Source organism: Paramormyrops kingsleyae, chromosome 10 (assembly GCF_048594095.1).
Source record: "Paramormyrops kingsleyae isolate MSU_618 chromosome 10, PKINGS_0.4, whole genome shotgun sequence".
Taxonomy (NCBI): Eukaryota; Metazoa; Chordata; class Actinopteri; order Osteoglossiformes; family Mormyridae; genus Paramormyrops; species Paramormyrops kingsleyae.
The window spans coordinates 7,578,518-7,691,378 of record NC_132806.1 but is presented as its reverse complement, the minus strand read 5'-3'; the positions used below and the strand labels follow the sequence as shown (position 1 = coordinate 7,691,378).

The 112,861-nt window shown below is 42.3% G+C and overlaps 4 protein-coding genes and 2 long non-coding RNA genes across 18 annotated transcripts in view; 4 read left to right on the top strand and 2 right to left on the bottom strand.

Moving 5' to 3' along the window:
- The first annotated feature begins 2,870 nt into the window (after positions 1-2,870).
- and3 (actinodin3) lies at positions 2,871-6,793 on the top strand. 2 transcript variants are annotated; one of them, XM_023803430.2, is made up of 5 exons: positions 2,871-3,005; positions 3,720-3,783; positions 4,579-4,623; positions 5,387-5,547; positions 5,726-6,793. In XM_023803430.2, exons 2-5 carry the CDS (start codon positions 3,726-3,728, stop codon positions 6,407-6,409), a joined length of 948 nt encoding a protein of 315 aa, XP_023659198.1. In that variant the 5' UTR covers positions 2,871-3,005; positions 3,720-3,725; the 3' UTR covers positions 6,410-6,793. The 2 variants fall into 2 exon arrangements, with proteins under 2 accessions (XP_023659198.1, XP_023659197.1); XM_023803429.2 differs by having other exon boundaries at positions 5,384-5,547.
- A 2,822-nt stretch (positions 6,794-9,615) lies between these two features.
- Positions 9,616-15,603, bottom strand: LOC111839483 (uncharacterized). Of its 2 annotated transcripts, none has more exons than XR_002837113.2 (3): positions 15,464-15,603; positions 12,139-12,370; positions 9,616-10,108 (listed from the first exon to the last, which is right to left on the bottom strand). It is a non-coding gene; the product is annotated as an uncharacterized lncRNA (long non-coding RNA). The 2 variants fall into 2 exon arrangements; XR_011993514.1 differs by having other exon boundaries at positions 12,208-12,370.
- Positions 15,155-21,755, top strand: LOC111839480 (uncharacterized). Its single transcript, XM_023803428.2, has 3 exons — positions 15,155-15,275; positions 16,150-16,225; positions 17,224-21,755. Exons 1-3 carry the CDS (start codon positions 15,175-15,177, stop codon positions 18,229-18,231), a joined length of 1,185 nt encoding a protein of 394 aa, XP_023659196.2. The 5' UTR covers positions 15,155-15,174; the 3' UTR covers positions 18,232-21,755.
- On the bottom strand, positions 20,023-24,922 carry LOC111839481 (uncharacterized). 5 transcript variants are annotated; one of them, XR_002837108.2, is made up of 7 exons: positions 22,680-24,922; positions 22,395-22,453; positions 22,232-22,300; positions 22,096-22,158; positions 21,896-22,002; positions 20,985-21,782; positions 20,023-20,143 (listed from the first exon to the last, which is right to left on the bottom strand). It is a non-coding gene; the product is annotated as an uncharacterized lncRNA (long non-coding RNA). The 5 variants fall into 5 exon arrangements; XR_002837110.2 differs by having other exon boundaries at positions 21,896-22,158; positions 22,680-22,850; positions 22,915-24,922; XR_002837107.2 differs by having other exon boundaries at positions 21,896-22,158; positions 22,680-22,985; positions 23,176-24,922.
- A 3,559-nt stretch (positions 24,923-28,481) lies between these two features.
- LOC111851954 (NXPE family member 3-like) lies at positions 28,482-83,054 on the top strand. Of its 7 annotated transcripts, none has more exons than XM_072717226.1 (7): positions 28,482-28,634; positions 28,742-28,824; positions 60,095-60,149; positions 60,639-61,468; positions 63,910-63,980; positions 79,786-79,989; positions 80,334-83,054. In XM_072717226.1, the coding sequence occupies exons 2-7, from the start codon at positions 28,784-28,786 to the stop codon at positions 80,864-80,866; spliced, it is 1,734 nt and encodes a 577-aa protein (XP_072573327.1). In that variant the 5' UTR covers positions 28,482-28,634; positions 28,742-28,783; the 3' UTR covers positions 80,867-83,054. The 7 variants fall into 7 exon arrangements, with proteins under 7 accessions (XP_072573327.1, XP_072573328.1, XP_072573326.1 ...); XM_072717227.1 differs by lacking the exon at positions 28,482-28,634 and adding an exon at positions 59,027-59,208 and having other exon boundaries at positions 28,662-28,824; XM_072717228.1 differs by lacking the exons at positions 28,482-28,634; positions 28,742-28,824 and adding exons at positions 52,114-59,208; positions 59,688-59,838.
- Positions 83,055-107,569: 24,515 nt separating this feature from the next.
- The window catches only part of LOC140593260 (NXPE family member 3-like), a 9,682-nt gene continuing 4,390 nt past the window's right edge, over positions 107,570-112,861 (top strand). Inside the window, exons 1-2 of the mRNA XM_072717224.1 lie at positions 107,570-108,372; positions 110,485-110,555. Of these exons, the coding sequence (XP_072573325.1) occupies positions 107,591-108,372; positions 110,485-110,555 (853 nt within the window). The 5' untranslated portion in view covers positions 107,570-107,590. The remainder of the gene's footprint in view (positions 108,373-110,484; positions 110,556-112,861) is intronic.

Here is a 112,861-nt window from a genome sequence, read left to right as displayed (position 1 = left end):
CAGATGGTCCTTCATGGCCTTGCACTTTATTATTTTTTTTCCCCCACCGCCAGCATAATTGCCACCTAAAGAGCTTCGGGTTTATTCTGTGTAGCTCCAGGTGTGTAACATTGCAGAGATTCCTATATCTTTTGCTAACACCTGGTGGTGAGCATAAGACACCCCGTCCTCGTTACGCTGGCAGACTTTCGACAGCCAGTCCCCTTCCTACCAGATACCACGTCCTTCCTGTTCGAGGCCTAGACCCACTCAGGAAAGAGCAGTGCAGTTGGAGTCCTGTTCCGGTTGGTTGGCACAGGTCCATATACACTTGCCTTTTTCTGGATCTGAACTAGAGGGATTCTGTCACTGATATGTCAGAACAGGTGAGTGGGTGTGGACACCACCCTGGAGCTGTTAGAGGGCTGCCCATTTTGTTTTTGTTACAAACAACTAAAGTAGAAAACAATTTTATTAGAACTCTAACGGACGCATGTTTATTTGGAAATTATCATAATTACACCTCCGGTTATTGTAGAAATCACAGGGATGTAAAGCTTTGCTATTATGAAATGAACACCTTATATGGATTTTAAAGGGTGTGTACGAATGACGAAAATCGTTTAAAATTACTTATCAATACACTTAAGGAAGCTTTTGCAAGCTTGAGGTGTTGAACGTCTATATTAAATGACCTTAAAAAAATGTACCTCAACGCTGACCGGGATAACCACTTGCAGAGATCCCCAGTTCCGGTCCTGGGCGGCCATAAACCAACACAGTTTGCAGATTTCATAGTTCAAACACACCTACTAAGCCTAATAATTAGCTAATTAAGATCTGTTTGAACAGGGAAATCTGCAGAATGTGTTGGATTCTGGCCCACCAGAAACACTGGTTTTTGTACCTGACCACCTGGGGTACTTTTTTGGTACTTGGGTACTTTCGGGTGGAACTTGAAACGCTTTTTTCAATTGTTTATGAAAATCGCCAACATCTAAAACACAATACAATCGCCGCCTTGAAAAATGCTGTGGAAATTCCAGTCCGCGTCTTGAAAAAAGTTTCCTTAGACAAATTCTATTTCGTTTATCGTTATTATGTATATAAGTAATAATGTATGCATGGACAAATGAAAGACCCAAGCTTAAACTGCGATCTGGTAGGAAGAACATACAAGAAGATCGGGATGGTATGACAAGGAAACGTCTAGCAGTGATTTAAACTGCAAGAATGAAAATGATTTACGATTGCCTCGGAGAACCCATGCAGCGATCAGGAAAAATAAGCGAATGTAAACGTTAAAGTAATTTTTAAACATGTACTAGATAATATCGAATAGGTATAATAATAAAAGGTTTTTTTTCCTATGACAGTGAGTTACATTTTTAGCGAAACAAACTCTGTGGAATAAGCCTGATCTTAATCTAACTGACTAGCCATGTAAGAATTGCATGTGCATAACGTGCGATGTCGGTATTAATATCGCACATTGTCCATCCCCTTAATATACTACAGGCTATTCTCTAATTGAAAACCACCCTCTTGAAGTAGGAGTACTTTCTTGAACTACCCAAAGTATCGTACTTGGTGCTGTGGAAAAGCGCCCTTATTACAAGATGGATGGGCGCAACACTACTCGCTCCTCTTTCCACACTTGCAAAAAGTCTCTATACATTTATCTTTAAGCCATTTTCATACACTAAAAATCTGTGCTTATGGCCTTTTGTAATAATAAATAGTGGAAAGCTTACTCAGTTACTGCCTTGGATGGAGGGCATCTTTGTTCCATTTCAAAATTGTATAAATCGTCTCCGCTTGTTTTACTTGCAGGTAAATCGAGGACCCGTAACAAAATGGTCGATAGTGCACTACGCTTGCTGCATGGTGCATACTTGAAGCAGTGTTACTGTCTGTCCCTTTATTTGCTACATATATTCTTAAGCCTTCACACTCGAACGCAAGTTTACATCGCTGCAGTAGTTATATGTAGTCCACCCAAACAATAATGGTTTACTGACAACATTGCGCTCCTACAACACAACTTTGCACAACTTTAACATCTTTCCCACCTTTAAGAATGTAAGATAATGACTTTGATGCTGATTTTGGTGACTATTGGTATACGGACTCGGCCACGTCACTGTTTCTGGGTAATTATGATGAGAAATCCATATAAATACAGGTGAAATACAGTCATACGTAAATCAATACCTAATGTCAAAAAATGTTATGCCTGAACACATGATGTAACGTATGCATGTTAAGTCTGAGCTTGCTTTGGCCTTTATCATATCTTTGCTTTACAACATGCTTGTAAAAAAACTGAAAACAGATGTATCTTTCGATAAATGCATTTGGCTCTGAAATTATGAGTTGGCAGAGTGGAAAGGTTGTTATTACCGTACTATTAAAACACCTAGGCGCACATTCCAGTCAGCACTTTAAAGAAAACATCCAACGAACCAGTTACTGTTTAGCAGTTACCGAATTGAAGAGCTTACGTTGTATTTATAATATATGGAAAATTTGTTTATTTGACGTTGATAGTGACAGTGAGTTGCAGTAAACAGACTCGCATGACATATCGTATAAAAACGTTAATTATACAATTCAAAGTTTATGTATGATAAAGGCGAGGGCTTGTGAACTGGGAGGAGCATGTTTTAAGCGTATGGGCACCATTTCCTTGGTAAAGTGCTACGCTGTCTCTCTTCTCTGCGGGTCTTCCCCTCCTAAGATTTAACTGCACCCGTTTGCTTTTTGAAGTTAAGATTTTATTATTTTTTTCTCCCCACAGGCATCCTAAAGTTTGCCTTAATTGGCACCAGTAGCCCGGCGATTGAATTTCACGATGTCTTGACAAAATCGTGGTGGGTGGATTTTTTTCTTTTTTTTTTTGAAGGGGGAGGGTGAGTCGGTGAGATGACCAATGACAGATCAACCTCGCATTGATTGACAATAGGATTCGTATTTAAATTACCTGTCCCATTCATCTGACAGTGGATGTAGCGCCGTGATCAAGGGTAAGTAAGGGCTGTCTTACATTTGCGATAAATTTATGAATTTATTCCTTTTTTGTATGTATAATGAGTCCCATTTCAGTTTCGGTAGTTTGAAAATACAAGTTATATATCATTACATGATTATTAAGTTAATAAATATATCTAAGATACTATTTGGATAACATGTTTTGTTATGCATCATAATATTAATTCTGTATTTAAAGTAATGTTTACTGCCTGTCACCAGATTTATATCTTTCTTAAATATGATGCACTGCTGTTACTCAAGTCATAATATGTATTCTGAAGGAAGAGAGAGAAACATGTCTGTAGATAGCTTTGGTAAACAGATGTTAGGAATAAAGGAGACAAAATTGATCTAACCTCGTATTTGGTCTCTTTGCATAATGATTGCCCAGGGAATGAATGGCAGTCTAAGAAACAATCTGTTAATTTAGCCTTCTGCCACATATGCACAAGGAAAATATGGGTTGCAGGGCCCAGAAGTGCATTAAAAAAAACAGGACTTTGGAATATCTAGAATAAAATATTCTGCATTCCTTCATTATCATACAAAAAACTACCCTACATCTGCTGAAAACCCAGGGATGAAATGAACAGGATATGTGCTGCCTTGTAGATTGTTACATTATGTAGCAGAGAATCTATATGCCCACAGGCACTCTGATAAAACATTCTGCTGTGTCTTAACTGGATCCAATGGGCATTTTCCAGGTGGAGATGATTACGTCTCCAGCAATGCTGATTGGGAGCCTGTGCTCGCTTGTGCTGCTCCCAGGTCAGTCTTAATCCTAGCCATCTCATCCCCGCCTCCCTGATCTGCATGCTTTGGGTCCTTGTGTTTAACTTAAAGGCAGAGTAGGTACTGATGATAGTGTGAGACATGGTGTTAATTCATGTTTTTGTCTCTCAGGACTTGCTTGCTCAGTGTATGGGTGGGGATAAACTGAGGCAGACTGACAACATAAAGCGAGCTGGGAATTTGATCCCTGATCAGATACTTTGGTGGGGAAGGGGTTGGGGTCCCCATTGGTTTACTTTGGTGGGGAAGGGGTTGGGGTCCCCATTGGTTTACTTTGGTGGGGAAGGGGTTGGGGTCCCCATTGGTTTACTTTGGTGGGGAAGGGGTTGGGGTCCCCATTGGCTTACTTTGGTGGGGAAGGGGTTGGGGTCCCCATTGGCTTACTTTGGTGGGGAAGGGGTTGGGGTCCCCATTGGTTTACTTTGGTGGGGAAGGGGTTGGGGTCCCCATTGGTTTACTTTGGTGGGGAAGGGGTTGGGGTCCCCTTTGTTATATTGTGCCACTGACCGGGGCGGCGGTCCCCTTTGGTATACTTTGGCGATTGATGATATAATCTATATAATGCCAGCTTTGGGGAAGAAAGACCGACCCTCACAAGATCAGCCCACTGGGAAAATGACCAAACTTTATGATGGCCAGTCCATGCCTGGTGTAAAATATTATAATGGTTAGAACAGGACAAGAGTAAGCATCATTATCACCATACTCTTCATAATCATAAATATGAAATAAAGCCACAGAATTATATAAATAAAGAGTTATCTCACTCAGGCTTTCTGGAAGCCACCTCGCTGATGAAGCTCATAAGACAGCAAGGTAACTACGATTTCTCTTCCTCACCTATAATTGACAGGCCCTGCCTTGGCGACATGCTTCCTGTGCACTTCCCACCAGAGATTCATAAATGCCCTGTAATGGTGGATTATAATGAGGGATGCACTTAATTGATACACAAGTACGCATTGGCCGTATAAAGCAATATTCTTGGTACTTTCTGGTTGTAGCTGCGCAAATGTATTCTTATATGTAGTTGCACTGTTATGCCAAGAAATTACCATGCATATAAACATTTATACATTTACCCTGCAAAAGAAGTATGCTTTAGCCGTATAAAGGTTGAAATGCACAATACTTTCTTGCCATTTTAGCACAAATGCACATAAAATAAGTATGCATTTATGCTGCTATGACAAGAAATTGCCATACATATCACTTTATACGGCAAATTCATACTTGTGCACCAGATATGTGCATCCCTGGTGATAATTGACTTACCTGGTTGGCACCCATTTCCATGGGTTTGAGTCAGGGCTGAATATTGCAGGTTCAAATAGATTTGATTGGTTTCTTGGAGCAGCACACTCTTTGAGCTTACTTAAATTAAATGTACACTTGACAGAAAGCTTACACATCGTAGCATGCCACAATGCATTGTAATTGTATGGAATCCATGCTTTTGAAGGAGTGTAAAATAGCTGGTGTGTAATCTGTTTTCCTCCCCTCCAGTCAGCATGTTATTTCTGCTTCCTTACCCCTTGAAACATCCCATTGCCCCCCATCCCTTCCCAAAATTCAGCAGAACCAGCAGGGGTGAGCGCTGTGAGTATCAGCTCAGACGAGGCTCATGATTTCCTATCTCACTCGCGGCCCAAGCGCAACATTGACCCCAAGTGGTACCACAACAGTCCTGACTTCCAAGCCTACTACCGCTACTACAACAGCATCGGACACACAGAGGGGGTAAGAGTGCGGGACGTGTGATAGTGAATGAGAGAGGTTGAGGGACTCAGTAAATTAAAGATGAAGAGATGCAACAGTAAGATCATTACTTCCTGCACTCTCTATCCAAGAAGCACTATTCATATCTCTTACTGTTTCTTGACTCCTACCCCCACCCCCCAAAAAACAATTCTCCCAGCTGTATGAAATCGACCGGATCAGGATGTTGTACCAGCAGATGCGACAACTCGAGCATGTCTACGGGCCCAATGCCTCCTTCTACCAGAGCATGATGGGCCTGCGCATACCAAAGTGTGACCCATCAAAGGATAAGAAATGCAAAGTCATACACCAAGTGGCCATGGCGGCCCCCCCACCCCCACCTCTCTCCCAGGCTGACGTTGTCCATCTCTGCAACTCCAAAGACCCCCTGTGCAAGCCCCACATAGTCTACCTGCCCAGTGGGGCTATCCCTGTGCTCTGTGACCCCCGCTACAATGCTGCCTGTCGCCCCAACAAGGACGAGGCCCCGGCATCTCCTGCTCCTCCCCCTCCCCTCAAAAAATCCCCCCCGCCTCCACCTCCTAAAAAATTCCCCCCACCTCCTCCGCCTGCTCCAGTCCGGGCCTATAAAGGGATGGAGTATGATTGTGATCCCTACTGGGACCCTGACTGCCTGATTGACCACCCACCCAGGGCATTCAAAGGGAAGCCCGGACCACCCCCACCCACTGATGATGAGGAAGATGAAGAGGAGGAAGCTGAGGAAGAGCCGGACCAGCCTGCACCAGGGCCCCAAAAGAAGGCTCCTTATCCCTATTACTATCAGCATGAGCTGTTTGATCCCTACCGGTATTCCAACCCTGCCTCTGGCGGCCAATAGGCTCTGGCCTTTAGGGATGGGATCTGGAATAAACCTCTGGGATTTCATGATTTTTAAGGACAGTCCCAGGCTGACATGCACATTGATTCCAGATTGCCCCCCCCCCCAAATGCACCTCCACACCCACACACATAATCCTTCAAAAATACTTTAATTTTATTATTTTTTTGTTTGTTTTTTTATATATATTTTGTGGAAATGTGTTGCTTATGGAATGGAAAATTATAACAAATTTACTCCTGAAAGTCCACCCCCATATCTGTGTCCTTCTTATAAGGTTACTTAATCAGTATTTAGAATAATCACCAAATTATAGTGTAAGGAATCAAATTACCCAGTATTATGGTGATGATGTTGATGATGAATAAACATGTTTTCCATGTTTGTTTCCTGGTCATTTCGCGGGCTATTGTGTTGGGAAGAGTTTGGGAATGAGGAACAGAAACAAGAGCAATGATGGTGAGGAGGGCAGGAAAGCAAGGTGAGGGAAAGTGGAGAGAGGAGAGGCACACAAGACTGGAGATCATTACAGCAAATTCCCCTTAAAGTCAGCACCCCTACCATGCTCCTAACTACCTCTTTTCTTCTTCCTGTCCACCCCCATCAGGGAGAGACCATAACTGCTGTGTCAGATGTTCCACTGTATGAGAACATGTAAGGTAAAATGATACCAACACAGCGTCTCAGGCAAGTAATGGGCCTTTGTTTGGTGCTGACACTAAATACAAAAGGTAATAAAAGCTATTTAAAAAAAACAGGAAGTCCCAAATTAAATACCTTTGTTTGATGGGTACATCTTCCTTGGAGGCTTATGGCTGCTCTACTTGTGGGTCTTCTGAGTCCCAACCCACAGAGCTGCCCCCCCCCCCAATAAATTCCATCCATCCCTTTTCTGTAACCGTTTATACGTTTATCGCAGGGGGTCTGGAGCCTATCCCAGAGGCTACGGCCGAAAGGCAGGGACAAACCGAGGATGGAGTGCCAACCCATCGCAGGGCATCGCATTCACTCACACACCATAGACTCATACACCTATGGGTAACTCCAGATAATCTCAGCATGTTTTTGGAGTGTGGGGGAACCCCACAATGACATAGGGAGAACATGCAAACTCCACACACGGAACCCTAGTCCAAGTCATGTGAAATAAATACTTTTTTGGTCAGCGCACAGTTCCATATATGTTACTTTATAGTTTTGATATCTTCATAATTATTTAAAATAGTACAAATAAACCTTTCTTTTGTGTCCAAACATTTGACTGGTACTGTCAAACAAGCAGCATACTGCTATTTTACTGAAATAATGAACCATCATAAAGTGATGAGAATGCATGGATCTGTAAGAGCACTGGGAATTATTATGGTCTGTCTGCCCATCCCTTTCTGGCCTCAAAAGCTCCCTGTCCCCTGAGTGATTCCCAGCCAGTCATAGAGCATATTGAATAACTAGTTGATGCTGTTGTAGCCCAGAGAGGCAGTGAACCTGGCATTATTTTATTGATGAATTTGGATGGCTGGAGGGCAGTAACAAGGTAACAAGTTATTTTTAGAGCATAAGTAACAAAAAGTGGGGTCACTCATATCTTAGCATGCTGAGGTCTGGAGTTTGGGATAAAGGGCAATTTCCCTGACAGAGAGACAGACCCAAGGTTGACACCATAGGCATGACGCATTTCCTTGGAAGATGAGATAAACACGAAGAATAAACAAAAACATCTTAGAAACCAATGTATAGCTAAAAAAAAGGGAATGTGAAGAATCACTTTTTACATAGATTACTGGAACTAATTTATGATTTGGTTTTCATTGTATTAATTCATGTACGTGATTGTAATGCTCCAGTAGGATGGAAAGCAGCTGTGTGATATACTGTGTCAGCTACTCAGTTACTATATTCATCTCTTACAATTTGATCAGTTGTTTTGATTCATTTACTGTAGTAATCTGTTATGTGCTATATTATTTGTTTTTCCTTTGTATTGCATACTTCCTTCAAACACAATCCAGAAAGCACAGTTGTGCAGCATATGGTTGTGTATGTGATAAATAAAACTTGAAAAATAAAACCTGAAAAACTTGAAAGTAATCCCAAATGTTTAGTGATTACACCTGTAATTTTATGTCACATGCAGTGTTATACTGACAGGGGGGTCATTAGCGAGGACATATTTTCATGCTTTCCCCTTTCTTACCCACCTTCTCATTCTTGCATTATTGTTGACTGCTGACATAATCCAGAATGACCTGGGCTATGTATTAAGCTATGTATTGAGCAACTTCACATAAATGGCAAGGTTTTGGAACAGATGGGCTCAAATGTTATGGTGGTAAGCTCCAGGGATAACTAATGAAGTTCTCTGCAGAACCTGTCCTCATCATGTGAGCCATGTCCTACTGCGGTCTCTTTTTGTGATGATGCATTATATGCTCACCAATAACAACTCATCATTCATTCACTCATCAATCTAGAAATCTAGGTCAGTAAGTAACACCAATCCCCCGTGGAGTACACAGAAACTCATGTAACACTCCACGCACAGTTGGGGTGACCAAATGCTGTATTAATGTCAAAAGTAAATAAATTCACTAGTGCATTTCACTTTTTCACCATCATGAGTGCATACCTTCAGTCAAGGCAACTGTTTCTCGTTTCATTATACTTACATAAAACAGTGATGAGATTGATAGAAAATCGCCAAAAAAAAGGCCATGAGATAGGATTCCTACATTTACAGAACGACCACCAGATGGCAGCCATGTCCCTTCAATACAGACCCAGAACTCGGCCACCCTGAGAACAGGAGATGTGTGCGGCACTGTTCTGCTTGTCACGGTTAATACATGGGAAGTGCATTAAGGAGCTCCTAAACACACTAATATGCCGAATGGGGCCTCCATGTGTGCATCTGTGCTTCTGTATTCATTTTTAGAGTCCAATATTTATGCGAGTTAATGTGCTGTTGTATATTTTCAGCATGTCTTTGGGGTGCGAATGGGTAGTGCAAAAGGAGGAGAAGCTGTTGCTTCTCTCTGCTATTACTGTTTTCTGAGAGTCATTATGATCAGGATCAAGAATCTTTATTGTCATTGTATAGACCAATGAAGGAGAGATGCGTCTCCCAGAGTAGCCCAAACACCAATATAAAATTAAATGGGGGGGGGGGGGGGGGGGGGGAGCAGTATAAATACTGTGTGTGTGTCTATACACAGACACACTATATGGACAATAGTATTGGGACACCTGGCCATTACACCTACAGGAACTTTAATGACATCAATAAGCTGGTCCCCCCAAAGCAACTATACCAGCTGTCACTCTCCTGGGAGGGCTTTCCACAAGATTTTGGAGTGTTTCTGTGGAAATTTTTGCCCATTCATCCAGAAGAACATTTGTGAAGTCAGGCACTGATGTTAGACGTGAAGGCCTCGCTTGCAATGTTCGTTCTAGTTAACCCCAAAAGTATTCAATAGGGTTGAGGTCAGGGCTCTGTGTGGGCCAGTCAAGTTCTTACACACCAAAGTCTCCCAACCATGTCTTTATGGACCTTGCTTTGTGCACTTGGGCACAGTCATGCTGGAACAGAAAAGGGCCTTCCACAAACTGTTCCCACAAAGTTTGAAACATTGAGTTGTCCAAATGTCTTGGTATGAATTATTGAGTTTCCTTCACTGGGAAGCTCTTGGCTTAGCCAAACCCCTGAAAAACACACAAAATTTCACAGTTGGTGCAATGCAGTCAGGCAGGTAACATTCTCCTGGCATCTGCCCATCCCAGACTCATCTATCAGACTGCCTGGCAGAGAAGTGTGATTTGTTACTCCACTGAACACATTATATACTACATTGCCAAAAGTATTGGGACACCTGCCTTAACACACACATGAACTTTCATGACATCCCATTTTTAATATATAGGCTTTAATATGGAGTTGGCCCACCCTTTGCAGCTATAACAGTTTCTGCACTTCTGGGAAGGCTGTCCACAAGGTTTAGAAGTGTGTTTATGGGAATTTTTGACCATTCATCCAGGAGAGCATTTGTGAGGTCAGGCACTGACGTTGGACGAGAAGGCCTGGCTCGCAGTCTATGCTCTAATTCATCCCAAAGGTGTTCTATCAGGTTGAGGTCAGGGCTCTGTGCAGGCCAGTCAAGTTCCTCTATACCATGCCCATGTCCCTGTGGACCTTGCTTTGTGCACTGGTGCGCAGTCATGTTGGAACAGGAAGAGGCCACCCCCCAAACTGTTCCCACAAAGTTGGGAGCATGAAATTGTCCAAAATGGCTTTGAATGTAGCAGCATTTAGGGTTCCTTTCACTGGAACTAAGGGGCCAAGCCCAACCCCTGAAAAACAACCCCACATCATAATCCCCCCTCCACCAAACTTTACACTTGGCACAATGTAGTCAGGCAAGTACCGTTCTCCTGGCAACCGCCAAACCCAGAAACATCAGATGCAGCTGCTCAGCCATGTAAACCCATTCCATGAAGTTCTCTACACGCTGTTCTTGAGCTAATCTGAAGGCCACATGAAGTTTGGAGGTCTGTAGCTATTGACTCTGCAGACAGTTGGTGACTTCTGCACACTGTGTGCCTCAGCATGCGCTGTCCCCGCTCTCTGATTTTACATGGCCCTACCACTTCACAACTCATCAACTCATTTGCTGTTGTTCCCAATTGCTTCTTTTCACTTTGTTATAGTACCATACCACTAACAGTAGCCCGTGGAATATTTAGCAGCAAGGAAATTTCACGATTGGACTTCAAGCACAGGTGGGATCCTATCATGGTATCGTGCTTGAATTCATTGAGCTCCTGAGCATTGACCATTCAGGAAAAGGTAAAACTCCTGGATATGCTTCGGGAAGGAAAGCGTTATACGGATGTCGCTCGCCATTATGGCTTTAATGAATCGATCATACGATACATCAAGAAGGATGAAAAGAATATAAGAGCCACCGCATCACTTTCCTTTAGTCAAACAGGAAAGAGGGTGGCATGACCTCAGAATGTTACTCATGTCCTTAGCCCGACATCCACATATCATATGTGTTATTTTAATATGTTTACATGTGTTTTAAGGCTTAAACTATAAAAAATATTTATTTATATGGTCTTTCGATATCGCGGATTTTCACCTATCGCTGATGGGTCTGGAACGCATCTTCCGCAATAGGCGGGGGATCACTTTTTAATATTTTTCTAAGGTCTGGTTTGTCAGCTCTGTCTTCAGAGTGACCATTGCAGTACCAAGTGGCTCTCCTTGATCATGTAATCATTGTAGCATGGAATAGGTGTATTTCCAGCGGGTTTCCATTTCCTGAATCAATGTAAGAGTGGGATGCCTATCTGCTCCTGAATTTGGCAAATCAGTTGTACTTATTCTGAAGTCATTCACGATCTGTCTTGCCTTGGATCTGATATAGTTAAGTCCTTGTGTCTGATCAATGACCTTCTTCACAACCAAATTTAGTGCGTAAGCATTGCAGATTGTGCACCTCACTTTTAAATTGCTGACACAGGCGATCATATTTGATGCGGCGTCAGTAACAAGGCATCAGACCTTATTTTGATTTCCCACTCCTCCATTTTCTACAGAATGAGACTCTGGGAATTTTCCTACTCCCCATAATACTGTAGACAACTCAGTCTAATTCTTTACAAAATGGCATGTGACTACTAAATAAGCGTCCATATGAACAGATGTCCACGTTAGATGTTAGACTTACTGCTTTGGCCTTTTTCACCTCTTCCTTTGCTTTCACTTTTTTTAATCTTAAATTTTTCTACCACCGTACCCTTTAATGATTGGACTGGATAGGAGAATGTAGGTTGGATGGAAGATACTCGCAAACACTCTAACTCCAGCATCATCCACAGTACTGAAGGGTTGTGAATCCTTCAGAATCATGTTGACCAAAGTCTCATCAATCATTTCTTTCTTCATCTTTGTAATGGGAACTGAAAATATACAAAGTAACGTAATACAGGTTATTGAGTAATACCCTCACCCAAGTCTGATTTTATATATTCATACAATTAAACTGTTTCTTGAACACAATAAAGACTATTATTGTTATTATTATTATTATTATTATTATTATTATTTAGTAGTAGTAGTAAGTTATTAGTTATTAGTATATCTGTAATATAGATGTACTATACCTGTGTTTCTTGTGGACTGACTTATGGATGGAACATTTAGGGCATTCTAATGCTTAGCACAGAAAAGTCTCAACAATGGTGAGGTGTTCTTACTATAACTGCTGAGAGCACCCCAAACATTCCGGCTGGACCAGGGCAATCCAACAATATCAGCATTAATACTTTTACACACACACACACACACACACACACACACACACACACACACACACACACACACACACACACACGTATATATAAATATCGCCACATATTTGTTGATACGAAAGTGTTGCCAAACACTCATTTGTTGTCAAACTTCAGAATGACCTCTTTTGCTTTCTGGTTCCATATCTAACTTACAGTGCAGTGTGTGTGCTCCGACGTATACAACACCTTCAAAACAGGCAATGAGGTTTGGCGTCACTTTCCAGAACAGTCACGAGGTTAAGTGCAGAATGAAGCTTCAGATGGCCTTGGCCACGTGTTTAATGTGGACCGGAGGAAGCGCCAAAGCTGTGCTTCAGAATACACTGTATTGTTTCTTTCGGCACATGCCTCAGAGCTGCGATGTCATGCTTAACATCACTACCCCTCACTGCTCAGCTTCTTTCTGGTTTGTTTGCCCCAAGTCCTGCTTCTGTGTCCATCGTCCCACATTACATGATACGCGAACTGGTGCCATATTGTGGTTTCATAAATGTGGAGTCCTACTGAAGAGTCTCAAACCTTTGTTTACCCTGTCATATCCTTGTTCACCCTATTGTCTTCATGTTTTATTAAAATGAGTGGTAACACTGTCCTTGAAGGGGCACAAGTTACATTAGTAACTCAGTTACTACTCAAGTTCAAATCATAAACAAATATAGTAACTGCATGAAATACATGCAGTTATGACCGATTAATGATGTACAATCATTGGATCAGTATGTAACTAACACTTAGTTACTGGTTAATTAATACATTAGGTAAGAGTGTATTACTACATTATTTGTGCCTTTATTACCAAATCAATTTTACCTAATGAAACATAATATATTTTTTATAAGCAGCAGCAGTAGAAATAATATAATTTACATTATTATTTATTTTTTGTTAATTTTTGCAGTTGCTGAATGTCACAAATTAACATCCAGTTAACAGAGAGGCTGCTGTGGTCAAACTGTAGTTGAGTTAAAGTAGATAACGGATACTGAATTAGGGATTACTCCAGAACAACTGTTGTCCAACATGGTTTCTTACCCATGTTTCTGTAACCATTTCCAGCTCAAATGTATCAGATTAAAAATGATAAACAGTTAAAATGTCTGAGTGTAGGAAGGGTCAGCACGTTTCCTTATTTGATTAAAAAGCAAGTGAACAACATTATTTTTGTTATTTTGCCATTTGATGTTTCTGTTGCTCTCCTGTAATAAATGATCATTCACTGTCTAATTTCAACACCTACCTGTAGCTAGGCAACATGCATATGAAATGAAAAATACTCATATAAAAATGTTCATTACTGACGCCAAGTTAACTCACTTTTGTCCTACCTCACACTATGGACTGGATCCTATTTGTAGTCTTTAATTCTCTGAATCATAATTTACTGTTTGAGAAACTCATTACTCTCAATATTCAGTGATCTCTCTGCTACTGGTTTCCTGGACTTCCTGATGTTGGAGTCACAACTCCGCCGGAGTCCGTTGAGAAGAGATTCACTGCACAGTCGAGGAGTAGTTGCAAGTCACCAGTTTATTCTCTGACAGATTGCAATCTGGGAGCAACTATCTGACATACATTCAGCATGTACAGGGAGAAGCTCGAACCATAGGTGTCGGCTCTAGGTCTTTATAGGCCTTTTGGGGTGTGGCCCCCCTTTTCTGTACTTTTCCATCTACGTGACTACAACATATTTTGACATTTGCTCTAATTAGCCAGTGAGTACATGTCTCCCCCCCCATTTTCCTATGTTGTACAAGAATTAGAAAAAGTATTAGTTCGACCTGTTCTCTGGCGCAGGTCATCTCGCTATCAATTCCTGATTTCTGCCAACTTCATGAAGTGAGATCGCCCCATCCTGCAAGCCCAGTATCAGTTCCCCTGTCCAGTGTCTGCATTATATTCAACACTGTGTTATTAGACATTAGTAAATTAGTATTGGCATTATTGTATAATTAACCCCTCAATTTCATCATGCCCTGCTTTAAGCTATATTCTCCTTTTCCTCTATTCATTGTACTGTATGTTCTTTATAATTCTATTGAATCCCACACTGACCAGCAGGAAATAGGTTGTGAAGAGGGGTGGCCATATTTTAGACCCGATATTCCTTACCTCTGGTACCCCACAAGGATGTATTATCCCTCTCCTGCTATACTCCTTATATACACTGCATTTCACAAAGCAACTCTGCAAAACTCCACAAGTTTGCAGGCGACACTACCCTGACTGGACTCATCAAAAAACGGCGAGGAGTCCAGCTATAGTGGTGACTACTACGTGGCTGCATTTGTCTGTGAGTTTGCGCCCTCATGCGGCCTCTCGACGTATAGCGAAGGAAACCGGGCTGGTCGTTTTGTGCTGCCGATGGGCGGAGTTACGGGGTCACATGTTCAGTTCGTTTACTCCTTTACAAAATGGCCGACTTCAGAACTTGTTCTATCGAGTATTTTCCCGACAATCTTTTAATAGAAATTTTGTCATATTTGAGTGTCCGAGAGCTCGTTCGGGCCGGCAGGTAAACATTTGTCGAACGAGCTGTTTTATGCCGGATGCGCTGTTGCTAGAGTAGCCGACTAAAAATTTGTAAACTTGCATTTCAGTAACTTAGCATTTCTCGTAACTCAGGTCGATCGCGATGCCTTGCTCTACTCTCAAAAAAGAGCTAGATTCCTTACATCATTTAGCTGCTTTATATGCACTTACCTTGGCATTTCGTATGCGATTCTTAATATGAAGAGATAAAGGGATTTCGGTTCTTTGCAGGGCAGCGTGAAAGCTTCTATTTAACGTGTAATTAGGGGATGTCCGATCTTATCCACAAACGGCCGGTGTAGGTGCTGGTTTTCATTCGAGTCAAGCAGGAGCCACACCTGATTCCACCTGTTAAATCAGCTGAGCTTGGCTTTCAATACACTCAGGTGTGGCTTCTGCTTGGTTTGAATGAGGAGCTGCACGTCCAATGGCCCTTTCCGGATAAAATTGGAAACCAACCTCTGGTGTAATTGGTCTGACAGTGTGCACTGCATCCACAAGCCACATTTAATGGTTTCAATATGATTGCTTAGGAAAGTTTGAGTTTCAGCTTAGGACATGAAATGATGACAATGTTAAAAATAAAAACGTACAAGCAGAGGCACATCCTGTGTGTGTCCTTTGAAATACATGGCAAACATAAATGCTGGCAGAATCTATTTATAACTACTGCTTTAAGTTAACATACATGTGTCTTGGTATGTGAGGTCTTGTAGCTTACCTTGTACCTTCTTTCCATTCTGTTAATGGGTAAAAAGACGGTGAAAATGGTTGAGAGTGTCCTGAGGTCACACTTTTTGAATGAGCTAGATTGTGTGGTTATTAAATGAAGTTTATGTTTCTCTGCCCTTCTGTAGGGTATGCAAGAGATGGAGAAACTTGGTCAGGGAGCAGAGGCTGTGGCAGTCTGTGGACCTCAGCAAAACCAAAGGGGTGAGAATGTACCGTTATTCACACATATGTGCATTTTTATTAGGCAACTTTCCATTTTAATTCAGCACACGTTCCTGCATCACCATTTTTGATTACATGTGGCTTGTGCATGACACATACCTTCCAGAGCTCAGAAATGTTTATTATATAGGAAGTACTTTGAGGAACTTTTTTCCTTTGTTTTTCCACTGGTCAAGTTCACAGGCCACATTACCTCTGTTTAATGTCTAATGGAAAAGAAATGCGGAGCCAAACCCAAAGTTTCTGTTTTGTTAGTCTCTTTTGATCCCACCACCACATTATACACTTTTTAGGAAATCCTAATGAATAAGCTGAAGTCGTATCATCCCAGGTTTACCAAAATTGAGTCAGCCAAGTGGGCTCTGTGAGGGGGTATCATTTAATGCTGTACACATGTCAGGTATACCTTAGGCTATTTTATGAAAGGAGTGGATTAAAAGAGTGAGATTAATGTGTGAAGTTTGTGTTTTTTATAAGTTCATAGCTTTGTAACTCTTACGCCCATTTCAATGACAACAAACTGACTTTGATTAACAGTTGTGAAGAAAACTTTCTTCCCAATGATGCAGAAAAAAAAAATACCCCTTACATGCCTTTTTGAGGCTCGAAAATTGATCCCCCCCCCCGCCCCTCCCCCCCCCCCCCCCCCCCACACACACACACACACACACACACACACAATCTTGTACGTTTCTGGGGTTCTTATTTCCTGAAGGGGACAAAGCAACAGGTCAATATATAAGTAGTACACATACATACATATTTCATTCTAAATAATTGACTTGTTATTCCAAGCCCTTTACTGTTTTTTAAATAACCAAATGTAGTAGAAAAGAAAAAAAAACACTGCGGGATGAGCTTCGATCTTGACAAGTAAGACTTAGATTATGAGCTGTAATTGTGCTATAGGCGGTATATAACAAAGGGAACTATTTTCAAAAACAAAATGTCTTCTCTGAACCAATTTTGCAAAACAGATGACATCACGAGTTCTCTGGTTCCTGCTGAGGCAGTACCTGGGGCGTGGTCTGCGCTGCTTACGACTCCGGGGCCTGCTGCTTTCTGCCCGCGGTGGAGCCTTCCTGTCAGAGTCCTGGCTGCAGGGCCTATCTTCGCGCTGCCCACAGCTGCGCATTCTTTCCCTCCTGCATGCTGACCTGCGTGGGCTGCACAGCTGCCTCCTCCTACCCTTGACGCTGCAGGTCCTGGAGCTGCGTGGCTGCGAACTGCCTCCAGGGTTCTTCTCTCAGAGCTCCTCTTCAACTGGCGGCACGAAGAGAGGCAACAGGGTGGGAAGGGTGTCATTGGCCACCACGCTCGCTGGGAGCCAGACAGGAAATGGGCCGGCCAACACCTTCCATAAGGGAATAGCTATTGAAACCTTGGTGCTGGATAATGTGCCTTCCTTCACAGACCTGCATCTGCAGAGCCTGAGTTCTTGGGAGAGGTTGAACCGCCTGGAGATGCGGGACGTTATCCGGATTACTGCAGCCGGACTGCGGAACTGTGCCATCCGTGACGGAGGTAGAGAAGCATCGGGTGGCCTCTCCAAACTCACAGCACTGGAACTGGGGAATTCGGGCAGACCTGGCTCCCAAACCCAGATGGCCTCACTGGGTCTCGGTGAGGGCTGGGCCGGGCTGCAGGAGCTGACCCTTGGGGGTCGAGAAGTGGGGCCAGGACTGCTGTGCGTCAGCCGGCTGCATGACCTGCGGCATCTGCGGCTGCGCAGTTGCAGGCTCAGTCAGGTGCAGGTGCTGCGCAGCTGCAGGGGACTGCACAGCTTGCGTGGCATGGAGTTCTGTGAGGTGGTCTTCCCGGGGCATCAGCAAAATTGTGACGGTGAGGAAGAGGAACACGGGAATGATGAAGGCAGTGACGAAGAGGGTGACCCAGTGCCAACTCTCCGGCGTGCTTTGGCCAGCCTGCTGCCTCAGTGTACCCTTCAGTTTACACGCTGCTCTGTCACCTTATCCGCTGATTAATAACATGTGCATCATACCTTGTAAGGCGGTCCCTGGTGTAATTAGGGGTTAAGGGTCTTGCTCAAGGGCCCCCCAGCGAAAATACTTTGCCGACCTTGGGATTTGAAATGGCAAACTTCTGATTACTGACACAGCATCCTAACCTACTGAGCCACACCACCATTTTTTTTTTTAACTGCTTAAGCTGTTCAGGGAAGCCTTGTGAACACAGGACCCCAGGCATCTTATCATCATCTCCTCATGTTTTTTCTGGTTTCTATGAGATAATTCCCCAAAAACAAGCACATGCATTGGTGTCTACAACCGCCCATAGCGTACGCGCGTGATCCCTGCTCTGGGCACAGCAAACCCGATGCCACATTAGCGATATGGGAGATTCTCCCAGCGTGCTGATTCTTGACATCCGTGATCAAGTTGGCCACAGAAAATGAAGCTAGCTTTAAGCTATACTGCAATTTACTGCAGTAGTTATTCAGTGAAAATTTGTAGAATTACACAGTTGTGCAAAGACTTCTCTCGCTTAATGGTAACGGGCCGGTCCCTCGGCCAGCGCGTGCTGTGAGAGGGGCGGCACATTGATGTTCTCCCCAGACACTGTGCATCCTCCAGCCTGCCAGCCCATAGCTCTTTAGGGGTCTTCCAGGGCAGACCTCTGAGATGGATCCATATGTCATATCGTGTATAATGTCGTGAGGGATACTGTTGTACATTTTAGGACATTATAGAGGTTATTTTCAGTTCAATTTCTAGTTTCTATTTTCAAGTGTTGTCTCCTGTTTAAAGTGGGTTTAAAGTTTTTTTTTTTATAAATTTATATTCAAAAACAAGCTATTTTGCTGTGATTGGAATTAGAGGTGGGCGATAAATCGATTTTATCGATTAATTCGAATTTACAGTTCAGGACGATGTGTTTTTATGAAAATCGATTTTATTACTTATTTTACACACGAGCGTCAAAAGCGGAACTAATGCGACGCACCGTTTTTCACGGGTACATTAGCGTGCCGCACCCAAACACTGTCACAGCAAACATGCCCCTTTGGGGCCCGTGTGGGGCCACTGCGGGCAGCCTGCTGTGGGCCCCATTACCGGTGTGAAATGCGGGGCACGTTGTGGGCTGCCCACACTAAGCAGAGTGGGCCCCATTGGGGCCCATTGTGGGCCCACAGTATGCCCACACTTTGGGCTGGCCTACACATACATGCCCTGCATTTTTTGGCCTGCTAGATGCTCCCCTGTGGGTATACTGTGGGCATACTGTGGGGTGTACTGCGGCCACATTGGGCTCACTGTGGGGTATACTGCGGGCACATTGGGCACACTCTGGGCAAACTGTGGGCACATTGGACACATTGTGGGGTGTACTGTGGGCACATTGGACACATTGTGGGGTGTACTGTGGGCACATTGGACATACTTTGGGCAAACTGTGGGCCTACTGTGGAGACATTGGGAGGGAGGAAAGCTGTAAAGCCACAGTGCTCCAGTGTCCCCATGGGCATGCTCTGTGGGTCTTTAACAAATAACAAAATTAGTCTGGTCCTATACTGCCAGTATACCACAATATTATTATTAATGCGTATGCAGAATATTTGCACTTATTGAAAGTAGCAGTAATAAACTACAAGTAATATGTTTCCAATACATCTGTTCACAGACAGGTTAAAAGAAAAAATGAAGAAAACATATTGAAAATTGAATACAAAACTGAATATGTGGATTGAGTACTAAATATTTTTTTTATTAAACATAACAATGAGCACATAATATTACATACACAATCAATATTAAATAAATCCCCTCAGTGTCCTTCTGCTCCTTCCTCCATCCCGGTCTCTAGCATTCCGCAGCCATGTTTTAACTGAAGATTCCGCCTCTGAGGCTGTGACCCAGCTGCTTTTTGTCACAGCATCTACTTGAGAAAAAAAGAACACCTGAAATGCTAATGTAAAAAAACAAGAGGTTGTCCAAGTGCAAAGTATATACTTGTGTTTTCCCTATTATCAGGTAGTTTCCCAGGGCTTTGTTGGTTCCATAGTTCTTGGAACTTTTTGGACAAAAAGGGCTTTACAGTAAGTTAAAATGTCAGTTGTGAAAGGTCTAGTCTAGTTGAGTCACAGGTGGAGCCTTTAAACTACCTTTCGAACAGAACTCACGATCAAGTTAGAAGTTAAATTAAGTAAACTTGCCAGGCTGATCTGTCTTTATGAATTGCCATAATCACAAAATATTCTGTAATTTGGTCTTTACAATTATTTTACAAGATCTGATTTTGTTCCTCTTCTTAGGGTCTAATTGCATATGAACATTACATACTGTACCTATGACTGCTCTGCAGACCAGCATCTCCCCTGCTTTTGTAGTAGTGTTGCGTGTGTTCTCCAAGACAATCATAATCATTTTCATCCTTGTTGCTTAAATCACTTCTAGGCAGTGTTGTGAGAAATTTATGAACTCCTTTTTTGCGTTATTATTTTTTTTTTACAACAAATTCACATCGCTAGGACAGCACGCTATATGCATGCTGTCCCGGTATATTGAACAAAATATTTTTTTAATTTCTTGTCATGGCTCCCCTGATCTTTTTGTTGTATCTGCTCATCCGACCAGATCACAATTATTTTTTATTTAGTTTATTGTTTTCTGGGTTCGTAACTTTTTCTGAATATTAACTGTAACAAGCTTATGAAAACTGGCTAAACAGAGTGAAATTAGCACCGCTCTGAGCTCTAACATACATAATTGATATTCACCTTGTCAGAGACTGCAGGATGCTGTGTCTTCAGGTGCCTTTTCAAATTGGTGTTTTTTCCAGCAATCTGGAATCCACACGGCGCTCCATCCTCATCGGGAACGATACAACTGTGTGCTAGTTTAAAGTTCCGAGCTCAGAGGAGACCAAGGCTAATACGCACGCGCACTTGATTAACTATGGCTGAGGCATCTAGCAGCGAAACTTATTTTCCTCCAAAGAAGCGCCTGAAGTCGGCAGTTTGGGATCATTTTGGATACAAAAAGAATGACCAGGGCGTCATTGAAGATGACGGATCACCATCTTGCAAAACGTGCCGTAAAAAGGTTGCTGCTAGAAGATCCAACACATCTAATTTGATGCAGCACCTGCGGGATCACCATCCAGCTTTGCACGCTCAAGTAAAGGTAATGCATAACTGAATTAAATACACATATGTGAATTAAATACGTTGGTAGGGAATCCTGGACCACAGACACGGTTTAACCTGGCTCACAGCCGAACACGGGCCAAGGTGGAGATGACCATAGGGATCCTCAAGTCTAGGTTTCAGTGTCTGCGTGGGCTCCAGGTCAGTCCAGAGAGAGCATGCGACATCATAGTGGCTTGTGTTGTGCTTCACAACATTGCCACTATAAGAGGAGAGAGCCACCCTCCTGGTATTGAAGAAGATGGCCCAGAGGAACCCCTACAGATTTTTGCACACAGAGATGGAAGACTTTTGAGAGACAGGATTTGTGAAAATTACTTTTATTAAATTGTTTGCACTGGTCTGCTGTGCAATTCATTTCTTTATTTCCTGAAAAACAATGAAAGTAAAATGACATAAAATGTGTTTTTATTTATTTATTACATTGCTTTATATACAACACTTTTAACATGCAACAGATTAATATTCACACAAGTTCTCACCTTAAGGCAATGCTCCAGTAATTGAATTTCTAGTGTTGCTTTTTTTAATGGATCGCCTTTTCTCTTCCATTTGAAGCTGTATAAGGTCCATCTCCATCTCACTTTTTCTTATTTGTTTTTGAAAGGCAAAAATAATTAAATAAATGAGATTCTGTCAGACAATAAAATTAAAATATGGACAACTGCACACAAATTCTTACACTGCTTAGATCGCACATTGAGGTTGAAGGACCTTCATCTGTGGGCAAATCCCCAGGTTTGTACTGTGAAAGGACAATGACAGTTTGTTACTCTAATGTAAAAAGGGGGCATGCATTATAATGGTATGCATCATACCTCAGTGGATCTACCAGCATTGTCCACTTCTGTCACAGCAGATGTGGTCTCTTCATCGTCATCTTCATCCTTCAGTGGAAATATGCAAGTATACATTATCTGGCAAAAAGAAAAAACACAATATCTAAAAGCAACTAAAGGTACCTGACAACAAAACACTTACAACTGTGACAGACAGTGTTCTTTCTGTAGGGTCCAATAATACAATCCCTCTATCAGTATCTATAAGAAAATACAACCCATAAAATTCTCAATAGTAAAGAAAAACCAATAATGCAGGAAAAAAACATGTCAAAGTAATACAACTAAGATCACAGTAGCCTATACATCATATGCAGTTAAAGTAAGCCTGCATAAAAATGTCAAGCATGTTCAAAAAGCCTTTAAGTGACAGAGATAGTAATTTATTAAGTCATATAATGAAAAGAAATCATAGTGGTAAACTTACATTTCACCATGTTACTTGTGGTGCATGGTGTGTGTGATGAAGTGCCCCCTGGAATGCCAGCAACCCCTGGTCACCCTTTATTAAGGGACAGAGCCAGCTCCTCAGATGGGGTGAGGGGAGGTGGTGGTGGGCCCCCGCCAGTTAGACGGGCTTCAGCCTTCTTTCTATTAGCTACAAAAGAATATACTAAATTGTGTTTAATCAATAGTTCAGTGATTGTGTAATCAAATATTACCTTTTTGCAGAATGTTTTTGTGTTTCATTTTGTCTTGGCTCAAAGTTCTTCTGGCTCCAGAAGGATTACACCTTATTAAATAAGAAACCATATATTCCTAGTCAATACACATTGTTATTTAAACTTAAAGAAATGAATGGCAGGAAAAGTAAATGCTTTCATAGTGATTTAAAAGTCAAAAGGATGCGGAAGGGGTGTCTAATTATTTTACATTATAATAAAAGGGGAGGCGATGTCAAATTTGCAATTTAATACACTCACGCATTTACTCTGTCCGTTATTTTTTGCCAAGCCGACACTCTTTCTTTAGCCGATGCAGCCGTATTGCTTTTTTTCATTATTATTGGCTTGAATTCTTCATATGCGTGCATTAAAACCTCCAACTCCGCCTCTGTGAAGTATGCCGCTCTCTTTTTTTCACTTTGATCTTCCATTTTGACTCGTGAAATCGGCGATCCATTGAAAACGTCTTTATGTATGCACGGTGCACGCGCATTAACTCTGGGTAACCAATAGGAGGTTGATTGAACTTACTCTTCTCAGGTGTTTTGGAACCGACATACTCATGGTATGCGAGTTTGGGGTAAATCAACCCAGAGGTTATGATTTACCAAATGGTAAGTTAACCAAGCTTTCTGGGATACCCCCCTGGTTGCTGTAGTGCACTTCATAGACTGATTAGTAAGTAATTCATTAGGCTTACAAATAATATAAAACACTTTTTTAATCTCCAGATTCCGGAGACTATACCTATACTGCAGAAAACAGGCAATGAAAATGAGAAACAACAGACAACTATTCCGCATATGCTCTCTTTGGTAACAAAGTACCATCCAGATGCAAAAGAACAGCAAACTAAAGAGAGAGCTCTAGCCTTGTGGGTAGGTCGTACTGGTCTGCAGATCCGAACAGTGGAGCACAAGGATTTCATTGCAATGATGGAGGTGGTTGACAGGAGGCTGACCATACCCAAGAAAACCAAAATCAGAAACCTCATTGAGAACATTTATGAGGATGAAAGAAACAAGTTTAAAGAGAGACTGGTCAGTGCACGGAAAATAACGATTGGTATTGACATGTGGACAACTAAGGGACTTAGCGCTTCTTTCCTGGCAATAAGCGCATGTCACTTTTGCACCGTGCAGAACCAACCTGAACACATATTGCTCAGTCTCAAACAGATTTCCCATCCACATACTGCCCTTTCTATCAAAGCTTGTGTTGACCGGTGCACTGAAATGTGGGGAATACCAGGAAACAAAATTCTTACAGTCATCACAGATAATGGGAGCAACATGATTGCTGCATTCAGACCAGAGGAAGAGGAACCCTGCTCTGCAGATACAGAAGAGGATGACGGGAGTGAGGGAGAACAATGGAATGAGGAGGCAAGGTAAGACTATTACAGAGTTATTAAATTTCAAATAAATAATATTTCTTTTTTTTTTCCTTTCCTCAATTTCCACTGCCCCTCAATTTGTACTTGCATGTTAGACACCACATGACACTAGGGCTGAGGAGGTGGGTTGAGGCAGGTGGGGCTCTGCCGTCTGCCAGCGGTGGGGTGCCCGTGCCTCAACTGCTCCCCCACTTTTTGCACCTTAGTCATACACACAGTCTATATTACATTAGGGCCTTGGGGGTGCGGGGAGGGGGATGGGGGACTCTGCCATCTGCCAGTGGTGGGGCCCTCATACCCGAACTGCACCATAAACACACAACTCTCTCACACATATACATGCACACTTCACACCAACATGGGTCGGGGAGGGGATGGGGGCTGAGGGCCCCCCCCAACTCTCTGTCTCTGACCCTGCACAGGTGGGGTGGCCCGCCGGGTGGAAGATCCATCATGGGGGGGTTCGGGCGACCCTGGCCGGTGTGGGCGGCCTCCTCTCTTGGGCCGCGGGCCGGGTGGTGCTTGGCTCTGCTGCGCCGTGGTGGGGCCCTGGCGGGCAGTCCGGGGAATCTTGGGATGCTCTGGGCCCTGCTAGGCGGATTGGGGGGTTCGGTTTGGGCTGGGCGGGGGGTCTGCCGTTCCCCGGTCGCCGCGGGTCTGCTCCCGAGTGGTGGGGGGGCTCTTTGTATGACAATGACAAATCAGGTCACACCTACACTTGCACATACATACAAGAATGGTTGAGCGATCAATATCATCATTATTATTACTTTTTAGGGTATGTTATAGATATAGGAATTGATTTATACATGTATAAGGGTACGATCACGTGTGTGTATGCTACATATATATAATACCGATTTGTCACATTATTAATTATTATTATTATCACTGATGATGTTATAATTTTTTTTTGCTTGATGAGTGTTATGTTTCTTATGGTTGTTTGTATTCTGTATTCCCCTATACTTAATTTTTTTCCATCCCACCTACATTATTAGTATTATTATTATTTTTATTTATTTATTTATTTATTTTTTCTGCCCCTCTCCCCATGTTGATTGATGTCTGTTATTGTTACGCTTGTTGTTTCTGTATCCCCCCCCCGTTTTTTTTTTTTTCCTTTTTCCACGGTACTGGTGAGTTCGGAGCGGCCACACTCTTTGCTCTTGAATGTAATGTAAAATAAAGTTGTCCTCCGAAGAGGGGGGGTGGTGGTGGGCAATAAAAATTTAAATGGTTGATTTTAAACCCTTATTTTTGTTGTGGGACCACAGTTGTGCTGTAAGTAACAAAGGTGTCATGGCTCTCATTCAATTCAGTTATTCAGTATTGTATTGTCCTATGAGGGGAAATATGTTTTGCAGCAGGACACACATGACAATAAAAACAGGAAATAAATAAAACAACCCATGCAGTTATACATATAGTATTTAAAGTAGTTACAAACACTTTTTTTTTCTATTAATCTTCCATTAAAATGTTAATGGTCTGTTTCTTGGGTATATGGAAGCATTCTGGAGCGGACACCCTATTTTGTTCACACATTGCAGTTGGTCGTCAACATGATCCACAAAGAAGTCTGTCTTGCACGTCTCTTGGAAAAGGGAAAAGGGTCATCAGTTGCAATGGAGAAACTCCGCCAGCTCTGTGGACTTACTCTAATTAAAGATTGTGTGACAAGGTGGACCAGCACATTTCAAATGATTTTGCGCCTTCTTCAGGTGAAGGACTCTGTGGTCCAAGTTGCAGATGAGATGGCTTGGGATTGTCTTCTGCAAAGTGAGTGGATGAAGATGACTGCTGTCCGAGATTTCCTGCTGCCCTTTGCTGACCATACAAAAACACTTCAAAGTGATACAATGTCTCTGTCTTTGATTGTGCCAGCTTCACTTGATCACTCACCTCTCCCGGTGCTCTATGGAATCAGCTCACAGAGACCTTCATGTTCTGGCAGACAAAATTAAAGTTAACCTGGAACAACGCTTCAGCTGTTTCCTATTTCCCAGTGAAGCCAAGTTCTCTCTACTTGCAGCTGCTGCTTGCTTTCCTGACCCAACAGTTGCTGGAGATGTTCTCATTGAAAACACAGATGATGGAATCCAGGAACTTCTGAATGAAGCAGAAAAATTTGTCCTCAGTGCATCCACATCAACAACACAAGGGAAGGATGATTTGGAAATAGATGATGGGGATGCATCAGTGAAGGATGTTGAAGAGGTGCCGCCCTCGAAGCGATAGCGATTTAGGTTTTTGTCCACCAAGTTGGCATCCTCCAAACTGTCAAAACTACCAGTGCTGAACAGGAGATGAGGAAATACAAAGAGGAGCTTTCATCTTTGAAGATCTCAGATTTTGAACATGGAATAGACTTTTGGTTGATGACATATGTCAATTTGAAACCTCTTGCTCTAAATTTACTTGCAATGCCTGCATCACAGGCTTTTGCCGAGCGGGTGTTTAGTATTACAGGCCACACAAAAGTCCCTTTTTTGTCGTTTTGTCGTATTTTTGACGAAGGGATATTATAAGTTGTGTTTTGCACACAGTTAGATGGTTGTTTGATAAGCGTTTGATGCCCAAATAACAAAAATTGAATTAAAATGGGCATATAGTTAAATTTGATGGGTGTATTGATGCCCTAATAAAAAAAATGAAACAGGAAAAAGTACAAGAATGTGTAGTTGATATTTACATAAAATAAGACCTGTGAATGAAATATGATTGTATTGCACCTTTTATAACAAATATTAGGCATTCATTTTTATATAAGAAAGAAGTATGGTAAGTTGGGTGGTGCAGTGGTTAGCACTGTTGCCTCACACCTCTGGGACCAAGGTTTGAGTCTCCACCAGGGTCCATGTGTGTGGAGCTTGTATGTTCTCTGTGTGGTGTTTCCCCCCGCAGTCCAAAAAACATGCTGGGGTTAATTGGAATTGCCCATAGGTGTGAGTGTGCCCTGCGATGGGCAGGTGTGCCATCCTGGGTTGTTCCCCACCTTACACCTGTAGCCTCCAGGATAGGCTTTGGACCCCCCATGACCCTGAATAGGATAAGCAGTTTCAGAACATGGGAGTATGGTAAGTCAGTAACACATTCCCTGCCTAGATGACTAAGTGTCATAGACTAAGTGTAAATATGAGGTATGCTTACCTCTCAAGGGAATTAACTAGGACCAGTATCCTTTAGCAAAATGCATTTAAGTACCATGAACCTGTCTGAGAAAATGACTAAAAAACTGCCTAAAATTAGACTAAAATCAAACCTGAGTTCCACTGACTAAATCTGAAGTAAAACAAAAAAATAGACTAAAATGTGACTTTAATCCAACTACAATTTTCAGTACATGACTAAGACTAAAACTAAAGTAAATACTCTTGCCAAAATTAACACTGAGCCCAACTGTGAGCTGGCCCACAGAAAACCCACATAGGGGCCCCAAAGGGCAGAACTGCTGCGGGCCCTCATTGCAAAGTCTGTTTAAAAACCGTTGCAACCAAAGGAAGCAGCATGACAATTTTATTCCAGCACCTAAAGCAGAGGCACGCAGCGGAGTGGGAGAAGTGCAGCTCTCAGCGAGATGAAAATACCCGCAGCACCAGCACAACATCAAAGTTAAGCAAGCAACCGTCCCTGACACGTTTTCGAATGGTGTGCCATGTGATAAGAATCGGGCACGATGGAAGGCGATAACTAACGCTCTCGCGATGTATATTGCAAAAGACATGGTGCCCATACATACTGTGGAAAAGCCAGGATTTATTAACATGGTAAAAGTTTATAAGTTTCTAAAAGTGTTTACAATGGCGTGGTCTGCCATCTCACAAGCATCTTTTTTGGCTTGTCAGATTGCACTTTAATTCTAAAATAAAAAAAACAAAAAACACAACAAAATAAAATTAAAACTTGCTTTGAACCATTTGTCATCTGTAGTTTGATTATGAGTAGGGGAGGGGAAAATCGATCAAAATCGAAAATCTGATTTATTGTGAAAAAAATTGGAGATTTTATTTTTAGGCCATATCGCCCAGCTCTAATTGGAATAATCTCTAATCTTTTCTGTGCAAACTTGTGTTGGACATTCCTTGATTCTACCACTTTCAATCAATTTTCTTCTGGCTGGGCGTGACATTTTGAATCCCTTTAGCTACCTAAGACATACAAAGGGCCATTAAAGGGGGATTGAGAAGTTCATGCAAACTTCTTGCAAAGTCTCCAATGCACAGGAAATCAGCCATATTCAGGAAACAGCACACACAGCAGTCATTGTTTCAAGGGTGTGTCTATACAGATACTCCCCCCGACTCTGCTGTGTATTTCCGTAAGTAAGTTTTTTTTTAAGTGTTTAATTGCAAAAATAGCAGCATTAAGAGGGGAAATTAGGTAATTCCCGTGCTTTCGCTTATACTGAAAACGGATTATTTACAGCCATAAACATCACAAGGACGTCTTGTAGTTAGATTGAAAACAATGAAACGACTAATCCTGAGTTGCCAATCATGGAAGTCTACGTAAGTACCTTATTTTATATACATTTTATAATTTTAATATATTTTTACATAATTAAAATAGTGCATGTGATAGTCCACAACTAAAATTGTTGTACATCTGATTTAAAAATCATGAAGTTAGTAGTTTGTGTTATTTGAAATTTACTTTTGATTAAATTAAATAATTTCCATAATTAGTAAATTATGGAAATTCAGTAAAATGACAGTTCACATTAGTTTAATCAAATTCTTTTAAATGTGTAGTCATTAGAATGACAGTGAATCCAGCTGTGTGTTTCTCCTGTCACTGACACTCAGATTTTAGAATTTTTTACATACCAGAAATCATTTACACTTTGTTTGGGTATGTCACTAGTTAGCATGGCTTGCAAGTGGTAAAACAACAAACTCTAAAACTAACTGAAATAAAATAAAGATGAGTATATAAGGATATGAGTTAAAAAACCTGCTTATCAGCCTATATTTGCCTTCCAGACATCCCTCCTCTAAATAATCAACGGTCGCTATAGCCTACAATAAGTATCGCAAATTAATAAAATTACATGTGTGCCAGCGAGATTAAAAGATGAAGAAGGTAGATTAAATGGATATGCAGACACCATGATGCAAATGTGAAACCCTTTACAGTGTTACACAAACCCCAACAAGAGATGTTGTGGATGTAAGCATTCAAGATTGTATTGTACAGTTCTAGGTCAAAATAAAATATATATTAATACACCAAGCTACTACGGAAATCATTTATAAAGAGCTGATAAAAGTGAAGTGTTAGAAATATGTGTTTTCTGGCTATGTTCTTAGGTTTACAATGCTTATTAAAGCTTTGTCTTTATTTATAATACATTTTGTTCTGTGTGTTCTCCTTTCAAGGCTTCTTTCACTCTAAATTATGAAGCTCAGTAAAAATACACATTCAGATAAACATGGCCAAATCTCACAAACCTAATAAACTACTGAAAAGGAGCCCAAACTGAACAAAAGGTATTTAAGTAAAAATACTTATTTTATTTTGTTTTAAAGAATTAAAAACTCATTTTAAAAAAAGGAACTAAAATTACCCTTCTGGGTAGGTTGTCCTCAGCGTGTTGTCTAACCATGTGCGCACACAAGGTTTCTAACTGAAAGGTTTCGATCTGGCGTGGCACTCAGACTCTCATGCTCATGCAAGCAGTTACAGCAAATTTATATAATTTTATTATACACTACCATTCAAAAGTTTGTGGCCACTTAGAAATTTCCTAGTTTTCCATGAAAACATTCAATGAAATGAGTATGAATAGGAAATATAGCTAAATAAATAGGAAATGGTCATTGACAAAGTTAGAAATAATCATTTAAAATAATAATTGTGTTCTTCCCTGGTCTTCCTGTTTCTTCCACAATTTGGTAACTGTACTTGGTTTGTTTTGTAGGGTCCATGCAGGTATTGCCTCATACTACCAGTAGTGACACTGACTATAGCGAAATACAAAACGTCATTTTATTGTTACTTAGTTATAGTGCTACTATTTAGCAGTCAACAAAATATCAAATTGTATAAAAATAGTCATAAATAATTCAAAAGTCATATACATGTAAATTAAAATAGTTAAAACAGCTCTTCAAATTAAATCAAAATAAGAAAGTCCCAAGAGTTTTGATACTCCGTTCTATTTTTGTGAAAACTGCAAAAGCACCCAGAGGACCGAGGCTCAGGGCACTGCATGCAGGTGTACTTTGTTTTTCTTTTTTTTTCCTTTTCTTTTTTTTTTTTGCCCACCACCACCACCCCTCTTCGGAGGACAACTTTATGTTTACTTACAACATAAAAAAGAAAAATAAATAAATACATAAAATAAAATAAATGTTTACATTCACTTTTTTTTTTTCCCCCCCTTCTCTTTCCTTCCTTCCTCCTTTACGTAGATGGGGGGGCTCATTTATAACATACAAAAACCCGAAATACAACATAAAACAAAATAAAACAAATAACAAGCATACAGGAGGCAAAATAGTGCCACAAGATCCGACAACGATGACAAAGCAAAAAGACAGACAGACAAGAGACAATACGAAGTGACTTACGAGAGACTGGGACATGGCAGATAAGCAGTTACAGTTAGAGATGCTGAAGTTGATCAGATGTATGTGTATGTGCGGGGTTTGTACTAAAAGTTTATAAAAGTAAGTGTGTATATGTGTACAGAGAAGGAGGGGGGAAAGGGGTTAACTCTGGAGATATACACGTTTTTTTTTGTTTTTCTTGTACACGCAGCAGCATGGCATCTGTTGGCATTTCTGGCTTTGCTGAGCTGGGCCCAGTGGTTCAAGTCTTGTCCAAGTCTTTAGTGTGTTTCCTGTGCTCCCCAGACTGCTGCATGGCTCTGTGGGCTAAGCATGTGGCTACCAAACCCTATAGTCATGTGTTCAAATCCAATCGCCCAGTAGAAATGGCTGTTTCAAAAACAGCCATTTCCAGCTATTATAGTCATTTACAACAATAACAAAGTCTACACAGTATTTCTGATAAATGTGATGTTATTTTAAAGCACACAAAGAAGAAAAATTTCTAAGTGATCCCAAACTTTTGAATGATAGTGTAAACCTAGAATTAGCTACATCAAAAGCATTGGGGTAGTTTGCAAACCCTACAGACTATTTGCAAAGTAGATGTACATGTAAATGTACATGTAGCTGCTTGTGCAGACTTGTCTCAAATAGAAAATCTCATTCCAGCCAGCTGACCAAAGCTGGCAACCCTGATACCAGTACAGTGCTTTGCAAACAGTTGGTTTATAGGCCTACTTAATGCTAACAACACATTCACTTACTTATCATGGCTGCCCAGCCTATTCTGTGTACAGAATGCCGTCAGGGTTCCATGAGATAAAGTACGTCTCAACATGACATGACATTTTTCCCCTCTATGCATCTGCATGTAATATTTTTCACCGTGTAGATATGGTAAAATGCCTGTGTTTAGGTAGCATAAAAATATGCATTTAAAAAAACCTGTGTAGACATTAGGGGTGGAGCCGAACCCGAATACGGTATTCGGAAAGGCACAAATAATGTGTTTTTTACGAATACTTATTTCGAACAAATACTTAAAAAAATATTTGTATTCGGGAAAAAGAAAAACTTTATATCAAAAAGCTGCGTTTCCTCTTGAGACCGCAGTGCATGCCCGGATGAGTGAGTGAGTTCAGGAGTCGGGGGGGGCGGTTGTAAAAGAGGTGACTGACACAGGCTGCTCCACACAGTAACAGAGAAGGCTCGGCTGAGCGAAAAAAGACTTAACTGTATCACTATTTTTGTTGAATAGATTTTTGTACCTTAACTGGGTTCCGGAGGCAGTTTATAACTTTCGGGAAGCAGAGTTTGATCGGGAGATTATTCCATTACGCTGCATTATTGACGTCTGCAATCAGGTGCTCTCATGTTCGCTCTGTTTACGTAGCTCTGTTAGCTCGGTAATTTAGACAATAGGCTGTTGACAGAGTAACGTTAACGTTTGGTTAAAAAGGTTAAAACAATGCTTGTGTAGTTGTGTCGAAATGTATGCACTTGTAGGAGTTATATGGTACGTTTAAGTTACTCTGTCTACTGCATATCCATAATTATTATAATGGATATAATTAAAGAATACTTACACTATAGCGTAAATTAGAAGTGCAACGCAAAAAAACTGGATTTTTACCCTATTTTGAATTTTACTCGAATACGAATACAAATACAAATACTTTTCCCCCCTCAACAAATACAAATACAAATACAGATACAAATACCGGCTGCTTTGCACACCCCTAGTAGACATGGATACCGCGTCAACACAACACATAAAAAAGGCCTTTTGGTTTTAAGATACAGGCTACCTAGGCTAATATCTTTCTATTCAAAGTCATTTAATGCATTACATAGGTTGCCATATGATAACATTTTTGCATTTCAATCATAACCACTGAAAATAAAAAATTGCAAAAAATTCAATGAAGAGGTTCATTGTTTTGTTTATATGCTAAATTAAATGTCTGACTTGGAGCAAATGAAGTTAAAAAAAAAAGCAGTATGGCCGCCATGTTTATTCTGCGTTCATTCCACACATCATTTATGTACCTATGCATACGCAAGATGAAGTAGCATCAAAAACCTTGGAGGCAGTTTGGTCACCTTTTGTCAAGAGAATGTGTTTAAATATGGTACAGTTAGTATCAGGGGTGTTGTTAGGCCTACTTAAGGGGATGGGGGGAGGGTTTAGCCTGTCAATGTCATATACCAATTTGGAATATTTTTGTCAGGACAGAAACACTCGCAGAGATAGGGGAGTCACTTTTCCCTGGACACAGAGTACTCATTAAAGCCCAGGCAAACAAGGGGAGCAAACAGGCAAACATAGGGCTACGGGCGAAGCAGCTCCAGCTTCAAACAGGGCTTGGCAGAGGAGGGCAATGGGAGTGAGGGGCCTTTGGAGGCTGGCAGGTCTAGCTTGTTAGCCCCTTAGCTGTTGGCTGGCTCATGGCATGGGCGTGACAGTTTCACAATCATTGTCTAACTCTAGACACCAAATGGTCTTTCTCCCTTCTGTAGCAGATTGATCCCCATCACTGATGAGTCCAGTAATGGTGGCTCTGTAGGCAAATTGCAAGGGGTCCAAGACTGGGTTAGTGATAGACTAGAGGTGGGACAACACCCCATCCCTCTCCTGAATTAAAGGTAGCTGTTGAGTTGGGACAGGGGGCTGTCAAGGTCAGCACCTGTCTGTCCCAGCCTTTCGTGTCTCCTCCCTGTTTGGCCAGCAGGTGTCGCTGGCCATCCTGTCCTCCCTGTTGTCCAAGTCTTTAGTGTGTTTCCTGTGTTCCTCAGACTGCTGCATGGCTCTGTGGGCTAAGCATGTGGCTACCAAACCCTATAGTCGTGTGTTCAAATCCAATCGCCTCTGTTTTTCTCTTTAGTAGATTTTGTTCTGTAGTGTTTTGTGGGAGGAAAATTGAAGAGAGGGTACATTTTTCTTAACAAGCTTTTAGATAAACTACTTCTGCAATGTATTTTTTTATATTATTGCAAGAATGCCTGGGTGACAGCTGACACGAGACAAGCTAAAAAAAGATTGAGGTTTGAGCTAAGTGTTGCACTCATGTTTTGGAGCACAGTACTTGTTAGAATTCACAAGTAATGCAGACTGGGGGCATCAAGCACACGTAGCAGACATGGCAGGAAACCACACAGACAGAGATTATGCAAAAGCATAGACACCCCCTCACGTGCCCCAGGCCTGCAGCATGCTCATCATGTGAAGTATACATGTTTGAAAGATACAATCCGCATAAGGCATATGTGTGTTAAAAAGGGCACTCCCTACCCTAACCAGTTTGATCTGGTTTAGAGGAGGGGGCGTGAACTGTGAATGTACCACTATAAAGGTTATGTTGACCAGAAGATCTTTGGAACATACCACGAGGGTGGCAGCTGGATGGGTGTTCCATGAGCTCATTAATTAGTAAAGTCACATACAATGGCATCAATCTGTATTGTCATAAATTTCTACCACAGTTTCTTTTATATTAGTTTTTATACTTCTTGAGTTTTGTGATTTGCATTCATTGTGATATTTGTATAGATTTATCTACACCCTTCTGGCAGTGCTACCATTGTAATCAGATCTCGCACACTACGAGGAGTATAAGTTGTCCGACTTGGCTGCAGTCAGTTTATACTCCACCCCTGCAGCCGGCCAGATCTCGCTCCTTGTCATATCAGCTGCAGACAGACCTGAGCCCCAGTCGAACGCACCCTATGCATTACTTGTCTTTGGTATATTCTTCCGTTTCTTAGTTTCCCTTTTGGTCTCTTAGTTCTTTGATTTAATTATTATAGTTTCACCTGGTACGCCAAAAAGTCCGATAAAAGGACAGAGGTCAATGGTTACCCCAGAAATCGCAGAATACACCTCAAATATTGAAGACCAGAATGCAGTCATACTTGGACATGACCAAAAAGTGTGAAAGAGAGTAGCAGGTGCTTGTCTACATCTGTCACAAATAGGATTAACCCCCGGGTAACTCTTGGATAACTTAACCCTAGACATGTGAAGTCTATGTACAATCTTGAACTGAATGAGGCAGTGCCTCGCACAAATAGAGGAGGAGTGGATTCTTTGAAGTATGTTAGACCATCGACCATCATTAATAGTTGTACCCATATCCTTCTTTTACTATTGTCAGTGAAGAACCTTCCATGTCAAATATATTTGCGTACAGCATTGAGACGGTTCCCCTAACCTCTAAACTGGCTGAGTTTCTATGATTGAATCAAGAAATGTCTGAGGTAGTGAAGGAGAATGACTGACGTTATTCTGTATGAAATGTCTCACTTGAAGGTATCTGAAAAAGTGATTTGCTGGCAGAGCAAACTCCTGTCTAACCTGATCAAATGACATGAAGACGCCATCCTTATATAACGTTTTAATATTCAACACTCCATTTTTAAACCATTGTCTGAATGCATTATCTAATAGAGAAGCTGGACATAGCTGGTTGGCCATGACAGGGGCGTAAACAGACATGGAGGCTAGGCCATAATGTTTACGAAACGGAGACCAGATCCATAGTGAATGATGCACTACTGGATTCCGGCAGGTCTGGGGTGCATGTAAAGGAATAGGTGAACACAAAAGAGCTGAAAGTGAGATTGGACCGCAAGAAGTAGATTCAATTTGCAGCCAGCCTGGAAGATCTATAGAGCAGGAGTGGCCAACCCGCGGCTCCCAAGCCGCATGCGACTCTTTGCCTGGTTTCATGCGGCTCTTACGTTCATATCGAAGTTTGTGTTTGTGTTTTTTTTTTAATGTGCGTGTTCGCTTTGCTTGAGTTCAATATGGTATTTTCATCAAATGCGCATGTGCGTGAGATGAAAATACCACAAAGTTTCCCAGTAGGGGCAAGATCATTTAAGTACACAATTTGTGTCAAGTTCGCTCTCAAAATGGCAGGGAAAAAATGCACAGCAAAACGAAAATATGAAGATGAACACAGGACATTTTTAACAGAGTGGGAGAGTTTATATATTTTTGTTGAACGTCATGGAAATTAAGTCATTCTGCCTTGTATGTCAGGCGTCATTAGCGCATTTCAAAGCTTCAAATCTTCAGCGCCACTTCAGCTCACTCCATGCTAACATCGACCAGGAATTTCCAAAAGGGACTGAACTTCGCAAGCACGAGTTCGTCACTTTGAAAAGTCAGGCAGAAAAGCAGACACAGTTTTTCCAAAAATTTACAAAGTGCTCACTGCTCAGAGACCGTAATGCTCGCATCGTATCAACTGGCTTGGAACACTGCATGGGCTAAAAAGTCATACAATGAAGGGGAGTTCGTTAAAAAATGCTTCAGTGACGTTGTTGAAATCTTGTCTCCTGAAAATGACAAACAAAAACGCATGGTATCAGACGTACAACTGTCCCGCCACACTGTTGAACACAGAATATTGGACATTAACACGGCTATTGAATCACAGTTGCACTCTGACCTTCAAGCATGTGAGTATTTTAGTGTCACATTGGATGAGAGTTAAGCAACATGCATAGTAAAAGAAAAACGCTATTGTAAATTATAATATTTTTGTTTGTGGACTTGGTGGAACTGAGAGTTTGTGTGTGTGTTCATTGTTCATTGTTGAAAATGACTGGCCTGTGGTTTTAGTACTGTAGGTGTCAATTTCTGTCATTATCATGTTGGTGTGTGACATTTACAATAAATGTGGCTGAGCAGAGGTGTGTGTTAATATTAGTAACCCAATAATGAATTAGAAAATTTGGCAGAGCCATTCCTCCATATCTTTTATGTCTTTGCAGAAACAACTTCCTGATCCTAGGTGTTTTATTATTCCAAATAAAAGTTGAAATAACTCTATCAAGTTTTGTAAAAAATGCTTTTGTAAGAAAACAGGGAATACACTGAAATAAAAATAGGAACTTGGGAAGGATGTTCATTTTAATTATGCTAATTCGCCCAGCTAATGATAATGGAATTGTGGACCAGCGTGTAAGGTCCTTTTGGGTGTGCTTCAGATGTGGGGTAAAATTGGCTTTCACAAGCTGATAGTGGTACCTTGTGACACTTACACCCAGATAATTTAGTCTATTAGTAGTCACTTTAAATGGTAATGAATGAAACAAAATCTGCCTGGCAGCTGTATTGATGGGTAGGAGCTCACTTTTGCCAAGGTTGAGTTTATAGCCAGAGAAGCTACCAAAAACTTTGAGGGTAGTAAGAATATATGGCATAGACGTGAGAGAATCAGACACATAAAGAAGTACATCATCCGCATATAAAGAAATTTTGTGAGAAAGGGGACAACCTTGTCTAGTCCCACGCTGAAGAGGGAAGTATGGTGAGTAAGTGTCATTGGTTCTAACTGAAGCCAAAGGCGAGGTGTACAACAATTTCACCCAAGAAATAAAAATATCCCCAAAGCCAAACCGCTTCAGAACATAAAACAAATTGCTCCATTCAACACGATCAAAGGCTTTCTCAGCATCTAAAGATAGGAGTACCTCTGGGCACTAAGACGAAGATGATGTGTAAAGGATATTAAATACACGCCTAATATTAAAAAACAACTGTCTATTTTTGATGAAACCAGTTTGATCAGATGACACAATGGAGGGTAATACAGATTCAAGACGGAGAGCCAACACCTTAGCCAGTATCTTAACATCAACATTAAGGAGACTAATTGGACGGTAGGAGGAGCAAGCGAGGGGATCCTTGCCCTTCTTCAGAAGTAAGGATATTGATGCCTGACGTACAATTGGAGGCAGGCATTGGGACTTTAAGCTGTCATCAAATACATCCTTGAGTAAAGGGTTTAATTTTGCTGCAAACTTTTTATAAAATTCTGTAGGAAAGCCGTTCAGGCCTGGACATTTCCCACTCTGCATGCATGTGATAGCTTTATTAATTTCATGTAAGGAGACAGGGCCATCTAAAGATTCTCTTACATTCTCATCCACGGTGGGTATTTTCAGGTCTTCAAAGAACCTATCTATTAGACTCAGATCAAAAGGGTGTTCAGATGTATACAAATTAAAATAGAAATCACTAAACTGCCTATTAATATCTAAGGGATCTGATAATAGTCCTGTGTCGGATTCAATCTGGGCAATTACTTGAGTACTAAATGTCTGTTTTAAACTATAAGCCAGAGCCCTGCTTGATTTCTCCCCATACTCATAAGACATATGTCTGGTTTTTAACAGAACCCGTTCTGCCTGTCCAGTCGAGAGCAGATCAAATTCAGCCTGATACATCATCCGCCGTTTATATAGCTCTGGAGATGGACCAGTGGCATAGGCTTTGTCTACTCTAGAGATGAATTCCAAAAGTTTTGTTTGCCTAGCTGCCTGTGCTTTATGAACAGAGGCATTGTAGGAGATAATTTGACCCCTCAGGTAAGCCTTGAGTGTCTCCCAAAGTAACATTAGTTTCTAAAAATATATCTATATGAGCGTTTACGAAGGCAATAAATGATTCGTCTGATAAATGAAGTGAATTGAGTCTCCATCTGAATCTGCTAGGTCTATGATAGGGGAAGGTCAGGACCAGTGTTACAGGTGCATGATCTGATATTACTATACTGTTATAAACACATTCTTTTACCAATGGGAGTAGAGATGTATGTATAAAGAAATAATCTATACCTGAATAAGTATGGTGAACAGGTGAAAAAAAAGGGTATTCCTTCTTTGTAGGATAAAGAAATCTCCATGGGTCAGACACCTTGCAAGATTGTAAAAAAGTCTCTATGCATTCAGCTGTTTCCCCTTCCATGAGCTACTTTAATTATATGAATGAACTAACTTTACAATGCTGAAACAAGGAGCAAAGTCAAGAACACTATAATATTGTTTTTTTTTTTTATTTAAAGAATGATTTGTACAAACTCGAAAGGGCGTGGGCATTTCTGCACTTGTTGACGCTTCAGCCAAAGTCGATATTTTGCGAGGAGCAGGCAATGGTTGGAACCAACATCTGCTCCTCTGCACACTCGCACATCCAGCAATGATGATTGCCATTGCTTACTTATGCAGACATAATCGATTTCGTTTAGCATTTCTCCACTTGGTGATCGCCATGTTTTCTTGTGAATTTGCTTGTGATCGGAGTAGGTGTTGCTGATTGACAGGCCATTTGTTGAGCAGAAGGAGATCAGCCGGTCTCCATTGTCATTGGTCTTATCAGCTGAGCCGTGGGCCAACAACGTCTTCTAGACTGCGCCGCTCCTTATCAATTTTGGTGTTGTCAAAATCCCCTGTATATTTTTGTCTGATTTGCCAAGAGGTTTGAGATTTGTCGCTCTCCTACAAAGATCTTATAAGAGGATGGATGGAATATTGTCCATCCATCCAAAAGTTTGCTGAATGTTTTTGTAGGAGTGATTCCTCCGATCTAATTCTGTGATGGCAATAAAAACCATTGAACTTGTCCCGGCCTGATTGCTCACAGTCTGATTCCATCAATTAATCTGCTTGTTTTTGTAGTGTATTAAAAAGGGTTTAACGGAGCGCTACAGCACCCCCACGGAGGAATGGTTAGCGCGGTGAGCTAAAAAGAAACGAGAGACAAGAAGTGTTTCGTGTGCTGTTCAGTCTGTTAATAAATATCGTCTTCTTTGTATTACGAGTTTCTGCGAGTCCTTAAATTTCTCTCTTCCTCAATCCCGGATGATGATGCAGCCGCTCGAACACTACAATTTGGCGACGAGGATGGGATTTGAGAGAGGAAGTAGCTCAAAGTGAGTCGGACTAGAAGCTGGTATAATACAAGAAGATGGCGGTGTTTAGCTCAGATTTGGGCCTGTGTTTCATAGAGGCTAACGAGAGCTTCATAGACTATGAGGAGCGTTTTGCACAATTTGTGGAAGCCAACGGAATTGAAGAACGCAAGCAACGTGCTGTTTTTCTGTCTGTGGTAGGTGCAAAAACCTTTTCATTGCTTACGGATTTACTGGCACCGAAAATTTTGAAAGCGCTCAGAGACTTCTATGTGCCCAAGAAAAACGTCTTGAGTGAAAGATACAGTTTCCGAGCACGGAAGCAGCTGAATGGGGAATCCTTAGCCGAATACGTGGCCGCGTTAAAGGGATTAGCCTCTACCTGTGAGTTCGGCCCTTCGTTGGAGGAACAGTTACGGGATCAGCTTGTGTACGGAATATGCAGTAAGGATTTACGAGCCCGGCTTCTGAGTGCAGCTTATGGTGAACCTTTGACCTGGTCTAAAGTATTGGACATTGTGAACAATTTTGAATGTACTGTTTCAAGTTTAAAGGCTTTTCAGCATGCACCGATGAGGACCGACAGTGTGATTTACGCTAAGCCACAGAGAGAGCCCCCGAGAGCGGAGGAGAGAACGCCAGGGAAGGGCAGACGTGATAAGAGCGAATTAATCCCCTGTTACCGTTGTCTGGGAAAGGGGCATGCTGCGTCGAACTGCAAGTATAAGGATTTTCAATGTAGAGCCTGTGACAAAAAGGGACATTTAGAACGTGCCTGCCGAAATGCCACGTCTAAAAAAAACAACAGAAAAAAAATGCGGCTTCACTAAATCACAAGCCGCAAATAAGCCAGTTTGGGAACGCGAGACGAAATACATCTCATCGGTAAGGGGGCGGCGTGGGAGAGATCGCGCCGCGGACAACAAACAGAGTGCTGTGCCGCCATCCAAAGGCAAAATGGAGTGTCGATCAGCTATTTCGATCACCAGACGCAGATGCAAGCGATGATTTGAACCAGCCCGCTGTGGAAGATGAGCTGCAACAGGCAGAGACTAATAAGGACTATGGACTGTTTGCGTTAAAGGGGAGCAGTGAGTATGTAAAACCCTATATGGTAATGATCAGATGTAATGGTGTCAAGGTAAAGATGGAGGTGGATACAGGTGCAGCCATGTCCATCATTTCAGAGACATTGTACAGAAAGAGGTTCAAAAGATGTAAACTTCAGCCATGTGAAGTAACTTTGAGGACATACTCTTCAGAGCAAATTCCACTGTTGGGTCAGTTTCCGGTTACTGTGAAATGCAGAGAACAGACAAAAACCCTGTTTTTACTGGTGTCTAAGGGTAAGGGGCCTAGCCTCATGGGCAGAAACTGGATTCAGCACTTTCATCTAGACTGGTCTAGAGTGAACTATGTATCTAACCCAGTAAGTGAGCTTACAGAGAAATACTCCAACGTGTTTAATTCAGAAAAAGGGATAATTTCAGGTGTACGGGCCAAATTGCAAGTCGCTGAAAATGCCGTTCCTAAGTTTTGCAAGAGTAGAACGGTGCCATATGCCATGAGAGAAGCTGTTGATAAACAGTTACAACTGTTAGAGAGGCAGGGTGTAATTACACCTGTTGAGTACAGTGAATGGGCGGCACCAATCGTGTGTATACCAAAAACAAATGGAGAGGTGCGCATTTGTGGCAATTACAAGGTCACGATCAATCCATGGTTAGCTGTTGACAAATATCCCTTGCCAAAACCTCAAGATCTGTTTCCATCGTTGGCTGGCGGCAAACACTTTACCAAGCTAGATTTAACTCAGGCTTACCAGCAGGTAGAGTTAGACTCAGAATCTAAGCCTTATCTGACTATTAATACTCAAAAAGGATTATATCACATGAATAGGTTGCTCTATGGTGTGTCTAGCGCACCTGCAATCTTTCAACGTATAATGGATCAGACATTACAAGGCCTGTCAAATGTAGTCTGTTATTTGGATGACATTCTGATCACTGGTAAAAACGAAGGGGAACATTGGGAAAATGTCGGACAGGTGTTTCGAAGGTTACAAGAAAGAGGGATTAGAGTGAATAGGGACAAATGTGCGTTCTGTCAACCTCAGGTAACCTATTTGGGGCACCGAATTGATCAGGAAGGTGTACACCCAGTACCGGAAAAAGTTGAGACTGTTGAAAACGCCCCCACACCAAAAAACGTGACTGAGCTTAGAGCTTTTTTAGCTTTACTCTCGTACTATGGAAAATTCTTGGAAAACTTGTCGACTGTAATTAAACCGATGACGGAACTATTACACAAGGACCGGTCTTGGCAGTGGTCAGAGGCCTGTCAAGCATCGTTTGAAGAAGCTAAAAAGCATCTGCATATGGAGTAGGGGCAGTGATTTCTCATCAAATGTCTGATGGTTCAGAAAAACCCATTGCTTATGCTTCTCGCACTCTGAGCAAGTCGGAATTGAACTATTCCCAAATTGAAAAAGAAGCCTTGGGCATCATTTTTGGCGTGCAAAAGTTTAGAGACTATTTGTACGGCCGAAAATTTTTGCTCATTACGGATCATCAGCCTTTGGTTAAGATTTTGGGACCAAAAACGGGAGTGCCAGCTTTAGCAGCTGCACGGTTGCAAAGATGGGCATTGCTTTTGGCAGCATACCAATATGACATTAGATATAAATCTTCTGCAGAGCATGCAAATGCCGACGGGCTTTCGCGATTACCCGTACGAGGGACCGGACAAACGTGTAATACAGAATTAAAAAGTCTCATTTATTGAGGCAATTCCTGTAGCTGAAAAAGACATTAAAATTGAAACTGAAAAAGACGAAGTTCTGAGGAGAGTGAAACTGTTCACATTGAAGGGTTGGCCAAAATTTATGGCGGATGAGAAATTGAAACCGTATTGGTATAGGCGTCAAGAGCTCACACTTGAGAATGATTGTCTGTTATGGGGTTTACGGGTAATTCTACCAGACTCACTACGACCCCAACTCTTAAAAGAACTACATGAGTCACATCTAGGGATGGTCAAGAGTAAGGCAGTAGCTCGTAGTCATTTTTGGTGGCCTAAATTAGATGAAGACATCGAAAACATGATTAGCCAATGCAGAGTATGTGCATTAAACCAAAAGCAGCCTAATCTTGTGTCTGTGCATCCCTGGAAATGGCCGGAACATCCATGGGAGAGAGTTCATGTTGATTTTTGTGAAAAGGGAAAGCACCAATTTTTCTTAGCTATGGATGCCTATTCTCATTGGCCAGAAATCAGACTGATGACTACTACCACTGCTAAAGCAACTGTTGAGGTTATGCGCAGGATGTTTGCTAGCTATGGATTGCCTAAAGTAATTGTTTCAGATAATGGACCTCAATTTGTGTCCAGGGACTTTGAAACCTTTTTGGAAAATAATGGAGTAAAACATGTCAAATCGGCAGCTTACCATCCAGCCTCAAATGGGTTGGTGGAAAGATTGGTTCAAACTTTTAAACAGTCATTGGACAAACAGAAGGATTTGGACATTACAATACAGTGTTGCATTGATAGATTTTTGTTCAGTTACAGAAATGCTCCTTTGACAGTGACGGAAAAACCTCCGTCTGAATTGTTTCTAAAACGAAAGATTAGAACGAGGCTGTCTCAGATACAGCCTCGGTTCTCTTCTCAAATGCAGGAAAAGCAGCAAGTGCAGACAACAAGTTCTGCTCGTGTGCGGGCATTTTACCCACAGCAGATGGTGCTGGTGAAGCAATTCAGGGGAGGGAAAGAAAAGTGGAAGCTAGGAAAAATTGAGAGACCGTTAGGTCCGGTTACATACCTGGTCTGAGTTGAAGGACAAGCCTACAAAAAGCATGTAGATCAGTTGAGAGCAACACAATTGAAGGTGGCTGAGCAGGAGGTGGAAACACTGTCGGCTAAAAACTTGTGTGACACTTCTGAAAAAGGGTTAAGTGTGACTGGAAATTCAGCAGAGATACCAGAAATATCTCAAGGTTCTGTTTATAATAGGCCTTTCCGGGTAAAAAGGGCTCCACAGAGATTAAATTTGTAAAACACTGTTAGATATGGTGTAAAGCTGTTGTTGATTTTGATTTCTTGTTTTGAGTATCCACATTCACTGTCAGTCTGTTTCTTTAATTCTGAATCTATGCCCCCAGCATCAGCACACCTCCTAACATAAACTATCATAGCTTTTCTGTGGCTCTCCGATCCTTGATGATCAGCCAAATGCACAGCTGCATTTTTCCAGTCCCTATAGCCTGAGTGCATACTGAATTTTCACACTAAACAAAACACTGAACCTTTTGAAGGAGAGTAAAGCATCCATTCTTGTTGTACCAATTCACCATTTGCAATTTCCCTTTTAAAAAGTGTTTTGGAGAAGTACCTCTTGCTGTGTGTGCTGTCTTTCTGAGTCAGCAACAACTGCATCTTTGTTTTGCCAAGTTTCAAGTCCCATTTTCATCCGTTATGTCCTCATAGCTTCATGAACTTCATCCCAACATGCCAGATCCGAGCTAACCAGAGAGGTAATGTTATCGTTAGCATTGGCGGAGTTTGCAGCCTCTCGTGCCCTCTCAGCAACAGCAGGTGAGACCATGGTGAGATCCGTGGTCGCGGGAACTGAGACATCATCATGGCTAACTGTTGATATGCTGGCGGTGGAACCATATGAAGTATATGAAGTGTCAGTCCTTCAATGTCACTCTCTTCCTCAGAGTGAGGCACAAACATTTTCGCTATCAGTAGCTACATCAATTGTGACATTATTGGATGCTAACAATTCATGGCAGTGCTGTATTTCTTTATTATTATGTGGTTTACTCAAAGAATTGGCAGCCTCAAAATATCCTGTCAATTTAGGAATCTTTTTAAGGAGTTTTTTTGTCACAGTGTTCTTGTTGTGCTTTAGTTTTTTGTGCTCGGTTATCATACTTTTTTCATGCAATTTTTTTTTACATTACTAGGCTGTTGCACATAATGGTGAATGATGTATCATATATCAACTTTGCCATATCTGGCCAATCAACTGCTTAGTATTTTATGGCCTGGCAAATGTAGGGCCCCTAGTCTCTTTCCTATTTTTTTTTGAGCTATTAGTTAAGTTCTCCCCAAACGAGCTTGATGGGCCGAATGGCCTCCTCTCGTTTGTAAATTTCTTATGTTCTTATGTTCTTATAAAGCCTGACCTTGACACTTATAATATGGCATAGTCCATACGGGGAAAAGGAAATGCTGTAGGCATTATTTATACTTATAAGGGATCAATGAGCACACTAAGTCGTTGTAGTCATGAGACAAATATGCTCTGTTTCAGTTGTAACACTTTACCCTTGTCAGATGTATTTTTATGTGTATATTCTGTTTGATATATTGATTGCTGTAGTAGGGGAATTCACTTTAACTGTTTAGAGCTAGGCTGCAGGATTGGGAAGCTTCAACCACCACAGGGCATCTGATTAAAGATGAACAGGTTTATCCATTATGAAGGTACTTAAAGCAATGGGTATAGAAGTTTTAAACAATACTGCACACCCTCCATAAACATACTTAAAAGACAAGTTTTTGCAGTAGCAGTCAAAATATAAAACAAGTCACGATCTGTAATTTACGAGTTTATTAGACATTATCCATGAATTGAAGAGATATATTTATATCGTATTTCCTCAGTGAAAACTTTCTATATTCAGTGGTGCCTGCAGTTCACAAACATAATCCATTCCAGGAAAGTGGTCGTGAACCAATCTGTACACAAACCAAGGCAATTTTTCCCATTAGAAAGCATTAAAATTCAATTAATTTGTTCACAAGCCTATCAAATAATAATTTTTTGTTAATTAATTTTCTGTTTGTTATAGGCATCAGGGGAGCAGAGAGAGACATGGAGACTTGCTTGCCAGGGAAATCACGCTCTTTCTTTAACAGTCCTTAACCATTTTATTGTTGAAGTTGTTAATGTTAATGTCTGCATTTACCTGTTGTCGCGCGTGTGTTTGCCCATGTCTTGTGTGTACCCAACCTTATCCTTGCGTGTATTTAGCGTATGTACAGTAGTATGCAAAAGTTTGGGCACCCCTCGATAAATAACATATTTTGGTCATTTTTTAATGGAAAAGATGTAAACACAGTCTCTGTAGGAAATGGAAAAAATGTTTACACCAAACATTGATGCATAGTTACTTTTTATGTCATAAATTGAACAAAGATAAAAAATAAAAACATTATTATGGCATTCTGCAAAAGTTTGGTCACCCTAAGAGTTCCAAAGTCAAGTACCTGGAAAATTGAATTTGCGAACTGAATTTTTCAAGGTAGGATAAATGCTATTTCGAGTTATGTGTGTCACACTAGATTGAAATTGAATTTGCGAACCGAATTTTTCAAGGTAGGATAAATGCTATTTCAAGTTACTGTAATTCAGATTCAAACTATTAAATTCAGATTCAGTTTTGTAATGCGGATAACTGCAGATTCAAATATACAAAATTCACATTCAGTTTCTACTGACACAGATATCAGCCCATACATTCGCCACTTGTGTATACAGTGGTACCTCAGTTCTCGAACTCAATAGAACTCGAATTTCTTAAAAGTTGAACCAACCAGTTCTAAAAAAATGACCTAGAACTCGATCTGAATCTCGAACCATGAACACCGACCTCAGATAACTTGTACGCGCGGGGAAATGAGTTACGCGGCACGTCTCTCTGCAGAAACAAAGGATAACACTTCAGTCTCAGCCTCGCATTCGCTGTGATAGCATCGTGCATGTTTACACTAGCTGAATACATGTATTTAGACAGTAAAAATACATTTATACAATGATAGACAGTAACAGTAGTTATTATATAATAAAATACATTTTAAAATAAAGATTTCTTATTAATTATTTTAATATCATTAATGACAAACCATTAATACATTTAATTATACAGTGGTACCTCGGTTCTCGAACTTAATCCATTCCGGGCTCCGGATCGAATCCTAAAAAGTTCGAGTTCTGATCGAATTTTTCCCATAAGAAATAATGGAAAACCAATTAATTGGTTCCCGGCCCCCCAAAATTACACCAGATATGTTTTTTTTTTTTTGCATTTAAACACAAAATGAACAGGATAAAACAAGAAGAGCATTTTATTCTTAATGGCTTCCAAAACAATAAAGATCTTATTGTAGGCGGGGATTTTCAGGGTGACAGGTAAGGTTTCATAGGAAACACCTGTGAGGTGGAAGTATGGAGGCTATAAAATACCAGCGATAGAAGAGCGGGGAGGCCTCCCTATGCTCGGTGGTGCTTGGAATCCACGCTGCAGCTGTTATAGGTGAAGGAGCGTATCGTGGGGAGATTACCGCATTGTTGTGATATAAGGCGAGTACTGGCGGGGCGTACCGGGTTAGGAAGTTAGCGGCGCAAGTCGGCGTTCGGTGGCAGCGGCGTGGACTCCAGGCGCCACGGGAAAGGTTTGTGGTTCCTGCTAGAATTAAGTGGGGTTATTGGTTTATGTGTTTTCGGGGGATTGCGATGTCTTCCCCCGACTAGTTAATGTAAATAAGATTGTTTAATGTGAATTGATTTTTTTCTTTTGTTTGTGTATTTGTTTTAGGAGGAACCACATGTTAATTTGTATTCCTGACCCTGGTTACGGATGTGAGCTGTCCAGGCCTTTTTATTTATACACGTGTGAATTCTAACAGTGTGTTTTAGTGATTGTGAAATATTCTAAAGTGTTTTAGAGATTGCTGTGGGTAGAGCATTGTGTGGGGGTTGCCTGGCGCTTTGCTTCCTTCATGGGGCAGGGACACTGAACTGTGGAATTCTAATAATAAATGCTTATTTCCGTACTTCTGTTGTGAGCTGTTTCTTATATCTGGTGCCCAGTTTAGCCAAGTGACAAACATGCATAATTAGGGAAAGTTTCATCCCTTACATTATCCCAACATTACCCCTGTCCTGCCCCGATCGTCTGCTCCTTCCGTGTGCCACGCCCCCTCGTTAACCTCGTGTGGGATCCCCATGTGATCAGCTGTTTCTGCTTGTTGTCATTAGTCTGCGTTTCAGTTTGTTTCCCCAGTCTGGTCATTGGGTGCGTTCGACTTGCTTACAGCGCTGGCTTAAAGCAACGCATTCTGATCCTGACGCAATGCATTATGGTTAGATGCATTGCAACCTCTCACCTGGCTGCACAAACTGGAACCGCCTCCGTGATGACACACCTTTGCCCTTATTGGCTGAAGAGTTTAGTTACATGCATGACGTTTGTATCCCAGGCAGTTCCGATGCGTAATCTGCTATTTCTCCCGAATATCACGTAAACCAGTGAGAACTGGTTTTCAGTTAATTTACCTGGTAAAATTAAGTTTAAATAAATGATATAAATGCTCTAATAGTACATGTAAGTTAGTGGTTTATTTATTGTTAGTTACTGTAATGTTGTGCTGCTTTATTTGGTTAATCGTACAGTCTGTGAAGAAGGCATTCAGGTAAGAATTGCATTGTAGTATGACTCATTTCCTGGCGCGTACAATTTAGCGTTCACGGTTTGACTTCTGATATTCAGATCGAGTTGTAGGTCAAACTGGTCTGTTCGACTTTCAAGAAATTCGAGTTCTAGTGAGTTCGAGAACCGAGGTACCACTGTAATAATATTGTAGTGCCGACCAGGGACGGAATGGAGACATCAGGTTATCAGGGAATATGGGGTTTAATTAAGGTAAGGCAGGAAAACCGCAGACGGACAATACAATGACCGTTCTGGGGAAACAAACTGAATCGCGGACTAAATACATAGGACTAATGACAACAACCAGAAACAGCTGATCACATGGGGATTCCACACGGGGTTAATGAGGGGGCGTGGCACACGGAAGGAGCGGACAATCGGGGCAGGACACATTGGTTTTTTTTTAACTTTACACATTGTTTGGATACATTTATTTTCTTACTTTATAAATTACTGTTTTGATAAATGCACTTAGATGTGTTTAGTACAGTATATGCTCTTCTTGTTTTATCCTGTCTATCCTGTGTTTAAATGCTAAAAAAAAAAAAACATATTTAGGTAAATTTTTTGGGGCTGGGAACCAATTCATTGGTTTTCCATTATTTCTTATGGGGAAAATTCGATCAGAACTTTTTAGGATTCGTATTTGAGTTCTGAACAGATTAAGTTCTGAGGTACCACTGTACTTGCTTTTGAAGATATTCATATTGAACTGCAAATGCCTCAAAAACGAGGTGGAACAGTACGTTATGTATGTTTGTAGTAGCCTAATTAAATATTTTTTTGTCATACATTTTTTCCATCTGTATTTACTAGCTTGAAAAATATATATATATATAAAGTATGACAAATTGAAACGTGCTCTTGTATGGGAATCTGTTTCAGCAGTTGTGTATCGGAATCGGATCGGAACTGAAAAAATGTGGATCGGCCCATCCCTAGTTATTTCCATGTTTTTAATTCATCAAAGGTTCTGTCAATGTCAGCACAATAAAAGCATTACCTGAACATCCTTTTAACGCAATTAATGTTGAAAAATATTGTTCAAAAATATACTGTAATATCACATCATGAAGTACTGAACCCATGTTATTTGATGTATAAAGCAACAGTGCTACTCGCTGCTCTACCATGCCCATGATTTGCTTTTATATTCTTGGTCTTAGTTGTGGTGGTACAGTAAAATCCATTTATAACGGACTTCAAGGGACCTTACAAAACAGTCCATTATATTCAAAGTCCGTTATATCCAGAGTTGCTGTATGCCGAGAACACAACTACAGGTCACCACTTGTGGTATAGATTATTATATTGTACATGTAGTAATCCAACTTTACCTGACCAGATGCGTGACTATTAATAATCCCGACTACGTATCTGCGCTGGTTCTTTTTCTAACTTTGCTCGGTGTTTCACTATGGGAATCGCTTTGGGCGTGACCAACTACGGAAGCTCCAATGACACCACGTTCATCTGTGATGGACAGGTCGACCTGCAACCAGGCTCTGCCCCGCCCTACTAATGCAGTCGACCTCCCTGATGGCTCATTCGTGCTTTCTTCCCGTGAGGAACTAGAAGCTCCCTTAGCCAAGCTAGTACGCTGATCTCGCTGAACTTTTCACAGATGGCCTGTCGACGAATGTAATTTTGGCTCTAGTGCTGTACTGGGCTGAGTTATTCCCACGTTGAGAAAGTTCTTCTTGCTGTTCGGTCAGCATTGCCAGATTGGCAAACGCGTCAAGGTGAGCTATCCGTCGAGCCACTCTGTAAGCACAGGTTCTTCTCCATTCCAGTTTTACTACTGGTGCGGTGGTATTCACCTGTTGCACAGGCTAAACGCGTCAAGGCGAGCCTTCTGTGCCATTAGATTTGTGGGTTAACCCCTTGGGGACGGCCTCTTCAGCCCATCCAGATACGCGACGAACCAACAGACTAACGTGTCATGACGAGTCTTTCTCAGTTCTATGCTTTCCCGCTGTCCACCTCCTTCCCCCCAGTGCGCTATGTCGATGGCCATTACCCCTACCAAAGGGCATGAGCCGAAAGAGGGTGAAACCACATCCCGCCTGTGTCCCGTGTCATGCGGAGCCACTATCTCAGGCAGGGATCCTCACCCTCTTTGCATAGTGTGCATGGGCGTTAGTCATGCTCAGGCATTGCTAGTGGACCTGCAGATTTGCATCCACTGTACCTCGATGCCAGAGAAATTCCGGGAGCGGAGGCTGAGTGTGTCCGTGGCTAACAAACAAGCCCCGGGCCCATCCAAAGCCACTCCCCAGGCCACTATGACCCATCTCCTGCGAGCTACTACAAGCAGGGCGGATGTGATGGAGACTGAATCCCCGGACTTGCCTCCTCTGTTTGAGGGTTTGCCTTCCCTAGAGGCCGGAGAACCGGGTGACGAGGATGCAGAGGGCGAGGCCAACTCTGACCTCCTCGATATGGGTGAAGTAGAGGAAGACAAGGAGGATGACTCCACCTTATTGTTTGTCCCTTATAAGCGAAATTCCGTTATATGCAAGTCGGTGTTGGCACGTCGACAAACTGTTGGTGCAGCGATGAGAAAATCGGGAGAAGACTAAAAATAATAGAGGATTTATAATGCCGGAGGAAAAATAAGTTCACACAACACGTTATTCACCATGAACTGGGACACATCGCTTGTCCTTCTCTTTGGGTCACTCTATACATACATATATACACTTCGAGCATGCACATTACAACTCTTTTTCCTGGTCTTTGTAGTTTACACAGGTTCATTCTTGATAAGGATCAATATAGTAGTGTTACTAAATTCCAAAATGCACCGTCAAGCTCATGTATGGCTGCATGTTTCGGCTGGACCACAGGTCTGAGGTAGGTCAGTAAAACAGCACATTTTCCAGCAGCTTTGCGTTTTTTCCACTTGTACTGCTATATAAACAGGGTAGGGCTACTTCTGTAAAATACTTTCGGCTTGGGAGCTTATATTCGGTATTGATTGTTTTTAAGCATCTGGACAAACCCGTATTTTTCAACAGTGTAAATGGGCCATGTAAATGTCACCGCATTTTTGGAAGCTGTCGCTTGCTTGTGCTTCTCGTATAGCTAGGCATTCCGTCCATTGTGGTGCGTGCTTCTGATAGAGATGCTGAAATAAATTTGTTGTGCTGCTACCATTAGCAGCCACCGACTTGAAACAAACTTTACACTGGACAGTAGTTTGTTCATTGTTGGACTTAGCAAGACCAAACCACTTCCAAATGACGGAGGTGACGCTGCCAGTTTTCGACTCGAGCTCCTCACTTGTTGATGCATGTGGTGCCATTTTTCTACTGTCTGCTGGTCTCTGAAGGGGCAGGAAGCCTTGACAGCGGTCTGGTTTGCTATAATTTAATGTACCTCATGTACTTAATGTACCTTTTTTTAAAAAAAGCACTAAATATTTTTGTTGTCATATAGATTAAACTTCCAACTAACTCGCTGACTTTTCTGGAATCAACAAACACATCATCTTCAGTGTAATTCAGTTTCTGCTCACAAGGTATTAGTCTGGGTTTACATTCTGTCATGTCAATTTTTCCTATGAGTTTCTGAACATATCTCTTTTGGTTCATCTTTACAAAACCATATCCCAATTCAAAATCTATACCCAAGAAATGTCTCAATTTTCCTAGGTCTTTCATTTTAAGCTTCTGGGTAAGCATTTCTTTTACAGTTTGCATTGCATTCTCATCACTTGCAGCAAGTATCGAATCATCAACCCAAATAATGAGAATTACTTTGTCACATCTCATTTCTTTTGTGTACGTAGAATGATCAGCTGGATTTTGTATGAATCCATTTTCACACAAATGATCATGTAACATTTTGTTCCAGTTTCTGCCTGATTGTTTTAATCCATACAATCCATACATACTTTTTCAATTTGTATACCAATTTTTCATTTTTCTCTGATTCAACTTCAAATCCTTCTGGCTGTTCCATGTACACTTCACAATCTATTGGTGCATGTAAATATGCAGTCTTTACATCCATTTGATGTAACACCATGTCATTTCGTGCTGCAATCTGCATTAATACTCTTATGCTTGTCATGTTAGCTGTTGGTGAAAATGTTTCTCTGTAGTCAACCCCGGCTACCTGACTATACCCTTTTGCTACGTACCTTGCTTTGTACATCTCTGAACCATCAGGGTTGTCTTTAATTGTATATACCCACCTTCTCCCCTCTGCATTTTTACCTTTGGGTAAGGTGGTCAAAGCGAACATGCCAGAGCCGGCATGGTGTAACAACGCGAGACCTCAACAAGAATCACGGCAGTATTGAACATAGTGGCGCGCAACTGACTACAAAAAGCTCATTAATCGGATTCTTTCCACGCCAACTTCTCTAGACAGCCTTAAAGGTAATAAAGATACATTTCAGTTGTATCCATTAAAAACATTAGCACCCTCGAGCACAGTGAAATTCTGAACAGTTTAGAAAATTTTATAGATGAGTGCTACGAGCGAATTGCTATAGGGAATCAGACAAAATGCTGACTTCCTCCACCAGTAAAAGCAACTTTTCTGCCAAGAGAAACCACCCCAAGGACTCCCCAGAAGTGACTTCTCCCAATACCAACGACATGACGGACATTTTGGAATCGATAGATAAAAGACTATCCAGCTTAGACGTGCGTCTGTCCCTAATGGAAACTCTCCATAAAGAGTTCCAGGCTTTGCGCAAGTCAGTGGAGTACAGCCAACAGCATGTGGAATCACTCGCTGCAGAAAATGTGACCCTTAGGGAATCAGTAAAATCGCTTACAGATGGAATGACACGCCTTTTGGAGGAAAATAAAAAAATAAAAGAAACTATCATTGACCTCCAGGCCCACAGCATGAGAGACAATTTAGTACTGTTAGTCATCCCAGAGAAAGCAGACGAGGATCGAAAAACAATGGTGAAAGAGTTCATTCAAACTCATCTAAAACTCCCGGAGGGCACAGTGAAAAGCATCAGCTTCCATCGAGTACAACGCCTAGGAGGGAATCGACCCGACGGATGCAGACCCAAACAGATCGTGGCCAAATTCGAGCACTTTAAACAGAAAGAACTGGTTAAAAGCCGCGGCCAGGAATTATAAGGAACGGACTTTAGCATCAACGACCAGTTTCCCAAGGAGATCCTGGAGAGAAGGAAATCCTGTTTTCTATATGGAAAAAAATCATCGAAGGAGTCTCCCGTGCTGTCATCCCGGTCAACAAACTGTACGTCAGCGGACGGCTGTATCGCGACCAGAATTCCACTCCCTGGCTGTTCTGAACAGGTGACCTGTATCCACACCAACATTCTCAACTTAATATTTCTTTTTACTCAGCCTTTCCTTAGCACATTCGTCTTACAGATAGGTCTATATAGAATAATAATTTCTGGTCTAATCAGTTTAAGGTATTGTCGTCGTCTCTCTTCTTTTATTGTTCTTAGTATTATTATTTTTCATCTTTTTTTGTCCCTATACAGTATAGTATAATTTTTGCCACTGGCGGTGCTCCAGGGTGTTGTTGACAGGGGCCCCAGATGCACTCCTTCCCTCATGGTGGTGGGGGGCTGGGCTGCCTACTGAGCCAGCTGTGTAGCTGGCTCTCTTTTGCCAGGGAGTGAGTAATCTGCCCTCTGGTCTTATGAATCCCAGCTCCTCTCCCCCCTTATTCAACAACATGCTATGCACACATGTATGATCTCGGGGTGGGCGTCTGTCCCTAATGGAAACTCTCCATAAAGAGTTCCAGGCTTTGCGCAAGTCAGTGGAGTACAGCCAACAGCATGTGGAATCACTCACTGCAGAAAATGTGACCCTTAGGGAATCAGTAAAATCCCTCACAGATGGAATGACACGCCTTTTGGAGGAAAATAAAAGAAACTATCATTGACCTCCAGGCCCACAGCATGAGAGACAATTTAGTACTCTTAGTCATCCCAGAGAAAGCAGACGAGGATCGAAAAACAATGGTGAAAGAGTTAATTCAAACTCATCTAAAACTCCCGGAGGGCACAGTGAAAAGCATCAGCTTCCATCGAGTACAACGCCTAGGAGGGAATCGACCCGACGGACGCAGACCCAAACAGATCGTGGCCAAATTCGAGCACTTTAAACAGAAAGAACTGGTTAAAAGCCGCGGCCAGGAATTATAAGGAACGGACTTTAGCATCAACGACCAGTTTCCCAAGGAGATCCTGGAGAGAAGGAAATCCTGTTTTCTATATGGAAAAAAATCATCGAAGGAGTCTCCCGTGCTGTCATCCCGGTCAACAAACTGTACGTCAGCGGACGGCTGTATCGCGACCAGAATTCCACTCCCTGGCTGTTCTGAACAGGTGACCTGTATCCACACCAATATTTCTCAACTTAATATTTCTTTTTACTCAGCCTTTCCTTAGCACATTCGTCTTGCAGATAGGTCTATATAGAATAATAATTTCTGGTCTAATCAGCTTAAAGTATTGTCGTCGTCTCTCTTCTTTTATTGTTCTTAGTATTATTATTTTTCATCTTTTTTTGTCCCTTGTTTTTTCCCTGTTGATTGCTGTTGCTTTGGGACCTACACTGTTTTAGTTCACTTAAGTCTCCTTCCATGTTTTTTCGCTCCTTTTTCTCTGCATCACATTTCTGTTACCTTTCTATTTTCTCCAGTGTTGCCATTTGCTCAATGCACAGCATAAATAATGACACAAAGTATACTCAGCACCAACACAAACACAAGCATACAACACAGATATATACATGTTCATTTCAGACACATGCAAATAAGGCAGATACACACATGCAGGTCATACATGATGCATGCATGCAGACACACACACACACACACACCTTTAGCAAACATCAAACATCTTAGCAGTTAATATAAATATGTCCACACTGAGATTTGTCACGTGGAATTGTTTCCAGGAAAAAGAGGTTAAAAATTGCTAATTGGTTAAATGATTTGAAGACAGACATTGTCTTTTTACAAGAGACTCATATGGTCGAAACAAATATGTTTAAACACTTTCAAAATGACTAAAAGTCCCAACTTACAACTTATACAATACAAAACTCTCCATAGAATACACTACACAGGACAAAGGATGTTCCAAATGGGCCTTATACAATCAAACCTATGCACCCATTGCTCAGGTAAGTTTGTGGAGAACTACACACATGCCATATGGTCCTGCACACCAGTGCAGAAGTTCTGGCAGAGGATATGTGAAGATCTATCAATATGGTTTAATTGTCATATCCCAACCTCACCCATATTGTGCATTTTAGGTGATACAAGTGAATTAGATATAGAAGAAAATAAGCCGCACATAATCCTTATTGTCTTATACTGAGTAATACATAAATAATTTATGTATTACTCAGTATACCAGTATAGTATAATTTTTGCCACTGGCAGTGCTCCAGGGTGTTGTTGACAGGGGCCCCAGATGCACTCCTTCCCTCACGGCGGTGGGGGGCTGGGCTGCCTACTGAGCCAGCTGTGTAGCTGGCTCTCTTTTGCCAGGGAGTGAGTAATCTGCCCCCTGGTCTTATGAATCCCAGCTCCTCTCCCCCCTCATTCAACAACATGCTATGCACACATGTATGATCTCGGGGTGGGCATATGCCGTGCATGCTACAGTGGGGAGGGCAATTTACATGGCCTTATTCACTGTGCTGCGTGGCCTTCTGCCTCCCCCTGTTCTAATTGCACTTTAGTCACCACATACCAGTATACACACAGGGCCTTGGGGGGTGGGGGCACTACTCAGAGGCTGGTGATCTCACTCGCCTCTGCGCTGCTGCCGCCCCTCAATTTTACTCACACCATATACATTGAGGGTCTTGATGGGAGGGGGTGATGTGGAGGAAAGCTGTTCACAAGCAGCACTCCTCCACGCTTCCCCCATCAATTTTAAATTCATCTTAGATTCTCAACAGTCATACTCACCCCCTACACTACATACTGTACAGTCACATACATCACCACACGCATCCAACACTCTACTTCTTACACAGGCGCATGGGGGAGGAGAGTGGGCGGGTCTTCCTACACCCCTGCTCCCTGCAGGAGATGAGGGGGGGGGGGGCACTTGGGTGGTCGCTCGGGTGGGGTCACAGCTGGCGCCGGGAGTCGCGTCCGTTCTCCTGCACGTCGGAGGGCAGTCTGGAGTGGATGGGCTTATGTCTTTTTGTCTCTGTGTCTCTGTATGTTGCGGGGATGTGTGTATGGTCTATGTTCATGGCTGAGAGGTGTGTCTGCGGGGAGTCTGTGTGGCCCAGGGGGGGCTCGGGCCTCTCCGGCATGGGTGGGGCTCTCTACTGGGGGCTGTGTCTGGGACCTCCTTCCTCCCACGGCTGGAGTGGGGGCGCGGCTGTCATTGGGACGTGGGGCCCCGGCTCTTCCCTGCTCTTCGGGACATTCTGGGCCTCTTGGGCCTGTCTACCGACCTCTGGCTCTTGTTGGGTGTGGTTGCGGCCTCCCACCCTCGCTATTTAGTACGTTCCATGTTGAAAACACACGTACACAACACATGCACACAGGCCTGCACATCTCAGCTACACAATTGAGCACACATATACATACACTTGCACGCACCCCTCCAAGCAAACATAACAATTTTGTATGTTTGTATAGCTGTGCTACTTTCTTTATTCTTTATTTTTGTTTGTGTTTATGTATTTATCTATTTTTGCACTTCTTTCAGATGCTGTTGATCTTTTGTCTTTTTTTTCTTCCCTCTCCTTCACAGATGCAGCAATTGGAGATTATGTGCTTTCTACTTTACTCCTATCGTTCTTGACTTGTCTTTCTGACTTATTCCCTTTTTTCCTTTTTTTTGTTTTGCTCTTTTCTTTCATTTTCTTCCGCCTCCTAATCTGTCCCTCCTCTTCGGCCAGCTCAGCCACTGCAATATTTCACATGTGCTAAAAATGAAATAAATAAATAAAATAAAAAGAAATCGACCAACATGAGGGGCCTATACAGAGTTTATAGAGCCCCTCATGGTAAAGCAAACATGTTTGGCACAGCAGTGCATTCAGACCATGATTCTGCTTGCTAAAGGACAGGACAAAAAAAAAAAAAGTGAACATGTCATTTTCTTTCAGTGGGTGCATCTCCTCTTTCATAGCATCCATCCACTTATTGGACTGAGCAGAATTTACAGCTTCTGGAAATGTCTGTGGTACATTACTAATTAACCTGTAACAATAGTCGATATTGGTCAGTACCTGGTCATCTATGTCATCTTCAATCTCATAGTCATTCAAGTACCCTGGCTTCCTATGCTCTCTGCTGGGGTAGCGTCTCTCAGAACTGTCTGTACGAGTGTGGCTGTCCTGAGTCGGTACATGATTCTCTTCAGTAACTTCTGGGATGTCACTGGTCCCACGGATCTGTCTAGTGTCGGGTCTCCTCCTCATGTCATCGTCACTACAGTCATCAGCATTTATTTGGTCAGTCTGTGTTCTGCTCTGCTGTACTCTTTTCAACAAATTTAACAAGTCTGTGTTTCAGGATTTTACCAGTATCTGGATAGTATATTAGGTAGGCGGGGCTATGTTTGTCGTATCCAACAAAAATTCCCTTCTCACACCTAGAATCTAATTTCTTTTTGTCTTGTCTGTACGCAAAACACACTGTTCCAAATGTTTGTTTCCTAGAAATGTTAGGCTTCTTTCCAGTCACCATAAAGTACGGTGTTTGTTTAGTACGACTACAGTAACACCGGTTCTTGACTACTGCTGCTGTTTGTATCGCATATACAGTACCCACATGTCTTTGGGCAAACTACTCTCAATGATCATGCACCTAGCCATAATGAAAAGTGTTCTCCACTGGCATTCTGCAGTGCCATTCTGGTGTGGCGAATAAGGTGCTGATGTTTCATGCCTAATCCTATTTCTGGTTAGTAGTGACCTAAATTCTCTACTTGCAAACTCTGTACCATTGTCAGATCTTATGCATTTAAATTTACCATAAGGTGCCGTGTCTGTAATAAACTTCTCCAAAGCTGCTGTAGTGTCACTTTTGTTTTTCAGAAAATATACAAATATTGCACTGGAAAAATCATCAGTAAAAATCATTGCATACTCCATTGGACCTGCTAAATCTGTGTGCACTAGTCCTAGTGCTTCTCTAGGGTTTCTGTTTCTACTCTGAGTAAACTTTCCCTGAACACACATTTCACAGTTAAGGGAAGACATCAATTTTACCTTTAATATTCATGCCATCAATAACATTTTTTAACTTAGAAATGCTGTCAAAATTACAGTGTCCAAGAACATCGTGCTACTTCTGTATATTCTGACAACTATTACAATTGTCACCATTTTCATCATTAATTGTGTTTAAGAAATAAAGTCTGTTATATTCCTTAATGTTAAATTCATTACCGTCTTTAAGCTTAATTATATCTTTTCCCTTCTGGAAGATCACTTTGGCGCCACTTGCTGTTGCTGCTTTCACAGAAAAGATGTCCTGTGGATATGAGGGAATGTACAACACGTTTCTCAGCGTCGCTGTACAATATTGTCCTCTGCTGTCGACCAGCTTTACCACTGCGTCACCTCTCTGTTGTGCTACTCATTTGGTTCTGGTTCCGTCCGCTAACTCCATGGTGTATTTATCCGGTTGGAAATCACTGTCAAACTTTCGAAACTTCTTAATGTCGGTAATGATGTCACCCCTCAGGCCCTTCAGCTTCACTCTCGGTTGGGCCTTATTTTCACTCATCTTGAAAACGAAACTATATTCGGTGTCCTTCTCAGCCATCTGCTTCTCGTTATCTTTATCACGCTCCTCCCATGGTTTTGCTGGGCTGCTCTCCGTCTCTGTATGTAGTCAGTATAAAGTCCGACAGCCAGGTCTTGGTGAAACACAGGGCAGAATCTTGGCAAAGTCTTTCTTTGTCTGGGTTAACAGAAGAAGCACTTCTGTTTTATTTTGTAGCAAGCACACATTGGAGAGACAAAGAGATGGTAGCAGAGTCCAGAAACCTCCGTGCCCGGCCTCTCCTTCACCTTCGGATTAACTTAAGCAAAGATAGGGCAACCACTGTGAGGATCTCCATGAAGTTCGAGGGTTCAGTAAGAAATTCAAGGATGAAAAAATGCAGCTTATAATCACTGAAGGTGAGCAGTTGTTCTCTGTTCTAGGTAATTTCTTTTGAAGTTAGTTTAGATTACAGATAATGTCTCTCAGGTATACAGTTAAATATCATGATTACCTAGATAAAAAATTATGATAAATAATGATTAATAATAATAATGATTATAAAACACTGGGAAAAATTAAATGTAAATTAAATGGGAACTCTGACGTTACCGACTTGTTCTCACATCACCATACCAGAAGCCCAGTCAGCAAGTTTTAACGTCAGCTGTTTAGCGGATTGTCTATGGATTGTTTTAAAAAAAAAAAATCTTAACTGGCCTGCTCTTTATCAGTTGTCAGGGAATGCAGGGAATGAACACTTAACCAATCCAAGAAGCCAAACCACAGCTTAATTTAAAATTCAATCAGATTTGTGCAATAGGTATCGATTGGTGTAAATTGCAGAGTGCACTGCCTGTTTGATCACAGTATTAATTTAAACCTATACTTGATATAGGGCCGTACTGAGCTGGCATGGTAAAAATTGGGTCACAGTGTGAGAATGGTTGAGAACCACTGCTTTCAAGTTATTTCTGTAGAAGTTTGTGAGGACTGCTGCCAACATCTGGACATTATCTGGGTGTCTGGGGAAGAAAAGAAACACATTGGTACTTCATCTTGATTAATATAGATGTGTCTGTGATGGTGACTCCCAGGAAAATTCTCACTCTGTCCAAGTCTGAAATGGAAGGGCCCAAAGAATTTAATTCAAAATACATATGACAAATGTTATAAAAAACTGTATAACAATATTATAATTAATATAATACTACAATTTCTAAAATATTCAATTCTTATTATTGAATATCATTGGCATATAAATGTTTTTGCTTGTATTTGTATTTTTGTTTGTGTCGATTCTAGGAAGATGTTTGTCCTATTCAAGAGGTCACTGTTTTTCCTGATTACATTTTTTATTGTAAGTATTTAAATTTTTTTAATGTAAATAACATGAAATCAATTGCAATCAAGACATACTCCAACAGCTTTTGGCCAGAATTTCTGACAGTAAATAACAGACAGATTGATATTGCATTATGTGTAATCAGGAAAGGTATTGAACATTTACTGTCAAAAAATAGATTAACCCTCAGACCCTGCAGCTTTAATTTGTCATACTTTATGTAAACTGAGGCTGCCCGATACAGGTTCTGTCACTCATTTGAGGAAAAACTAAAATAACTAATAAAAAATAATTAAGAATTATTTAAATAATAAGAAAGTGTGCATGTGTCTGTGTCTGTATTTTTTACATCAAATAAAGCCATTGACTTAAAGTCTGGTGCACAAAACAAATCATTCAAATTTTTCATTTGTTTTCATATAAAAACATAGTAATTTTGATTTAGCATCTGACAGTTTCTGTGGAATTAAAAAAAATCTCCATTTCTTTGTACATATTCATTAGGTGATCCTGTATTTAATAAGGAACCCAGCCTCTACAAAGTGGACAGTGCCAAAGCCAATGTCTCGCCATCTGACCCCGTACCCCGTGTTCCCTCACAGAAGATGCATACAGCTGCTAAATACCACACACTCCGTGGTCCATTTCCCTACAAGCCAGCCGTCTTCCACCATTAAACATGTGCTAAATTGCACTGAAGAATGGGATTTCCTGTTAGAGATGCTCAAGTGGCCTTCACCCACCAAAGAAAACCCCACCCCCACTGAAGCCACAGACCCACGCAAATGCACCTTTACTGTGCTTAATTGGAAGGATAACTACATTGTAGGGGACTTTGTAAATGTATCAGTGTTCGCAAGAAATGGCAGAGGAGTTCCTAAAACATATGGAGGGGACTTCTTCCAAGCCAAGTTATACAACACAGAGCTCAAAGCTAGTACATTTGGTCTAGCGGTAGACCATGACAATGGGACCTACTCAGTCAGCTTTGCACTCCTTTGGCCTGGCCCTGCCCACGTTTCTATCCGGCTGATTCACTCCAGCGAAGCTGTTCAGGTATTGAACCGGCATAGAGAGCGGGATCCGGACAAGGTCTTCTTCACTGGATACTTTGAGGATGGGGATATAAAGGAGAATGTGGTGTGCAATGCCATGAAGAGCCCACGGCTGGTGGGGGATGGAAGCCGCTGCTGCTGTGAACACCGTGACCCTCGCAGTGGGGAGGTCTGGTTCTGCCGCCGACCCGCCTCTCTGCCCTGCAGTGCTCTGGTGTACCACAGCATGGGGGGATACCAAGCCCAACTGTCCACAAAAGAGTCCAAGATCCTAGACAGGTGAGGCTCTGCCGTTGTTTACATTGAATATTGGGGTTGGACAGTCTTGCAATACTTAACTCCTGCACTGATTAAAATCATTCTGAAGCTATTTATAGAATGGTACTCCAGAGTTCCTCGGTCTGAACCTAAATTTTCTTGGTATTTACCATGATTCAGTTTTTTTTTTGTAAGCCAGAAACTGAAACTGTCAGTTTGTCAATAATTAATGACAAACACTATAATAATAATAAATACACACTGCCAGTGAAAAATTTTTGAACACTTCTTTTATTATAATTTAAGAATGATCAGTGCCACAGACAAAAGTTAACCCTTTCATGCATGGGGTCCACATTTGTAGACAGTTAAACTCCATTTTGGGTTACTTTCTCATGACAGTTCTCCAAAACCATAATGGGCATTATCAATATATCCATAACAATATTGTAACAGTAGTTAATATCTTGTACAGTATAACACATTTCCTTTGATTGCTGACACCTTAAATCCAAGGTGTCTGATGGTGATAGCCATGCACGTTATGCTTCAGGCATATCTGTGGAAAACTTCTATTCAAAGAGGTGAAGAAAAAAAATATTAGTATGCATAACTGTGATGAACATGTCTGTGTTTTGTAAACCTAAATTTAGAATAAAATGTAGTCTTTATAACTCAAAAACCAACTGTCCACATATGTGGACATCATGCAACAATCGGAATGGGCGGTGCAGGAACCTCCGGGGCGCAGCCGGAAAGGGCGGCGGGGCAAGAGCCTCAGGGACAGGCGGAGCAGGAACCACCAGCACAGGAACTGCGGGGGGTGGAGCATCGACCGCCGGTGCACAGGAAAGCGCCTCAGGTGCGGGCGCGACCTCATCTGTCGAGGGAGCCTGCTCTGTCCTCAACTGGAGCAGCCTCCACAGGTTCTCTGCTATTATGTCCAGCTGGTGGTGAAATCGGGGTGAACGCTGCAAACTCAAACTCCCCTGGAAGCTGTGTACACAGCTGGGCAGCCTCTGGGGAGTCCTGCACTGTTGAATCGTCATCACCTTCCAGAAAAGACCCTGGAGGGTGAAGAACATCCCAGCCAGGGACGTGGCGGCAGCAAAACATGCTTCGGGTGGTGACGTCATTCGCAAAAACCGCCAGATTCCGAATCGGGAGGGGTTCCTCCCGACATGTAGCAGGGCAGGCAGCGAAGATAGAGACGGCACCAAGGAAGATCTCTGGTGTCTTCTCACATCATTTGTGCCTCCACTTCTTTTCCCCCCTTTCTGACAAAGCCTGGGGCATCTCTGGCAAATCCGGCCAAAGATCATACGTCAAGCCAGTCTGTGGCTACCTGCCTCAGGTTCGCTTTGGCCGCCCTGCCTCTCAGCCACTGCAGGTTGTTGCTCACCTCTTCCATGAGGTGAGAGTCTTCGGAAGGGGACATCCCTTCCAACATGTCCCTCGTCCAGAAGGCGAGGGCTCGCAACCCGGGGTCGTCCTTTACCAGTATAGAGCCTCATTAGGTAGATCGAGGTATCGCTCCTTGATCCGAGCAGGCGTCTTCTTAAGGAGTTCCGTCATTCTGTCATGATCGGTCGGACGAGCAGGGAGCGGAGAATCAGGGTCGGGACACGGAGATCCAGGAAACGGGATTTATTAGGGCAGACAAGGCACAACACGGTCAAGACGTTAATGACGGAACTGGGGATACATACTCTGATGTGGACTTAAATACACAGGACTTAGCAAAACAACAAGAAACAGCTGATAACATCAGGATTTCACACGAGGTTAACGAGGGGGGTGTGGCACACAAGAGGATCGTACGAGTTGGGCGTGACACCTCTGACACAGTGGCAAGTGGAAATATTTATTATCCATGTCATACATCCATGAAAGGGTTAAAAGGTACAGAATAACAATTAAGAAACAATATTTTAAAATTGAGAAACAACTGCTGTGTAATAAAAAAAGCCACGTAGCCACCTTTTACAGTGATTACCACTGACCAAACTCTAGGCATTCTATTAAAAACAGAATTTCATAGCAATTTTATCATGTGCAAAAGCTAGCTAGGACATTACCTTTGCTGTTTCGGCTATTAAAAAATTAGCAGAGATCGTTTACTGTTGCTGTTCAATTATTGCAATGTTGCAGCATGTGGCTACAGAAAAACTAAAACCTGTGAGGTGGCATGTGGCCCTGCCACTTCTGTGTTTGAGCAGAAGGTCGCCAGATCTAGTCCCATGGCTGGTAAAGTGGTTTCACTGTTGTTTTGGATAAAATAATAATGAAAAATGCTTTTCATAAAGGTTCATATTCAGTAAATACCTAAGAGCACTGAACTAAATTTTACAAGATCAGGTATTAGTGAAATTAAAAACACATCTTTTATGGGACTGTTAAAATTCACATAGTTGACCCTTTTGAGACTATCGACTAAAATAACTCACTGTTTATTTCTGCAGGGGTAATACAAACATTGTCCTTCCAGGAAGCAGCTCAGTCATCAACGTCTTTGCTCAACATACTGATATTCGTAAGTGTTCTTAGTCCTCTTACTTATTGCTATAAAGTCTCAACAAATACAGATATTTAACCAGTATGGCATATTACACATGGTATGGTATGGTATGGTATGGTATGTAACTGAGATCTCCACCAAAGGACATTTAAAATTATTTTTAACTATCTAACATCGTTATGTGTCCAAAGAATTCTATACATGGAACTGATTTCAATTTTCTATTGCTTTGTCTGCTGACTGATCAGTGGGTTTTTACTGGAAGCACCAGAACAATGTATGAATAAAATTGCAAGCTACTAACAGTCCACAGTTTTAAAAGTGGATCTTACCACCTAGTTCATACTTCAGTTTTCCTCCTGCTGTTATGGTCCTAGTATGGTTGTGGTTGCAGACTCTTGTGTACATATTACATTTGTCTGTGGGTGCAGACGGTCGTGGTCCGTGCAGCAATGATATTCCTTCAGACCAGCAGAGGGAATATGTACTGCAACAAACACATAAACAAGCAGTGTAGTGAAATGGGTAAAAAAGTTGTTACTAGGCTTGGGTGGTATTACAGTAACAGGGCTTGTCCTTTGAAAAATGCAGGCGCACACAAATTTGTGCACCTAAAAAGTGCTAGGTGCACAATTTTTTTTGTGCACACTAAAAGTGCTAGGTGCACAATTTTACCTTTTTTGTGCACCTAAAATGTGGTTGGACTTTGGTGCAATGGGTCAAAATGTACTTGTATATATTTCTGTTTTTTGTAGTCCTAGTGTTAGTTGAGAATTTTGTCCTAGTTTTAATGCTTTAACATATTTTGTAGAAACCCATTTAAAGTGAATAATTTTTTATTGGTGAATAAAATTTGCAATTCAGTCTTTTTTGCATCAATACTTTGGAGATTGTCCGCAATTTGCACAACACTTGCTGCAGAAGGCTTAAGATTATATGGGCCAAAATACACATCATACACAGCTGAGCAAATCAAATGTGGCATAGAGTAACCCTGACAATTACAAGAAAAGAGAAACCTTCAAAACAAATGCCTAGTCTAAGTGCTGTTTGACCTCAATGAGGGTCACTATTATTGGACCACCCTACAAGAGACTACTTGCTCACAGTGCACAGGATATCAGGATTTGGCACATTGACGATCTCTGACAGTTTTTGAGGTGAAAAAAACAGATTTTTTGAAAAATATAAAATATAAAAAAAATCGAGGCGGCACCAAAAAATTGAGGCGGGCGGCCATGTAAAACAATTTATTAATTTTAAGTGGCCTAATGTAAACCTATACAATATTAACAATAACTGATCTGATTTCAAATGCAATAGTAGTGGAAAGCGTACGTGGCAGCAAGTCGAGATGAAATATAAAAACATCATGTCTTTTTTATTGATAGGCGCGCATTTCTTTGCGCAGCTCTTCACCATTTTAGGCGCGTGATGGCGTGCACGCGCAATTGCGCACCTTAAAGGACAAGCCCTGGAGTAATATGGCATACTACAGTATTTTGAAATATTGGCAATGTGGGCTGCATGTGTACAGTACACCAGACACCCCTGATTTTGAAATGTATGTTACTGCGAGGAACATAACAACATGCAGAAAAGTTAAGTATGAATTGGCCTTTAAGAGACATACAGCATTCCAATCCCTCCAGTCCCTTTGTGCAAGGGAAGTGTAGTAAGGAAATCCAAAGTTAAGCTATTCACTCCCCAATTAGAACTCCACCTCCTCACTTATTCACTTACTCAATATCAGTTACCGTTACAAAATTTCAACACAAACATAAAATATACGTTTTTTTATAATATACTGCTGTCATTTGGATTTGTACGGTTATTTATTGAAGACTGTGAAAGAACCTGTTCAAGTACCGGTTTGGATGTTTGAATCTAAATTTTATAAATGCAAACATAAGACCTGTGTAGTATGTGGGTGATAGAGTACTGTGTCTCTGGACATATATAAAATACAGCTGAGGCTAAAGCATTACAAACACCTAGGCTAAAGAATTACAATCAGGTTTATTAGCCAAATGCATTCACACACACAGGAAATTTGTCTTTGGCTGTCAGTGGCTCTCATACACACAGTACATACAATGGGGAAAATAAGTATTGAACATGTCAACATGCATTAGTAAGTACAGTATGTACAAAACAATACAATAGGTATAGTGACTTATTTACAGTAATCAGGTATTATTGCTTGGGGGTAGCGGTGCAACTGAGTTAACTGTTTATAAGAGTGGTGAATTGTGGGAAGACAGGGTACTTCATTGTTTTGGTGCACAGTGATCTGTAGTGCCTGTTGGAGGGGAGAAGTTCAAAAAGGTTGTGAGCTGGGTGTGGGGGTCAGTGATGAATTTCCCTGCCCGTATCCTGTCTCGGTATGAGTTTAGATCCTGGAGGGTGGCCAGGTCAACACCAATGATCTTTTCTGCACATGGTTATTTGTTGTAGCCCATTCATATCTCTTTTGTGCTTGATTTGAATCAGACTGTGATTGATAAGCTAAAAACAGATTTGATAATTGCTGTGTAGCGACACAGATGGAACCAGGATATAGATTCAAACCCTGGTCCTAGAGGCGTGAGGCAACAGGGCTAACCACTACACCACAGTGCCATATTCAGGCCTGTACTCATTCACTCTTTTTAATCAGGTTTTTCGTACTAGAATATTGGTGGAATGTTTGAAGTGTGGGGGGGACTCGGTAGAGTTCTACTGATCTGTTGAAGATTTAAGGGTGTACTCACACTTGGCCAAGTTCCTTGTACTGTCCCCCCTCCCCACTTCCCAGCTGGTCTGCGCTCACATTGAGCTTATTGTTCAGGGTCAGCACCATGCAATTTTTTTGTGCTGAAGGAAACGTAGGAAGAAAAACATTATTGTGCAGCACAATGGAGCTCATGATTAATGTCCTTATTTTGTGCCTTATTTGGGGTCGTTTTGGACACGATGACACACGGCCCTCTTATAGGTTCATGCTAGTATGCAATGCAGCGATTTTTATTTATTCATTTTACAAATCTCTTTTGTATGTTGTATCCAGTTGTTCCTGGATACTCTCATCAGAAATTTCCAGCAAACTCTGCACCTCTGCCATAGACCAAAGTATTACCATGTTAATTAAATGTTTGTCACTACCTGATTTATACATATAATTTTTTTCACAATGCAAATTTTGTGAAAAAAAAAGAATTACACGATCTGTACAGCCTACATGTATAGTGTACATGTGTGCATGCGTATGTCAGTCATATGTTCTGTGCTCAGCCACAGTTAACAAACACACTAATGTGTACTGTGCCTCAGTCCAACTAACCGTGCTTGGGGCCACTTTGTTGTGTACGTGCACCCAGGCACAGTACAGATTGTCGGGTGTGAGTACACCCTAAATGAATACAGGAACTAGTTGGTTTTCATGCAGGAGAATGAGACACCACCTGGAACTGGTGCTTTCTTGGTATTTTGCCTTTGGAAGAGCTGACACACATCCACTGCACAGATCTTTCAGTGGAGACACTAGAGGAGCAGATGAGTGGGTAGTTGTTAGTTGTATATGGGGTAAACTGGAGTGGGTGGAGGCCTTAAGGCTGATTGATACTTCTGCCTCGAATCAATGACATAAATATGGCTTTAAATAACCCACCCTAGGCATCATAACAACAGATCTACAAAACACTCAGGATGACAGCGCCAGTTTCATTGATCTCCATTAAGTTTATTTGTACTTTATAAGACTAAAAAAAGTAGGTAACACTTTACTTAAAGCAGTCAGCATAATGCATTATACATACCTTCATAATGCATTGTAATGCATTCATAAAGTATTATAAACACAGCTATAAATATTTATAAAACAGCATATCACATTATAGCCATGTTCACTATGCATTATGAATGCTTAATGAAGCTGTCATATATAATGCACTATAGATATCTTCATAATGCATTGTAATGCATTCATAAAGTATTATAAACACAGTTATAAGTATTTATAAAATGGCATATCACATTATAGTCATGCTTATCATGCATTAAGAATGCTTAATGAAGCTGTCATCTATAATGCACTATAAATACCTTCATAATACAGTACAAAGCATCCTTCAATCTAATACTGGCCATTATAATACATTATGCAGGTATTTATAGTGCATTATAAATCACAGCATCATAGAGCATCCATGCTGCATAATAAACATGGCTATGATGTGTTATGCCTTTTCATAAATATTTATAGTCATGTTTATTATTGTCACGGTCGCAGGAAGGCGAGCAGGGAAGCAGGGGAATGGAGCCAGGAAGTCGGGTTGAAACGGGGATTTATTCGGGATAGAAGGGACCGGGGAAGCACAACAAGCAACATCAATGACGAGCCTGGGGAAGACTGACTCAGACGAGGACTAAATACAAAAGACAAGCCACGGATAACGAGCCACAGGTGAGAACAATCAGGGCGAAACAGGAGGTAATGAGGTGGGCGTGGCACACATTGGGAGCGGACGGAGCGGGGCGTGACAATTATACTTTATGAATGTATTTTAATGCATTATGTATGATGCATTATATAAGGGGACTTCATAGAGTGTTGTCAAAAAGTTAAAGAAGGAGTATAGAAATTAACTTGACAGCACAAATATAATCAGTGGCCTGTACTACGAACCGGGGTTACTGGCTTACCGGGGTAACTTGTCGGATTTAAGGTAGTCTGGACAAAATGTAAGTGAACGAATATGAAGTCCATTTAAACTGTGGTACCTTAAATCCGGCAAGTTACCCTGATAAGCCAGTAACCCCGCTTCGTAGTACAGGCCACAGGACTCGATAAATAGATACTCTGTTAAATGTTTGTTTTTTCTGTTTTAATTGCATGATTCAAGAAACTAATATATCACAGGGTGGGAAGACAATGAATGCAACATTAAAAACTACAGTATGTACAGTATGTATCACCAAGTGTTTTGGCGGCATAACTCCTGAGTGACACAGACACACCAGGACACAAGTATAAATGCTTGCAATGGCATTGGCCACTTGTATAGGTCACAGTGTAAGCATGATGTAGACGTATAAACCAGCCTTTAGCTACTCAGACCTGCAGTAAAACACATTCAGGTTGTCAGCCAGTTAATAGCTCTCAGCAATGTGGAGGGATGGTCTCATAGCTGGTGATGTCTTACAGACCTCTCCACACTGACACAGGGTAAATTAGTGTTTCAGTTTCTCAGAGTAGCTTGTCTTAACTTAATTCCTTTGTCGGAATGACAATGATAAAGCCACACCAAAAACTAAATTAGACTGGATTTCAAAAGAAAGAAGGATAATAAATAGTATAATAAAAATTAAGATAACTCTCATGCAAGCGATTGCAAGGACAAGCGGTTATGATCCCCCTACCACACATGAAAATTTTAAAAACCCTCAAGTAATATACATGCTAGTCAATCAGAATGTGGTGCACTGCAAACTTCTGTCACTCTAATGAACACAGCACAAGCACAGCCAATTATCAATTAGTCCCCTAAATTCCCTGGCCCCACCACAATTAGGCTGAAGCGGAAAAATAAATCAATAAAAATACTGTATTCTTATGTTATATATTTTGTCTGATCCTGTTTGTAACTGCTGCTGTAATGCTGAAATAAAATAAATGTAAATATAATTCTTCAACAAATAATGTCAGTTTAGAATAGATATTCCGCACTGACAGCATGGCTCACCGAGAGGTGAGTAGCGTCACGCCCGGCTCGTCCGATCCTCCTGTGTGTCACGCCCCCCTCATTACCTCATGTGAATTCCTGATTGTTCTCAGCTGTTCTGCATTTCCGTCCCTTAGTCCTGTGTGTTTAGTCTGCGTTCAAGGCAGTTTACCCAAGTCCGGTCATTGAAGTGTTCTCTGTGTTTATGTGCTTTGCCTGCATTAAACCCTGTTTTTTTTTTGGAGATCTGTCTGCCTGACCCTGATTCTCCACTCCCTGCTTGCTCGCCCTGCGCACGGACATCACAAGCAGCAGCTTTAAGCCTGGATTGGCAGAATACACAGAATATCAGCAAGCATATCCCATCTCTTCCCATGTACAGGCCATAAACTACACAATAGTTGAGCTGTGCTCAAGAATATTTGCACCCTTCCTTGAGCAGCCATGTTACTTAGCTGAATACTAGCAAAAACCAAATGAACAGGGATTAGGGACTATAACAGTAACCCAAGCAAACAGAATCCAAAGCAAGACAGAAGATTAGACAATATTCAAGATTCAAGATGGTTTATTGTCATTCAAGAAGATGGGGGTAGTAGCATGGGAACAAAATTAGGTACTGAGATGCTGGGAACAGCACTATAGTTTAAAACAAACACTCACTTCTAGGAAAAAAATTGGCTACAAGTGATTTACCATGCAGGTGAATAGTAATAATGGTAGTGATACGAGTACAAATATAAATATTCATATTTATTGCACATGAAAAGGGTCCCTCTCCTGGAGCCTGCACCATATCCTGGAGGAGGGGTTTGTGTGTTACAATGATCCCAGGAGCTAAGTTGCCCAGGGCAAACAGGCAAACAGGTCCTGGGTGCGGAACCAGACGAAGTGCGGCTCATCAGACCCCTTATGATGAGAAATAACATGGATACACGTTTTCCCTCGCCCCCCCCCCCCCCGGAGCCAGACCTGCACCCATGGGGCCTGGTCGGGCACACCCTGAAGAAGGCACGTGGATTCCCCCTCCAATAGGCTCACCACCTGTAGGAGGGGCCAAAGGGGTTGGGTGCAATGTGAGTTGGGCAGTGGCCGAAGGCGGAGACCTTGGTGGTTCGATCCTTGGCTGCAGAATCTAGTTCTAGGCACATGAAATTAGGGCTGCAACTAACAACAATTTTTTGATAATCGATTAATCTGTCGATATTTAATTATTATTATTATTCCGATTAATCGATTATTAATCCGGGGGGGGGGGGGGGGGGGGCAAATACCAATACCAATTTATTTATAAAGCACTTATACTGTAAAAACAACCACTTGGCTGACCAAAGTGCTGTACATCATATAACAAATACAAATATAAATACAATAAAAAAAACACAAAAACAAATAAAAGCAAAAGAATAATCAAACACGAAAGAAAAAAGGAAAAGATGAGTCTCAGTCACCACAACACACTGGACCGAAAGCCAAAGAGTAAAAATGGGCTTTTAAGCAAGATTTAAAAACTACAAGAGATGGAGCTTCCCTCACATGCAATGGCAAATTGTTCCAGACAAAAACCAATTCGGTTTCCAGCATTTTTTTAATAACCCGAACTGTCTTTGTACAAAGGTTGTTTCCAGCAACTAACACAAAAAAATAAATGTATGCTACATTATGAGTACAAAAAAAAATTAAAATTTTGTAGCAGCTGAATCAATGTAATGAAAAACACAAAATCTTTTTTTATAAAGTGCAACTAGAATTTTTTTGAATTGGTGATGGTGAACAGTTTAAACAGTGTGCGCATACTACAGTGATAAACTGTAAATAAGATAAATAACATAAGGCTATTTAGTTTGTTTAATAAAAGGACAAGATATAGAACCTGTTCTATAGGAAAGGTAGCCTTAAATGACTTCTGTTGTGATCTGGCGTTATATAGAAAATAAAATTAAATAAAATTAACTTGGGGCGCCCCACTAATAGAATGGTAGGGTAAACAATTTGTGGTATATGTAGCCACATTTGATAATAGCTGATTGCGTTGACATCTTTCCCAGACAACCACGACTTCACCTGTGTTCATGTGTGTGTGTGAAGGGGGGTAACGCGGTCGGCAGTAACGTCATTGGTTGAATTTAAAGTGAGAAGTTATCCAATCTGACAGAAAACGGCTCATTAATAGGAATATTCTCAGTTGTGGTCTCGCTGGTCTCGAAATAAAATCCCAAGTCCTCTTTGTCCGAGTCAATGACAAGAACGAGTACAAATACGGCTGATTCAAAGACAAGATCGATACAAATTTTTATCATGTAGAAATGAAGCAGTGGTGTCGTGGCAACAAGAAATTTAAGGTGGGTAAACTACATGCACAGCAGTAAAAACAGTGGGTAATCATATCCTTAACATTAGTGATCTCAAAAAAGGTGAGTAAACACTGTTTTGTAAATTTAAAAGGTGCATAAACGGTGTTTATGTGTATTTACCCTCCATTACAGCACTGAATGAAGGATTTGCATTAATTAATCTGAACAATTGCATAAAATAATCTAAAAACTCCACATCACATAATACATCAGTGTTTCTCCGACCTAATTTCAGCTAATTATCGTCAAATACTACCGTTACACACGCACGATTTCAGGCCAATTTAAAAATAAACTTAATGGGCAGAAATACCCTCTCTCTGGTTTGTCTTGTTCTTTGATGGATAAGTGATACGTTAATTTACTATAAATTTGTCAGGGTCAACCCCTGTTGTCACTCTGTGTCCCTTCCCCGTTTGGTCATCCCATCCCTCATGTTTGTCTTTGAGTTTCCCCTTTTCTGTTGGCTTTATGGCTCAACACCTTGAGCGTCCAGTTGTCTTTGTACCTTCTGTCCTGTGTTTGAATCCCATCTCCTGTTTTTGTATTTTGCTCCCTAGTGTTTCAGTTGAGTTTGTCTAGTTATTGTATTTGGTGATTTTGTATATGGTTTTTGATTTTGTTCCTTGTGCCCCTGCTTGTCTTTACCTGTCTGTAATTCCCCAGTGTTCTGATTCTTTGGTTAGTTCTTAGTTTCCCTGTTTAGTTCCTTTGAGTATTAGTTTCACCTGTACCCCGTTTCCCTGGTCTTTCTTAATTAGTCTCACCTGTCCTGTGTTAGTCTCGTTACCCCTTAGTATTTTAGTTCCTGCTTCTGTTCAGTTCCCCAGTGGTTCATTGCGTGCGTTTTTTCTGTTTTTTTTTTTTTAAATAAACCCCTTTCTGTTCCTGGAGCCGCTAGTGGGTCGCCCACCCTTTTTGTACCTGATGCCACGTTCCCGCACCCAAGCTGCCCGGAACCATAACAAAATTAATTTACCATGAATTTCCTTCACCCATGGCTCCAACATGCTTCTTCTTCAGGTGCTCATGCACTGATGATGTGCTCCCGTGCCATGTGAGATCAGCTGTGTACATTTTGCTGTTCTTTGAAGGCATTAATATAAAGTGCTCCCATACTTTTGATGACTTGGGTTGTGCATTTTTCTCTCTGCTAATGTTAGCCTCCTCTGCTGAAACGTTTTCCTCTGCTGTGTCCCCACCATTTTTAAACGTTTTTTTCAGTTCTTCCAGAATGTCAAGGCACAGCATTGGTTCTCGTCTCCTTTTTGTTTTATATCGGTCAGCATCCAGCTTAATGGTGTTTTGCTACCACCGCGGCTTTGGTTAGCTTGCTTCTCCCAGATTAGGGGGTAGCAATTGTACTTATGTGTATAATAACATAGACCTAACTAATCGATTATTAAATTAGTTGACAACTATTTTAATAGTCAATTTTAATCGATTTGGTGTTGCAGTCACACATGAAATGTCACCTTTCTGGCAGGGAAGGAGCCTGAGCTGGTGCACAAGGTTGTGAGGTTCCGACTAGATATAGTCGGGCTCACCTCGATGCACGGCTTGGACTCTGGGACTCCTCGAGGGGGGTTGGACCCTCTTCCACTCTGGAGTTGCTTGTGGGGAGGGGTGCCAAGCAGGGGTGGGCATACTTATTGCCCCCTGGCTGGGCGCCTGTGTGTTGGGGTTTACCGCGGTGGACGAGAGGGTAGCCTCCTTTCACCTTCGGGTGGGGGGATGGGTCCTGACTGTTGTTTGCACTTATGCACCAAATAGCAGTTCAGAATGCCCACCCCTTTTGGAGTCCTTGGAAGGGATGTTGGAGAGTGCTTCTCCTGGGGACTCTTTTGTTCTGCTGGGGGACTTCAATGCTCATGTGGGCAAGGACATTGAGACCTGGAGGGGCGTGATTGGGAGGAATGCACCCCCCCCCCCCCGATCTGAACCTGAGTGGTGTTTTGTTATTGGACTTCTGTGTTCATCACAGATTATCCATAATGAACACTATGTTCAAAAATAAGGTGCACTTGGCACCAGGACACCCTAGGCAGCAGTTCGATGATCGACTTTGTGGTTGTGTCATCGGACATGCGGCCGCATGTATTGGTATTGGGTGAGGAGAGGGGCAGAGCTGTCTACCGATCACCACCTGGTGATGGGGTGGCTCCGCTGGTGGGGGAGGAAGTCGGAGGGTGTCTGGTTTGGTGACCTCAGGATTAGGTCTCTGATCTTTTTTCTGAGACCATGGAAAAGGGTGGAGTGCTCTCTTTGGTCAGAGAGGGAGTCCTTCTCCAAGTGGAGGAGTTCAAGTATCTCGGGGTCTTGTTCACAAGTGGGGGAAGGACGGAGCGGGAGATCGACAGGCGGATCGGTGTGGCATCAGCAGTGATGTGGGTGCTGTATTGGTCTTTCAAGGTGAAGAAGGAGCTGAGCCAAAAGGCAAAGCTCTCGATTTACCAGTCAATCTATGTTCCTACCCTCACTTATGGTCATGAGCTGTGGGTAGTGACCGAAAGAACGAGGTTGCGAATATAAGGGGCTGAAATGGGTTTCCTTCGCAGGGTGACATGGGCTCTCCTTTAGAGATAGGGTGAGGAGCTTGGTCATTCGGGAGGGACTCAGAGTAGAACCGCTGCTCCTTTGCATCGAGAGGGGCCAGATGAGGTGGCTCGGGCATCTGGTCAGGATGCCTCCTGGACGCCTCCCTGGTGAGGTGTTTCGGGCATGTCCCACTGGGAGGAATCCCCGGGGAAGACCCAGGACACACTAGAGGGACTATGTCTCTCGGCTGGCCTGGGAAAGCCTTGGGATTCCCCCAGAGGAGCTGGACGAGGTTGCCGGGGAGAGGGAAGTCTGGGTTTCCCTGCTTAGACTGCTGCCCCAGCGACCCAACCCAGAAAAGCGGTAGGAGATGGATGGATGGATGGATGGATGGATGAAAAGGCTTCATAGTGTCTGTATCTGTTATTGCACGAGAAAAGATTTTTTAGTGTGTGACGGAGTTTGTAAGTCTGACAGCTTCCAGAAAGAAGCTGTTTCTCAGCCTGGTTGTTCTAGTCCTGATACTGTGCAGCCTTCTTCCTGAGGGGAGGGGGGTAAACAGTCCTTTAATGGGGTGTGAGGAGTCCGTCATGATACTGGCAGCCGTGTTCCTGCATCTGCTTATGTGGGTGTCTTCAATCGTTGGAAGACTGCTGCCGGTGACCTTCTGTGTGGACTTAACTGCTCACTGCAGTGCCTTTCTGTCAGCAGTGGAACAGTTTCCGTACCATACAGTGACACATGATGTAAGAATGCTCTCCACTGCACACCTGTAAAAAGATATAAGGAGGCTTGAGCCTCCTCAGGAAGTATTATCATCGGTGGGCCTTGTTTAAAGCTGCTAGTGTTAATGTTACAGGTGAGGTCATTATTGATGTGTCCCTCTTATCGGCAGTCTATCGCTCATCCTGCTAGTCCCCGATGTAGAGGGTTGAATTTCGGATCGTATTTTAAACCACTGAAATTGTGGCAGCGTATTTGAAACAGCGAAAATAACGGGACTGAATATTGTAAAGCAGAAATAAGAGGACTGAATGTTACTGCTTGAATAATAAAGATGCGAATAAAACACATGGAATATTTTCAAATGAATTTGTTCTTTTGAAATTTTTTTTGAGGCGAAATTAAATGAACTGAATTCATGTGGTTGAATTACAGTATAAACATGCACTTTAAAATACGTATGTTTTGGAACTTAATTTTGGATTATTCGATGTGTAATTCAACGTGTTTTTTTCATCAACGACTTTTGTCATTAATTTACTTCCACACCCCTCTTGGTCGTCGACTGCGAGTGACGTCACTCCCCATACAATCACGCCCACAGTATAGACCCACCCCTGACCCTTGTAAGACATGGGAAATGCAATTGCAAATGGACTTTGCTTTTTCATTTGAAATGTGGCAGTCAGTGTTCGTTCGCGAAAGCGAAAAAGCAAGCGGTAATGCAAAATTTGCAATTGCATTTGAATTATGTCACACTTTATGCGTCCACATATGGAAAACGCAATTGCAAATGCAATTTGCAACTCCTTTTGAAAAATGTCTGGGATTTCCCTCCATACATATACATCAGGTTACTTCAAATGATGTCCAGACAAAACAAAATCAAACACATTCATTTTTTTTTTGAATACTCACCAGTGTGTATGCTATGAGAAGTTGTCATAGTTTTTTTTTTTTTTAATGGTGTGTTTGTGTTTAACCTGCACAGATGCATCAGAAACTATGTAACAAAAATTTAACTGTGGGCCATAATGGATTATAATGCTTAGCACTATGTATGGAGGAAAGAGGATGGGGCATTTATTATCTCACCCTGGACTGAACACCTGTCTATAAAAGTATGTCTTAAAAGCACATTTAAAAGCAGCAACTGATGTGTTTTGTTTAACATACAAAGAGGCAGATAGTTCCATGGCCATGGGGCAACAGCTGAGAAAGCACAATCACCTTTTAGTTTAAGTTGAGACCTTGGAACATCTAAAAGAAGCATCTTGAAGCCATACGAGTTTTGATTAGACCTCATATGTAAGATGGGACCGGACCATGCACAGACTTAAAAACATAAAGTAAAACTTTAAACTGAACTCTATAGTGAACAGACAGCCACTGAAGATATGCTAGAATTGGGGTGATGTGATGTCTTTTCTTAGTATCAGTAAGAAGTTCAGCTACAGCATTGAGAACAAGTTATAAACATGACAACGAGAACTGATTAATACCAAGATAGACTGAATTACAGTAATCCAGTTATGATGAAACAAAAGCATGGAGAATTCTCTCTAATGCATGGTGTGGAATAAAGTGTTAATTCTGGCAATGGACCTTAAGTGGAAAAAGTAGCTTCTGACCACAGAATTAACTTGATTGTCAAATTTAAGGTCTGAATCAAAAATCAGTCCTAAATTCCTTACATGTTCCTTCACAGGTGATGATAAACACCCAATGGAATTGGTGAGATCTAGAACATGGTTTGTGGGACAAAAAATGATCAGCTCTGATTTGGCCCCATTTAGTTGAAGAAAGTTGTCTGCCATCCACATTTTAATATCTTCCAGACAGTTTTATAAAGGTTTTAAGATGTCCAAGTGATTATGCTTTATGGGAACATAGAGCTGCGTAGAGCTTGAAGAAACATGCATTTCCACAAAATGTCACAGTGTATGCAATTAACTCATTAGTTGAATGAAATAGACTCTGAGACGGCAACCCTCACAGATTGATTATTTCTTCTAAGACAAAAAATTCATTCAATTAGTACAGTCCTACAAGTGTAAAAGCATTGTAATTTCTAATCATGCCCCTTTATCACTGATGTTAACCCTTCCAGCAATAAGTGTCGCCAATTTTCCAAGCTCCTCCTCCCTTCCTTCCTCAATCATGAACATGACCCCAAGATACTTAAACTCCTCTGCTTGAGGCAGTAACTCTGCCCTGCCAGGAGAGGGCAATCCACCCGTTTCCAGTCAAGAACCATGGCCTCAGATTTGGAGGTAATGATCCTCATGCTGGCCACTGCAAATCACACCAGTTCATGCTACAGGTCACAGCCCAACGATGCCAGCAGGACCTCTGCTTGGCTACACTTAACAATTCTGTCCATAAAAGTTATGAACAGAATCAGTGACAAAGGGCAGGCCTAGTGGAGTTCGAGACCCACCGGGAACAAGTCTGACTTACTGCTGGCAATGTGAACCAAACTTTTACTCTGTTTGTACAGGGACCTGTGGGCCTGCAACAGTGGTTCCTGTACCCCATACTTTTGAAGCACCTCCCACCGGTCCCCTTGAGGAACATGATTGTATGCCTTTTCTAAGTCAACAAAACACATGTAGACTGGTTGGGCAAACTCCCATAAACTGTCCAGTATCCTTGTCATGGTGAAGAGCTGGTCCAGCATTCCATAACCAGGATGGAATCTGCATTGTTCCTCCTTGATCCATGGTTCAACCAATGAGAGGACCCTCGTCTCCAATACCCCAGCATAGACCTTCCAAGGCAGGCTGAGGAGTGTGATGACACTGAAGCTGGAACACATCTTCCGGTCCCCTTTCTTAAAGATTGGGACCACCACCCCAATCTGCCAATCCAAAGGCACTGTCCCCAACATCCATGCAATGTTGAAGAGGCAGATCTCATCCACTCCTCAGAGTTTTTTGACTTCAGTAACTTCAACCACAGAGATGGGCAAGTTCCCCTGTGAGTCTTCCAGCCAAGGAAGGCATATCAGTGGGATTCAGGAGATTGTCGAAATATTCTTTCCACTGTCTGCTGACTATATCCCCAGTTGAGGGCAACAGTTCTCCCTCCCTGCTGTTAACAGCATGTGTAAAACCCTGCTCCCCGCCCGACAGTTTGCCAGAATCTTTTGGAAGCTGACCGAAAGTCCTTCCCTATGGCCTCATCAAACTCCTCCCAAACCCGAATTTTTACTTCAGCAACTGCCAAAGCTGCTTTCTGCTTAGCCTGCCAATACCTGTCAGCTGCTTAATGCTCCCACAAGCTAACCAAGCTCAGAAGGTCTCCTTCTTCAGCTTGACAGCTCACTTTACTGCTGGTGTCCACTACCGGGTTCGAGGATTGCCACCACAACAGGCCCCAACAACATTATGGCCACAGCTCCGCACCACCACCTCAGCAATGGAGTCCTAGAACATGTCCGATTCGGGCTCAATGTTCCCTGACTCGTGCAGGAAGCAAGAGAAGTTCTGCCGGAAGTGTGAGTTGAAGATCTCCTGGACAGGCGCCTTCCAGCTAACCTTCACTATGCGTTTGGGTCTACCCACTATATCCGGAATCGTCCCCCACCCTTGGATCCAACCAGGTGGTGATCTGTTTGTTAGGTATCCGGGCGGATTTGGTGCGAGGGCCTGGCATGGTGCAGGTAGATAGGAAGGTGGATGACCTACTTGCGGCTCACCAGACAAAACGGGGTTTATTTAAACAGAAAAACACTAGAAATGATTACAAAAAAAAACAAAACATAGAGTCCAGCCCCTCTCCAGGAGTTTGGTTCATGGGTCCGAGCCGTGTGTTGGTAATTACGACCTTCTTAGTTTAAAATGTCATGTCATTAAATACACAGGACTAAACAAGCAAAACAACAAACAGCTGATTACAATCGAGGTTTCACACGAGGTAAATGAGGGGGTGTGGCACACAGGAGGAGCTGGGCGTGACACTTGTGTTATAAATGCAATTCACATGTTGGGTCATCTTTTCATTTGTTTTGGTCTTGTGAACAAAAAGTTCTGGAAAGAGGTTCATTTTGTAATCCAAAATATTAGAAGCAATTTAATATGTCCCCTGTTTTCTATTTATTGTATTACATTTGTGGTCTACCCCTCATGTTCCCACTGTTAACATGTGGTTGACACAGATATCAGTCCTTTTCCCAATGGAAAAATTGACATACGATCTAAACCATAAATCGGACAGATTCTTAGCTGACTTTCATGTGCAAGGATGCTGTGGCAAAATGTAATTTTATGTAGAGGACACAATTACATCTCTAAAAATGTCTGTGCCCATTGTTGTTTTTTTGGGGAGGGAAGGGGTAGATGCTGACCTAAAGCTTCACTCTCATTTCTGTATGTTTTAAAAGGAGAGCAAGATAGGGTATGCAAAAATTAAGATATTCGTCTCATTTGATAATGGTAGGAGTAAACCATTTGAGTCATTATTAGAAGGCTTATTTCATCTTTTGTCTTTCTGGATTTACAGGCGAGCACAAAAAATGTGCCCCAAGTCTGGATACACCAGTACCATCAGGGTTCTTCTTCAAAGATCGCTGGACATCACTGGTGTGTCACACAAAGATGTTCTCTAGCTCAGATGTGATTCGCTGCCTCACAGGCAAGCAGATACACATGATGGGAGACTCCACCCTGCGGCAGTGGTTTGAGTATTTGGGGAAAGCTGTGCCCAGTAAGAGTCCAGTTTTCCTCTAGAACTAATATTTATATAGCGGACCAGTATTTCTACCAAAAGAAAAAGCAGCTTGTACAAGAATAATAATTATTGTATGAATTAAAATTTCAAATGTAACTATTTGCATTATTTCTACTGCTAACTCATGCCGTTCTCTTATGAGAAGTTTTCAATAACTATATTTCAATTTCAGTATCAGTTTCAGTAAATTTTCCAGTGGTAAATCCAGTTTAATTCCGATCTTTATTTCTTGTTGAAATTTCCTCCACTGAACTGAAATGCCTTATCTGTCATGATGATGTTATAATGTCTCAGAGACTGACCACTTCACTTTCCCTCAGCCTTGAAGCCTCTGAACCTTCACGCCTCTGGAAAGTCAGGCCCTCTGATGATAGTGGACACTGCGTCAGGCACTCTCATCACCTGGCGTGCACATGGGCTGCCTCTGCGCACCGACAAGACCCCCATGGCTGATCTGCACTACATCGCTAATGAGATTGACAACCTGGCTGGAGGGGAGCACATGGTCATCGCATTTGACATTTGGGCGCACTTCACCACGTACCCTCTGGCCTTTTACGTGAACCGTCTGGCCATCATCCGCAGGTCAGTGGTGTCTCTGCTGCAGAGGGCTCCTCGCACCCTGGTCATCATCAAGTCGGCCAACACGGGCTATAAGGACATCTATGGCAGTGACTGGCTCTCCTGGCAGCTGGACTGTGCTCTCAGGGCCATGTTCCAGGGGCTGGCTGTTGTCCTGATAGACACCTGGCAGATGACATCCTGCCACTACTCCCCTGATGACATTCATCCACCTTCCATAGTTATCGAGAACGAGGTAAACCTCTTCCTGTCTTTCATCTGCCCTCAATGAGCCACAGCAGGGGGACATCTCCTATCTTCCTTCCTCTACCAAAGTGAAATGTCTTGGACGATGAGACATGAACCCATACAAAAGGACAAATACAAGAAGCAAGAACCAGAATGGAGGAACTAAATTTACTAACAAATTTTGTGTCATTTGGAGCTTTGTGAAGCTACGGGACTCCAAGACTCATCACAAAATGCTGCAGTCAACCTGTTTGCAAAAATAGGAAACTTTGATAGGTATCAGGACTTTCAGGTTGGGTTGCAGGTCAGGAAGGATGTCCACAATCTCTGCATAAATGTAACCCTTAGTCCCCCTGGTCGGCTGGATAAGTCTTGACATGCAGGAGTTAAGTGTCCTTACATTATTGTCTAGCAAGTGGTGGCTGCAAATTGAGTCCCACCAAGCAGTGTCACAGCAGCACCTCTGAGACCCACAGCCTATGGACAGATGGACTATACTTGATACAGCACCTCAGACAGCACCCCTCCACACAGACACATATGTTGGCGTTCCTATATAAATGGGGACCTTCCATTTATTTCTATGGGGAAAACCCTAATCCCAATCATGACACCCTTAACCATAAGTAACCAAACAAAATACAAGCCTTTTGGCACTTTTACTTTTTTGAGTGCATTCACAGATTTTTATAAAATTGAGGTTATCCAAATGGGGACCTGAAAAATGTCCCCAAAATTAAGGAGGTTTCAGGTTTTACCACACTTTGGGGACATTTTGGTCCTTAAAAGAAATGTGATCTATGCAAACACACACACACTAATAATTGGTTTCTGGTGTTTCATTCAGACCCATTGCCAAAGGTATATAAAGTCAACCACCTAGCCATGCATTCAAGTTTACAAACATTTGTGAAAGAATGGGCCATTCTGAAGAGTTCAGTGAATTCAAGCATGGTACAGTCATAGGATGCCACCTTTGCAATAAGTTGTGAAATTTCCTTCCCTACTAGATATTCCATGGTCAATTGTAAGTGGTATTATTGCAAAGTGGAAACGTTTAGGAACAACAGAAACTGAAGGCTCACTTTGTGAGACACGGAATTGTTCTCAGACAATGGCCCAAACATGGGTTTAAGGGAAATACAGCAGACAGAGAGAATTCCAACACAAGACATCCTCACCAGGTTATCCACAAAGCAATGGAAAAGCAGAGTCGGCAGTAAAGACGGCTAAACGGCTGTTGATCAAGGCAGCAGGCCAAGATCCATACCTGTCCGTCCTCGTTCATCGAAATACACCATTACAGGGGCTCCCAGCAAGCCCAGCACAGAGACTCTACAGCAGGAGGACCAGGACACTGTTGCCAATGAGTGACAACCTGCTCTAGCCAAAGGTAATCCACACCCATCAGGGACTCATACAAAAAACAAATAGAACAGAAAATGTACTATAATAGATACGTCAAAGACATGGATACACTTAAGCAGGGAGACACTGTTCGCATTCAACCTGTAACACCACACAAGATATGGAAGAAAGCAGCAGTACTCGGACCATCTGACAATAGGTCATATCAGGTAAAATTGGAAGATGGGAGTGTTTTGAGATGAAATAGATGCCATCTGAGACTTAATGAGAGAACTTCGGAGCGCAATGTGATTTCCAACATTGACAGACAGAACGACACAGTCGTATCCCAGGCTGAATCTGAACAACCTTCTGCTGTCACCACATGATAAGGAAGAACTGTCCTTAAACCCCACTACCTTAAGGACTATGTCACAGGAAGATAAAAAGTTGTCCCATTGTCTTATTTTTGGAACAAGTCTTATGGACAGTCAGAGTTATTACTGATTAGTTATATTTGTTCGTATGTGACATGACAGGATTGATGTCAAGGTCTTGTGTTGCAGCATGGACTGTTTTGTATGTAACACTGGAAGTTTGATGGTTTTGTGATGCGACTTGATAGAGAAATAAATTGTTCAAGCTAGAGTGGTGTGCGCAACCCTTAATGTGTTATATAAGTCCATTCTGTATGAGTAAGGCAGAATGTAACAATAAGCACTGAATTGGCAGTGAAGAAAGGGGCGGCTTAGCAGCCACAACACCTTTTAAAACAGGAGAAATTGTGGATAAACAAAGTAAAAAGATGGTGGTGTGGCGCTACATTTTGCTGATTTAAGTCCGACCATTTCTTTTTAAAAAATAAAATATAGTTTTCACTTTTATTCCAGTTGTCAAATTATTTTATTTAGTATCCATTTCCTTTTCAGTTTTAGTTTACGATAATAACACTGGTCCCAACAAGCCCAATGCACACAAACACACACTGGCACTGTCATGTACCGTGTCGGACGAGCGAGCGGGGTGCGGGAAAGCAGGATCAAGGAGACCGGAATCCAAGGGCAATGGGGTTTATTTAGGGAAAACAGACAGACAGGGGAGCACTAGGTAAACAACGTCAATGACAGACCTGGGGAAACAGACTTGAACGCGGACTAAATACAGGACATGACATCAGAATAAACGCAAGACAGCTGGTACGATGGGAAGTCACACGTGGGTAACGAGGTGGCACACACGAGGACTGGATGCACAGGTCATGACAGGCGCTATCAATCCACAGAATAAGCCCAGATTTTAGCTTAAACAATTTCACAAACACTCATTCAGAGGAGATTCTAAGGTAGTAAGCAGACTCCATGGCTAAAATAATGAGTCTATTTAGCAACTAAAAGGACAAAAGATATTAAAAATCTCTCTGAACTAATGATAATTTAATAAACATGAATAGACAACACTTATGGTGGTTTTGCTTATTCTGGCGGTCCAGAATTATGCCTGTGGTTTGTCTTCAGGCACTCAAGCATAGTGCTAATGCCCCTGTAATATGCCATCGCACTTTACAGTATAAAACCACCTTTTTGTTTTGTGATAATTTTAACTACTCCCATAATTACGTAGTGATATTAAAGGAAAACATTTCTTATAATGAATTGAACCGTTTTAAAAATCACAAGATATGGTCATTTTATTAAAATAATACAAAAAAACTGTCACGATCGGGTTGAAGGCAAGCAGGAAAGCAGGGAAGAGGAGCCAGGAAGTAGGGTCAAACGTGGATTTATTACGGGAAGCAGGACCGGGGAAGCACGACAACAAACAGCAACATCAATGACCGGACTGGGGATACAAACGGAAACGCGGAGTAAATACACTGAACTAATGACAACAATCCGAAACAGCTGTAAAACACTGGGATTCCACATGAGGTTAACGAGGGGGCGTGGCACACATTAGGATCGGACGGAGCGGGGTGTGACAAAAACGACAATCTATTTAAAATGTAGATGCATGTTGATGCATTTTCAGAGTTGACATCATTGACTATACAGACTAATCGGACAGCCCTAAATTAATTCCATACGAAACACATATGAAATACAATTTACCAAAGTATTTTGTTCTTTTCTTGTCTTCCCTCTCCCTATCAAAGTAGTCCATTAATCCATATTGCGCAGTAGTTCCTTCTGGGTCCCGTACTTATTTTATGTGCATTTGCGGAGAGAACAATACTTTTCCAGGATCCAGCGCAGAAGTTGAAGTTATCAGGTGAACCTGAAAGCCTGACACTGCGGACCTTGAAGACACTGAAGGGAGCGGCAGTGGACTTCACATTATTCCCTGCTAGCCACCCTAACACCTTGGTCTTGCACATCACACTTACCTGGTAGACAGACTTCAGCAAAGGTACAGGCACTTGAGGAATCTTCCACTCTCATCATTCAACAACGCCAAGCCACGGTTGTTCATAGGATCAGACCGCCCTCATTTGATAACACCATTGGCTCTCGTTCATTTCGGACCACCCGGAGGCCCTGCCGCGGTGAAGACAAGACTCGGGTGGACATTACAGGGCCCTGTGAAGTGGCTCCCAAAGCAGGATGAGATTCAACAGTGCATGTTGAAACCTTCGAAGACACTGGTACTTGTCTAAAAGTTAGTCCAGGACTTAAGCCAGATATCTTGGAAAAGTTGGATGAATACATTTTCCAGTATACAGTATATCCACAAAATTACCAGATAGATGAGGTTACAAAGGCACTGATTTAAAAGTTTCCCTGTTTTAGAGAATCAGGATCTGCAAGTGGGTACCAGAGCTGGATGATTAACCTGAAATATAAAATGGCAAACTACCGCACAAAGATGCGAAACATTGGATGTCCAGAAGTGATTCTGAATACACTGAAAAACAAATCCAGTGAGGAATACTTTCCTGCCAAAAATGTTAGGAAGGCCAGAAAGGCTGAAGTAAATGATTTTCCTGCCCACTGTACTGCAGACACAGCTGAAAGCCTAGAAAAGGTCATGACATGATGTCAGACAGAGGAACAGTGGATCCATTGTACGGGAGAAGATGGCAAAAACATTTTCTTACAGAAGAAGAGAGGTAGTACAAGAAAGTCCAGTGGTTGGAGAATTCAAAACTAAATGGCCTGTGCTTTTCAGTGTAGAAGAGGTAAGTGGAAATTATATGTATTTTCATTAGGGTAAAATGCAAAAGAGTCTTGTATTGGGGGACAGACGAAGATGAGTAAAGATGGGAGACTGGCATGTTTTAAGGCTTTTATCTTGTTCTGTGTATAACAGATAGGTTCTGAATTCCAGCACATAACAAACATCCTACTTGAAACCACCTTTCTGGCACAGTTGGATCACTATCTACCACAGATGACATCTGTTTTCCAAAAGAAGGGTGGAGTTTCTGGACAGAAAACGGCCAAACATTTTAAGATTTTGTAAGAAGTATGTGTTTCCTGTTTCTTGCTGTGATCGCTCTGTTCGCTGAGTGTTTCAAAAGATGGTGGTTGTATTTTGGGTTTCAGCGGCAGGCTATTTGCATAACCATCCATCCATCCATCCACCCATTTTCTCCAGCTTATCCGAGGTCGGATCGCGGGGGCAGCAGTCTCAGCAAGGAGACCCAGACTTCCCTCTCCCCGGCCACTTCATCCAGCTCCTCTGGGGGGATCCCGAGGCGTTCCCAGGCCAGCCGAGAGACATAGTCCCTCCAGTGTGTCCTGGGTCTTCCCCCGGGCCTCCTCCCAGTGGGACATGCCCGGAACACCTCACCAGGGAGGCGTCCAGGAGGCATCCTAATCAGATGCCCGAGCCACCTCATCTGGCTCCTCTCGATGCGGAGGAGCAGTGGCTCTACTCGGAGTCCCTTCCGAATGACCGAGCTCCTCACCCTATCTCTAAGGAAGAGCCCAGCCACCCTGCGGAGGAAACTCATTTTGGCCGCTTGTAGTCGCGATCTCGTTCTTTCGGTCACTACCCACAGCTCGTGACCATAGGTGAGGGTAGGAATGTAGATCGACTGGTAAATCGAGAGCTTTGCCTTTTGGCTCAGCTCCTTCTTTACCATGACAGACCAATGCAGCGCCCACATCACTGCAGACGCTGCACCGATCCGCCTGTCGATCTCCCGTTCCATCGTCCCCCCACTCGTGAACAAGACCCCGAGGTACTTAAACTCCTCCACTTGGGGGAGGACCCCATCCCCAACCCGGAGAGAGCATTCCACCCTTTTCCGGCTGAGGACTATGGTCTCAGATTTGGAGGTGCTGATTCTCATCCCAGCCGCTTCACACTCGGCTGCGAACTGTCCCAGTGAGAGCCGAAGGTCATGGTCTGATGAGGCCAACAGAACCACATCATCTGCAAAAAGCAGAGACCTAATCCTGAGGTCACCGAACCGGACACTCTCAACGCCCTGGCTGCGCCTAGAAATTCTGTCCATAAAAACTATGAAAAGAATCGGTGACAAAGGGCAGCCCTGACAGAGTCTAATCCTCACCAGAATCAAGTCCGACTTATTGTCGCCCATGCGGACCAAGCTCTGGCACCGGTCATACAGGGACCAAACAGCCCTTAAAAGGAAGCCCGGCACCCCATACTGCCGGAGCACCCCCCACAGGACTCCCCGAGGGACACGGTCGAATGCCTTCTCCAAGTCCACAAAACACATGTAGACTGGTTGGGCAAACTCCCATGAACCCTCCAGAACCCTGCGGAGAGTGTAGAGCTGGTCCACTGTTCCACGGCGGGGCAAAAACCACACTGCTCCTCATGAATCCGAGGTTCGACAATCCGGCGGACCCTCCTCTCCAGAACCCCCAAATAGACCTTACCAGGGAGGCTGAGGAGTGTGATTCCCCTTGTTACGGTCCCCAGTCTAGGGTCAGGGACCGCCAGAAAGGTAAGGGAAAGGGAGCGGGGAAGACAAGACAACCAGGGAATAAGGGAACGGGAACAAGGGACACAAGAGGTTCTTTTTTTATGGTTTTTTTTATTTTTCACAAACACGTTCACAAACACGAGGTGCAACGAACTTCGGGAGTGACCCACGCCAAAACAACAAACAAAACAGCTAAACGAACACGTCCCAACTAAGCTAATTCCTAAGTGAAAACAAGCAAACAAACGACAAATACTACACCTGACTCCCTAACCAAAAATACACAATAAACCACGATCCGCAAAATAAAAGGCAATCACTCCTTACGCACCAAGATGAGACAAATAAACAGCCAATACATGAAGACAAGAAATCACGGTATCCGAGGGGGCGAGCAAAGGAGAATAGTCGGGAGCTGGGCGAGAGATCAAAACCAGTAAATCAAACAAACCAAAGCGAAAGTACCGAGAAGGGGAAGAAGCGAAAGTCGTAGTCAAGAAAGAAAGCAGTCATACACAGAATAATCCAACAATCCAAAAACAAATCAACAAGCAATCAATGAGCAGAGCTCCTGTGGTTCGTCGCCGGCCGGCTCTTCAGCATCCGGAAACGGAAGTGATGCATGACGCATCGCAGGAGACGTAGGCGGGGTCGAGCTGAGGAGGCGGAGCCAAGTTGCAGTCGGCGAATGGCAACGAAGGCGGGAGGGACGGAGGGACTTCAGGGCTCATTCCTAGAACTACGGCACATACAGAGGGAGCCACGTCAAATAGCCGCCTGGAGCGTGACGGGTCCATGGCAGAACCATGCGAGGTCAATGCACGATCCGTGCACGGAATGTGATCCCCCGCGATGACGCAGTAAACGAAGCCCCGCCCCATAAACGCCCCATGCGCTTTCTAAAAAGATGGTTGCAATGCTGTATAATCCCGCCAGGTGGAGCATTGACTGGCACAGTTAACTGCACCGTATCTTTAATATACAGTACAGTACAGGCAGTTCTTTTATTGCAAACATAGATTCATAGATAGATGACGTGGTAAAAAAAAAACAACAAACTGATTAATAAAACAGATTTGTTAAATCACTCAATACACAACCCATGATGATTATGCTATTTATTATTAAATAATGAATTAATAAAACTACAGTAGTTAGTGAAGTATTTTTCAAGACATGCTTAATGATCCTTAAAGACACGGTAACGTCAGTAATTTATCTACAGTATACCGATCATTGTAGGTACGGAATACAAATGCGGGCTATGTACAGTATTTTACAATACGGTGTATTTTACCTAGTTCCATTTAGTATACTGATAAATACTATTTTGCTGCAAAGTTATGCTCAAAATGTAACTTCTGCTTGGGTTTGTTTTCGTTATATTTTTGATGATGTTTTCGCTGATGTTTTTTTTTTACTTATAGTCAAAAATTGGCATTACAAAGGTAATTAATCTGTCTCTTCTGCCACATCTATTCACAGTTGTGATAAGTGATTAATGCCTCATCAGATTTTTTGATGGGGGAGCATTATGCATGGTTAAATGACAAAAGAAATACTGATCTGTATGGGCAGACATTTGTTCCAGATTGCATGCGCCATTAAACATGGTTTATTTGTCCAAGGTTGCTAGAGCCTGATTTACTCCTACCAATATAAATTATTTCAATTAAACCCATTTGTCTCAATCACAAATTAAGCCAACGCTGTATGAAAAATGAAGTTTTATTAAAAAAAATATAGCTACACTGAAATGAAATGAAAACAATGAAAATGAAAACAAACATCAAGTCCTAGTATAGCCAGCCCGTGACTGTTCAGGGTCAACTTTACGTGGACTTCTCAGTCGTTCGTTGATCTTATTTCTGATCCGGAACCAGTGGTCCGCTGTGAGATCCGGAAATCTCCGCATGACAGTTGTTGGAGCAGGGCGTCTCCACCAATTGAGGGAATAATTAATAAAATAAAGGGAATGATTCTATAAGGCTGTAACTAGTCAAAACAAGAACTGGCAAGAACCGGCAAGCCAAGGCTACCTAATCGGAACAGATAGGGGGGGGGGGGGGGGGGGGCGACAGAGAACATCAGCGGCCCCTACTTATCTTTTAGCCTTCCAGAAGGCCAAGAACAGTACGAGCCGGCTGGAACCACACAGGTGGTTGTCACGTACACGGAAGGTACCGAGAAAGGGGGGGGGGGGATGCCCAAAGGGCTTTAAAAGGGATACAACTGATACATATGGCAGAGCCTCCTCCTGTACATGCTGAATGTATGTCAGACGGCCGCTCCCTGATTATAACCAAATACAGCAGAATCCAATTGGTTAGCAACCTGTAAATATTTTAGCCAACCAGAATGAGATGCGCCCATTTGTGCGCTATTAAATTTTGCGCAGATCAACCACTGCGATTATTCACCTTTTTAACGACTGTATTGTGTTGTGAAGATGCCGCACATCACTCAACTGTGCTCACAACAAATTCGACAAATGCGGGCCTGTGGAAAATCAGCACAGCAGATACAGCAGCATTTTGCAGGATTGGGGATTAAGGTTTCGCTTCGTGTTGTGCGATATCACTACAAGGAGAGACATCCTCGACGTTCTTATCCAAAGAAACTACACCAGTAAGTAATAAAAAGAATGAGCAAATACTGAACAAGTGTGTGATACTGTTATTCATAGAACAAGTTATGTTTGTTTTTGTCTAATGGTTATCTCTGATTTCTGTAGCAATATCCTGAAGGCTATTGACGACATGACCCTGGCTAATGATGAGATGACCGCCCGGCAAGTGCAGCAGAAAGTTTTCAAAGACTTCGGCGTTCATCTGAGTATCACCAGTGTTCGCCGAGCTCGCAGAAAACTGATGAGAGACCGCAGTAAGGAGGCACGGCTAAACCAAGCTCTTCAGTGGATGGAGTCGGGGGAGATATGGGGTGATGTGTTGTTTACAGACGAAACAACAGTAGCTCTGGAGCACTATGCCCGACAGAGTTTCCGAAAAAAGGGACATTTGGCTTGCAAACCACGACCTAAACATCCATTGAAGGTCCATGTCTGGGGAATGATTTCAAGATATGGAGCAGGGCCTATTGTAATTTTTGAAGGAATTATGGACAGACAGTTTTTTGAAGATTCCATAATCAAAGCAGCTGCAGGACCATATATAAGAAAATATTTTGGACCGCATCATCGCTTCTTCCAGGATAACGATCCAAAGCACACTGCTGCTGCATCATGCATTGCGGCAGAGGGAATCAACTGGGTGAAGACTCCGCCAGAATCACCGGATTTGAACCCTATCGAGCTTGTCTGGCACTCGATGAAAGACTTCATCCGAAAGGAGGCAAAGCCGGGTACAAAAGAAGAGCTCATTCATGCCATTGAGGCTTTTTGGGAGACAAAAGTCACACAAGACTTCTGCAGTACATTAATCACCGGACTTCATAATGTACTGAGAATGATAGTGAAAAACAATGGGGGGCACAGTGGAAAATGAACTGATGAAGAAATGTAATCCCTACCAGCGCACATACTGTACTGTACACTATAGCTATGTTTGTAAACATGGCTTATTAAAGATGTACTGTTTTGTGGACATGGCAGTTTTGTAATGGTCAGCAAAATAAACACTGTCTACACTGTTTGCGCCGTAATATATTTGGCTGACGGTGGGAAAACTGAAATCGCAATTGCCGAATCACGAGAAATGGGGATTGAACTGTATTTCAAATTACTGTACGATATATTACAACCTGTATTTCATGATTCCTCAGACCACACTCTTAGAAAAACGTCTTTGTGCTCACTCGAGGTTGAAACCGTGAAACTCGCTTCATTTGCAAAACAATAAGTGTTGATCGGCGCTGAGGAGGCTGCGAGCAGCTTGTGTGGGGAGTGAGGGGGGAGGGGGGGGGTTCCTTGTGAGGAGAGCTTGATTTTTTCAGGGATGCTAGTGTTAAACATGGTTCCCAAATTTGGCGTTTATAACGATTCAGACAGACTGAATTTAAGAATGTCTCCCATTTTCTGCCCATTGAAGTAGTTGGTTCAAGTAAATGTTTTTTTTTTCAATACCCCAACAAAATCCCCAACAATTAAAACACGCAAACATGACTTAAAAATTTATTCTTCCAAAAATAGTCAGAGTTAAAACAGTAATTTGTCTAAAACATACAATACAGTACATGTTGCATTTTGCTTAAAGGTCATTAAAATACCCGGATAACACCATCTGCTGATTAATCTCTATCTGGTTCTTTTATACTAAAATATTATTTAAAAAAAAACTATCAAAGATGCAACAGTTTAAGTCTTTGGTTCCGCCAAACTGTCAGACGTTTTGCAATTCTATGTTCAGAATATAGATCTGACCAAACATCATTCTAGATCTGTTGCACTGTGACGTCATTCCAGCTCCCTCAACAGCTTGTTCAGGCTCCTCCAGTAGCTCCAAAAGGCCAGCCGTCACCCGTCTGACCCAAGCCTCCATAGCGGAGCTCTGCTTAAAGAGAACAGGAGAATTTAGTGAAGAAAAAGATACTGTAAATACGCTTTACAGAATATCTAGTTAAGATAAAAAAAGAAAATATACTAATAAACCTATGTAACACAGAGTGTGTAAAATACTGTTTTGGGAAATCTGGAATGTAAATAAACTGCCTGCGCTAATGTTAACCATTGAACTTTGTTAACAGTAGCCACTGACTGTTTGTATTATCGTCTGCATTAAAATAACTGAGAATTTACTTAATGCGCTTTTTATACAAATAAGTTAAGCGATATAACATTCATACTGTATATGAGCAGTATATACACTGTACTGTACAGTATGCGTTGCAAAACTACCATGCAAAAAATGGGAAAAATATAAACCTGGTTATGAGCGTTTAGCTCGCTAGCTCCTGTACAGCTATCCTTATCTTCTGTCCCTCATGAACTACATCACATTATATTCCAGTCACAGAAATAACCTGCAGATTAACTCTTACCCAAAGAATAAATAAATGCATTTTCAGAGAGCACAAACACATTTACTGTATGTTTCTCGAGTAGTGCAGTTTTTGTAATAGGGACATTAATAGTATTTTCGAAGCTTTAGCGTCTTTTTGAGGAAAAGAGGAGTGACATTGTATTGTTAGTTTGTGACACTGACAGTAAGCTGTAATGTTAACTCCAGACTTGGTAAACAGATCATTAAGTTATCTAAAGTCACATCTGACCTCTGCTGTTGCTGCCAGTGATTTTCGAAACGGCCAATAAAAAACTAAACCGGGAAGTAACCTGTAAACTACCCCAAACAAATTTTATAAAATAAAACACCACTTACCGCGAATCACAGGGGTACGCGAGGGAATATCGGCAAATAGGGACCGGAAACATCCTACTAAAGACGTAACATCACTCTGGGCGGACCGAGGTAAGTGGCTGAGCCGGGACGTAAGGTTTCGCAGAGCCTCAGAGTTGGGGAGTCGAGCACATGGAAGACAATTTCGACCCAGGCATAAGTCGTCACTCTCCGGAGAGTACTGGCTCAGAGACACGATGCCTGCAGGAGTGGGGACCAGAGCAGAGACGGACGAAGGAGCGGAGACCGAGCGAACAAGGTAGGGTTTTAACATGTTGACATGACATATACGAGATTTCCTCCTGCGATCAGGAGTCTCTAACACATAATTGGTGGGACTAAGTTTTTCCCGTATTACATAGGGACCCGAGAAACGGGCGCGCAGGGAGGACCCGGGCAACGGCAGAAGGACTAGGACGCGATCCCCTGGATGAAAGCACCGGGTCCTTGCAGACTTATCAAACCTGCCCTTCATCCTTTCCTGCGCGATTCCGAGAGACCGACGAGCTAGTTCCCTAACGGCCGACATTCTATCACGTAGGGAGGTGACAAAGTTGGACACATTATGCACTGGGGACGACGCACCTGGGGACAACCACTGCTCCTGTACAATTTTCAAGGGACCTCGAGCAGTGTGACCGAAAACTAGCTCGGCAGGACTAAATCCGGTGGCTTCTTGTACTGCACCACGTATAGCGAATAGGAGAAGGGGCACCCCCTCATCCCACTCCTTCCCTGCGTCCAAACAAAAAGTACGCAACATGTTTTTAAATGACTGGTGAAACCGTTCCAACGCCCCCTGGCTCTCAGGGTGATAGGCGCTGGAGACCGTATGGCACACTCCCAATTCGCGAATCACCTGAGCAAACAGCTTGGACATAAAATTTGTACCCTGATCTGATTGTACCCGCCTAGGAAGCCCGAAAGTGGTGAAAAACTTAATCAAATGCTTGACTATAACCGGGGTTCGAAGACTACGAATGGGGATGGCTTCCGGAAACCGAGTAGCGGTACACATAAGGGTAAACAGATAACAATTCCCTGAACGAGTCTTTGGTAAGGGGCCTACACAGTCGATGAGAACGTGCTCAAAAGGTTCTCCTATTGCAGGAATCGGACGTAGAGGAGCTGGGGCGATGGTCTGGTTCGGCTTGCCCACCACCTGGCAAGCATGACAAGACCTACATGTACAGTATCTTTTCACATCAGCGTTCACTGCAGGCCAAAAAAAGTATGCCAGAAGCCGGGTTAAACGTTTTCCTAACCCCTAGATGACCCGAACACGGGTGATCGTGAGCGAGAGATAACACGTACTCCCGATATAACCCGGGGACTACCACCTGAAATACCGTAGCCCACTCGAAAGGTGAGTCTGGAGGGGTCCACTTCCGCATCAGCACTCGGTTGCGATGATAATATGCGGTGAGGTGGTCCTTTAACTCGCCTTTGTCTACAGCGGAAGCACGACAAGCCTCCAAGGAGGGATCATCCGCCTGTGCCGCGATCAAAGCATCAGTAGTGGAGGGAACCTCAGGGGACACAGCAAGTTTCACAGGAATCGGGACGTAAGGATCAATATCTGACGAGGGAGTTGGCAAAGCGGGTCGGACATAAATGTATCGGGCAAATAAATGTCCGCGAGCCGGCGCCGCTGGGCGCGAGTAAGTACACAGGCAGGAAACACAGTCGGGAGCTCCACCGAAACATCATTTTCACATACGACGGGGTCTGGGATGACCTCAGGAAGAGGAACAAGCCTCCCACCTGCGATGTCATTCCCTAATACAAGCGTGACACCGGACACAGGTAACTGTTTTTGTACCGCAACACGCACATATCCCGAAAAGTCAGGGGTCCTTAGGTATACGGTGTGCAGGGGAACCGCGGTCACACATAGGGCGATGCCTTGCACTAATACATCCGTACCACAGTACATAGTCTCGTCTAAAGGAACAATGCCTTCAACCAAGAAAGACTGCGCAGCACCCGTATCCCGTAGGATAGTTACAGGATGCTGTACATGGGTTTCTCCGAGCGAGACTGTGCCAGGGAACACAAAGGGCTGAAAGGTGGATTCAACCGAAAGGGCTGGCGGAACAGCCTGGTCAACACTAGCAGCGAGTTGTACCTTTCTGGTGGCAACACGAGCGTTCTTCCGCTTTAGAGCGGGACAGACCGAGATGACATGACCCACCTCATGACAGTAGTAACATTCCCGTTTCTCCACAGAAGGTGGAGAGGCAGCGGAAGACAAAGGAGGCGTCAGAGGACGGAGACCAAGTCTACGAGGCAGAGGGGTTGGGGTAAACACAGTCTTATGGGTCAGAATAAACTCATCCGCAAGGGTGGCAGCTTCGGACAAAGAAACGGCTTTCTGTTCATTAAAATACACCACCACATGATCAGGGATACAATTCTTAAACTCCTCTAACAACAACAACTCCTTAAGTTGGTCAAAATCAGACACACCACATGCAGCACACCATTTATCAAACAGCACAGTTTTCTCACGAGCAAACTCAACGTAGGTTTGGCTGGCGGATTTACTCAAATTCCTAAAGTTTTGACGGTAAGCCTCTGGTACTAACTCATAAGCCTTTAAAATAGTGGCCATCACGATCTCATAATCGAGACTCTGATCTAACGCTAGAGCCGAACAAACTTCCTGTGCTTTTCCCACTAGCTTACATTGCAAAAGTAATGACCAAAGATGGTTGGGCCAGTCCAAAGTCATAGCCATTCGCTCGAAAATAGAGAAATAGGCGTCTACCTCATTCTCCCGAAAAATGGGAACAAGCCCAATATGGCGGCTAACATCGAATCCAGAATGTTGAATTTCAATGTTGTGGGGAGCTGGCGAACTCAAAGGAGAACACGGACGAAGGCGAGGAGCGTCTTGGGCATCAACAGAGTCTCGGGCGGGTAGACCAGCCTGAGGGGTCGTACCTGGTGAGCGAGCCTTCCGCGGAAGGGGCACAGGCTTTTGGTCAGCTATGCTCATCCTGAGTAACGCCACCTCCTTCTCCGCCTCCACCTCCACAGCCCGGACATGGAGTAGCTGTGCCTGGTACTCCTGCCGTTTTATCTCCAGTTCCAGCTCCCGTAGCTTAATAGTAAGCAGCAGCTCCTCCCTAGCCGAGCGAGGATCGCAGAGATCCATGCGGATCCCCAGCCCCAGGTCGTCGCCGCTGGCCTCCGCTGCAGTTGGCAACCGCAGGGGTGTGGATGCAACAACCAGCGATTCGCCCAACTCAGGTAGGATACCCTGCTGCATCAGTACGTCCTGTAGGACCTGCTTTATCACCCGTTTGGAAGCCTCAACGGGGACAGACACATGAAAAAATTCCGCTATAGCCAGCAAGTCGTCCTTGCGGCACCTATCGAATTTCTCGAGCGTGGGGTGCAGAGTGAAGGCTACAAGATCGAACTGGGCCATATTCGCTACCACTAACACAACCACTACCGCCCCCCCACAAAAAAAATCCGCCAGACAAACACCAGAAGGAAGCAAAGAAAAGAAAGGACGAGCCCCCAATTTCTGTTACGGTCCCCAGTCTAGGGTCAGGGACCGCCAGAAAGGTAAGGGAAAGGAGGCGGGGAAGACAAGACAACCAGGGAATAAGGGAACGGGAACAAGGGACACAAGAGGTTCTTTTTTTATGGTTTTTTTTATTTTTCACAAACACGTTCACAAACACGAGGTGTAACGAACTTCGGGAGTGACCCACGCCAAAACAACAAACAAAACAGCTAAACGAACACGTCCCAACTAAGCTAATTCCTAAGTGAAAACAAGCAAACAAACAACAAATACTACACCTGACTCCCTAACCAAAAATACACAATAAACCACGATCCGCAAAATAAAAGGCAATCACTCCTTACGCACCAAGATGAGACAAATAAACAGCCAATACATGAAGACAAGAAATCACGGTATCCGAGGGGGCGAGCAAAGGAGAATAGTCGGGAGCCGGGCGAGAGATCAAAACCAGTAAATCAAACAAACCAAAGCGAAAGTACCGAGAAGGGGAAGAAGCGAAAGTCGTAGTCAAGAAAGAAAGCAGTCATACACAGAATAATCCAACAATCCAAAAACAATCCAACAAGCAATCAATGAGCAGAGCTCCTGGGGTTCATCGCCGGCCGGCTCTTCAGCATCCGGAAACGGAAGTGATGCATGACGCATCGCAGGAGATGTAGGCGGGGTCGAGACGAGGAGGCGGAGCCGAGTTGCAGTCGGCGAATGGCAACGAAGGCGGGAGGGACAGAGGGACTTCAGGGCTCATTCCTAGAACTATGGCACGTAACACCCTATAGTTGGAGCACACCCTCTGGTCCCCCTTCTTAAAGACGGGGACCACCATTCCGGTCTGCCAGTCCAGAGGCACTGCCCCCGATGTCCACGCAATGCTGCAGATGTGTGTCAACCAGGACAGCCCCACAGCATCCAGAGCCTTAAGGAACTCCGGGCGGATCTCATCCACCCCCGGGGCTCGGCCACTGAGGAGCTTTTTAACCACCTCAGCGACCCTCGCCCCAGAGATAGGGGAGTCCACACCCAAGTCCACATACTCTGCTTCCACATTGGAAGGTGTGTCGGTTGGATTGAGGAGGCCTTCGAAGTATTCCTTCCACCGACCCAAAATGTCCCGAGTTGAGGTCAGCAGCACCCCATCCCCACCATAAACAGTGTTGATGTTGCACCGCTTTCCCACCCGGAGCCGCCGGATGGTGGACCAGAATCACCTTGAAGCCATCCGGAAGTCGTTTTCCATGGCCTCGCCAAACTCCTCCCATACCCGAGTTTTTGCCTCGGCGACCGCTGAAGCCACACCCCCCTTGGCCTGCCGGTACCTGTCAGCTGCCTCTGGAGTCCCACAGGCTAAAAAGGCCCGATAGGACTCCTTCTTCAGCTTGATGGCATCCCTCACCACTGGTATCCACCAGCAGGTTCGGGGATTGCCGCCGCGACAGGCACCGACCACCTTACGGCCACAGCTCCGGTCAGCCGCCTCCACAATGGAGGCGTGGAACATGGCCCATTCGGACTCAATGTCCCCCGCCTCCCCCGGGACATGGGAGAAGTTCTGCCGGAGGTAGGAGTTGAAACTCCTCCTGACAGGGGATTCCGCCAGACGTTCCCAGCAGACCCTCACTATACGCTTGGGCCTGCCAGGCCTGGCCGGCTTCCTCCCCCACCAGCGGAGCCAACCCACCACCAGGTAGTGATCAGTTGACAGCTCTGCCCCTCTCTTCACCCGAGTGTCAAAGACATGCGGCCGCAAGTCCGATGACACGACTACAAAGTCGATCATCGAACTGCGGCCTAGGGTGTCCTGGTGCCAAGTGCACATATGAACACCCTTATCCCTGAACATGGTGTTCATTATGGACAATCCATTTCAAGCACAGAAGTCCAGCAACAAAACACCGCTCGGGTTCAGACCGGGGGGGGCGTTCCTCCCAATCACGCCACTCCAGGTCTCACTGTCATTGCCCACGTGGGCATTGAAGTCCCCCAGTAGAACAAGAGAGTCCCCAGGAGGAGTGCTCTCCAACACCCCTTCCAAGGACTCCAAAAAGGGTGGGTAATCTGGACTGCCGCTTGGTACATAAGCACAAACAACAGTCAGGACCCGTCCCCCCACCCGAAGGCGAAGGGAGGCTACCCTCTCGTCCACTGCAGTAAACCCCAATGTACAGGCGCCCAGCCAGGGGGCAATTAGTATGCCCACTCACGCTCGGCGCCTCTCCCCGTGAGCAACTCCAGAGTGGAAGAGGGTCCAACCCCCTTTGAGGAGACTGGTTCCAGAGCCCAAGCCATGCGTCGAGGTGAGCCCGACTATGTCTAGCCGGAACTTCACAACCTCGCGCACCAGCTCAGGCTCCTTCCCCATCATAGAGGTGACATTCCATGTCCCTAGAGCTAGCTTCTGCAGCCAAGGATCGGTTCGCCAAGGTCCCTGCCTTCAGCCACTGCCCAGCTCACATCGCACCCGACCCCTATGGCCCCTCCTATGGGTGGTGAGCCCATAGGAGGGGGCATGGTTCGAATTACGGGGGGTACTGTACCCCCCGATGAAGACCCAGACCCCCCAAAGAGACAAAAACAACAGTTTGGGGGGGTACTACCATTTTTTCGTTTGCTGTAAAAAAAAAAAAAAAAAGGATAACCTCACCTTGTAGGAAAATTTTATGTAAAACGATTTCAAACACCCCTAATGTGGACCGTGCCATTTTAACCACCTCGGCGCTAAAGGCAGGTTAGCCAGTCGGTTGCGTCATTCATTCTAATTGAGTGACCTGTTCGTTGTGTTTGTCGTGCATTGGTATCTGTAAGTAGCCTGTTGAAAATGTGTTATTTTACAACCTTCATTTATTTGTTTAAGTAAGTGTTCTTCTGAGGCCGGTACAGTAAACGTTAGTTACATTAACTAGCAAGATAAGTTAAGTTCTCTATTTAAACCAGGCTTATTTGGTGAGGTAAAATCGATCATGGTCATTTTCCAAGGAGAAGAACTCCCTATGTTTTCATTCTCATTTTATCATGAGTAAATTGTGCCTTTCTGAAATTATTTCGCCCCTTAACCTGTGTGGTTTGTTATTAGGCTAATGTTAATAATAATAATCAATCCTTTATTGTCCCTCATGGGGAAATTCTTTTTACGCCTCCCTCAACTTGCTCTTTGTGGAGCATGCTGTCCACGAAGGGCAGCCACCTGTATCGGCGCCCTGGGAGCTGGGGGTTAAGGGCCTTGCTCAAGGACCCGCAGACATGCTGAGGTTGGGTTTGAACCGGCGGCCTTGTGATTATAGGCACACAGGCTTAGCCCACTGAGCCACACACAGCTTAAGAAGAGCTAACGTTATGCTCTGAAAAACACATTACTATCAGTGAAACCTATAGGGGCAACGTAAAAAAAACTAGCTAGCTGATAATAAGCCCTATTATTTGAATTTTAGTGGTATTGATTCTGCACTCCACAATTTCATATTTATGGACATTTTTAGAAACTTCATCTGATAGCCCAGATACTGTTTTGTTAAACATATATTAGATTATTAACATTATATGTTAAACATATAAAATATATATATATCTTTTTTAGGGCTGTCAAAATTAACGGGTTAACGCGTATTAATCCATCATCGTGATTAATCTGATTAAATTTTTTTATGCAATTAACCCATCTGCAGCACAGAATGACTCAAAATCCGTGAAATGTCTCTGTCAACCCATTTCGGGCAGTTTTGGTGCTTTCCATTTGCCCCCAGAACTCGTATTCTGAGTCGGATTCTGGAGTTTTGAAGCCGGAAGTGATGACACGTGCGCTCCCGTTTCTCAGAGATCCGAGAAATATTTCGGAGCAGCACAGAGGATCCCGAGTTCAGAATCCAAGATGGCTGCGCCCATTATCAACAGAAGGGAAAGTTGTAGTTTTATACTGTTTAAGCACTATGTCTCATTTGTGGCTCATTAAATCGGTCGCACACACTATACCGTCCAACTTATCTGTGGACATGTTGCTACGGAGTTTTGTACATAAAGCACCGCACGTAATGTGTTAACTGATATTGCTAACAATGGCAATTAACTGGGCTAGAATTGGATTTCATGATTAGTCGGATTTTTTGTCGGATTTACGGTAGTTCAGGCTAATTGTAAGTGAATGAAGATAAAGACCATTTAAACTGAGGTACAGTACTTTAAATCCGACAAGTTGTCCGGCTAAGCAAAAAATCTTGCTTTTTGATATAGGTCCATGGAATTGCACTTCTGTGGCAGATGGAATGCATCCGACTCGTGTTTAAGATGTTCAATAAACATGTTAAGTGCACATATATTCCCTTTTTTCTTGAGTTTGTTTGCTCATGCAAAATGAAATGCGATTAATATAGATTAAAGATGAATAATTTTAATCGTGATTAATCAAAATTATTCCACAGCAATCCTGTGATTAATCTGATTAAAAATTTTTATCGTTTGACAGCACTAATATTGCAAAGCGCTTATGTGACAAAATGCTGGGTGGGGGGTACATTTCCTAACCGGAGCAAATGTCAAAATATGTTGTTGTCACGCGGATGGAAAATACCAAGAGAGGGGGGGATGCCCCGAAGGGGCTATAAAAGGACAGAGCCAATAAGTATTGATGAGCTTCCTCTTGTACATGCTGAAGGTGTGTCAGAGTGCGGCTCCCAGATCGCGATCTGTGTAAGGAATAAACTTGTGACTTGCAGCTACTCCGCGTCTCTGGTATGAATCTCTTCTCATCAACGGACCTGGAGGAGCGTGGCTCCAACAATAGTGCTAAATAATATTCCAAATTACGAGGAGTAGCTGTCCGACTGTAGTCAGTTTATACTCCACCCCTGCAGCCGCCGGCAGATCTCGCTCCAAGCCCAAGTCGAACGCACGAACCAATGAGTTAAAATAGTTTACCTGGATGACGTAGTCCGTTTACATAATGCAGTTACATTGGACGACATGCTTCTATTATATTGAGACTATTGTGCCGTCTTGATGTGCTATAGGTTTATTCCATGTGCAATTAAATTTTAATGGACATAAAAGTTCAGAATATATGAACTATCCTGGTATGGATTCTTATAACCGAAGAATTCTTTTGGTTGTCTTGATTATCCCTCTGACTGTAAGTATTTTCTTTTGATTATGAGTTCAATGAATATTAATTGTGTACTTGTAAATTACTACAAAAGGATTAGATTCAAATAATTATTTTAAAACTTAATAACTTTCACACATGATGCTTGCCTGTCAAAGCCAGAATTATTTTTAAACAGCTCACTTGCTAAATTTCTTTATAAGAAACAGCGAGCATATTTCTTTTTTTAAAGAATTTATTTTTTATAACCACTCCGTTTCAATATTAAATTTGATTTCTTCTTCATTGTAGTTGGTTTCTGCACACTTTTGATTTGTGGAATTGGTATGTCATTCTAAACAAAACAATTATGTAATGACAACATCGCAGTTTAATTAACACTAAATTCAAAGAAAATATTTAAAAATATAAGTACATGGCTTGAGGAACGCATGTGAAACGGGTAGGCATAAAGCATGTCCATTATTTGTCTACTTTTGAAAAACTATACCATAAGCTATAACCATATGTTTAAAAAATAACGCAGGATTTATTTTATGAATCAAGTTTTACCGGTTTGCGGTAAATTGTAAGTAGCCTGTTTTTCAAGATTCAAAAGAAGTTTCAAAGAAGAGGTTCATTATTTTGTCTGACATTCTTAATTATACAGCCATGAAAATAAATGAAGAGACCACTCTATATTCATAAACATCAGTTTATAAGTTTAGTCTTTATTTCACGTGTGAAGAAGGAACACCCTGTAACAAACAGTCAGATTTCTAAGCAAAAAAAGAAATTTGAGGTACGAAAGTTTTAAAAAAATTTTTACTTTATTTTTCTAATAGCATTGCAAGCTTTGAACTTGCATTATTCAAACTAAAATATTTTTTATTATGTGCCTATGTAAATATCTTTTATACAAGAAATGAATTGTGAGCTATTGTTGCTTTTAGCCGCAAGGTAAACTTGTTCATGGTTACCACCAGGGCTGGACTGGGACAAAAAAAGGCATTTTTTGCATTTTTGCTCAGACCGGCCCACCACAATCGGTCGGACACAACCAACAAGTACACCATCCTTGCGGTCCCTGTAGATATGCATATACTATATAGTCAGACTGCATCTGTCACAAGAAACAGAGGGGGAGGGGTGGAGCCTGTTAAGAGATGATTAGGCCAGCCCAGTGTCAGTATGGAAAATGAACCAATGGGCCGCTGTCCCTGCTTTATGGGCCGGTCGTTGGCCAATTAAAAAAAAAAGCATATTATATCGACCAGCCCCCAAGTGCGTCGGCCCACCGGGCATTTGCCCGGTATGCCAGATTACCAGTCCAGCCCTGGTTACCACAATCTGGGAGAGTTGTAATGGTATGTCTCTAACTGCCCACTTCTCAAGCCCAGGAAACTTATGCATTGTGTGTGTGGAACATTTCAAAGTCAAAGGAAAATTGGGTGAAACGCACAGACCAGGGGTGGGGAACCTGATCCATGGATAGCTAGTGTGGATGTGACTTTTTTGGGATGACCTCTCAATAAGGCCCATCAAGCCTGTACACCAGGAGGAATTCAATACACCTGTCACCAGGGTGATTCTGATGGTGAATAACATCACACACACACACATGCAGACACACTATTATTCAGTTATTAAAACTGGTGCACAGATGCACATTTGGTTTGGTTTTATTGTGATCTTTCATTTTAGTTGTGACTAACACATTATACACATATGCATACATACCCACAAATTTTGCTGAACAAGAAAAATAATTAAAAACTTTGAATAACTTGATTTTTTTTTGCATCATTTATAATGTTACATTTAACTCAGGGCTGTGGTACCACTATCACTGAATATGGGAAAAATTGTAACATTCCATTCCAAGTGTTAGAGACCAAACCATTCATTGTGTTTGTAATACAGAGATAAAACATTGCCAATTAGAGCTGGGCGATATGTCCTAAAAATTAAATCTCCGATTTTTTCACAAAAAATCCGATTTTAATCGATTTTCCCCTCCCCTACTCAAAATCAAACTACAGATGACAAAAATGGTTCAAAACAAGTTTTAACTTTATTTAGCTTTTTTAACTTTAGGGTTAAAGTGCAATCTGACAAGCCATAAAAGATGCTTGTAAGTGAGATGGCAGACCACGCCATTGTAAACACTTTTAGAAACTTGTAAAAACTTTTAGAAAGCTTTCTCTATAGCTTATTTTCAAACTGGCAACAACACAATACGCCCTCAAACTTATAAATAAAACTAATAAGTAATATTGTAATAATAATAGAAAAAAAACTATCTAGTCCACAACTCTTGTTCACTTTTACTGTGAGGAAGCTCTTATGCACATCCTCTTACAAATCATTCTTTAAATAAAAAAAAAAAAAACAATATTATAGCGTTCTTGACTTTGCTTCTTGTATCAGCATTGTAAAGTTAGTTCATTCATATAATTCAAGTAGCTCATGGAAGGGGAAACTAGCCAGCTAGCAAGCTGTGCATAATGGCAGACGGTGCTAATATTGTTGACCTACTTCCATTTAATAGTCTTCCTTATGAGGAGAGACTCAGAATTAAACAGCAGGGCAGACCAACGCCCAAAATTGATTTGGTGCAAAAATCAGGGAAAAAATAACAGGTCTTTTCAGCTCTCCTGGTATGACAAGGTGAACTGGCTGACTGGAAGTGCTGTGACAAAGAAAATGGCCATGCCTCTCGATTAAACCTTCTCAGGGAACGGGATGTGTTTTTTGGTCAAAATTGGGTTTTGGGGATCTGGGTAACTTTGACAGGGCATACAAAAGGCATGAAAAGTGCAAAGAACATGTGAGTTCATGTGCAAAGTTAAGCTGTCTGGGCAGGGTCAGGGTTGAACATGCAATCAATGAAGGTCTTCGCATTCAGATGGCAAAACATAATGAAACAGTAAATAAAACAGGACCTTCATAAACCACCTAATTGATGTGACTTCCTTGCTTGGTCGTCAGGAGCTGGCATTCAGGGGGCATGACGAAAGCTGTGAATCAGCAAATAAAGGGAATTACAGGGAATTTACAGAAACATTAGCTAAATATGACTGTCTTGGCCACACAATTTCAGTCATCAGCTATGTTTTCTGGTATGTCCCACTCAATCCTAAATGACTTGATCTCTGCTTTCGCAGCCATTCCTTCTGATAATATCATAGGTGAAATTCAGACTGCTCCTGTCTGTCATTGTTAGATACAGTGGTACCTCAGTCCTCGAACTCATTAGAACTCAAATTTCTTAAAAGTCGAACCAACCAGTTCAAAAAAAAATTACCTAGAGCTCGATCTGAACCTCAGAAGTCAAACCGTGAACGCCGACCTAAGATAACTTGTACGCGCCGGGAAATGAGCCACGCTGTAATGACTGCGTGCGGGCGAGCGGGGAAACAGGCGAGAGAGCCGTAAATACGGATAACGGGGTTTTATTTAGGGCTGATAGGACGACTGGGGAGCACACGGCAAACATTAATGTGCTTAGATGTGTTTAGTACAGTTTAGTACAGTATATGCTCTTCTTGATTTATCCGGTTCATTTTGTGTTTAAATGCTAAAAAAACATATTTAGATGTAATTTTTTTGGAGCCGGGAACCAATTGATTGGTTTTCCATTATTTCTTATGGGGAAAATTTGATCAGAACTCGAACTTTTTAGGATTCGATCCGGAGTTCTGAACGGATTAAGTTCGAGTTCTGAGGTACCACTGTATGTGGATACTGCAGGTAAAATTCAGGAGTGCTTCACTGGATTTTTGGTAGGGTCAGGGGGTCGAGATGCTTAGTATGTGTTTGAAGTTTTGAACGAGAACATGCATGGCTACAGTTTTAGAGAAAAACTTGTGGCACAAACCTACGATGGGCTGCTGTCTTCGCTTCATCTTTCAATGGCCTAGAGGCCAAAGTTAGAGTAATAGCCCCTAGTGCAATGTTTGTGCATTGCTATACACACAGACTCAACCTGGTATTGTCCCAGGGTGCTACTGTAAATGCTTGCCTGAATCAAGAATATTTTTTGCATGTCTCTCTGGGTTTACCAAATTTCTTTCAAAGTCCACAAATAGGATGTCTTTTCTTGAGTCTGCAGGGTCTTCAAAATTGCCCAGAAACGCTCCTACTCGATGGAATTTCATATCACGGATAGTGAGCAGTGTGGCAAACAATCATGATGGCCTCCTGCTGACCTTTGACAAAATTACCCAGGATGAGAGTATGGATGATGACACATTAGATGCTGCCAAAGGCTTCATGTTGTACACATATGACCAAATCTTCTCTGAGACAGATGTTGTCTTTGATATTGTCCAGCAAAGGGCTATGGATGTTCTTTACTGCAAAAAAAGAATTGAGTCTCTCCTTGCTTTTGCCAAGGAGAAGAGGTCAGAGGAAGCTTATCAAGCGGTTTATGCAAAAGCAACAAATCACATCAGACCCTGGAGATGAACCTATGAGAAAGCGCCATCTGTCACAATTGCAGGATCCCCAGGACCGCTACAGAAATCTGTACATGGCCATCCATGATGGTGGTGTATGTGACCCTCATTACTGTAGAGAAGCGTTGGTCCACTTAAGACAGGGATCTGTGGGCTACAGCGAAGTCTGTTCATCAGTTTAGGCTGATGCATCCATTTTCAGCAACCACTTATTCTGTTTAGGGTTGCAGGGGGTCTGGAGCCTATGGGCACAAGGCAAGGAACAACCCACAATGGAATGTCAATCCATCACAGGACACACTCACACACCATTCACACCCACAATTTGGCAACTGCAATTAACCTCAGCATGTTTTTCAACTGCAGGTGGGGGGGGGGAACCAGAGTACACAGTGGAAATACCATGACAACATGGGAAAAACATGCAGACTGCACACACATGGAGCCATGGCAGAGGCTTGAACGCTGGTCTCAGATGTGTGAGGCAATAATGGTAACCACTGCACCACCATGCCACCCTTGAGTACAAGCAGCTATGGCTTAATTTGTTTCTGTGCATTTCGGCTGTATGAATTGGTGGCCGTGGTCCGTGGTGTTGAAATCATGAAATCATAATATGAAATAGTATTGTCACATCAGACATATGCAAATATATAAAAAAATAAAATTCCAAAAAAAATCAATAAAAATAGCTGAAAGCACACAAAATTAAACCAAAATAAAGTACCCAATTTGTCAAAAATATATAAATGGGCTCAAAACATGATACTGCTTTCTTGTAAAAATGAGCATTGGCAAAGAGCAATAGGAAAAGGAAGCATTACTTCTCAAAAGAAGAGTTAAACAACTTGCTGAGGAGGTGGCCAAAAATAGATTTGAATAAATTAATTGCTGCACTGTTGTGAAGCATAGCACACACAACACTAACAGCACATTAGCATTCAGGAGGAAATCTTAGACCTTCCAGGGACTTGTGCATCCCCTCTTCCTCATGACCAGAGCATGCTGTACAACACTTTGGGGTGTGGTGTTACACCTCTCCTCATTAACAGTTTGGGGATTCAACATTGGAATCAGCAGATATTCACTACTAATACCTGCTGTCTCCCAATAACCAGCCACCAGCAAAAATACTATACTTTGCCATCTGCTACACTCCAGAGCTGGACCAGATATAGACATCATGTGTACTCCCAGGCCACTTGGCCACAATGGTTGTAAATAGCCCTTGATGGATGCATATCATCTGGACATTTAGTCCAAGTGCCAAGAGTCCTTTTCGGCAGTTGCAGATGGAAAACAAGAGGCTGCTGGGATACAAGAGGAGTATGAATAGGGTTGAGGGCTCCATACACTGCACCTAAAATTCCAGTTTGTCTGCAATGGCATGAAAACCAGTTGTAGTGTCATGAAGGCATCCCCTCCTGTTGGAAATTGTATGTGGTGCAATAGGAATGTGATCAATGCATGTATAGATTTGGACACAGCAGACATACTGAGGCCATGTGCATCATCGGGGAAGATCTGCAGAGCTCTCAGAAGCTACACAGTGGGACTGCAGGCACAATTCCAGTGTGTTCCCCTTTCAATTTATCCTGGCCATCATGTATTTCACTGTTAATTGTTTATTACTGAGATGTCCTCCCTAAAAACAGCATTTAGACCAGCAACTTGGCTTCCTGGGTGTAGTCCTGTTATATTTGTTACATACACACATCCACACAGGGTTAACAAGGGGGTGTGGCACACGGAAGGAGCGGACAATCGGGGCAGGACAATGACTTTTTTATTTGTTTTTATGATTTATGATTTTATGATGCTTTCTATAAAGCAACAGAGTTCATATGGCACTTCTGGGTTGTGTCATGGGCCATGGAAATGTCCACTATGATTTCAAAGGCAACCATCAATCAATAAAATGGCTTCTCCTGCAGAACCAGGGACACACAGGGGACATAACAGATAGAATTTTAAGTAATATTTTAAGTGATTATTATCTGTATTAATTTAATTAATTATGATTGCCTTTAACTCTCAAAAGGTGAGAGTGACATCTGCATTCATCCCTATTAATGTGTTTACTAGATATACCTGTACCTTCAAATGAAGAACGGAACCCCAACGAAGTGGACAATGCTAAAGCCAATGTCCCACAATCATTCTCAGGCACAGTATACTAAGAACTCCCAAAAACCCACACAGCTGCCTCATGCAACTCATTCTTTGGCCAACACTAAAATCAGTACTGAAGAATGGGAATCCCTATTAGAGATGCTCAAATGGCCTTCACCCACCATAGAAAACCCCACCCCCACTGAAGCCACAGACCCACGCAAATGCACCTTCACTGTGCTTAATTGGAAGGATAACTACACTGTTGGGGACTTTGTAAATGTATCAGTGGTCGCAAGAAATGGCAGAGGAGTTCCTAAAACATATGGAGGGGACTTCTTCCAAGCCAAGTTATACAACACAGAGCTCAAAGCTAGTACATTTGGTCTTGTGGTAGACCATGACAATGGGACCTACTCAGTCAGCTTTGCACTCCTTTGGCCTGGCCCTGCCCACGTTTCTATCCGGCTGATTCACTCCAGCGAAGCTGTTCAGGTATTGAGCCGGCATAGAGAGCGGGATCCGGACAAGATCTTCTTCACTGGATACTTTGAGGATGGGGATATAAAGGAGAATGTGGTGTGCAATGCCATGAAGAGCCCACGGCTGGTGGGGGATGGAAGCCACTGCTGCTGTGAACACCGTGACCCTCGCAGCGGGGAGGTCTGGTTCTGCCGCCGACCCACCTCTCTGCCCTGCAGTGCTCTGGTCTACCACAGCATGGGGGGGTACCAAGCCCAACTGTCCACAAATGAGTCCAAGATCCTAGACAGGTGAGGCTGTTCTTGCTTTTTACATGCAGTCCAGCAACTCCATCTTACACACACACACACACATATATATATATATATATATATATATATACAATAAAACCTCGGATTGTGAGCATTATTCGGTCCGGAAACATAATCCAAACCAAAGCAAATTTTCCCTTTAGAAATAATGGAAACCCAGATGATTCATTCCACAACCGAAAAATATTCATATAAAAATGATTAATACAAAATATAAAGTAAAAATACATAAAGCAAATTAACCTGCACTTTACCTATATATAACTAAAGGAATCACTGCTTTCTGTTGGCTCACTGGAATCTTTTTCTTTTTGTGCGACTTTAACAAGGAACCTATCCAATGACAGCTCCGTTTGTCTCCTTTTCGATTTTGCGTAAATGTGGACATTGCATTGTCGTTAAACAGATTCATCGCTCGTACTGCTTACGCCCTTATTTGGGTGGTGCTTTTCTACTAAATTTTAACTATATGAGTGAGGCACGCCGACTGAGACCGACCATGGGAAACGATTATACACAATCCCGCAGCGAGAGAGAGAGAAGAACCATCGGCTCAGTTGTGATTACGTGACGCTTGGCAGACAAAGCATATACCTAATACTTGTATTGCAATGCCTCGCTCATTTGTCAGGTAAAAAAAAAGTGGCAACGAAAAATAATAATAGTAACATTATTTTATTTGATTTAAACAGATTGAAAAATAACCAACAATGTTTCATAAAAAATATGTCTATGGACCCACAATTGTTTTACATCAGTGTGGTAATTCTGATGCTTAATTCTCCTCATAAATTCATAGAAAAGTAATACATGTGCTAATCAGATGTAGTATTATGGGATGTCATTGCAGCATCAAATCCTGAAATTAAATTTCTCATAAACCAGCCATTATGTGTAATGTCTTAAAAGGCAAGGGCACCATTTCTTCCCATGCTTTTAACTTTTAACACAAGTAAGAAATATAATACTTTGTTATGCTTATTTATGCAGTGATTAATGTAGCAGTAGGTTGTCACCAAGCAAAATGCTTGGTTAAAAGGTAAAATTGACCCATATTGTTTCTGGTGGCCTGGTGCTAATTTCAGGCCCTTCAACATCCAACGTATTCATATTTTCAGTTTCTTATCAGTCAGTATTATGAAGTAATATATCAGAACATTGTCCCATATTGACCGTGGGAATATGAAGCTTTTTTTTTTTTGTCAGATACATACACAACATATATATTGTCACAAAAGAGATTCATAAATTCCCCTTTTTAAAAGTTGAATGTTCTCTGTTACTTGGCATGATACTGATTTTGCTTGATCTGTACATTTCAGGCATCAGCTGTATTATGCCTCGTGCTTTAGCACTGTATTCTTTCTCAATTCACTTCTATGACATAAGAATATGATATGTAGTATATCTACTGTGCATAAGTAGTTTTCCAGGAATCCCAGGGCTCAAGGTAGAAGACACATATGGGCAATTTTAGAGACAGCAAGCCAGCTTAACTGCATGTTTTTGCAGGAGGAAACAGGAACCCACAACCTTTGATGTATGAGGCTGCAGTGCTAATATCTACATTTTACATATTTAGCAGAGACTTTTGTCCAAAGTGATGTTCAAATAAGGAGAAGCGCTCATTGTGAACATACAGGCCATCAGTGAGTCAACTAGGCAGCTAGGCTGAGCTTACAAAGAATGTCCAGGCACAAGTATAAACCGCATTGGAGCAGGAGCTGCACAACAACTTCCAACAAAGCAAGAACCTAATAAGACTATTCAAGGAGCAGAAGTGCAACATAAGAACATTCATGGAACGTTCATGGAACAGATGGGTATGGAGGATTTCTTGAAGGTGGAAAGGGGGTTTGAATACCAGATGTGGTTTGGCAGCTTATTCCACCATCAGGGAACCACATAAGAGAACCAGCTAGAATGACACTTCTTGCATGGTGGAGGGAGCTCCGTTTGGTTTGTGGTGTTAATTTATAATAGAAAATGAAATGTATTTTTCTGGTGATTGAGTTATTTATGTTTATTTCATATTTTGTCATACATACCAATGATATTATTTTTAAAATAATGCATTGTGTATTTCTGCAGGGATAATACAAACATTGTCCTTCCAGGAAGCAGCCCAGTCATCAATGTGTTTGCTCAACATACTGATATTCGTAAGTGTTCTTTTCCTCCTACTTATTGTTCCCCACTCTCGGACTTGACTCGGACTCAGATAAGGTGGACTTGAATACAATATGGACACTTTGTGTTTTAAATAGGTGAAGAGGTAGTGAGACGGAGCACACAGGGACTAGCAAGGAATGGAGAGTTCATTTATCATTTGTCCGATAACATACCATACTATATGTAATATGCCATACTGGTTACATTTATATACAGTCATGTGAAAAAGAAAGCATAGTTTTACCTACCAGGACATAATTAAAAAAAACTGTTCCCTACCAGGTTCTAAAATTATTCAATCTAACCTCAGGTGTAAAACAATGCACAATAGATTCTACTGTGTCATTATTTATTTAACAGAAATGAAGTCAAAATGGAGATGTCATGTGTTAAAGAATAAGTACATCCAATAACTTGAAGTAATTGTTTTCTGTATGACTTTATCAGTGTCTCACATCATTGTGCAGGTATTCTGGCCCACTCTCATTTACAAAATTGATTCAGTTCATTGAAGTTTGCAGGTATTTCTTTACGCACAGCTCTCTCAAAGTCCCACTACATTTCAATTGAGTTGTGGTCTGGACGTTGACTGGGTAATTGCAACACCTTGATTCTTTTCTTTTTCAGCCATCCTGTTGTAGATTTGCTGGTGTGCGTGGGCTCATTGTCCTGTTGCATGACCCAGTTTCAGCCAAGGTTTAGCTGTCAGACAGATGGCTTGGATGGCTGAGTTGGGAAAGATCGCTGTATATGAATGAATGTCATACAGGATGTTTGATAAAGGAGAAAAATATATGCATACGTGGGGTAAATATATTTCAGCTACAGTGGAAACCACTTATAATGATCATGTGAAATTGATCACTATAAGCGGAAGATCATTATAAATGATTTTTTTCTTTTTCCTTATGTCTCAGGCAGATTATCATCTAATTGATATTTGTATATTAATTACATGAGTTTAAGGTAACAAAACGGACAGCGTCGATATTTACTGAATTTTATTGAGACTTTCAAAATACAGTACAGCTAATTCAAATACATTACAGTACTGTATATAAAATATAGCATATTTTAGTTTCGCTACTATATCTCTTTGGCTCATTTTTGACAGTTTATCATAAGCTTTGATGAGTCCATATTTGTCATTGAGAGAAAATGTCTCTCTTTTTCCCATCTTCCCATTTCCTGTTCAAGTGTCATTTTCTGTACCATGATGGAAGAGTACTTCATACAGTCATACAAGTACCACTGTCACAGCCCAATCCATCTGAAAACCCACAGGAAAAGCTACTGCATGGAGACTCCTTACAAATCATAACACACACAAACAGTTAAATATGCAAAAACAATACATGGAAAAGGACTTAGAGGGCCAACATAAACAATATGCATATTGTTAGAACAGGCTAAAAGGTTTTTCAAAAGTTTTGAGAAATACACAAGTACTGGTGTACACAAAGTTTGCTGCTTCAGTGTAAATCTTTTTGTCAGATGTTTCTATGGTATACTGAAGGATAATTACAAGCATTACATTAAGTTAAAGGCTTTTATTGAAAATTACATTAAGTTTATATTAAGTCAATATTTGCAGTGTTGTCCCTTTACCTCTGCAATTCGCCCTGGCATGCTGTCAATTGACTTCTTGGTACAAATTTAAGTAGAAAACACCATCCAGTTGCTTAAGTTGACTCAAGTATTCATTAATTTTTGGTGATAGTCTTTAACAGTTTTTAACTTTTGCTATGTCATTGCAAAACATCCAGGTCAAGTAATATGCATACTGTTCTCATGCAAACATACTGTACGGTCAAGTAGTAGGCTTCTAATAAAATATAGTACCTGTTGTGTAAGTATGTGATTTTTGTAATATATATATATATATATATATATATATATATATACACACACACACACACACACATATGATTCAGCCTTGTAAGCAGGTTCTTCAACTTAAAAGGAAAGTCTAGGGGTTGGTGGCAAAATTGGCATTTCAACCAGCAGAAAAAACTCACACTTCCTCAGCTGGTTTGTTGTGTGGTGGGTGCAGCAATGTGTTATAATCAGCACATGCTTCTCACTGAACATGAAACAGCTCTGTGTGGAAATGCAGTGTCACAAGTCTCATAAAATTGATTTTCTTTATTTTCTGTACGTACTTGAAGTTTTGTATTTGTGTTAAATACATATATATCCATATTGCATAAAAAATCGTATCTCAAACCCCGTTCTCTACCCATTGCACCTTTGTAAATCTAAAGTAAAAAATTTAGGATTAAATGGCTCTTTGCTT

Bases quoted from the DNA above. Each gene is read 5' to 3' on its own strand.
- and3 (XM_023803429.2), top strand. From the start codon at position 3,726: ATGATTACGTCTCCAGCAATGCTGATTGGGAGCCTGTGCTCGCTTGTG. The intron at 3,784-4,578 runs GTCAGTCTTAAT...TATCTCACTCAG, and splicing joins CTCGCTTGTGCTGCTCCCAG to GCTTTCTGGAAGCCACCTCG. The intron at 5,548-5,725 runs GTAAGAGTGCGG...CAATTCTCCCAG, and splicing joins GCATCGGACACACAGAGGGG to CTGTATGAAATCGACCGGAT.
- LOC111839480 (XM_023803428.2), top strand. From the start codon at position 15,175: ATGGCCGACTTCAGAACTTGTTCTATCGAGTATTTTCCCGACAATCTT. The intron at 15,276-16,149 runs GTAAACATTTGT...GCCCTTCTGTAG, and splicing joins GAGCTCGTTCGGGCCGGCAG to GGTATGCAAGAGATGGAGAA. The intron at 16,226-17,223 runs GTGAGAATGTAC...TTTGCAAAACAG, and splicing joins ACCTCAGCAAAACCAAAGGG to ATGACATCACGAGTTCTCTG.
- LOC111851954 (XM_072717225.1), top strand. From the start codon at position 54,310: ATGGAAAAAAATCATCGAAGGAGTCTCCCGTGCTGTCATCCCGGTCAA. The intron at 60,150-60,638 runs GTAAGTATTTAA...CATATTCATTAG, and splicing joins TCCTGATTACATTTTTTATT to GTGATCCTGTATTTAATAAG. The intron at 63,981-79,785 runs GTAAGTGTTCTT...CTGGATTTACAG, and splicing joins TGCTCAACATACTGATATTC to GCGAGCACAAAAAATGTGCC.